At 56.3% G+C, this 131,944-nt stretch overlaps 11 protein-coding genes across 21 annotated transcripts in view; 3 read left to right on the top strand and 8 right to left on the bottom strand.

The window, feature by feature from the left end:
- PIP5K1A (phosphatidylinositol-4-phosphate 5-kinase type 1 alpha) overlaps positions 1–9,656 on the top strand; it is a 14,978-nt gene extending 5,322 nt beyond the window's left edge. Inside the window, exons 2-16 of one of the 2 annotated variants that reach the window (XM_081967772.1) lie at positions 1–16; positions 566–655; positions 2,840–2,970; positions 3,071–3,188; positions 3,282–3,434; positions 4,201–4,500; positions 5,014–5,219; positions 5,387–5,470; positions 5,720–5,768; positions 5,920–6,004; positions 6,102–6,233; positions 6,600–6,729; positions 6,908–6,973; positions 7,772–7,856; positions 8,002–9,656. The exon at positions 1–16 is cut by the window's left edge and continues 22 nt beyond it. In XM_081967772.1, the coding sequence (XP_081823898.1) occupies positions 1–16; positions 566–655; positions 2,840–2,970; positions 3,071–3,188; positions 3,282–3,434; positions 4,201–4,500; positions 5,014–5,219; positions 5,387–5,470; positions 5,720–5,768; positions 5,920–6,004; positions 6,102–6,233; positions 6,600–6,729; positions 6,908–6,973; positions 7,772–7,856; positions 8,002–8,004 (1,648 nt within the window). In that variant the 3' untranslated portion in view covers positions 8,005–9,656. Of the gene's footprint in view, positions 17–565; positions 656–749; positions 1,181–2,839; positions 2,971–3,070; positions 3,189–3,281; positions 3,435–4,200; positions 4,501–5,013; positions 5,220–5,386; positions 5,471–5,719; positions 5,769–5,919; positions 6,005–6,101; positions 6,234–6,599; positions 6,730–6,907; positions 6,974–7,771; positions 7,857–8,001 lie in introns of those variants that run through there. The other variant, XM_081967773.1, reaches the window with a different exon arrangement.
- A 1,656-nt stretch (positions 9,657–11,312) lies between these two features.
- PSMD4 (proteasome 26S subunit ubiquitin receptor, non-ATPase 4) lies at positions 11,313–15,553 on the top strand. The gene is made up of 10 exons (XM_081968443.1): positions 11,313–11,473; positions 11,683–11,823; positions 12,399–12,513; positions 12,986–13,072; positions 13,351–13,419; positions 13,530–13,745; positions 13,948–14,056; positions 14,538–14,669; positions 14,798–14,865; positions 15,198–15,553. Exons 1-10 carry the CDS (start codon positions 11,448–11,450, stop codon positions 15,363–15,365), a joined length of 1,131 nt encoding a protein of 376 aa, XP_081824569.1. The 5' UTR covers positions 11,313–11,447; the 3' UTR covers positions 15,366–15,553.
- A 597-nt stretch (positions 15,554–16,150) lies between these two features.
- Positions 16,151–20,578, bottom strand: LOC309400116 (uncharacterized protein). 3 transcript variants are annotated; one of them, XM_081968442.1, is made up of 8 exons: positions 20,451–20,565; positions 18,868–18,950; positions 18,382–18,450; positions 18,134–18,283; positions 17,519–17,638; positions 16,828–16,938; positions 16,499–16,616; positions 16,151–16,340 (listed from the first exon to the last, which is right to left on the bottom strand). In XM_081968442.1, exons 3-8 carry the CDS (start codon positions 18,445–18,447, stop codon positions 16,312–16,314), a joined length of 594 nt encoding a protein of 197 aa, XP_081824568.1. In that variant the 5' UTR covers positions 18,448–18,450; positions 18,868–18,950; positions 20,451–20,565; the 3' UTR covers positions 16,151–16,311. The 3 variants fall into 3 exon arrangements, with proteins under 3 accessions (XP_081824568.1, XP_081824567.1, XP_081824566.1); XM_081968441.1 differs by having other exon boundaries at positions 18,382–18,950; positions 20,519–20,578; XM_081968440.1 differs by lacking the exon at positions 20,451–20,565 and adding an exon at positions 20,001–20,077 and having other exon boundaries at positions 18,382–18,950.
- Positions 20,579–20,784: 206 nt separating this feature from the next.
- ZNF687 (zinc finger protein 687) lies at positions 20,785–31,674 on the top strand. Its single transcript, XM_081968439.1, has 9 exons — positions 20,785–20,896; positions 25,158–27,414; positions 27,561–27,739; positions 27,875–28,051; positions 28,471–28,633; positions 28,734–29,069; positions 29,268–29,380; positions 29,464–29,605; positions 29,698–31,674. The coding sequence occupies exons 2-9, from the start codon at positions 25,177–25,179 to the stop codon at positions 30,163–30,165; spliced, it is 3,816 nt and encodes a 1,271-aa protein (XP_081824565.1). The 5' UTR covers positions 20,785–20,896; positions 25,158–25,176; the 3' UTR covers positions 30,166–31,674.
- Positions 31,675–31,808: 134 nt separating this feature from the next.
- LOC309399778 (uncharacterized protein) lies at positions 31,809–34,166 on the bottom strand (the record flags this gene model as incomplete). The annotated part of the gene is made up of 2 exons (XM_081967884.1): positions 31,809–32,335; positions 33,880–34,166. 2 exons carry the CDS (start codon positions 34,164–34,166, stop codon positions 32,257–32,259), a joined length of 366 nt encoding a protein of 121 aa, XP_081824010.1. The 3' UTR covers positions 31,809–32,256.
- Positions 34,167–40,258: 6,092 nt separating this feature from the next.
- Positions 40,259–48,151, bottom strand: LOC309400218 (F-box/WD repeat-containing protein 8-like). Of its 3 annotated transcripts, XM_081968613.1 has the most exons (4): positions 47,655–48,033; positions 45,187–45,360; positions 42,274–42,391; positions 40,259–41,082 (listed from the first exon to the last, which is right to left on the bottom strand). In XM_081968613.1, exons 2-4 carry the CDS (start codon positions 45,354–45,356, stop codon positions 40,948–40,950), a joined length of 423 nt encoding a protein of 140 aa, XP_081824739.1. In that variant the 5' UTR covers positions 45,357–45,360; positions 47,655–48,033; the 3' UTR covers positions 40,259–40,947. The 3 variants fall into 3 exon arrangements, with proteins under 3 accessions (XP_081824739.1, XP_081824740.1, XP_081824738.1); XM_081968614.1 differs by lacking the exon at positions 42,274–42,391 and having other exon boundaries at positions 47,655–48,044; XM_081968612.1 differs by lacking the exons at positions 42,274–42,391; positions 45,187–45,360 and having other exon boundaries at positions 47,655–48,151.
- A 960-nt stretch (positions 48,152–49,111) lies between these two features.
- On the bottom strand, positions 49,112–64,522 carry LOC309399749 (unconventional myosin-Ie-like). The gene is made up of 28 exons (XM_081967835.1): positions 64,238–64,522; positions 60,013–60,150; positions 59,756–59,845; positions 59,433–59,527; positions 59,250–59,337; positions 58,852–58,941; positions 58,270–58,401; positions 57,925–58,059; positions 57,077–57,209; positions 56,670–56,866; positions 56,306–56,386; positions 55,665–55,751; positions 55,276–55,362; positions 54,644–54,811; positions 54,457–54,542; positions 54,262–54,343; positions 53,718–53,824; positions 53,412–53,510; positions 53,132–53,276; positions 52,859–52,973; positions 52,400–52,569; positions 52,034–52,179; positions 51,636–51,782; positions 51,100–51,257; positions 50,794–50,874; positions 50,334–50,520; positions 49,842–50,023; positions 49,112–49,699 (listed from the first exon to the last, which is right to left on the bottom strand). The coding sequence occupies exons 1-28, from the start codon at positions 64,238–64,240 to the stop codon at positions 49,623–49,625; spliced, it is 3,306 nt and encodes a 1,101-aa protein (XP_081823961.1). The 5' UTR covers positions 64,241–64,522; the 3' UTR covers positions 49,112–49,622.
- A 2,121-nt stretch (positions 64,523–66,643) lies between these two features.
- PI4KB (phosphatidylinositol 4-kinase beta) lies at positions 66,644–83,185 on the bottom strand. Of its 3 annotated transcripts, none has more exons than XM_081968089.1 (13): positions 82,964–83,185; positions 80,933–81,060; positions 76,727–77,677; positions 73,716–73,760; positions 71,445–71,672; positions 70,853–71,080; positions 70,611–70,720; positions 69,654–69,758; positions 69,123–69,246; positions 68,571–68,836; positions 68,289–68,421; positions 67,626–67,746; positions 66,644–67,169 (listed from the first exon to the last, which is right to left on the bottom strand). In XM_081968089.1, exons 3-13 carry the CDS (start codon positions 77,645–77,647, stop codon positions 66,988–66,990), a joined length of 2,463 nt encoding a protein of 820 aa, XP_081824215.1. In that variant the 5' UTR covers positions 77,648–77,677; positions 80,933–81,060; positions 82,964–83,185; the 3' UTR covers positions 66,644–66,987. The 3 variants fall into 3 exon arrangements, with proteins under 3 accessions (XP_081824215.1, XP_081824214.1, XP_081824216.1); XM_081968088.1 differs by having other exon boundaries at positions 80,933–81,057; XM_081968090.1 differs by lacking the exon at positions 73,716–73,760 and having other exon boundaries at positions 80,933–81,057.
- Positions 83,186–83,753: 568 nt separating this feature from the next.
- Positions 83,754–107,301, bottom strand: ADAMTSL4 (ADAMTS like 4). Of its 4 annotated transcripts, XM_081967975.1 has the most exons (20): positions 107,188–107,301; positions 106,800–106,857; positions 103,494–103,605; positions 98,066–98,227; positions 97,081–97,144; positions 94,223–94,908; positions 93,043–93,970; positions 91,952–92,054; positions 91,249–91,385; positions 90,851–91,055; positions 90,508–90,668; positions 90,278–90,377; positions 89,344–89,646; positions 88,825–88,954; positions 87,738–87,942; positions 86,867–87,040; positions 86,496–86,669; positions 86,182–86,361; positions 85,204–85,348; positions 83,754–84,978 (listed from the first exon to the last, which is right to left on the bottom strand). In XM_081967975.1, the coding sequence occupies exons 4-20, from the start codon at positions 98,095–98,097 to the stop codon at positions 84,836–84,838; spliced, it is 3,870 nt and encodes a 1,289-aa protein (XP_081824101.1). In that variant the 5' UTR covers positions 98,098–98,227; positions 103,494–103,605; positions 106,800–106,857; positions 107,188–107,301; the 3' UTR covers positions 83,754–84,835. The 4 variants fall into 4 exon arrangements, with proteins under 4 accessions (XP_081824101.1, XP_081824099.1, XP_081824102.1 ...); XM_081967973.1 differs by lacking the exon at positions 103,494–103,605; XM_081967976.1 differs by lacking the exons at positions 86,867–87,040; positions 103,494–103,605.
- Positions 107,302–114,128: 6,827 nt separating this feature from the next.
- ECM1 (extracellular matrix protein 1) lies at positions 114,129–119,705 on the bottom strand. Its single transcript, XM_081968403.1, has 6 exons — positions 119,548–119,705; positions 117,877–118,002; positions 117,050–117,381; positions 116,122–116,342; positions 115,463–115,550; positions 114,129–115,249 (listed from the first exon to the last, which is right to left on the bottom strand). Exons 1-6 carry the CDS (start codon positions 119,630–119,632, stop codon positions 115,040–115,042), a joined length of 1,062 nt encoding a protein of 353 aa, XP_081824529.1. The 5' UTR covers positions 119,633–119,705; the 3' UTR covers positions 114,129–115,039.
- Positions 119,706–123,644: 3,939 nt separating this feature from the next.
- Positions 123,645–131,944, bottom strand: part of LOC309400028 (threonine--tRNA ligase 1, cytoplasmic-like) — a gene marked incomplete at its 5' end in the record, with an annotated part of 10,534 nt that continues 2,234 nt past the window's right edge. The window contains 13 exon segments of the mRNA XM_081968331.1: positions 123,645–124,614; positions 124,817–124,931; positions 125,225–125,297; positions 125,470–125,574; positions 126,583–126,683; positions 127,914–127,991; positions 128,238–128,375; positions 128,501–128,663; positions 128,803–128,969; positions 129,629–129,727; positions 130,157–130,303; positions 130,936–131,014; positions 131,412–131,476. Of these exon segments, the coding sequence (XP_081824457.1) occupies positions 124,466–124,614; positions 124,817–124,931; positions 125,225–125,297; positions 125,470–125,574; positions 126,583–126,683; positions 127,914–127,991; positions 128,238–128,375; positions 128,501–128,663; positions 128,803–128,969; positions 129,629–129,727; positions 130,157–130,303; positions 130,936–131,014; positions 131,412–131,476 (1,479 nt within the window).

The raw sequence follows: 131,944 nt of genomic DNA, 5'->3' as shown, positions 1-131,944 counted from the left end.
CAAAAAGTCCTTGGAGGTGAGTTTCCATGCAGTTGTTTTTCTTTTTTAACAAAACACAACACCTCCCCACCTGGGGGGGGTGGGGGCTAGTGCCGAAAGCAGCCGCCACTCAGCCTTCTTTTGCCTGGGGGGTTTGAAGGGAGCAGCCTGGGATTGCAAGGCAGCTAACTGCAACTTTCTGACTTTGCACCCTGTTGTAAACGTGGAGGAAAGCATTCCTGCGCACGGGAGAGAAGCTGGCAAAATAAGGAAGGAATGGGCTGCTGAGCCGAGCTGTCTCCCCTTCCTCATAAAGGCAGGGCCGGCCTGCTCTCCAGCTTCGGGCCTCTCAGGGTGCCTTTCCGAAGCAGCTGCCAAGCCTGGGGGGCTCCCGGCCTTCAGGTGGGGCCCTGCTGGCCTCGCCCCAAGCACCTCGATGCTGTGTGTGTGTGTGTATACTCTCATCCCCCCCTTCTCCCCCCTGCTGAAGGGCGGGTGTTGCCCCCACCCAAGTGTGGAGAGGCGCCCTGATTTTGGGGGGTGGGAGGATTGGAAACCCCAGACCTTTCTCCTCTCCTGCTCCCAGACGCCAGGCTCCTCCGGGCACGGGTCCTCGCAGACCATCAGGAAAGGCCATCGGAGCGTGGACTCCAGCGGAGAGACCACCTACAAGAAGGTAGGCGGGTGGGTGGGGCGGGCGGGCGGGCGGGCGTTGGTGCCAGGTGGCTGCCTCCGAGGGCCTCCCTCCTCCCCTTCCTCCTCGCATTCCCCAGCCTCTGAGTCACCCCAGCCGCTCTCGGCATAAAAGGCCCAGGTGCGGCTTCAGAGGCAGGTTCCTACGGGCAGATCCCAGGGATTTGAAGGCCTCTCGCTCGATCCCTGCCGCTGCTCGGGATCTCTCTCGTGGCTTCTTCCGTCCTCTCTGAGATTTTGGACCTGGTGCTTCGGACTATCGAAGACGGTGGCAGTGGAGCCACCTGGGATTCCCTCAAAGGGTCTCTTTGCGCCCCCCCGCAAATGCAGGGGGGCTCTCTGGAGCAGGCGTAGCTTCCTCCTCCTCCTCCTCTTCTGATCCTCCGTACGGGGGCTGCTCTGAGGCTCTCTGGGCCCGGAGGGGGGGCTTGGATCTGGGCCGGGATGTTCCACGGACTCCGAAATGGATATTAGCCGGGATGGGTCCTTTCGGAAGCCGCCTCTATCCGTAAGTGGCCTCCTTCCTCTGCCCAGAGAGATGCCTGAGATTGTGGAGGGGCTGGGGGAGGACGGGGGGGGGAAATGCCCATGGGAGTTTGGGGGAGGCCTTTTCGCCCGTTTGGTTTCTGTCTTCAGCAAAAACAAGGAACGGTTGGTAGAACTTGAAAGTTTACACAAGAAACTTCCTTCCCTCCCTCCCTCCCTCTCAACTTCTTTCCTTCCTTCCTTCCCTTTGCTATATCTTCCTCCCTCCCTCCCACCCTTTTCTATATCTGCCATCCATCCTTCCTTCCCTCCCCAATTCTGCTTCTCTCCTGTTGTGTTTTCAACCTTTTGTGGCCTCCTCCTCCTCCTCCGCTCCGAGGGTAGGGTTGGCTTGTTGTGGCAGCTGCTCGGCCTCCAGTGCCCTGTTGCGCATCGCTACTGCCCACACTCCTGACGGGGGTCCCTGACACGGGGGACGGGCGGGGGGAACAGCCCTCTTTCTCCTGGGGTTCCTCATCCCTTTGGTGGGTGGCTGCTGGGCACTTCTCCTAGCCTGGTCCCTGAGATTTGGGGCAGTGTGGGTGGTAAGGAAGCCCTCCCTACGCTCCCCCCGGCTTAGCTGTCTTCCAGGCTGGCAGCGCCTGTAGCTTGGCAGGAGTCTCTCCGGCTGCCCCCAGCCCTCTGCCCTCCCAGGGGGCATCCATAACTCAGGCTCACCGAAGCTTTTGCTCCTGGACAGCCAAGGGTGGTCCCAGAGGTTGTCAGCAGCAAGCAGGGAAAGGGGCATCCGTGGAGGGGTAGAAGAGGCCAGAGGAGGAGCCTTTCCCAGGGGAAGAATCGGTCGGTGATTCTCCTCTCATCCTCCCAGGGAGACGAGCGGGAGGGCCCACCGTCCAGGGCTGGGGAGGGGGGCTCCTCCCCGGAGAGCCCAGTTTGGGGTTGCCAGGAGGGGAAAAGCAGGAAGCGAAAGCGGCCGGGGGATTTCCAGGCACTGGGGCAGAGAAGCTGCCCCGCCTTCAACGTCAAGAGCTCTGTGATTGACGGAAGGCTCCGGCAGGGGAAGCCCCGTCTGTCCTCAGGAAGGGACCTCAGAGTTAAAAACACTCAAAATCAGGCCTCTTCCTCCCCCCTTCCACCCCCCTTCCACCCCCAGCCCCACCATAATGGGGGCAGTCAGGAATTTCCTTCATCCGAGAATCAGGCATTGAGTTTCTCCTCTCCTCCGTTCAGTCCCAGGCACCTGTAGTTAAAAGTAATTCAAAGGACCCCCAGATTTAGGGGGCAGGTTGTGTTAAGGTTCAGGTGGCTTCCAGGCGGAGGGCAGGACCGCCCCCTTTTACGGCAGGTCTGCAGAGCCTCCTCGGGCAGGCGCAGTCTGCTGGAAAACAGCTGGATTCAGTGACAGTCACACCCCGCCTGCCAGCTTCCGAAAGCCGCTTCTCCGGCTCTGGGGGGCCTGGGCTAAATGGGATGGGCAGCCCCTGCCCCACCGCTTCAAGGGACGTGGGGCTGGGTCAACGCCGGGTGGTTTCCCCAGGGATCACCCACTCAAAGTTAAGTGAAAAGACTGATTTGGGAGCAGGGATACGTTTGCCATGCAGGCGGATGGTTTGTGGTGGTTTGCGTGAAATCAGCTCTTTTTTCCCCCTCTTCCACCCCCCCACGCCCCCCCCCACTCTAGACGACATCCTCAGCGCTCAAAGGCGCCATCCAGCTGGGCATCACCCACACGGTGGGCAGCCTCAGCACCAAACCGGAGCGGGACGTCCTGATGCAGGATTTCTATGTGGTGGAGAGCATTTTCTTCCCCGGGTGAGCTGCCCCCCCTCCCCTGGTCAGCCTCAGCCAGGCCGGTCAGCTTCCTCCCTCCCAACGGACGATGCTGACCGCTCCCCCCTCCCTCTCCCCGCAGCGAAGGCAGCAACCTGACCCCGGCCCACCACTACAACGACTTCCGCTTCAAGACCTACGCCCCTGTGGCCTTCCGCTACTTCCGGGAGCTTTTCGGCATCCGGCCGGACGACTACTTGGTGAGGGGCTTCAGGGGCGGCCCTTGGGAGCCCTCCTGGCTTGGGGAGGGGTGGCTGAAAGCGCTGACCCCAGTGTCATCGTCCCCCCTGCAGTGCTCCCTCTGCAGCGAGCCCCTGATTGAGCTCTCCAACTCGGGTGCCAGCGGCTCCATCTTCTACGTCTCCAGCGACGACGAATTCATCATCAAAACCGTCCAGCACAAGGAAGCGGAGTTCCTGCAGAAGCTGCTGCCCGGATACTACATGGTCAGTGGGCTGAGCGGCCTTCCTTGGGAGGGAGGAGACCCTCCCTCTCCTGCCTTTCCCCCTTGAGTTGGGGCCCCCGGGGGTCTCCGCCTGCCCCCTCCTCTCTTGGCCTCTGGGGCTGGAGGGGGAGGGGGCTCCTGTGCGTTGAAGTTATAAAGGAAAAGGGACTGAGGAACTGTACAGGCAGTCCTTGACTTACGACCACAATGGAGCCCAACATTTTCGTTGCTAAGCGAGGCGTTGGTTAAGTGAGGTTTGCCCCGTCTTGCGACCTTCCTTGCCACAGTTGAATCACGGCTGTCGGAAAGCTAGTAACATGGTCGCTAAGCGAATGGGGGCTTCCCCGTTGACTTTGCTTGCCAGAAGGTCGCTAAAGGGGAATCCCGCGACCGTCATAAACGTGAACCAGTCGCCCAGCGTCCAGATTTTGCTCCCGTGAGCCCTGCTTGATGCTGCAATGGTCACAGAGATTGAAGAAGGGGTCGTAAGTCCCTTTCCTCCGTGCCATCATCCAACAAACAGCTGTAAGTCGAGGACTCAGAGAGGGTCCTGCCCTGCCTCTCAGGCTCACCCGCTGGCCGGAGCCCCTTCCCCTTGTTTGCGCGGAAGGAAAGGGCAGGAGGGAGCCAGAGAGAGAGAGAGAGAGGGAGGGATGGGGATCTCCCTGCAGTGGCTCCATTCTGCAGAGTCCCATCCCTGCCCTTCTCCTTGGGTCTCCTTTGGGGGCTTCGCCTTAAGGACCCCTCCTCTCCCTCCCCTCCTCCAGAACCTGAACCAGAACCCCCGGACGCTGCTGCCCAAGTTCTACGGCCTGTACTGCGTCCAGGCGGGGGGCAAGAACATCCGCGTGGCGGTGATGAACAACCTGCTCCCCCGCTCGGTGCGCATGCGCCAGAAGTACGACCTCAAGGGCTCCACCTACAAGCGCCGGGCCTCGCAGAAGGAGCGCGAGAAGGTCTTCCCCACCTACAAGGACCTGGACTTCCTGCAGGACCTCCCCGAGGGGCTCTTCCTGGACGCCGACATGCACAGCGCCCTCTGCAAGACCCTGCAGAGGGACTGCTTGGTAGGTGGGGCGGCTGCCGGGGGTTCTCAGGAGGGGAGGGGGCCTCCTGCTCTTCCCACCCCCAGCTTTAGAAGCAGGGAGGGGTCCGTTCCTTCTTTATGTTGAGGCTGGGGGCTTCTCCAAGCAATTTTGGCTTTAGCGACGACAGAGAAGAGGGGAGCGGCTGCCTGGGACGACCAGGAAGGAAGGAGTCCACTTTTGCCAGCAGGAGGGGTGGAGGCGAGGGGCTCTTGCGATGGGGTTGGAGGCGGGGGGCTGCTTTGGGGAGGGGGCTTCAGGGCAGCTTCTTCTCCAGCCTGGCCCTGGGCCTCCTTCCGGAAGAGCCCGCCTTGGGGTTCCTCGGGGTCAGTTTGCATAAGGACTTTTATAACTTCCTGGGACAAAGTCCACCTTTCGCTTGTGACAGTGGAGGCGGCCCAGCCTGGACCTGCCCAGGATCCCGTCCTCCTGGCTTAATTTGGGGGCTTCCTTTTGCTCTCCCCCCCCCCACACCCTTCCCCCCACCTCACCCAGGTCCTGCAGAGCTTCAAGATCATGGATTACAGCTTGCTGGTGGCCGTTCACAACCTGGATTTGGCCCAGCGGGAACGGGCGGTAGCCGACGGGGCCTCCCTGGCAGACACACGCCGGCCGGCCGGCCAGAGGGCCCTCTACTCCACCGCCATGGAGGCCATCCAGGGGGAGGCCCGGCGGGGGGGCACCATCGAGACGGACGACCAGTAAGTGCAGCGGCCAAGAAGAGAGGCCGGGGGGGGGGGGCGCTCCCACTCAGTTTGTGGTTTGTGAACAGAGCCAGGGGGGCTCAGGTGTGATATCCTGGGTGGGGGTGGGGTCTTCTCCCAGCCGGAGCCCCCCATCCCATCCCTCCGTTTCCTCTCCCCTGCAGGATGGGAGGCATCCCGGCCCGAAACGCCAAGGGGGAGAGGCTGCTCCTCTACGTGGGGATCATCGACGTGCTGCAGTCCTACAGGTGAAGAAGCATAACGGCCTCCTCCCCTGCAGGATCTGTCCCCCCTCCCCCCCCCCAAGAGCCCGGCCTATCAGAGGCTCCGTGGCTGGCAGCAGAAAGAGGCCGGGAGTGAATAATGGCGGCAGGAGCCATGTGGGAAGCTGGAAGGGAGATGCCAGCGGGGGGAGAGTAGCGGCTGGGCACTCGGGGCACCCGATCCCCCACCTCCCAGCCTGATTGTCAAAGTTTCCCTCCTTCCGATCTCTGCAGGTTCATGAAGAAGCTGGAGCACTCCTGGAAAGCCCTGGTCCACGACGGGGTGAGCGGCCGGAATGGACACACCGGGGGGGGGGGGGGGAACGGAGGTCTGGAGTGGGAGGGATGGCAGATCCTTTTCCCCCCCCACCCACCCCCCCTGGCTGCACCCTGGATTTCTTCTGGGGCTGACTTTGGCCCCCCCTTTCCTGCAGGACACGGTCTCGGTTCACCGGCCGAGCTTTTACGCCGAGAGATTCCAGCGCTTCATGTGCCAGGCGGTCTTTAAGAAGATTCCGCGTGAGTCCCTTCGGGTCCCCTCCCTGATATTATGAGCGTTGGAGATGCTCCTAAGACTTCCCAGCTGACTATGGTGTCTTTCCCCCTCCCCCAAAAGTAAAATCCTCCCCTTCGAAAAAGAGCCGCTCGGGAGTGGGACCCCCTCGTCGGCCGGGCCAGACCGGGACCCCCGCCCAGGCGCTGAGCGAGACGAAAGTCCAGGTCACGATGGAGGCCGAGATGGAGCCAGGTGGGGGCCCTTTGCCTGCAGCCCTGTTCTTGTCATCCACATTGGGGAGAGGGTCCAAATTCAACCCCCCCCTGCCCCCCTCCCAGCCCTTTGCACAAACAGGAAGCTTGTGCCAGGGAAGGAGGGGGTAGCTTCCACCCCCCACCCCCAACCTTCTAAAGCAGGGATGACCAACCTTGGTCCCTTTAAGACCGGTGGACTTCAAATCCCAGAATTCCCCAGCCATCCATGCATGGGATTCTGGGAGTTGAAGTCCACCGGTCTTAAAGGGGCCAAGGTTGGATCACCCACCCCTCCTATCGCCCTTCCCAAGCCCCATACCCAGCAAGGGTGGCTCAGCCTCTTACCCCCTGTCCCCTTTCTCAGGTTCCCAGCTGGGCCGGCCCGACCTGCTCCCCCAGACGCCCCCCGTCGAAGAGGCCAACAGCGACTCGGCAGTGACCACCTTATCCACCTCTTCCCTGGGCAGCCCCGGGCACAGCTCTCCAGCCAGTCGGTCAGTGTCTGTCCCCCAGCAGGCTAGGGAAGGGCAGGCAAAGTCTTCCCCAGGGGCTGGGAGGGTCCCTGGAGCCGTTGGGGCGCTTGGACAGCCCAGCCAGAGGCTTTGGAAGGCTGATTGGTGGGGGTCTCTCGTTTGGAGATGGGCCTGGTGTTCACTCTCTTCCCCTCTTCAGCTCAATGGGGGCGGAGGCGCCCCCACCGGACACCCCCAAGGACCCGGCTGTCTTCCATCTGGAAAGGTGAGTTGGGGGGGAGAGATTGGAGACCCCCAAAGGGCCTCTGCCTTCTTGTCCCTGCTTTGTGCAGGAGTGGCTTCGATGACTGAAGGAGGCTTTCCCCGAGAACAGCCTAGTTCTCTGGAGGCTCTGAACCCCTCGGAAAGGGACGGGTGGGGCGAGGGGGGGTCTTTCCTACAATCCCCCCCTCCCTCCTCCTCCCCAGTTGACCAAAGGTCTGTCTCTTCATCCCCACGTAGGTCAGAGAGCCGAGAGTTTGTCAGATCAGAGCAGTTGCCTGTGGAGCTAGATAGTGCAGGATGCTTTCGAGTAGGTGAGGCAGAGTCTAGGCAGGTGATGCAGCCGGGATGTGGGGCGAGGAAGCCCCCCTCCTCCTCCCGTGGCCATCCCCCCACCCCCACCCCCACCCTTCTGGCCAAAGAGGGTCGCTCTCATCCAGGAAACGCCACGTCCTTCTCCGCAGCTTGGAAAGAGCTTTCCAGCACACTCGGATTGCGCCTCTCGATGGCACACGGGGGCTCATGCCACACAACCAGGACACTCTGTGTGTGTGTGTGTGTGTGAGAGAGGGGGGGGGGACCTGCTCTTCTCAGCCTCCCCCCCTGCCCCAAACAGCTTAAGGTGAACCCCGTTGACTGCTGTGGCTCTTGGGCAGCCCCTCCTCCTCCTCCTCCCCCCTTGTGCCAGGGATGTTGCAAGGATCACGAAAGACCCACTCTGGTTCAGTGATGGGGTTGGGGTTGGTGGAGGTTCCCCCCCACCCCACTCATCCTCTGCTTTCTCCCCCCCCCCCTCCTCCAGTGCTTCCCCCAGCCCTTCCGTCACAGGGCAGCCTTCTGAGCTGATGCAGCCACTTGGAGATTTGGCCGAAACAGAAATCAGCTGTGTGAGTCTCTTTCCCTCCTTCGCAGCCCCGCCCCCCCCCCACCCCCGGTTTGGGGGAATACAGGGGAAACGACCCCCGGGACTGGCAGGACCCCCATTTCAAGCACCCAGGTCTGAGTGTCCTTCCCTCCTTTTTGTTCTTTCAGTGAAAGAACAGATTCCCCACCCCCTGGGGGAGGAACGCGAGCAGAAGACCTTCTCCACACTCTGCATGGCCTGTCTTTTTGTGACGGGGGGCCTGGCGGGGGGTGGACCAGCCCCCCCGCCCCTTGGAACTGCTGACACCACAGACTCCTTTGAACTGAGCAGAGCCCACTCGGACCCCCCTCCCAGGCGGCTCAGCTCCGGGGCGCAGGGGCTCACACGGAAGGCATCCAGCCCCCTCCAGCCTGGCGCAGAGGACGGAGCAGCCCAGCCCGGGGAGTGGGGGGGGGCAGAGGAGAGGGGCGTCCAGAGGAGTGCCGGTGCAGCCCCTCTCCCCAAGCCCCCCAACGACCATTCCACACTCGCTTCCTCCTGGGGGTTGCGGAGACGGAGGCTGCCCCGCTTGGAGAAGATTTCAAGAGACAAACGATCTCTCGTAATTTTACCTTCCTAAAGTATAGCGATGTTTCTTCCCTCCTACATTGCCATATTGGGGGGGGGGGGGGGCTTTTTGGAAAGGCAGCCCTCTGAGGCCGGGATCCTCTCAGCCGGCCTGTATCTGGGGTGGGGAGGGGAGCCCCCTTTTCAGTGCTGTATCGTGGTGGAGCCTCCCCTGCCCCCATCTCCCTGTTCCAGGACACTTGTGGGCCTTGACTGGTTGGGCCCACCCGCCTGCCCGACCTTGACCTCCGGGCCTCCCTGCCAGGCTCGCCCAGAGGGATGGGAGCCGGAGTCCAGACGCAGCTGCTTTGCTCAATGCTGCCAAGGACACTTTTCCAGTGGTTTTCAGTATTGTACTGACGGACCAAACTTCAGCACCTCCCCTTCCACTTTGTGGCGGTGGGAGATTTCAGTATTAAACCCCTTTTGAGACGCTTGTAAAACTTCAGGGTTTTTCTAGCTCTGCCTTCAAGCTCCGCTCTGGCGCTAATATTTTTTTTAGCAATCTGTAAGAATGGTCACCCCTGAATTCTTTTGCACGTACGGAGGGACGGTCTCTCCTCCCCCCCCCCCTTTTCAAGCATTGGGCTGCATTCAGAGAGGGCAACGTGGCTTTCCTTGCACCGAGCACGTTTTTCTGGCCCGAGCAAAGGCTCTGCAGCTGCTACGGGAGGAATTCTCAGAAGTGAAGATCGTTCAGAAAAGGTTTTAGGGTCAAGAGGGACATGTCCCTTATCTGGGAGGGAGAAGGCATGTTTTTTGTTCCTCCCGGCACATATTTGGAGGGAGAGCGAGAGAGAAGAAAAAGGACCGTTGTGTTCCCAGTGAGTTTCATAGATATTTTTGTGAAGCGTTTGACAAGAAACAGACTAGCCTCGAACGTTGGCTGCAGGGAAGGGGCAGCTCAGGCCCTAAATGAAGGTGAGATCAGGGTAAATAAAAGGCCAATTCTATTTTTGAGAAAAAGAATTTTGAAAAGGAACAGTGCATCTGTTACGCCTCCAAAAACATAATAATGTATAAATCACATGGCTGGTTGTGACTATGGGATTTGCCTTGAGAGGCCCCTTTGGGGGGGAGGGGTGTTGTCTTGTTAAACTTGAGCCTTTGAATCTCTCCCCAAACTTACATGTTCAAAAGAAATGTCTACATTAGACCGGTTTGGAAGTTTCCTGCCACAAATGTTTGTAATTTATAAACTTATATTTCAAGTCTCTGCTTTGGTGGTGCCTGTCTCTCTCCCCCCCCCCCCCTTCCCAGGGAAACCGATTTTCAGACTGCATCATTTTAGACTTTGGGGCACAAAGTGGGAAGTGGGGGGGACTGCAGGTCAGAAGCAAAAAAATGGTGTGGTGTGCATCCCAGTGGGGTATCCGAACTGCTGCCCTCTCCTTCCCCCCGTGTCTTGGGACAGTCTTACCTAGCAGGGGTCCCCAACTTTGCTCATTTTTAAGACTTCAGCTCCCAGAATTCCCCAGTGATGGCGAAGGAATTCTGGGAGTTGAAGTCCATAGGTCTTAAAAGAGCAAAGTTGGAGACCTTTGACCCAAGGGCCCCTCTCATACCTGGCCAGAGAACATATAGTAGACCCTTCTGCCCGCCTCCCTGAATATTTGGGTGGGGGTGGTGGAAGGTTCATATCACCCAATTATATAATTTTTATTCCCTCCCACTCCCCAAAATCAAGACTTTAGTATCTGGATTTGAACACCAAGCCAGAGCTATGTGCACATTTTATTGGGGGGGGGGGAGCGGACGACTCCAGGGGTCCTGAGGCTTTCCATCCCAGTCTTCACCTGGGTCCGGCCAGTAAGGGCAGCAGGGGGTTAGGAGCACGTGACGTCACGCGCACCTGACCGACTCCCAGGGCTCCGCTTCTCTCCAAGTGCGCTTCAGCCACCTGCAGGACCCTTATTTGTAACTTCGCGCCGTTCGGCTCCTAGCCAATAGCGCGCGGCTGCCTCCCTGAAGGCCACTCTATTGGCCCATGCCCAGCGACCAATCCAGAGTTCGGTGACTCCACCCCTTCCCAAGTGGACCAATGAGACGCGTCCCCTCCGAAACCGCCTCGCTCTATATAAGCAGCAGGAACGCGCCTCGCTTCCTTCTCTGTTCAGTCCAGACCGCGGATCTGTTCGCACCGCTCGGGCTCTGCTTCGCTTGGCGGCTTTTCGGCATCGTTGTCGTTCAGTCGTTTCGAGGCGAGCGGCTTCCTTCCTTTCCATGCCTTAACAGGCTTTCCTGGGCTCCAGTCCTTCTCCAGGCTGGCTAAACTCCTGTCCCCATCAGCCCCAGCCAACAGGAAGAGTGGCACATGGATTATAAATACCCCCCCCTACAAAAAATAAATATGCGTCTCCATAATACATGCATATATGTTCAGTGTACGTTACAAGTATGTGTATGTACGTATATGACTTAGTTTTCTTTTTTTAACTCAAGCTTATTTATTTTGGTCCCACTGATTTGTGATTGGCATATTTCTTGTTCCCTTCCCACCAAAGGTGGTCCCGATTTTTTCTACTTTTCTGCTTTGGAAGGGCTAGGTTGGCAGAAGCTGGGACAAGTCACGGGAGCTCACTCCGTTACGCGGCGCTAGGGATTCGAACCGCCGACCTTTCTGATCGACAAGTTCAGGGTCTTAGCCACTGAGCCACGGCGTCCCTTCGTGTGGGTGGGTGTTTTATACATATTTTTATTTATTGATACGTATATATACAAATCACACTTATACAATTTATATGCATTTGGGAAACCCTGTACGTAACACACGCCTTGAAACCAACAAAAAAAAGAAAACCCCACAAACTGAAGTCTGCGCCTGCGCGTCCCGCCCACGACAGCCGCCGCGCAGGCGCCAGAACTATCCCTCCCGGCATGTCCCGCGCGCCGGACCTGCCAAGAAGAGCGAGGCTGATTGGTGGCGAGGCAGCGGCCGGTCGGCCGGAGGGAGCAGAGGCAGGAAGCGGAGTCGGGGGGCGCCGGTGGGGCGAGCGAAGGAGCCGCGATGGTGCTGGAGAGCACGATGGTCTGGTGAGCGGCGGGGCAGGGGGCGGCTGAGGAGGCGAGGGAGCGGCCGGAGGGGGCGGGAGCGGGTTTCCCTGAGTCACGGCGGGGCCTGGGGGCGCCGGGGCGGGGGGAGGGGCGGGGGCGGGGCTTCCTTGGGGTGGGGAGGGGGCTCTGGGGGGATACAGACCTCCAAGTGAAACCCCCCCCCTTTGCCCCCCTCCCCAAATTCTCAGCGTGGACAACAGCGAGTACATGCGCAACGGGGACTTCCTGCCCACCCGCTTGCAGGCGCAGCAGGACGCCGTCAACATCGTCTGCCACTCCAAGACCCGCTCCAACCCCGAGAACAACGTGGGGCTCATCACGCTGGCCAAGTGCGCCCCTTCGCCCACTCGCAGGGGGTGGGCTGGGTGGCCTCTGGGGGGCAGGGAAACCCTCGAGACCCCCGGGGTTCTATGATGGCCTGCCTGGAAAGGGCGTGGACTGGATGACCTCCCAGACCCTTCCTCTGCTTGGCCTGCCTTTCAGGGACAGATAGACAAGACACACATACACACACACACACCTACCTACCTACCTACCTGTCAGGTCTTTGGAGAGGCGGCTTTTGAACCTGGCCTGCCTTGTGTGGCAACTGGAAAGGGGGTGGACTGGATGACCTCTGAGGGACCTTCCTCCTTCTGCTTGGCTTGCCTTTCCCAGATCAATAACACACACACACACACACACCTGTCAAGGCTGCCTTGGAGAGGCGGCTTTTGAACCTGGCCTGCCTTGTGTGGCGGCACCTGGGAAGGGGGGTCAGACTAGATGACTCGCCAGGACCCTTCCCTCCCTGGGAGTCTTTACTCCCTGCCTTCATTGGCCCGCTTGGCCTGCCTTTCCGGGGTCTCCCTGGGGCCTGCTTTGGAGGGAGGCTTTCTTTAACCCTGGACGGTTTGTGTTGCAGCAACTGTGAGGTGCTGACCACCCTGACCCCGGACACAGGCCGCATCCTGTCCAAGCTGCATTCGGTGCAGCCCAGAGGGCGGATCACCTTCTGCACCGGCATCCGAGTGGCTCATGTAAGGCGCCTCCCCCCCCTGCCCCAGGTCTCTCCCTCTCTGCCTGGATTGAGCCCCTCCCCCCCACCGGCTGTGCCTGCTGGGGTCTGTGGGACTTCTGCTCTGCCTGCTCAGGTGTAGAAGCTTTGAGCAAACTTCCAGAGAGCTATGGGGTTCTTCTCTGCTTAGTATATGGACAGCATTTCAAACTGGGTGGCATCATCCAGTAAATCAAGGATGGGGGCCAGGAGGGGGGGGATTCTAGGCAGCCCCCCCTTTCTGAACTTATTTGCCAAGATCAGAGTTCTTCAAACTTGGGCACTTGAAGGACTTCAACTCTCAGAATTCCCCAGCCAGCATAACTTACTCTCTTGTAATCCCTAACTCTGCAATCTCTCCACTTAGATCAGAGGTTAGGGTTAGGACAGAAAGGGGGGGGGGGAGTGAAAGTGGGCCACAGCCCCTCCTCTAAAACTCTTCCTCCTCCCCAAAGCTGGCTCTGAAGCATCGCCAGGGGAAGAATCACAAAATGCGCATCATTGCCTTCGTTGGGAGCCCGGTGGAAGACAACGAGAAGGACGTGAGTGACACCAAAATGACAAAATACGTTGACGTTCCCTAAAAACGTGGGAGCCACAGTCCCGAGAGAGAGAGTTTAAATAGGATAAAGTCCAGGACTTCAGAAAGGCTGCTGAGCTAACAAGTCCCAGCATTCCTCACTCTACGGCTGGGAGTCATCAGGAGGGCCCCAACGCCCGGCCTTAGTATTCCCAAACGGAGCCCCCGGCCTTGGTTTAGGTTGCCCCGTGGAAGGGCTGTGATGCTCCCAGGCACTCCAAATGCCTCCTTCGTTTACAGCTGGTGAAACTGGCCAAGCGGCTGAAGAAGGAGAAAGTGAATGTGGACATCATCAACTTCGGAGAAGAGGTGAGGTGGGGGGGGGGGAAACACACCCCCAAGGTCGTTTTTTTGCGAATCGAGTCTTAGATCCCCTCTCCCTAACGCCTCCTTCCTTCCTTCCCTCCTCTGCTCTGCAGGAGGCCAACACGGACAAGCTGACGGCTTTCATCAACACCCTGAACGGCAAAGACGGCACCGGGTCCCACCTGGTGACGGTGCCTCCCGGGCCCAGCTTGGCCGATGCCCTCATCAGCTCCCCCATCTTGGCTGGAGAGGGAGGTGCCATGCTGGGCCTGGGGGCGAGCGACTTTGAGTTCGGCGTGGACCCCAGCGCCGACCCAGAGCTGGCATTGGTAAGGCGGGCTGTGGGGCTCTGGAAATCTGGCCAACTTGGGCAACGTTTAAGACCTTTGGACTTCAACTCCCAGAATTCTGGGAGTTGAAGTCCACAAACGTTGCCAAAGCTGCGCCCTCCGTCCTCTTAAGGCATTCTGGTAAATGGATGCCAAGCTGGCATTGGGGAAGGGGCTCCTGATGTTTCCTCTGCCCCTCCAGGCCCTCCGAGTGTCAATGGAAGAACAGCGCCAACGGCAGGAAGAAGAGGCTCGCAGGGCGGCAGCTGCGTCTGCTGCTGAGGCTGGCATTCCTGCCACAGGACGGGATGGTAAGAGCAGAGCTTGGCAGGGGGGGTGGGGAAGGAGGACACACGCTTCCTCTCTTTGGAGGCCCTTGGTTTTCCTCCTTTTCTGAGCAAGCAAGGATGGAACTCTGCTGTGTGTTCAAAACGGGAGAAACTAACATTGTGGCATTATATTTATCCGTAATCAACCAAGGTGTGAATGAGTGTTTGTCTTTTGTCCTATTTAATGCATTTTTTTTCATGTTTTGTCCTTTTTTTGTTTGATATTTTTTTTGTTTTGCTTGTAATTATTGTTTTGGAATTTGTATTTTGATTTTCTGAATTGAATGATTTTTTTAATGCCACACGGAATTAATCCCCAAATCATCTTTGAAAATGCAGGGGGAAAACGCCATGCATTTGCATGCCAACAGACGGGCCCTCGGGAGAGCTGAGGAGTCGCTCAGGGCAGTTTTGAAGCCCACCACTTGCCAGCGTGAGCTGACCTCTTTTCTCTCGTTTTCAGATTCAGATGACGCTCTGTTGAAGATGACCATTGGGCAGCAGGACTTTGGCCGAGCCGGCCTGCCTGACCTCAGCACCATGACCGAAGAGGAGCAGATAGCCTATGCTATGCAGATGTCTCTTCAGGGAGCTGGTGAGGAGGGGGGAGGGAGAGAAGGGGTGACAGGCCAGAGCAATCCTAGCAAAGGGGCTGGAGAAGCTTGACCAGTACAACTGGCCTTGCCTCCAATCTCTTGTCTCTCTCTCTCTCTCTCTCTCCAGAATTTGGGCAAGGGGAGTCGGTGGAGGGGGAGAGCTCGGCTGATATGGACACGTCAGAACCCGCCAAGGTTTGAGTTTTTTGGGGGCACCGAGCTGGGCTTGAAGGGGCAGCGCTGAAGACTGCTTGGGGGTCTCATGAGACAGGATGTCCCCCCTGGCCCAGGTCCCGTTGCCGTTTGGGGAAAGCTCACCAAGCAATTTTTCATTTTTAAATAAAAAGTCAGTGATGCAGAAGAGGGAAATTTGGGCACAGTGTGTACCTGGGCCTGGCCTCCTCTCCTGCCCGGCCAGCTTTCCCAGAACACCTGGTTTAGGGGGGTGGAGGGGCTCCCATCGTGATCTGTTCCCTAATCCCGGATTAACCCAGTCGTGGCTTACTGTGACGTCCTCCCTCCCTCAGGAAGAAGACGACTATGATGTCATGCAGGATCCCGAATTCCTCCAGAGCGTTTTGGAGAACCTGCCGGGGGTGGACCCCAACAACGAGGCCATCCGCAACGCTATGGGGTCCCTCGCCTCCCAGGCCTCCAAGGAAAGCAAGGAGAAAAAGGAGGAAGAGAAAAAATGAGCCGGAGTCCCTCCTCGTCCTTCTGTCCACACACACCTCCCAGGTTGTGTGGCATGGTAGCGTTTGGTTTCCCTAATCTTTCTGGGCTTGTCTGTCTGCAGGGACGTGGGGTCCCCGGGGGGGAGGGTGTCTTTTTCGCATTTTGCTTGTGGTTCAACAGTTAATAAAACCCTTAAATTTTCTCTGTATTTGGTGTGTTTGCACCTGAAGTGTCCCCAGGGGAGGGGGGGAGGTCACGCGATGTGTGAACCTCTGTCTCTGTGATGGATGGAGAGAGGTGAAAAAGTGAAGTTTCATCCCTGTGTAACGGGAGAAAACCCAGCTCCTAAACCTCCATCCAGATCCATTCCTCCCCAGGCATTTTTACTTCTGGATCCTCGTCTGTTAGAGGCTCCCAGAGAGAATTCTAGCAAAACATGGAAACAGCTCTCTCCTGTAACCAGGATTACTGCCGATTATAAAACACTGCATCACTTAACACCAGCGAGCCTTTCTCTTTATGGTGGGTCGCAGGAGGAGATCCGTGTTAGGCTGTGGTAGCCAAACATCGGGAGATGCCTGGAATTGCATCCGAGGAGGTGAACTGCAGTTCACAATCCTTCATGCCTGTGATTAAGTTTTGTTAAGTCTGCTGCAACCGTCACCGGCTGTTATTTTAACTTTTAAAGATCAGTGGCTGTGAACAGACTTTTCCGGCCCCTGTTCTTAAAAGAATTGGGAACTTTGGAAATGCAGAGGGTTTTTCTTAACTGAATCCCATTATCAAGACCAAATCCTTCCACGTTTTCTTTTCTTTATTAAGTGCTACAAATTCAGTGATTTTTAAAGGGGGGGGGGGGTGTCGGTCTCTGCCTTGTGCCTTGCCTTCCACAGCCGTGTAACCGTCTTGTGGCCTCTTCCGTGGCGGGGGAAGATTTTAGCAGGAAGGAATGAGTGGATCTCTTTCCTAAGTAGTTCTGGTTCTCGGAGAAGCCACTGGGGGGGAAAAAAAGAAGAAAGAATCTGGCTTTGTTGGAATGAGGGAAGGAAGGTGGGTTATGGTTAGGAAATAGCCTTGCAATCTCCATCCTCCCCAAATCTGGGATGCAGAGGGAGGCCTGTTTTGCCCACCTCGACCCATCCATGCAACTTACATGCTGAGTTTGCAACCAGGTATGTTGGCTTGTTGGTACAGAGCAAAGTGACCAGGCCTCCCAGGGCCCCCGTCCCCATCATCTGTACCTCCGCGGTGATCCCCAGAGTGACGTTTTTCTACAAGAGAATCGAGCAAAGTTGGTTTTGGATCATTCCTCTCCTCCCCCCTCCCCTTTGCCCCCATTTCTCCGCTTCCCAAGGGCAAGAGGGAAACAGCTGGAGAAAGAGCGAGAAGCAGAGTTGGGTGGCTGGACTATTGTATGCAGAGCATCTGCTCTCTGCAAGGGGAATAAACAGCATCCCTTGCCCCACAGCAGCAGAGAGTTACCAGGACAGCTTGGAAGAAGCTTTCCAGCTCCTGGCAGGACGGCAGCAGTTCAGAGGGGTCCATTTTGCGGGTGAGACACCCCTCCGGCTGGCCGTGATACACCATCAGGCGCTGGGGAGAAAACCCAAAGACAAAAGAGGTTAGCATTCCTTGTGGGGCGTCTCTGCTCCTGGTAGATCTCAAGTAAACGCCTCTTTTTTCCTCTCCTACATATTAGAGGGCTCATTACTCCCACTGGGCAAAACGGAATCCAAGCAACACACCCGTTCAATTAAATCTGCTCGGCCTTGGGGGGTGGGGGAAATCCACTTCTGTAGCTGCAAATTTACAAAAGGAGAGGAGGGGGCTTTCCATCATGGCTCTCCAGTCCTTGGAAAACCAAGAATGGCTTTTCCTTCCACCGAAATCTTTGCTATTTAAACATCGTCATTTTAAAAGAAAATGCAAAAGCATTTCATATTTTTAACACGTAAGATTAACTAAGACTTAACTGTCTTGGCTCTACGTTTTGCAACTCAAGAAACTGACGAGGGGTATTGGCGAGCGCTTTAAATTCCCTGCTTTGGAGATGGTGAAGGGGAAACCCGCAAGACCGTCCTTCAGGAATTCCAGGGCCCTTGGGGGGGGGAGGGAAAGGCAGAGACCCCCCCAGGTCACCCCCTCGAAGCTCCAGCTGGATGCTGTGACTCACGTTTCTCAAATCGCAGGTAATGCCGGGCGAGAGTCCCTGTTCGCCAAGTTCGCTGAGAGCCAGGAGCAGGGATGCTTCGTTTTGGACGTTGACTTGTGCAGGGTAGCCAAAGGCGCCCCTCTTCGAGGAGGGGAAGGGAAAAAGAAAGCGGGGAGACCATCAGATCTGGGTTCAAGGCAGCCTTCCATCTGGACTTCTCCAGCAGAGCAACAGAAATGCCAGCTGTGTCACGGGGCACAATCCTTCCTCATCTCATTCCCAGCAATGTCCTACCAGGGGTTTTCCCCCCCCAGGGGTGCTGAGCTTATTAGCTGCTTGGGTTGATTTAGTTTTATGGCTCCAACATCAAGTGTGTGCGGTAGAGTATTCCCACTTCTATTCTGGTGCTCCTTTAAGGCACTGGTACAGTGCGTGGAGTTTTGCCATCTTCCCATCACTGCCTAGGCTGCTGCTGCTGCTGTGTTGGGATCACGCTTTATGGTTGCATTGGCTCCTGGCCAGATGCTGGGTGTGACCTCCCTCTTTTAACCTGGCCATCTGGCCCCTTGTTAATGGAGTGCCCTAATTAGCTCCATTCAGAGATGGCCAGCCCAGCTGCTTCCTCCCTTACTCTACCTGGAGACAAGCCGTCCGCCCCAGGAACGTCGCCACGAGGATCCCGACGACGCTGATGGAAAGAACAGCGATGGCGCCCACTGTCAGGATCACCAGTTTGTGGTTCGAGGCCACGGGAGTCTTGGTGACCTCCAGACCGGAGTGGAGAGACTGTCAAACCGATTGAGAAGTTCAGAAAGAGACAGGCGATACAACTCGAGGACAATGACCACAAACGCCCAGTCCGTCTTTCCTTGAACCCCACTTACATAAGGAGGGCTCTTCGGGTGCAGCCCTCCCGGCCAGGAATCGGGGTGCTTCTCTTCATTGGCCATGTCCTGTGGGATGGGCTCCAGGTAGAAGCACACGGTGGTAAGCAAGAGGGTCGCATCACCTCTTTTATAGCCTTTGACTCGTAAAAGCCTCACCCACCCGGCTGGGAGCCGAGACGAACAATGAGCCTCTATAAATTTCCCAGCTCGGCATCCTCTGAGCTAGAAATCTTTCTGCGCCTCTCTGACAGTAAGTTTGAAGGCAGGTTTAGAGAACAGGTATTTTCCTCTCAGGTAAGAAAAATCCCTTTATTAGAGAAAATGCAGAGATACCCAGCCTGAGGCGTGGGATATTATCTCCCCCCCCTTTTTTTTTCTGAAGAAAGTTACTAGAGTCGAGTTTACGCAATTCAAAGTCTTGTTAATTTTTTGGAGGTATTGCTTTATCTCTTCCGACACTCCAAAAGGAATTATTTTGCAGACCGTTGGCCACGATCCATGCCGAATAGAAAGGGAAGATTCAGGTCAGCTCTTGCTGCATCATCCTTTGAGTCAGGTGTTTATTTCTAAAAAGTTGAAGGGGAAAAAAGAGGAGAGGTTGAAAACAGCGCAGGAGAGAAAGCCCAAAGCCAAAAACAAAGTCATCCATTTCACCTCTCCTGTTTCAAGGAAAGCGAGAAGAGAGGCAAAGCAAGAAGGCGGCCTTTGTTTCATGGACCAAGAAGACGGCTGGACAGGAGGGCCCATCTCTGTTTCACGTCATTTTGTTTAGGTCAGATTGCACCACCTGATATTGCAAACAAGGCGCTTTTGAAAGGGAGGCTCCGGGGCTGGCCGCTCGCCCCAACTGGGCCCAAGCAAGGCCACTGCTCTCCCTCCGAGGAAAAGAGCCTCGTCACGGCAGCCTTGGAAGGTGTCCAAAGCCCGGCCTCGGGGAGGGGGAGACGGAGACCTTGGCCTCGGCGGAGCACAAAGGGAAGATTGTTCCAGGCTGGACTGACATGGCAAGCCGGGCCAGGGAGATCAAGATCTGGCTTTGCAACCGAGGCAGGTGGAGAAACAAAGCACAAAGCCGCCTCAAGGAGAGGCAGGAGGCCAAGGGTCCCACTCTTTTGCTGGGCTTGAGACTCCGGCCTCCTCAGGGTTCTAGTCCTCATGGGCAAATCTGCCTGTGCAGAGCTGAAAAAGCAATTAGGGTTACAAGCGCAAGGTTTTATCCACTGGCTTTTTCTTGGTTTTCCCAGCCATCTCCCTGTCTTATCTGAGCAACACCCCTGCGAGGTAGGCCAGGGAGAGCAATACTGGCATGGATAGGGTTTTCCATGCTGGCTTGTGCAATAATATGCTTGGCTTGGAGAGGAAAAGAAGCCCATTTTTTTGACCAGGCCTCCTTCCTCCAGGCCATGGTTCTCCAAACTTGGCAACTTTATAAGACTTGTGGACTTCAACTCCCAGAATCCCCCAGAATAGCTGGCTGAGGAATTCTGGGAGTTGAAGTCCACAAATCTTAAAAGTTGCCCAAGTTTGGAGAGCCTTGGCCTAGGCAATTGTTAAATTTTTAAGCATAAATCAGTTTCATGGGTTTTTATGTTTAAAAAAGCACATTTTTCCCTCACCGGAAGTGCAGATTGGTCAATATCGCCCACAATCCTTTGCACCCTCCCTCAGGCGCCGAGTCATTTTCTCCCAGGCGCCCTTGCGCGGCTCCCGTGGCCTCTCGCCTCCCATCATGCCTTGCGAGTTGGTGTTTTTCATGTTTTCAAGCCCTTGGAGGGCGGACAATTTATTTGAATGGCGGGAGTAATACGCAATAGGATGACTGAAAGTCGAGGACAAAGCCCCGCCTCTCCATAGTCGAACACCAATAGGCGGTTCGTTACACCTGCTGCAGTTGCTGTGCTCTCAAGCAATGAGTCAATATAACGAAGGTCCCGCCTGAGACGGATTTTCACCAATTGAAAAGCGACATTCGGTGTCAGCCTGAGTGAGGTTTGTGGCAGCCAATCGCTACGAGAAGCCCCTGGACAACTAAGGCACTCTGAGCCAATAAAACCGATGAGGCTCACCCTGCGAATGAATTCCCCCAGCTGGGTCGCACAGAACCATCTCCCCCCGGCCAGCGGATAAGGCGTACCGAGCATCGATAGGCAGGCCGTCCAACCAATAGATCAACAAGGCGACAGGAACAAGCCAGCCCCCTCCGCTTCCTCGACTCCAATGAGTACTGAGGTCGAAGTGGGCGGTGCATCCCTCTGTAGCGAAGGCTTTTGACCCTATAGCTATCCGGAGCGCCTGCTCCCGCCTTTGAGCGACGTCTCTCTCGGCCAACGGTTAGCCGCCAAGCCTCTGGAGTGGCGTCCGAGCGGTCCAATGTCGATTCGTGAGCTCTGGTGTGGGGGGGGCGAAGCAGGAAGCGGCCGAGGAGGCGGAGGCCCTTAGAGCAGTCGAGAGGAGCGCCGCGCCGACCGCGAAGCCCCCACGCCGGGCCGCCGAGGGGGCCGGGCCCTCGCAGGTAGGAGGCCGTGGGGCCACCTCAAGGCGTGGGGAGGGGTCTCTTCCCCTCCCCCGGGGCCTCCAAGCGGGGGGGGGTAGGGCAGCCGCGTGGGCCCGGTTGGGGGGGGGCGCCCCTCCCCTCCACAGCCCTGGGGAGCCCCCTCCCCCCGGAGGCCTCTGCAACCCCCCCCAAGCTCCCTCTTACAGCCTTGGGGGGGTAGGACTACAAACCCCATTTCCCCTGGACTCCAGTTCCCATCATCCCCGCCCTCTCTGCCGTGGGGGGGGGGCAAACAACCAAACTCTCCTGCCTTTTAAAAAAAGGGAGCCCCCCCTCAAAATAAAGCCTTCCTGGAGGGAGGGGGTGGCTGCTGAAAACTGCAGGGGGGGGTCTCTGACTCCCCCCCCTATTATGACACTGGGCTAAAATAGCATTAATGCAAAAAGAGGGGATGGGTATTTTTCCATTGGGGGGGTTAGATGTGGGGGACCCCAGCCCTAAAAAACGGGGGGAAGCTTTGAAGGAGCTAGGAGGGGTCTTCCCCCCCCCCCCCTTAAGAGGGATGAGAATTAAGGGAGATGAGGAGTTTTGGGGGTCCTGCAAATCCCCACCCCCAAAAAATTATCATTAACATGCAAATTTTCCTTGTTGGCTTAAGAGAGGCATCTCTGCTCTTTTTGTGGCAATAATGCCAGGGTTTTAATATTTCACAATTTATATTAAACATATTTAAACGTTAAAAAACAAAACACAAATTTGCAGCCTTTCCGTATTGGTATCCTTCATATTTACATGAGTTCCATTTCTAGAGCTCACTGATCTATATTATATAGTCATTTAGGTTGTCATAATATTTACAACTATATACTGTATTATTGTAGATATTTATATTTCACCATTGTAAAGTGGCTTGCCTGCGTAGCTCAAATTTCCTGTCCACCCACCATGCAAGTCCTTACCAGCCCTGGATCAGTTCAGCCTCCCCCCCCCCCCTTTATAACAAAATTAATCAAAAGTCGCCTACGTTACGGGCATCATCTACCTGAGTTGGGGGAGTTGAAAGTATCACAGGTGTGTTTGAAAAGGTTGAATTTGAGCCATCAGTTTTGGGCAATGTCAGGTCATCCTCTGCAGGACCTAAATGGGAAGGGGGGATTTTATGTACTTCCTATTTTATTTTATGCACTTTTGAAGGAAATTTCTTTTGTGGGGGGGAGGCTCATATCCTTGTGTTATCGGTGAAACTCGGGGGGGGGGAAAGTTGTTAAAGATTGTGAAGCCCCTCTCCCCAAATGGGGAGAATTAATCTTTAATTCACTTTTGTTCTTGGTTTTTTTCCTCCCCCCCCCTAAATCCTGCACAACTGGCATAGGGTTTCCTGTCTATAGGCAGAGGGTTGGACTAGAAGACCTCCAAGGTCCCTTCCTTCCAACCCTGTTATTCTGAATAAGTTCTAAACTCTTTTCTGTCCAGCAGACAAAACTTGGGCTCTCCTTTCGATCTGTGGCCGGATGCATTGTGTGTGTGTGTGGGGGGGAGACCTTTGCCATAAATACATAAATGCCCACATTGTGTGAATTTGATGAAAGCCAAGTGGTTTGAAGAGGAAGGTGTAAAGGTTTTTTTAAATGGATTTTTCTTTCTTTCTTTTTTAATATTCACCCTGGCTCCTTCTAATCCTTGAGAAATTTGCAAGTTGCAGAAACAGCCAACCAACTATTGGCTTTACGGTTTCCTTTTTGGTTAAAAAATAAACTTTTTTATGATGCTTTTTGAGAGGCGAGAGAAGAGGGCCACCCATTGGGGCATTATTGCTTTTTTGAAGTGTGGTGTCCACTTCCTGTGACTTCCTTCCTGCGGGGGGGGGGGGGGGGGAGTGGTGGTTGTGAATCAGAGGCCTGATATTGGGGAAGGGGTGTAGTGGGAGCTGCCCTGGGGGCGGGGGGGGGGGGGGCTGGCCAGAACATTTGGTGTTTTTGCTCAGGTGAAAGTTTTGGATTGCAGGCCAGGGGCTTAATGCTGCCTTTCTGACTGTTTGCATTTGAATCGGTGCCCTCTGGGAATGACTTAAGTCCCATGTTGGTATTGAAAAGCCCCCTTTGTGCCCTGCATTGTGGGCTGACAGATCTCTTCCTGACCTGGGTTTGTTATGCTTAAGACTCCTGCAATCAATATTGTATTTTCATTAAAATTAACCTCCTTCTCTCCCCCCCCCCTTGAGTGAGCTTGGAGTCTTTTTCTCCCCCCCCAACCCCACCCCCTTTCTCCTCCCTGCTTAGTATTTTTAAGTTAGCAGATGGCCTTGCCTTAATTCTCTTAAAGGGACTGGAATTTAATCTCTTGCCAGACATGGATTGGTGGGGTCTGGGGTTGGGTGGGCAGCTGCCAAGGGCCTTAATTCATTTGGAATAACTAAACTTCTCTTCGTGGGGGGGGGGAACCAACCCACTGCTTCTCGCCCAACCTGTTTCCAGGGTGGATTTTGAACCCTGTGCTGGAGAAGGAAAGCAGGCCAGATGTGGGGAGGTTGAAAAGTGGGGGAACTGCAGGGTGGGGAAGGGGGGCAGTGTTTGTACAGCACAAGGATGGAAATCATTGGTTTCGGCCCCTGCACGGATTGCACTACAGGGTAGGGTGGGAAGAGGTGTAAACAGCAGGGAGAAGGGGGGAGCCCTCTGCCGGCCTCCCCCTCTGGTCCATTGGCATGGCGGAGTCTTTTCTTCACCTCCTCTCCTCCCACCAGCCCTGCTTTTCTCTCTCGCCAGGAGCCCAGGCGGCCCTTCCTGCCCTCCACCCGGTGCTCCAAGGGGGGGGGGGGCTGCTCCTAACTCCGGGTTTCCTAGCGTCAGCAGATGGCAGGGCCTTTGGGGAGGGGGGAGGGGGGTGTAATTGCCCATCGTGACACTGGCACGCCTGGGCTGGAGAGGGAGCAGAAAAGGTAGCCCTGCCTTCCTCCTCCCTGGCTCGGCCCCTGGGGGGCAGCTGGGCGCTTGTTTTCCTCCGCATGGCTTCCCTGCCCGCTCTTCCCTCTGCAGCTGGGGAGGCCGGGCACAGCGACTGCGCCAGGCTCCCTTCCCAGGGGCCACCTGGCTGGCTGTCCTGGCAGGAGGCGGAGGCTCTCAGCCCCCTCCTCCTCCTCTTCCTCACCACCCCTCTGCCCGTCCCCCGCCCTCCAGGGAGATAAATGGGACCCTCTCGGCTCCTGCTTTCTCCCTGCTGGTAGGGAGGGAGACGGGCTTTGCCCTCTGGCTGCACACAGGGGGGCAGGGGGCCGTGTGCTGCTGCCCCTCCAGAGCGGAAGACGGCCCTGCATTCCTGGGCAGGAAACAAAGATGATATGAACTGGGATGATGCCCAGGGGGGTTAAGTTAATTACCCTATCTAAGAGGCTGAGCTTGTCGATCAGAAAGGTCGGCGGTTTGAATCCCCAGCGCCGAGTAACGGAGTGAGCTCCCGTGACTTCTCCCAGCTTCTGCCAACCTAGCAGTTCAAAAGCCCTTAAAAAAAGCAAGTGTTCCGTGCGCCTTCAGGGGTTGAGTCCTGCCGGCCACGCGACCACAGAGACGTCTTCGGACAGCGCTGGCTCTTTGAAAGGGGGATGAGCACACCCCCCCCTGGAGTCAGGAACGACTAGCACAGATGTGAGGGGGGAAACTTTACCTTTTAAATGCATCAATTGATGGAGGCTCCGTCCCCCAGATCCAGCCCCAGAGCTATGGCTCCCTTGGGGGTCCCCAAGGCTGTCTGCAGAGCTGGAGGTCAACTGCCAGGCTCTGACCTCTGACCTTTGGCCCTCGGGAGCCCCATCCCTCTCCTTTCCTTCAGCCCCCAGACCCACAAGGGATGGCTGCATGCGCTTGTCTGCGGGATTCCCACCCCCCCACCCTGCTTAAGATGGGTTTGAAGCAACCACCGGCAGCCGGGGGTCCCTCTCCCTCGGAGGGCAGTCCTGGCCCTCCGGAGACCCTTCTGGCAAGCAAACTCAAGGGGGCTTCACTTAACAACCATCTTCCTGACTTAACCGCTGCAGTCATTCACTTAACCACTGTGGCAAAAAAAGTCATTAAAACTCACTTAATGGCTGTCTCACTTAGCAACAGAAAGAGGCTTCATTGTGGTCATAAGTCGAGCTCTGCTTTGGGGCCTTTGGGTGGCCCCTTTGACCTCTGAGGGGAGGGTCCTTCTTGGGAGAGCCACTCAGGCCAGCCGGGAGGGTGGGAGGGGGGAGCCTTGACCCCTTGGGTCCCTGCCGGCTTGACCGCTGGCCCTTGTCTTGCAGAGCCTTCCCAGCCCTCGCCATGGGGGACATGAAGACCCCGGATTTTGACGACCTCCTGGCGGCCTTCGACATCCCCGACATCGACACCCCTGACATCGACAGCGGTGAGGCCATCCACCCGGGCCCCGAGGAGGCCGAGGCTCCCGTCCGTCCCGTCCCCGCGGAGGCGGCTTCCCCCGAGCACGTCCTGCCGCACGCCGACATCACCACGGTCAGCGTCATTGTCAAGAACACCGTCTGCCCCGAGCAACTGGAGCCGGCCGAGGGGGGCCTGAAGGAGGGCTCCCGCTTGCTGCAAAACGGCTTCGCGGCTGCCGAGGCGCCTCGGGCCTCCCCGCTCTCCCCGGCGGAAGCCATGGCCCCCGCCAACGGAGAGTGCTGGGCCCTGAAGGAGAAGGCCCCCAAGAGCCTGGACCTCTTCTCCCCCTTCAGCCCCCAGCCCGACAAGGACGGGGAGGCGGACCTGATCGACCAGCCGCGGGGGGGCCAGGCCAAGGAGCAGGGCCTGGCGGGGGGGCCCATCCCCCCCGCGCCCCTCTTGTCCGCTGCCCCCTCCCTGGACGGCCCCGAACCCATCGAGGAGAGCCTGGGACCCTCAGCCCCTCCGGCCTTTGAATCGTGTCCCCCTGGCGGGATGGGCCTCTCGCTGAGCCCCCCTCCTCCTCCTCCTCTTCCTCCTCCTCTTCCTCCTCCAGCCGCTCCTCCTCCTCTCCCGGCTCCTCCTGTCATCAAGCAGGAGGCGGACTGCGAGATGCCTTGCCAGAGCTCCAGCCCCCTTGGGCCCCCCAAGCCCGCTTCCTCCTGCTACCCTGCAGAGACGGCCCCCCGGGTGCCCTGGCCTGGCTCCCAGGAGGACCTGGAGGGAGACCGGCCCGACATCAAGCACCCGCTCTGCAGCCCCCGGGAGCAGCTCCTCCAGGGCTCCCCACAGCAGGCAGCCAGTCCCGGGCCCCCAAAGCCCCCCGGCAGTGGCTCCCTGAAGGACGAGCCGGTGGAAAAGCCGCTGCAGTGCCTGCCAGTCCCCTCCAGTGGGGAGGAGGAGGAGGAGGATGGGGGGGAGCAGAGCCCTGGCTCCCCCTCCGGTTCCTCCCGGCCGCTCAAGGTCAGGATCAAGACCATCAAGACGTCCTCGGGGAGCATCACCCGGACGGTCACCAGGGTCCCGTCGGACGCTGATCCGGCAGCCGCCAAGCTGTCCTCCGATCCAGAGACCCCGGTGGCTGGGGACGCCCTCCTCCCTGCCCTCCTGGCCCAGAAGGAGGAGGCCGCTCCGGAGAGCCCCGGCATGAAGGCCCCGGCGGCGGCCAGCCCGGCGAAGGTGGCGGCAGCGGAAGCCCCCAAGGTGGTCAGCGTCCAGCTGGGCGACGGCACCAAGCTGAAGGGGACGGTGCTGCCCGTCTCCACCATCCAGAACGCCAGCAGCGCCATGCTGATGGCGGCCAGCGTGGCCCAGCAGAAGGCGGTGGTGCTGCCCAGCAAGGCCCTGGCCAAGAGCATCCTCAGCCTGGTGCCCCAGCCCCTCCCCAAGGCCCCCGAGGTCAGGGGTGGGGGCCCCGCCCCGCCCGCCAGCCAGAAGGTCAACGGCACCGCGGTGGTGTTGATGCAGCCGCAGAAGCCCTCGCCCCCCGTGGCCGGCACGGTCATCTCCCGCAGCCAGTCCAGCCTGGTGGAGGCCTTCAACAAGATCCTCAACAGCAAGAACCTGCTGCCCCCCTACAAGCCCAACCTGCTGCCCCCCGCCGAGTCCAGCCTGGCCCTGCCGCCCCTGGGCTACCGCTGCCTGGAGTGCGGCGACGCCTTCGCCCTGGAGAAGAGCCTGGCCCGGCACTACGACCGGCGCAGCCTGCGGGTGGAGGTGACCTGCAACCACTGCGCCAAGCGCCTGGTCTTCTTCAACAAGTGCAGCCTCCTCCTGCACGCCCGCGAGCACAAGGACAAGGGGCTGGTCATGCAGTGCTCCCACCTGGTCATGCGGCCCATCGCCCTCGACCAGATGGTCGGCCAGCCGGACGTGGCCCCCCTCGTCTCCCTGGCCCCCCTCAGCCAGGCCAGCAAGGCCGCCTCCCCCGCCGGCAGCGCCACGGACGTCGGGGTGGCCAACGGAGGCCCCGGCCAGGACCTTCCCGTCCTGCCCCTGGCCAGCACCGAGCAGCCGCCGGCCACCAACTCCTGCCAGTGCCTGGAGTGCAAGGAGCAGTGCAAGGACAAGGCCGCGCTGGCCGCCCACTTCCAGCAGGCCGGGAGCCCCACCTCCACGGTAAATGAGGGGAGGGGGAGGGGGCGGCTGAGAAGGGACCAGGCGGCCCCTTGCCTGCCATGGGGGTGGGGTGGGGTCGCCTGCTGGAGGAGGGGAAGAGAATGGGGGCTTTTCCCTTGTTGATAAGCGCCCCCCTCCCCATCCAGGTGTGCAACAGCTGCCCGATGATCATGGCCAACCGTTGCAGCTTCAGCGCCCACCAGCGCATGCACAAGAGCCGCCCGCCCCACGTCTGCCCCGAGTGCGGGGGGAACTTCCTGCTGGCCAACTTCGATGCCCACCTGAAGGACGCCTGCCTCCATTTCTCCCGCAGGATCGGCTACAGGTGGGGCCGCCCCCCTCCCCTGCCCTCCTCCCGGCCGGCCTCTCCCTGCCTGGCACCCAGCGGGGTTGGAGGGCCGCAAAGCGAAGCTCCTGCTCTGGGGGCTGACCCACACGCTCTGCTCCCCCCCCCCTGCAGGTGCCCCAGCTGCTCGGTGGTCTTTGGAGGGGTGAACTCCATCAAGTCCCACATCCAGACGTCCCACTGCGAGGTCTTCCACAAGTGCCCCGTCTGCCCCATGGCCTTCAAGTCGGCCCCCAGCGCCCACGGCCACATCTACACCCAGCACCCGGGATTCAGCAACCAGCAGTCCAAGTGAGGGGGGGGCAGGGGGGCTGGAATGGGATGGGGTCTCCGCCTTGAGCAGGGGGCTGGACTAGAGGACCTCCAAGGTCCCTTCCAGCTCTGCTATTCTATTCCTCCTCTCTTCTGCTCTGTTCTATGGTGTTGTTATTCCTCTATTAGTCCCATATTCTTATTTTTCTATTATTCGATTCCAAACTATTCTTATTATTCTTATTTTCTATTACTATTCTACTATATATTAACGCCATAGTCTTATTTTCCTATTTCTCTCTAGTCCACTCTTGTAATTCTTATGGAAGGCCGCTCTGGTGCCTCCCCTGGAAGTGGGGGTGGTGGTGGGGGTGTCCCTGTTGGGGGTGGGGGGCACCTGACGGAAGGAAGGAGCCCCCCCTCCATCCCTTACAGCCCCCTCCCCCTTCTCTGCCCAGAATGATCTACAAGTGTGCCATGTGTGACACGGTCTTCACCCACAAGCCCCTCCTCTCCTCCCACTTCGACCAGCACCTGGTCAACCAGAGGGTCAGCGTCTTCAAGTGCCCCGACTGCCCTCTGCTCTTCGCCCAGAAGCGGACCATGCTGGAGCACCTCAAGGTCAGCAGGGGGGGCGGGCTGGCCGGCCGGGAAAGGGGGGGGCAGGGGAGGGCAGCCAGACCCTGCTTGACCGCTGCCTCCCTCTCCCTCCGGCCCTCAGAACAGCCACCAGCAGCAGCAGCAGCAGCAGAAGCCCAAGGAGGAAGCGGTCAAGAAGGCTCCCGCCCCCAGCGCCCCCAAGCCAGGTCCGGCCGAGGAGGAGCCCCCGCCGCCCCTCCCCAAGCCCTCCTCCTCCTCCTCCTCTTCCTCCTCCTCTTCCTCGGAAGACGACCCCCCCAGCTCCCCCGAGCTGCGCAAGAGCAAGCGGGGCCGCTTCCAGCGGAAGGCGGAGATGGGCCGGCGGTCGCGCAGCAACGGCTGGACCTGCGGCATCTGCCACTCCTGGTTCCCCGAGAGGGACGAGTACGTGGGGCACATGAAGAAGGTCCACGGGAAGGTGAGGGGGGGGGGGCAGAAGGGACCGTCTGGGGGGGGCACCTTCCCCTCGGACTTCAGCCGTTCCCCCTCCTGGGGCCAGTTGGGGAGCTGTGCCACCTGGGGAGGCAGGGAGAGCGGGGGGGGGGTCTTTTGTGTGTGTGTGGGGGGGTCATAACCTTCCTCACATTGGCATCTCCCCCCCCCCCCCCCCGTTCAGTGTGTGAAGAAGTTTCCCTGCCACCTGTGCGAGCGCTCCTTCTGCTCCGCCCCCAGCCTGCGCAGGCACGTGCGGGTGAACCACGAGGGCATCAAGAGGGTCTACCCCTGCAGGTAAGCCCCCGCCCTCTGCCCACACGCGGGGGGGGGTCTCAGGGGTCTCCTGCCCCCCCTCTCAGCTTCCCTCCCTCTTACAGGTACTGCACGGAGGGTAAACGCACCTTCAGCAGCCGCCTCATCCTGGAGAAACACATCCAGGTGCGCCACGGGATCAAGGTGACCGACGCCAACCGGAGCCAGGAGGTGCTCGCCACCCGCTTGGGCTCCAGGAACTCCCAGGTACCTCCCTCCCCCTCCCCTCCCCCCCTCCTCCTCCCCCCCCCCCCCGGACAGCCTTGCTCACCCCTCCCTCCTCCTCCTCTGCCCTGCAGCCCTCCAGCCGGAAGCGCAAGCTCTCCTCGGACGACGGCGACTCCTGCAGCGAAGAGCCGGACAGCACCACCCCGCCCTCCAAGACCCCCAAGGGCAGCCGGCGCTCCCCCTACCACTGCCGGAAGTGCGGCTACGTGGCCCCCACGGCGGCCGACTTCCAGGAGCACATCCCCCGCCACCGGACAGGCGAGAGCGCCCACCAGTGCCACGAGTGCGGACTCTGCTTCACCTCCCAGGTCTCCCTCAACCGCCACCGCTTCATCACCCACAAGAAGAAGCGGGGCGACGGGGAGGCCGGCGTCCCCCGGGGGGGCCCCGAGGAAGGCTCCCCCCCGGCCCACGAGGGCAGCCTCTCCTGCACCGTCTGCGGCAAGGCCTTCGACACCCAGCTCAACCTCAAGACTCACTTCCGCACCCACGGGATGGCCTTCATCAAGGCGCGACAGACCGGGGGGGCCGAGAACTAGCCGGGCTCCGGAGCCGCGTCAGAGAGTGGGGACCGTGCCCCTCGTGGCTCCTTCCGTGGCTCGGGTGATGGGGACGCCTTATTTATCCTCCCAGTCCCAGGCTCCCTTGGCTGGCAGCTGGGGGGGGGGGGCGGAGTTGCATTCCCCTTTTTCGTGGCCAAAGGGTGGTGGGCTTCAGCGGCCGGGAGGCTGGAAGAGGTAAACCCACCCGCCCCCCAGAAGTGACCCCTGTCGGGAGGGATGGACAGACTTCAACCCTCCCCGTCCTGTCCTGCCTGAGCGACACGGGTGTTGAAGTATGATGCATGAAGAGGACACGTGTGTTTCGGGAGACCCCCCCCCCCACTCCCCCCCTATTTCTTCGGACGTCACCACTCCGGTTTTTTTTTCCCCCTTTCCTGTCGGAGGTTTCCACAGGGGGGAATTAGGGTCTTTCCCCCCTAATTGATGCTTCTCCATCTCTTTGTTTCCTGGGGTGGGAAGTCCCCCTGGCGCTCCAGATCATGGCTTGGTTCACTCCAAGGAAGGTGGCTTGGCGTCTCCTGCGCTGACTAACCATGATGGCTAGCTTAAGACCGAGAAAAAGCTCCCTCTCTTTTTTAAAAATCTTTTGTTTTCCCCCCAAACCATTCCAGGCTTCAGGATTTGGAGGTCTGCGCTTGCTCCCCACCCACCCTCCGTTTCTCGCCCTTGGCATGGTGCCCTCCCAGCATTGGAGGGGGGGGGGTGCCTTCGCCTTGTGGCGCCCCCTCTCTTCCTTCACTGGAGCCCAAAATGCCTCAAGAGCAGCTGGTGCTTAGGAGGGAGAAAAAAAAGCAGATTAGCCCTTGATTTTTACAATCCGGATTTTGTGGGGTCTGGTGAGGCGTCTTTGCCTGGTCAGAGCGGGGAAGGGGACAGAAATTGGTTCGTGGGGAAGGGGCTCTCTCCAAATGGGCTCCCCATGGGGGCATCCCAGAAGAGATCAGCATAATCAGGTTATTTGTCTACCGGTTATTTCTAGAGCCTCCATCCCTTCCCTCTTCCCCCCTCCCCAATTTCTAGCCCCCTCCCCCCTCCGTCCCTCCCAGCACTCCTCTTCCGGTTCAGCCAAAATCCGAAGCCACCTTCCCATCCGGTCACCCCCAGACTGGAGTATTCCAGCACGGTGTTTTTCTCCGAACACTTGAGACTCCGGCCGTGGGTTCGAGACAGGCACATTTCCTTGCTTTAGGCCTCCACGGGCTCCGGAATCCTGAAAATAACTTTTTGAGGGTTTTGGTATTTTTTTTTAAATTTAATTTTGGTCTTAAGGCGTTTCCTTTTGGGGATGGGGGAGGGTGTGTTGGTCTCTCTGGATTTGGGTTTCTTTTCGTTCCTGGGTTTGGTTTGCTTTATTATTATTATTATTATTATTATTGAGTTGTCACTAATTGCAGACTAACGAAGCGCGTGTCCTTTGAACCGATCATGTAACGGATACTGAAAAGGAAAACCACGTATATGAATGAAAGCAAAGAGGTCGAGTGACTGGTGCTAAAGTGATTATTTCCCCAAAGAGCAGAAAAAGCCTTTTCCTGCTTGGTTCTTTGAAGAGAGGGAGAGAGAGAGGGAGACTGCTTCAAAATTAGGTTTTTATTATCATTTGCTTAAGCCTTGGGACCTTGAAGACTTGTGGACTTCAACTCCCAGAATTCCCCAGCCAGCCATGCATAGCTGCCTGGGGAATTCTGGGAGTTGAAGTCCACAAGTCTTCAAGGTCCCACGTTTGGACACCCCCAGCTTAGGACAATGTCGGGGAACCCCACCCACCGGACGGCCTGTGGGAAGACTACGCGCCCCAGCTGCCCTGCCTTCTGCTTCCTGGCATGCCCGCGAAGGCACATGGACCTGGCGGAACCTGGGAGAGCAGCAGCTGCTGGGCCTGCGTGTGCCAGGAACGGAGTCTTCTGCTTTCTGATGGGCGCAGGCTCTCCGTCCACCTGGGCTTTGTTTGGCTGTGCACCACAGAAGGCCATCTTCCTGGCACGCGCACAGTGAAGACGGAAGAGCAATGGGCAAGGGCTTTGTGTGCCACTCCTGCCATAGGTTTGCCGTCCCGGGCGATCGTCTTCATGCTCCAAGATTGGGGAATTGTGCAAACGAAGCTTTCTTGGCTTCAGAAGGCGACTCTGGGCACTCCCAACATTTCCTGCATCAGAAAAACAAGATTTAAAAGAAATCCCAGCTGCCTCCCACCCCACCCCACCGAGTTAGGGAAGGAGGCTGCTACGGTCATAAGTGTGAGGACCAGTCACAAGTCCCCTTCCTGGGAGCGGGCGGGCGGGGAGAACCAATTTAGCTAACCAACCATCCTTTTAAAGCTTGTTCTTCTTTAACCCAGATGCTGATCCTGGCTTGTTTTTTTTTTACCCCTCCCAAGTCTGAAATTTTATTATTTTTAAAAATGGGAGTTTTTGGGGCTTCGGAAAACCCGAAATAAACTTTCTGAGGCTTGTTTTTTGTCCTTGTTTTGCAGCCGTTCCGGCTCTTCCTGGTCTTTGTGGCCAGAGGGCAAAAAACAAGGGTGCTTGGTTGCCAACTCCTTTGGGTGTGTTGTGTGTTGTGTGTTGTGCTTCAACATCTGGGATTCATAGGGGATGGAGGGGGAAGGGAAAGATTCGGGGAATTGGAAATTTCAGCTTTGCAAAACTAGGGGAAAAGTTTTAAGGCCAGGAAACCACGATGGATGGAAGTCCTGGTCTTTTTTTGGCAGGGATTAAGCAGGGATTAATGGGTTAATCAGGGGTTTAATCGCAGCCGTGCCAGGAGTGACGCGTGGCCGCCAATAGGGAACTGACAACTCCTTGGCTTTTGTCCTTCTTTGGGGGGTGGGCAGGGGAGATGCCCACTGGGCTTGCTGTGGTTTGCAAGAGGGGGGTGGGGTTGGATTTAATCAGGCCCAGTTCAAAACAAACCAGAGTTTGTGTGGATGTTGGACTAGGTTAGTGCAACTGAGTTCCTGGCTCTCCTGTGGAGGGGGTGCCAAGTTTCCCCCCCCCTTCATTCTTTCTCTTGCTCTCTCATTCCTTCCCTCTTTCTCTTTGCTTTTCTCCCTCCTCCCTCTCCCCTTTTCCCTCCTTTGTTCTTTCATTCTTCTCTCTGTCCCTCCTCCCTCTCTCCTTTTCTCTCATTCTTTCCTTTTCTCCGTTCCTCTCCTCCCTCCCTTTCATTCTTTATCCCTCCCTCCTTCTCCTTTCATTCTTTCTCTCTTCTCTTTGCCTTGTTCTCTTTCTCCCCTCCTCCCTCTTTCATTCTCTCATTCCTTTTCCCTTTCTCCCCTCCTCCCTCTTTTCTCATTCTTTCTCCCTCATTCTCTCTTTCTCCCCTCCCTTTCATTCTCCTTTCCTCTTCCTTCCCTCCTTTCCCTTTCTCCCTCGTTCTTCCCCCCGCCTGCCTTTCTCTCTCTCTGCTTGTTTCCTTCTGTGGTTCTCATTTGTTCCCTCTTTCCCCCTCCCTTTTCTCCCTTCGTCCTTCTTTCTCCCTCATTCCCTCCCTCCCTTCCTCGCTTCTGCTGGGGGAAACTGGCAAAGTTGTGAAAAGTTGGAGTGGCAGGCAGCTTCCAAAGGGGGGGGGTTTGTGCGTGGGAAGACCTACCCACTCTCTGCCCCCCTACCCCGTCTTTGCACACCCTCCCTTTCACACACACACAGCCGGCCCCTTTGCGCGCTGGCGTGCACGCGCTCTCACACATACAGGCACAGACTCGGGGCTGAGCGCAGCGAGGGGGCGTCCATGGGGCTGCGGGGGGCGGACGCGGGCATCGTGGCGCGGGCTTGCTGGGCGGGCGGGGCAGCGTGGCGCAGCGCTGGGGGCGGCCCTTCCTGCGCTTCGAGGGCCGGAGCTTCAGCTACGGGCGGACGGCGGCGCTGCTGGCGGGCAACGAGCCCTTCTTCGTCTGGGCCTGGATCGGGCTCGCCAAGCTGGGCGCCCGGCCCGCCTTCCTCCGCCCCGCCGCCCTCCTGGCCAGCCGCGGGGAGCATGGGCACGGGGGTCCCGGGCAGGGGAGGATGGGCGGGGGAGTCCCGGGGAGGGGGGAGGGGCTGGGGATTAGAGGCCGGGGCATCCCTCCCACGCGTGACTCTGAGCTGGGCAGGGGCGTGGCGTGGGGGGGAGAAGGCGTGGCTTGGAGCGCTTCGGAACGCTGGCGGCGTCAGGAGGGGCGTGGCGGTCTCGGCCTCATTCGCGGCGGACATGAGTGCTTCGCGCGGCCTTTGCTGGACGAGCAACCGGTAAGCGTGCATGTGCGGAGGGGGCGAATGCGGCTTCGTTTTAACCCTTGCACTTTTTTCCCCCATTGCTAAATTTTGCTTTTGGTTTGGAAAAGCGCGGAAATTGTCCAAAAGACGCCGGAAACATGGAGATGGATTGGAAAGATGGTTTATTGATGGACGGGACCACTTAGGTTTGAGGTCCTGGGTAGCTGAGCACATGGAGGAGAGAGGGGGGGTGTTTATACCCTCTCTTGGGCCTTTTGCCCTTCCGCCTCCTCTTCCTCTGGCAAGGACATTTATTCTCTTGATTGTCAGACTCCCGTGGGGGCTATGCAGGGGTCATAGCTCACTTTTGAGGCTGTCTGAATTAAGTTTGATGGCAGCATGGGCTCTCGGAGGGGTTTCCTTTCAGATTTCTATTTCTCTTTTAGGGGAAATGTAATAAATATTGCTCAAAGCAATAGTCATTCTAGGAGAGGGGCGGGGGCGAACTTTCGACAGTAGAGTTTCTCTGTCTACCAACTTTACAAGGGTGGTGGGGTTAAGTGAATTGGCCAAAGGAATGAGGAGAAGAGCCCTCCTTAAGGGAGATGGGCCAAAGGTTCACAGCAGAAGACACTGGGCACCACAAACGGCACCAAGGGAAGGAAAGGAAGCCCACACCTCAGCTTTGGAGTCAATCCCTCTTTCCATCAGCTATTTTTGGGGTGGGGGGGAAAGTCTAAGGCCAAGTCAACTGTGGGTTGAGTTCTGGAATACAACATTTGCTCCTTGAAGATTGAAGGATTGGAGGTTGTCTTCTCTTCCACTAACTCTGGGGGTGTTTTTTCTTCTTCTCCCCTTTCAATGCCAGATATGGGAAGGCATCGACATAGAGACCAAGATGCACGTCCGCTTCCTCACACTGGAACCCATGGCGCTCTGCTACTGACAGCGGCGGAGTAGCTGCAACTGGGTGGCGGGAGGCTTTGGAGGAGATGGCCGGGAGCTTGTTTGGGTGGGTGGGAGGAAGGGAGGGCCATGTGCCTGATGGAGCAGCAGCCACAGATCCACGAACTTCAGACCCATCTGGACCAGCCACATGGATTCCCCATCTTCAGTTGAAGACCAACTTTTTGGCTTCCAGTAAAAGGATTTTCGTTCTGATGCAACGTTGTAGTGCTTGATATATTTGTGCAGTTGTGTTTTACTTCTAGCTTCCTGGGCTGAGATAAGCCACCCCCCAAACACCAACAGGAGTCCTTGCTCTAAGTCAGAAGGGAGGGGGGGGGGTGCTATCCCTGCCCATGGCAAGTTAGCTTTTGGGGCGAATGGCTATATATATTACAGGCAATCCTTGACTTAATGACCACAATTCTGAGTCCAATTGTTCCTAAGTGAGACATTAGATCTATTTGAAGCTATTTAGCTCTCATCAGCTAGCCATATATAATGTCAATTGCTTGTCAGGTTACAAAACGTGATCTCCACGCTTCTGAATTTTAATCACATGCCATGGGGCACGTTGAAACCGCAAATGTGAAAAACTATGATGTTACATTTTTTTGGTGCTGTTGTAACTTCAGTCACTAAATGAACTCTTTTTTAAGTCGAGGATTACCCGTGCTAGCTTTTTAGTAGTAATATATATAGGCATTCTTTTATGTACATATTAGCATTTAGTACAGATAGTTCTATTTATGTACTAAAATATGCTATTATGCACATATGTATATATGTGTATATCTAATTATGCTAACAAGTCTGCCTGTGTATAGATATATAGATATATAAGCCCCAACGTTCCGCTTCTCATCCAAGAAGCTTCTTCAGTTCTGACTGAATGGTGGGAAATGGAAGGATTTATATTCTTTGCATTCGTCTGGTCCTTAGCTCTCTTGAGGGTTCTTGAGGCCACTTGGGGTTTTTTATCCGGGGTCACCAGAATCAGGGTGCAAATGGGTGTTGGACCTTCGTGGGACTGCCGAAAGGACCGTGTTGGAGACAGGAGGTAAGTGGTGTCATATCCCTCCCCCCCTGTTGAGAGTTATTCGGTTTTAACACAGATGGGATCTGTGACCCCTCTTTCAAACCAGCCGTCCTCTCTGGCTAAATTGTGGACTTTGCTATCTTTGTCTTTCAAATGCAGATGGACTGCTGAATCTTGTCCTGGTGGGTTTGTTCTCCCACGTTGCGCCACGCGAATGTGAAGTGGTGCTTTTGTTTCCCCCCAATGTACAGATCTGTACGTGTCACGCTGCATATATTGCATTGCTCGGTTTGCGTCTGAGCATTTTATCCCTTGGGGTGAACAAGCTTCTGCCTTAGTGTAGTGTTTCTCAAACCTTGGCAACTGTTAAGACAGGAGAACTTCAACTCCCAGAATTCCTTTTTTTTTAATTTAAACAGTTTTTTTTTATTGAACACAAATTAAAGCATTGGACATGGTGTCACCGTCCTTGGCAAAATCTATGCCATACATACTAATTGTGGGATAGCCACCGGTTCTGAGGCCTTCTTTGATGTTTTAGTTCTTCTTTTCCACCTTTGATGGCAGGCAAACCTTCAGCCCAGGAGTGTAGAGTAGACTCCCATGGTTTTGCTCCAGTGGCTGGTGAGAATAAATTGGGCTTTCTGTAGACTTCAGTGTTGCAAAGGTGAATCTTGCCGTGGTGGATTTGTTCTATGTTGTGCCAGGCGTTTGTGAAGTGGTGGTTTTATTCACAAACACATGTCAACAACATAGGAAAACAAACCCATCAGGCCAAGATTCAGCAGTCCATCTGTCTATGGCAGGGCTGTCCAAACTTGGGGATTTTTAAGACGTGTGGACTTCAACTCCCGGAATTCCGAGAGTTGAAGTCCACAAGTCTTAAAAATCCCCAAGTTTGGACACCCCTGGTCTGTGGAGACTCTCCCGTCACCCAGGTCATGGTTGTTCCAAAGCTGCTTTTTTCAAGAGGCAACTGGACTTTCTGGTGTTTCTTTGAAGACTTTTTGCTTCTCATCCAAGCAGCCTCTTCAGTTCATCACTTCCACTGAAGAAGCTTCTTGGATGAGAAGCGAAATGTCTTCCAAGGAAAAACAAAGGAAGCCAGTTGCCTCTTGAGAAAAGGCACCTTTGGAAGAGAAGTCCACCTGCATTTGAAAGACGAAGGTCAGTCTTCTGAAGAGAGCAAAGTCCATATTCCGGACAGAGAGGAACACTGGTTTGAAAGGGGCCAACGAGGACATGTGTTTTAAAACCGAACAGCTTGCTCTCAATAAAGGAGGATGGATACGATGCTACCTCTCCTGCCTCCGACACGGTCCTTTCATCAGTCCCACAAAGGTCCCACACCCATTTGCACCCTGATTCAGGGTACAGATAAAAAAAAAACCCAAGTGGCCTCAAGGACTCTCAAGACAGCTAACGACCGACCTTTGGAGTGCTAACGACCGGATGAGTGCCAAGAATATAAATCTTCCCATTCCCCCACCATTCAGTCAGAACTGAAGAAGCTCCTTGGATGGGAAGCGGGGCGGCAAAAAAAACAAAAAAAAACCCAAAACATAAGCACCTACCCCCACGCACACACATTCAACTACATTCAAGTCACAGAGTGTCCGGGACATTGCCATTTTAGGATATACCCCCCCCTATTACCGTGTGTGTCTGTGTACATTAACACACATACATACGCTCACCTAGGCTCAGATCTAGTGGGTTGCTTCCTAATAGAACTTAGCCTATATTATTCTATGTGTCTGTCTCTTAAAGTCATCATAAGGCTTTCTAATAATAAAGACACAGAATAATAACCATAAAATTCATTAAAACTTTATTTTATTTTCTGCCTGCGATCCCGATATTGTCCACAGGAGGGCACACTTTTCTGTCCCTTAGCGTTAGCATTGAAGTCATCATAAGGCTTTCTAAACACAGAATAATAACCATAAAATTCATTAAAACTTTATTTTATTTTCTGCCTGCGATCCCGATATTGTCCACAAGAGGGCGCACCTTTCTGTCCCTTAGCGTTAGCATTGAAGTCATCATAAGGCTTTCTAAACACAGAATAATAACCATAAAATTCATTAAAACTTTATTTTATTTTCTGCCTGCGATCCCGATATTGTCCACAGGAGGGCACACTTTTCTGTCCCTTAGCGTTAGCATTGAAGTCATCATAAGGCTTTCTAAACGGGTTACGGCTTTTGGATCAGGGACAGGAAAGTGCGCCATCTGGTGGACACTCAATTTTCCCACGATACCGGCATTGTCCTCAAGAGGGCGCACTTTTCTGTCCCTGATCCAAAAGCCGTAACCCGTTTAGAAAGCCTTATGATGACTTCAATGCTAACGCTAAGGGACAGAAAAGTGCGCCCTCTTGAGGACAACACCGGTATCGTGGGAATTTTTAGCGTCCACCAGATGGCGCACTTTTCTGTCCCTGATCCAAAAGCCGTAACCCGTTTAGAAAGCCTTATGATGACTTCAATGCTAACGCTAAGGGACAGAAAAGTGCGCCCTCCTGTGGACAATATCGGGATCGCGGGGAAAAATAAAATAAACCTTTTTAATGAATTTTATGGTTGTTATTCTGTTTAGAAAGCCTTAGGATGACTTCAATGCTAACGCTAAGGGACAGAAAAGTGCGCCCTCTTGTGGACAATATCGGGATCGCGGGGAAAAAATAAAATAAACCTTTTTAATGAATTTTATGGTTGTTATTCTGTTTAGAAAGCCTTATGATGACTTCAATGCTAACGCTAAGGGACAGAAAAGTGCGCCCTCCTGTGGACAATATCGGGATCGCAGGCAGAAAATAAAATAAACTGTTTTAATGAATTTTATGGTTATTATTCTGTGTCTTTATTATTAGAAAGCCTTATGATGACTTTGAGACAGACACATAGAATAATATAGGCTAAGTTCTATTAGGAAGCAACCCACTAGATCTGAGCCTAGGTGAGCATATGTGTGTGTGTTAATGTACACAGACACACACAGCAATAGGTATATTCCCTAATATATGGTAATATGCTTATACATCTACATCAGGGGTGTCCAAACTTGGGAACTTTAAGACTTGTGGACTTCAACTCCCAGAATTCTGGGAGTTGAAGTCCACAAGTCTTAAAGTTCCCAAGTTTGGACACCCCTGATCTACATATTACCATACATTAAGGTGTGTATACCACTAAGGTTACGAGTTCTGGTCTGCAAAAGTAGAAGCAAGCCACCAGAGGGAAGCTACATTTTTGTTTTGGCGTCCTCTAGTGGCCTACCATGTTTTTGCAGCCTAGAGCTGGTAAGAGAGAGCAGTCTTTTTGAAACTTGGCAACTTCGAAGGGGCACGGCTTTCGACTCCCAAAATTACTTGGGAGTTGAGGTCCCCCACCTCCGACAAGTTTGCAAAACACCTGCCCTCGCTGGTATACACAATAATATACATCCGGCCACGTGTGTGCATTTCTTTCTTCTGTAGCTCCACTGGCCCATCCAGCAAAGGAGGCCTCCAAAAATGACTCGTGCTACATATTTTTTTTTTTTTTTGACCCAGCCAGCAGGAACTGGCATGGATAAGCCGGATCGGGCAAAGAACCTCGTGCTGCATCGAGTTAGATATGTACTACAACTCCCAGCGCCCTTAGGCAGCAAGGTTAAGAGGAAAGGTGGCAGGTTCGGCAGTCCTGGCGCAATCAAGGGGAAGTGCCAATGGAGCTGGAGGAGAAAGGATACTTACACACACGTGCTCGACTTACCTGTGGTGGAAGGGCCACGGAAGGCGTGGCAGGGCGTCCTCCGGATCTCCTCTTAATTTGGGGTTTCAAACACAAGCATCACTGACAATAAAAACAGCCATTTTTCAAGCACACCAACACCTGTTCCGAGACCATCGCTTAATAAAGATATTTTATTTACAAGAAAAAAGCTCCCAAAGCCCCATCTTTTCCAGGTGTTGCAGGTAGCTCTCCAGATATTGCAGGTAGCTCTCCAGGTGTTGCAGGTAGCATTGGTGCCAGCTCCAGAAAAGCAGTGTTGAACGCAGTGCAATTGAATGGAGCCCCTCCCTGCGGTCTCTGCCCATGTGGGCAGCAGCCTGTGTTCCTAACTCCTGGTTTTTGGGCTTCAGTCTTTATTACTACCTCCTGATTCTTACCTATCTATCGTGGTTCCTGTGGGCCATCATTTCTTCCATTCTACAGTGGTGTTGTTAGAAGTTTTGGGGAGATCCCATGTGCCCCTCTTTTGCTGCTGCCTGATGGGCCAGCCCAAGCCCTCCCAAGAGCTCTGCAGGAGCTCCATCCTTGGGGTTCCCCTTCTCCAGGGTCCAGCTTAGTTGGTCTTCCCCTTGGACTGAAGGTGCTTTTTTTTTTCCCCAAGAGGCCCCTGGACTCCCTTTCTCCTCGAAGACGTTTCGCGCCTCTCATCCTCGAAACGTCTTCGGAGAAACAAAACAAACCAGAAAGTCCAGCTGCCTCTTGAAAAGAAAAAAGGCCCCTTTGGGACAATCCTGGCCTGCATGACGGAGAATCTCCCCAGACATCTTGGTTCTCCCCTTCTTCCGGCGCTGCCTAGATGTTGTCATAGGGGACCACAAGGCCAATATTGTAGTTGTAGCCGGTCATTTCGTTGTAAGAGGAACGGCAGATAGGAAGGCCGCTCTCGGCCACCAACTGGTCGATGGAAAACTCGTAGGCGTAGATGATGCCTCGGTGCCTGTTAGGAGAGAAGGGGAAAGAAAGTAAGCAGAATAGCAATAGCCCTTAGACTTATATACCACTTTACAGTGCTTTTACAGCCCTCTCTAAGCGGTTGACAGAATCAGCCTCTTGCCCCCAACAATCTGGGTCCTCATTTTACCCACTTCGGAAGGAGGGAAGGTTGAGTCAACTTTGAGCCCTGTCAGGATAGAACTGCTGGCAATCAGCAGAGTTAGCCTGCAATGCTGCATTTTAACCACTGTGTATGATGGATGGAGGATGGATGGAAGGAAGGAAGGAAGATGGATGGATGGATGGAAGGAAGGGAGAAGGTGAGGAGAGAGAAGAGGGAAGGAAGGGAGGGGAGCAGAGAAGAAGAGAAGAGATTACAGAAGAGAACAGGGGTGGAGGGGAGGGGAGGGAAGGGAAGAGAAGAGGGAAGAGAAGAGGGAAGGGAAGGGAAGAGAAGAGGGAAGGGAAGAGAAGAGGGAAGGGAAGAATGGAATGGAAAAAGAGAAGACAAGAGAGAAGGGAAGAGAAGAGAAGAGGGAAGAGAAGAATGGAATGGAAAAAGAGGAGATGAGAAGAGAGAAGGGAAGGGAAGAGGGAAGAGAAGAATAGAATGGAAAAAAAGGAGAAGAGAAGAGAGAATGGAAGGGAAGAGAAGAGGGAAGAGAAGAATGGAATGGAAAAAGAGGAGAAGAGAAGAGAGAAGGGAAGGGATGGGAAGAGAAGAGAGAAGGGAAGAAAAGAGAGGATTTAAATAGAATTTGGTTAGCTAACCCGTTTTCCAAGCAGAGGAGACACCAATACCCATCCAGAAACAGCTGAACTATAATTCCCATCAACCTTAGCCAAACCAACCCATAAAAACAGGTGCTGGAACCTCAAACCACCTTTCACCCATTGCGCTGGGTTTGCTTTTCCAGGAGTCAACCAGCCTCTTGCTGTTCACCACGGAGCTCGCTCGCAACTCATACTTGGATAGTCTTCCTATCCTAAACCCCCAAGATTCCTGGTTCTCTGACAGCGTTAAGACCTCGCTCTCCCATCCTCCTCCTTTCGTTTGTTTAAAATCAGGAAGGCCACCTTGGGGAGGACTCCTGGTGCCCTGCCATACTGCCTCGCTGAGACTCCTGGGGATTGTAGTCCAGCGATACCGAAGAGAGGTGTCACAGGGCGCCTCCTGCGGATTGGGATAAAGTACCTTCGGTGAGCGGTAAAGTCGTCGTCCGTGATGCTGGCCCCCCCAGGGAGTTTTTTCATTGGGGACGTTGGCCGTGATGAGGCTGTGGGAGTTGAAGCGGACGTGGCGAATGGGGTGCCTGGAATAAAAGGACCAGCAGTCAGTCAATGGTTTAGAATAGAATAGAATAGAATAGAACAGAATAAAATGATAGAAAATAGAACAGAATAAAATGATAGAAAACAGAATAGAATAGAATGATAGAAAACAGAATAAAATAGGATAGAAAACAGAATAGAATAAAATGATAGAAAATAGAACAGAATAGAATAGAATGATAGAAAATAGAACAGAATAGAATAGAATGATAGAAAACAGAATAGAATAGAATAGAATGATAGAAAACAGAATAGAATAAAATAATAGAAAATAGAACAGAATAGAATAGAATGATAGAAAATAGAATAGAATAGAATGATAGAAAACAGAATAGAATAAAATGATAGAAAATAGAACAGAATAGAATAGAATGATAGAAAACAGAATAGAATAAAATGATAGAAAATAGAACAGAATAGAATAGAATAGAATGATAGAAAACAGAATAGAATAGAAAGAATGATAGAAAACAGAATAGAATAAAATGATAGAAAATAGAACAGAATAGAATAGAATAGAATGATAGAAAACAGAATAGAATAGAATAGAATGATAGAAAACAGAATAGAATAAAATGATAGAAAATAGAACAGAATAGAATAGAATAGAATGATAGAAAACAGAACAGAATAGAATAGAATGATAGAAAACAGAATAGAACAGAATAATAATAATAATAATAATAATAATAATAATAATAATAATAATAATAATAATAATAATAATAATAATAATAATAATAAATTTGAATTTATTAGCCGCTCCCTTTCCAGGCAGGACTCGGGGCGGCGTACAATGGGCATATAGGACATAGAAACATGTGTACAAACACATAAACACATAAACATACAAAAATACAGAGACACACATGCACGGAGGAGGTAACCAATTACAACATTTAGACAGTTAAAATCCCCATTAAAATACCCCAATTGTAAAAGACCCAATGTACAATTAAAATTTAAAATTTAAAAAGACAGTCAGGAGGAGTGAGAAAAATTACGGTTGAGCCAGGCCAGATAATTGAAAGAATGATAGAAAACAGAATAGAACAGAATGATAGAAAACAGAATAGAATAAAATGATAGAAAATAGAACAGAATAGAATAGAATGATAGAAAACAGAATAGAATAAAATGATAGAAAATAGAACAGAACAGAATAGAATGAATAGAAAACAGAATAGTCTAGACTAGATTAGACTAGACTAGAATAGAATAGAATAGAAGGGTCCTTGGAGGTCTTCTAGTCCAGCCCCCTGCTCAAGCAGGAGAACCTTATATCCTTTCAGATAAGTGACTGTCCAGTCTCTTCTTAAAAACCCACCATTTCTGAAGGCAAGCTGTTCCACTGATGACTGTAGTTTTGGGAGTATAAGATGCACCAAGATTGTAAATTTTAAAAAAAGTTTTTGCACTCTGCAGACCTCCCAATCCCCCTGGATGCCTTGTTTTTTTGTGAAAAATGGGGCATGCAGAGAGTTTGAGAGGCCTGCAAAGGGCTCCTGGGGGCTGGGGGCAAAAGCGAGCAAAAAATGGCCCTTAGCAACAGAAATGTTCGGCCCAATTGTGGTTGTAAGCTGAGGATGACCTGTATGTAAGAAAACCTCAAGGCCCCCCTGATTTATTTATTTTTAACAGCCCTCCGAGGGCACAGCGGATGTCCCGTAACGCCTAAGAAAGGCTGACCCTGGGGAAAACGCAGTTGGCTGGTAATGCCTCTCGAAGCGAACACGAGGCTGCCTGCCTTGGGGTTCCAGTCATAGGAAACATATTTCTCTGCTTTTGTAAAGTGCAGTAGGACAACAGAAAAATAAGTTTGTTTTTTCCAAAAGCAGAAAAATAGTTTTGAGCGCACTCAAGTGGAATCTTTCTGAAATGCAGCTGGAGCAGGAAGAGATGGAATAAGAAAAATAATAAGAGAGGAGGAAGAGAAGAAGAGGAGAGAGGAAGAAGGGGAAGGGGAAGAAGAAGAATAGGAGGAAGAGAAGAAGAAGAGGAGAGAGGAAGAAGGGGAAGGGGAAGAAGAGGAGGAGGAGGAAGAGAAGAAGAACAGGAGGAAGAGGAAGAGAAGAAGAGGAGAGAGGAAGAAGGTAAGAAGAGGAGGAGGAGGAAGAGAAGAAGAGGAGAGAGGAAGAAGGGGAAGGGGAAGAAGAATAGGAGGAGGAGGAGGAGGAGGACGGGGGGGGAGGAGGAGGAGGAGGAGAAGAGGAGGAGGAAGAGGAGAAGAAGAAAGTGTTTTTTTCTACCCTTAATCCATTTCTTCCTGCTCCAGCTGCCTCTTAAAAACGTACAGGTAGTCCTCAACTTATGACCACAATTGAGAACGGCACTTTCATCTCTGAGTGATGCGGTTGTTAATTGAGCCACATCCAATCTCATGAATTTTTGCTGAGTTTGTTAAGGGGATCACGTGGCCGTTAAAACGAATCCAGTTCCTCCCATTGGCTTTGCTTGCCAGGAGCTGCCTGGGAAGGGTCACTAACGGGGAATATGGGCCACCCGAAGGCCGGACAAGAAATAATGGATGGAAACTGACCCAGGAGAGATTCAACCTGGAAATAAGGAGAAATTTTCTGACAGAACAATCAACCCTTGGAACCGAAGTTGCCTTCGGAAGTTGTGGGAGTTTCATCCCTGGAGGCTTTCAAGGAGAGACTGGACTGCCATCGGTCAGAAATGGTGTAGGGTCTCCTGCTTGGGCGGGGGGTTGGACTAGATGACCTACAAGGGCCCTTCCAACTCTGTGAATCTGTTAAAGCCGGTAGGATCTCACCTGGCATGCATCTCCCAGAGCTTGCTGCCCATGCGCTGGTCCCATGCGCAGACCAGCCCTTCTTCGCCGCCGCTGACCACCTTCCAGTCGTCCATCTGCACCACCGAGACCCCCAACTGATGGCCACAAAGCGAGGAGACAGGCTCACTTCTGCGGAGGTCGTACACCATCACCCTGAGAAAGCAAGAGAAGGGATTGTGAATATTTAAGGAGGTGGGAGGGAAGATACCTGCCTGTCCTGCATGCTTAAACAGGAGGACAATCTACTAGTCCTTAAGAGGAAACAATGTCTGGTGTTTGGGCTTTTGGTCCTGTTTCTTTGCCCCAAACAAGAGAATGCAGATTGCCACTGAACAGGGGTCATCTTGGACTTACGACCACAACTGAGCCCAGAATTGATGTTGCTATGTGAGAAATTTGGTGAGTTTTTTCCCGTTTTATGACTTTCCCCGCCACCCTTGGCAAGCGACTCACAGTTATGACGGCCGCAGTGTCCTGAGGTCATGCGATCATCTTTTGTGACCTTCTGATGAGCCTAATCAACAGGGAAGTTCGATTCACTTCACCACCTGGTGACTAACTTATCAATGGCAGTGATTAACTTAACAACGATGGCAAGGAAAGTCGTAAAACGGAGCAAAACTCACTGCCTCACTTAGTGATGGAAATGGGGGGGGGGGCTCAACTGTGGCCGTAACCTGAGGGCCACCTGTAGATAGGAAGACTGCAGGGTTAAATCCAGATGCCCTTGTCAAATAAAAGGACTAATAAGCCATGGGATAAAATGAAGACCAAGGGAGGTACTCATACCACTCCATAAAGCCTTAGTAAGGCCACACCTGGAATCCTGCATGCAGTTTTGGTCACCACACTAGAAAAAAGATGTGGAGACTCTAGAAAAAGCGCAGAGAAGAGCAACCAGGATGAAGAGGGGACTGGAGGCTAAAACATACGATGGACGGTTGCAGGAACTGGGCATGGCTAGTCTAGGGAAGAGAAGGACCAGGGGAGACAGGAGAGCAGACTTCCAATATTTGAGGGGTTGCCACAGAGAGGAGTTAGGGGCTCAAGCTATTCTTCAAAGCACCCGAAGACCAGACAAGGAAGAATGGATGGAAACTGACCAAGGAGAGATTCAACCTAGAAATAAGGAGGAATCTTCTGAGAGTGAGAACAATCAGCCCATGGAACAGAAGTTGCCTTCAGAAGTTGTGGGAGCTTCATCACTGGAGGCTTTCAAGAAGAGGCTGGGCTGCCATCTGACAGATATGGTATAGGGTTTCCTGCTTGGGCAGGGGGTTGGACTAGATGACCTCCAAGGTCCCTTCCAACTCTGTTAATCTGAATCTAAAATGGTCAAAGGCCTGGAGACTAAAACATAGGATGAACGGTTGTAGGAACTGGGCCTGAAAGGAAATAAGCAAGGGCAACAACGGAAAGGAGGGAGGATGAGGAGGGAAAGGGAGAAAGGGTAAAGGAGAGGAAGTAAGAGAGGGGATGTAGGGGTAGGAGAGAGGGGAAGAAGGAGGAGAAGAGAGGAGGAGTGGGGGAAAGAGAGGGGAAGAAGAAAAGAGGGAGAGGAGGAAAGAAGAAGGTGGAGAAGGGAGGTTGAGAAAACGGAAGGAGCAAGGTTGTTGCAAAATAAGATGGAAGTACGAGGTGGCAAGAAAGTGACACCGTGTTTTTTATATTTGTAAGAAGATAGTGATAAATGTTAATAGTTAATAGGTAAATTTTAATAGTATCTATAAGAATGTATATTTGTGAATATATTAGAAAGGGAAAAAAAAACTTTATGCAAAAAAAAAAGGACACACGATGCCAATGAGGAATAGATTTCACGCCACTGTCTTTTTCCAACTCCAAGGAGTGAACCATCCCCGTTGATTCAGTGACTTTGGGCCAGTCCCTGCTCCATCAGTCCAATTAATCTTGTGAAATCCCCAAGTGAAATCTGCCTGCCTTAACAGATCAGGTTTGGTTTGTTCCCCCCCCCCCCAGTGGGTGGCTGTTTCCCTTCTTTCTCCTTCTTTCCTTTTTCCTCCTCTTTCAGCACTTATGTGTATCTCCCAGGCTATTGATTTTACATTGTGGGTTTCTACATGTTGCTTCGTTGTGGGGTACTAATTGGTATTTAGTGTTACTGAATAATAGTTTTTTAAAAATCCTTTTCATTAGTATAGTATCATATAATTAATATAATATATAATATAATTTACATATATGTACACATACACATACATACTAGAGATATACATACATACTAGAGATATACATACATACTAGAGATATACATACATACTAGATAGATGATAGATAGATAGATAGATAGATAGATGATAGATAGATAGATAATTCTGGGAGTTGAAGTCCACAAGTCTTAAAGTTCCCCAGTTTGGACCCCCCTGATCTAAGGGGGGGAGGGGAGAACCCGCTGAAGCCCCAAAAGGAGCCTTGAGTCCCCTTACCAGGTCTCGGATGAGCCGCCCCAGCAGGTCCTCCTTTCCTCCGCCTCCTCTTCCTCCTCCTCCTCCTCCGGGGGTCTCCGCAGCGGGGCCGGGGTCCCCCTCAGGCGAGATGCGGAGGAGGAGGCGCTGGAGCGGCGGCTCTTCCTCCAGCAGCCCCCCGAGGAGAGCCCCGTAGCCGCCCCAGCTTCGCACCGGCTGCGGCTCTTCGCCTTCCGCTTCCCGAGGCCTCTTCCGGCTCCCGCCGCTCTGCTGCCGCCGCCGCTGCTGCCGCCTCGGACCTTCCCGGGCCAGCTCGGCTTGCCAGCGGCGGCGGAAGGAATCCAGCACCGACCAAGACCACGATGACGACACTTCCTCCTCCATCATGGCGGCCCGGAAGAGGCGCGCCGACGGACCGGCCACTTCCGGCCGCGATGGTCCGGTTCGCAAAAGCGGCCGGCTGGGAAACCGCGGGCGCCACACGAACGTTCCGCCCCAGCAATGGGAGACCCTTCCGTACGACCCGCCTGCCCCCCCCCCCCCCCGAATATTATCCTGGAGTTTGGCGCGTGCCCGTTCCCTGCGCGTCACGTGACGGAGTTCGCCACGGCGGAGAAAGTGTGAAGTTTCGCCCGACATTGCGGGGGGTGGAAACTCCCCCCACCCCATTTTCTTTATGTACATCAAGCCTTATGATGGCTTCAATGCTATCGCTAAGGGACAGAAAAGTGCGCCCTCTTGAGGACAATGCCGGTATCGTGGGAAAATTTGAGTGTCCACCAGATGGCGCACTTTTCTGTCCCTGATCCAAAAGCCGTAACCCGTTTAGAAAGCCTTATGATGACTTCAATGCTAACGCTAAGGGACAGAAAAGTGTGCCCTCCTGTGGACAATATCGGGATCGCAGGCAGAAAATAAAATAAACCTTTTTAATGAATTTTATGGTTATTATTCTGTGTCTTTATTATTAGAAGCCCCGTTATTAATATTATTAGGGAAAGGGGAGGCCCAGGGGCTGCAGAAAAGGCACAGAAGAGGGAAACCTGATCCAAAAGCCGTAACCCGTTTAGGAAGCCTTATGATGACTTCAATGCTATCGCTAAGGGACAGAAAAGTGCGCCCTCTTGAGGACAATGCCGGTATCGTGGGAAAATTTGAGTGTCCACCAGATGGCGCACTTTTCTGTCCCTGATCCAAAAGCCGTAACCCGTTTAGGAAGCCTTATGATGACTTCAATGCTAACGCTAAGGGACAGAAAAGTGTGCCCTCCTGTGGACAATATCGGGATCGCAGCCACAAAAGAAAATAAACCTTTTTAATGATTTCTTCCTTTTTTTATAGAAAAAGAAAAGGGGGGGAAAAAAACATGCAGCAACCAATAAAAGTCCATTTTCAGAAGGGGCCTCCATGTACATAATTTATTTATCTCGCTTTCCCACACACACACACACACATTTCCTGTGCCACCCACAAATTTTAGCATCCCTTCCCTCCCCCCCCTCTTTTCTTCCGGAAGACTGGATTCACGCAGGTTGGGCAGCAAAGGGGCCCCAGGCCCTCCTAGCGTGGCACTTTTGAGGCTTTGCCACTTTGCCTGGAAGCTTTTGAAGAATCCTTTCCAAAAATCCCATGATTATTTTTTCCTGCCTTCCAAACATTGGGAGTTCTCTTCCTTGTTCCCCCCTCCCCCGTTCTCCCAGCATTGAGGGTCCACCAGGCTGGCATCTATTGGTGTGGCTTTCGGGGCAGCAAGACGGGCGTCTGCATCTGCAGGAAACAGGCTGGTTATCTTGGCCGCGTTCAGAGGGCACCAAGTGGCACCCGATTTCTCCCTGTCAACCAGGCGCCTTTTCCTCGCCCTCCTGCGAGTATCGGCTGCCCCCTCCGGTAGCGTCCTGTAGGGAACTCCAGGTCTTTTCCAGCCACCTAGAGGAAGCCATGGGGCAGCCCCTCGTGCCAGTGCAGGAGAGGGGCAGTGCCAGCTCTGCCTCAGATCTTCTCCACGTAGTTCCCTGGAAACAGCCCTTCCTTGCCACGGATGCGGCCCTCCCACCATCCCGAAGGATCTGGAAAGGGGAGAGAAATCGTCCTTAGGACGGACCGGAGCCCTTCTCCCTCAGCCCCGAATCCCCTCTCCCCCTCAGGGCTCTGGCCTTCCAGGCCAAAGCAGCTGTGTGGATGGCCTTGAGGTGCTTCGGGAAGCCTCACCTTCCTTGATCATTTCAATGATGTCGTTGGCGTTGAAACTCAGCTCATCCGTGTCCTGGGCGTCGTAGGCGTAGAGAGCCCGGCACCGGGGAAGGCCCGGCTGGGGTTTGGGCTTAGGTTTGGGCTTGGCACGACCCCCTCCTGGGACGGGTTTAGCTTCTTTGCTAAGGTGGCGCCGAAGGCTGGAAAAAGACCGTTCTCAGCTGCCTGGCATTTTGTGGGCAAGCAGGCCAAAGGGGAAGTAAACCTTCCAGGGTGAGTGACATGGCAAAGGGCTGCCCCTACCCACTCAAGTCATGCCCCCCCCCCCCAAAAACGGGCAAAGAGAAGGCAGCGCACCTCAAAATATGTGGATTCTCAGCTGGGTGGACTCCAAATCCCAGTATGGGAATTCTGGGAGTTGAAGTCCACCCATCTCAGAGCTGGGAAGGCTGAGAGACGGTGCCAGTTGGAGAAAAGTAAAGAGAATTCTTGGGGGAAGAAGTTCCTCACCCAGCCACCCCTTGGTCAGGGACATCCATGAAGCCCAGGTCAAGCGGTCCTGCGGGGAAGGCTCGGGCACGTGGGCTGGCTCCCTGGCGCGGCAGGCTGGGCTGCTCCATGCTGCCCTGGCGGGTGATGGAATGGCGCTGCGGGAAGGAGGACCTGGCCCCCCGGCCGTGGCTGCCCCAGGCCGGCCCTGCGGAGAAGAAAGTCAGCCACCGCCTCCCGCTTTAAACGCCCAGCGGTTCCACCCAGCCCGGTTGTCTCAAGAGGAACGAGTGTTAGACGGTCATTCGGGAGGCTGGTCGGGGGGAAGCTTTTTGCAACCAGGGTGTTTCTGGGTGGGGCCCAGATCAGTTGAGGCTCCGTCGTATCTCCCAAGAGATACGATTTGGGGAATGTTGGCTTCAGAGAGGAAATCGGGGAATCAGGATAATCTGCAAATGATGATTAGCAAAAACTCTCTTACCTGTGCTGGTCTGGGCATTCCAGCCCAAGGCAGGGCCTCCCGCGGAGTACCGGCTTTTCCTGGTGTCCTTCCGGTTTGGGCCTGAAAATTTTGCAAATAAATCCTGAAACTTTTGCAAATCCTGAAACTTTTGCAAACAATTCCTGAAAGTTCTGCCAATAGGCTCTGCATATTTCTTTTGCAGAAGCTATTTGTGTGCGCTTTCCTTGCGCTCCCCGTTGCTCCCCCCGCTGGGCTTCTCCCAGAAACGCAGGGTCATCGTCTCAACCCCCCCCCTCCCCATTCAATCCCGCATCCACGACTTACGGGCATTGCGAGGTAGACCCGGCCCAATGCTGACTACCAGGACTTTGCCGCTGGTGCGGAGGAGAGCCAGATCCCCCTGGCAGGTCTGGAAGTGGATCTGTCGGGAGCCGGCCGCTGCCCAGGGGCCCCAGCTGTCCTTCTTCACCTTGAACTCCAGCCTGGGGTGGGGGAAGCGTCCAGAGAGAAAAGGAATTGGGGGGGGGTGCAAGCAAGGGCAGAAATCGGGGGGGGGGGGGCTGCCCCATTAAGGTTCGGTTCAAATCCTCAGTGCTAATCAGCTTGCAACTCCTGCCTCCTGGGAGGTTTTTGACTGGGGATCTCCTGATGGTGCCCCATCCCTAATCTTCAGGAAGTTGGCCAAAGGGCAGGGCTGCCCTCCGGTCTCCATGAGGAAGTTCACCCAGAGGAGAAATTCACAGAGACGATTAACCAGGGCTGGAAAGGAGGCCCGGAAACCCTCCATGTGCAAAAGAAGTCTACCCCAGGGTGTCTAAGAGCAGGAAAAGGCGGGGGGAGGGGGAGGGAGTGCCGCCTACTGGTTGCTGAACTTGATGGGCAGCTGTCTCTGGGTCCTTTCTCCGTATCGCTTGTAGAGCAAACTCAACAACTCGGTCTTGAAAACGGACTCCAACACTGTGTCGTACTGGGACTCGTGGAGGATGAGGAAATCGTCCTGCAGCGTGCTGGGGGGGGGGGGAGCATAGTCAGGAGGGGGTCCTCTTGGCACGGCTCCCCCCCCCTCCCCATAAGCCCCGGGGAAGTGGGCATCACCGGTCAGAAGGGGAGGAGACGGGCTCTCCAGGGTGCCAGAATCTGCCAATGGCTGGGAAATCCCCCTTTCAAGTGGCAGGGAGTCCCCCAGGCTCCCTCCGAGGAAAAGTGCTGAGGAGAGCCTCTCTCTTCACCGGGGAAGCGGCCGGTTCTCCCTGCTCACCTGAGGGAGACAGACTGGATCCTCTCCACCTCCAGCTGCCTCTTCAGGACCTCCCGAATGGCCCCCTTCTCCGGTCCCTGCTTCACCTTCTCCCGCCCGATCAGGTAGAGGAATTTGGGGGTGAGGATCAGGTCCCGTTTGACGGTCTGCAAGGGGGATCCCAAAGAGGGTTCAGTCCCAGGGAGGTCAGGGCCCTTGGAGGGGGAGGGGTTTCTCCAGCTGGGCCCACCCGCCCAGCAGCTGAGAGGCCAAATTCTCATCTCAACGGCTTTTAGCCAAGGTGTAGAGCCTCCAGCCTCAGGCACGGCCTATCTTACTCCCCGCCGAGAAGGGAAGCAGCCGGATCCAGCTGTGGCCACGCCTCACCTTGAAGCGACGGTCGTACTTAGTGACGGTGTCGGCGAAGTCCACCCGCTCCCTGCGGCCGAGGAAACGGCGGAGTTCGGGGTGGTTGTCCAGGCCGATGTAGTCGCCCATGAAGTTGCGGTTCAGGCTGTTGCGACGGCGTTCCTTCTTGTTGAGGACAAGGTTGGAGGCTTTTTTTGTGGGGGGGGGGGAGGAAAAATTGGTGTCAGAACCGGCTGCAATGGGCACAAGGGGTGGAAAGCCCTCTTGGCATGCTCAGAGGCCACCTTGGCCCTTCTTCCTCTGCAAGGAGGAAGAGATGGGCTTCTCCAAAGGGTGGGTAAAGCCTGCCCTCTGGTGGCTTGTGGTGGTCACTGCAGACGGGCAGGAAAATAGAATAGAATAACCGAGTGGGAAGGGACCTTGGAGATCTTCTAGTCCACCCCCGGCTCAGAATACTATGGGGGTTTTCTCCCTCACCTTCCTCTCGCATCTGCATATTCCTGCGGACGGCCACATGTTTGCGCCAGGCCTTCTGGATCACCCGGGCGAAGCCGTCGTAGCGCCGTTCCCTCATCTCCTCCAGGAGGAAAAGCTGCAGGGGGAGCCCGTGGGGGGGGGGAGCGTTGAGTGCCAGGCAAGCAGGCACGAAGGGAGACCCTCCCCATTTCCCTCCCCCACAGGGGTCGGGGGCTTTTGGGCATCCTTGGGGAAGGGAATGTCCGCATTCCCGGAGGGGCTCCCGGCGCTCACCGATTCGGGGGCTTTGATGAACACCTTTGTCCGTCCCAGCTGGAACTGGTCAGGGTCCATGTTGACCGACCTCATCAGGTGCACCACGCCCTGCCTCTCGTCCCCACGCCAGCAGGGCCACGTCTCCCGAGTCAGGATGGCGTACCTGGGCAGGAGGAGGGGAGGGAGGGGAGGATGGAGCCTGGCAGATCCACCTCCAGCAGGTGGGCTGAAAAAGCAGGGGGGGTTTTCGGGGGGGGTGATAAAAAAAGCTTCCGGGAGGCCAGAAAGCAGCTCTCACCTCTGGAGAAACTTCTGGAAGACTCGCCGATAAGCGTATCCGGCCCGTCGCACTCGGATATTCTCCTGCAGCCCCAAATATTCCACCTGGTGCTTCACCCTGCGAAGGGGGCAGAATGGGGGGTCTTGGAGGCCCAGCGCTCTATTCCTTCGCTGCTATGACCCCCGGGGCAAATGGTGGGTCCCTGATGGCGGGCCGGCCGGGAGTGGGGGGGGGGGGGGGCTCTGCCTAAATTGGTGTTTCCTAAGCTTGTCTTAAGTTTTAAGATGTGTGGAAAAGAACTCCCAGGATTCCCCGCTGCCTTACCGGCTCTCCTCCCAATCTCGGGACCTCTTGGTTTCGTTCGGCTTGATGCATCGGATGTAATGCGGGCTACACTTCATCAGGGTGCTGACCAGGCTGTTGGCTTGTTTCTTTGGAGAGAAGGAAGGGGGGAGTGAATGAGAAGGAGGGAAGGAGGAAGGAAGGAAAAGAAAGAAGGAGGGAGTGAATGAGAAGGAAGGGAAGGAAGGAAGAAAAAGAAGGAAGGGGGGAGTGAATGAGAAGGGAGGGAAGGAAGGAAGGGAAGAAAAAGAAAGGAGGGAGAATGAAAAGGAAGGAGGGAGTGAATGAGAAGGAGGGAAGGAGGAAGGAAGGAAGGAAAAGAAAGAAGGAGGGAGTGAATGAGAAGGAAGGGAAGGAAGGAAGCTGCTATTACCATCATGTGTGCAAACAGATTCCCCAACAGCTGAGGGTGTGTGTGTGTGTGTCTGTGTGTGTCTGCCTTTCTCTTAGGCAGTTCCGAAGCCACCAAGCCCCCCCCCCCCTTCCTTGCCCTGCCTGGGAGAGTCTCCCCCCCCCCCCCACTTACCTTGATCTTGCTGCCTGCTGTGGTGGGGCGCCCCTTCTTGTCCGTGCTGAGGCTCTCGGGGAAGAGGTCCCGGATGAAGGGGCTGCAGGAGAAGCCGAGGTCTGATTAACCCTCCAAGGAAGGGAGGGAGGCATTGGGGGGGGGTGTCTTCGGATCGTGCAACCCACTCCCCACCAACACCCCCGGGGCCCTCACATCTCACTGCTCTGCATCAGCTCCACCAGATCTGGGAAGAGCACATCCCGGTTGCGTTCGCAGAAGCCCTCCACGTCATAGGAGACCTGTGGGGTCAGAAAGCGGGATTTGGGTTCCAGCTGGCCCTTGGGGAGGGGGGAGGGGGTCCCCACGGGTGGGATTTTGGGGCCCCCCCGGAGCCCCTCACCTTGCCAGCATAGTGGTGGATGATGAAGCCCTTGTTCCAGCTGTTGAAATGGGGGTGCCTGCCCAGTGCCGACTGGAGCTTCTGGAGCAAGGTGTGGTCGGCCCCCTCGCCTTTGGCGTGCATGGTGGCGCAGACGTCGTCCAGGATGCTCATGAGCCCCGGGGGATTCTGGGAAGGAGGAGAAAAGCCAGAGAAGAAAAGCAATGAAGAATTCTGCCTCCCCCCCTTCCCCCCGCCCCAAACCGGCCTGTCTCCTTCGGTCCAACCGCAGCACAAGCCTACCCTGCTTTTATTTATTATATTTATCCAATTTATCTGTGCTACCCGTCGCATGGCTTTTCCCCGCCTGCAAAACCATGCTCAAGTTCCTCTGCCGATCCAGAACTGGCCTGTTTCCACTGCAGCCTTAAAGCAAGATCCCTTTTTCCTTTACTCCAAAGTGAAAATAAACAAACAAAGAGAATCGTTCTTCTCCTGCGTAGATCAGTTGCTCCTCCGAGCCTAAATCCAAGGCTCCCTGGGGGGGAATGTAGCAGAGCCACAAGGGGTCCTTTTCTGCGACCCGGAAGGGATGCTGCAAAATAGCTCTTTAAATAAATAAGGTCTACCTTACAAGGAGGGTGTTTGCTTACCACTTTGTTCTCGATGAGGTCACACACCACTTTGTTGTTGAAATAATCAATGGGAGTCCAGCGGATTCCCTCCTGGACGTACTCCTCCTGCAGAGAGGAAGGAGGAGAGGGGTAAAAGGGGGAGGAATGGGCCCAAAATTAAACATGAATTAAACACTCAGTTCTGCCGTGAACATTCGGGCTCCGAGTTCGCCAATCTGACCCTCCTTCTTTCCCACTGAAAAATTCTCCTTATGGATTACAAAACACATTTATACGGCCGCCCAACTCCCACACGGTGGCCCTGTCCCAGCTTCAGGGTTTCTGCCCCAAAGTCAGGATTTTAAAAAATGCAAAACCTTTTCCCTGTTTGCACAAAATAAAGAATAGAAAAGAGAGAGGAGGCTCACTTGCTCAGCCTTCAGGGTCAACTCGATGAAAATCTGCTGGAGTTTTTCGTTCACAAAATTGATGCAGAATTGCTCAAAGCCGTTTTTCTGGCAGGAGAGAAGCAGAAACTCAACCCCTGAATACGTGCAAGGTTGCAAAATGTTGGCATCGCGTTTACTGGGCAATTCCTTCGAGGCTTTGCCAGGGGAGCTCGGGATCTGCTTCCTGGGCCGTTCACTCACTCCGGCCGTCTACGAAATTCTGCCCTGGATCATTTCCGAGGCTCCACGCAAAGCTGCCCTTCCAGATCTGAGCCGTGAAGCGTTTGACACTCCGCACCAAGAGGGGTGAAATAATGACCTTCTAAAGCTACTCCTGGGAGGAGGAGACTCCCTTCCAAAGGGCCTTTGTTCCCTTTGCTAAAACACAAGACGGAACGGAATCCCGGGAAAGAGGCCTCCCGCTTTCCCACGCATCAGGGATATTTTTTCTCCAAAACCACTGGTTTTGCAACTGGTGGCAGCCACGGGACCCATGAGGTTAATTCAACCCTCACCTCCAACTGGCAGTTTATGCCAGGGAAGAGGCTGGCATGGGAAGAGGCCTCTTCTTCACCTGGCGGGGAGCCAGGAAAGGAAGGTTTGGGGGGCTGCAGGTTTACCTGGAAGATTTCGAAGCCGTAAATGTCGAGGACGCCGATGTTGTACTCCTGGTGCTGCTTCTCCATGGCTTTGTTGACAGCCTGGGAAGAGGAGGAGGAGGAGGAGAGAAAGCGGGCGGGGAGGAAGAGAGCAGGGAAAGACAGGAGAGAGGAAGAGAAGGAAGGATGAGGAGTTTCCCTGGCTGTGTCACCAAAGCAGTTTGTCTTCACTTTGATTTAAAGGTCCTCTTTCCCTCTTCCTGCGGCCTTGGAGCTTTTCCTCGCTGGCTCTTGAGATCTGCCCCCCTCAACACCCCCGTCTCATCCCTCCGCCTGCCTTCGGAAGCCCCACTCGGGGTGAGTGGAAGCCTGCCCGGCCACTCACGTCCACCAGGAAGTCGAAGAGGCGAGCGTAGAGGGCCTTGCAAAGAGCATCGCGGCTGAAGTTGGCCTGCTCCACGTTGAGGGTGACGTCAATGACCTCCTGCCTGCCGCCCCACTTGCTGTCCATCTTGCGGCTGGTCAGTTTCTCCTGGAGGCGCTGCTGGTTGATGGCCAGGAGGTAGGAGGGGAAGGCCAGGACTGCGGAGAGGGACCGAGACAGGGCAGCAGCAGCTCCACCGGCTGCTTCTTCCCTTGGGAGTCTCCCTGATTTTCACCCCAGCCCAGCAAACAAGACTCGCGGGTCACTCGGCCACCGCTCAGCGGCCGTGGCCCCCCGCCCTGCCCACAGCACCGGACGGGGAGCCTCCCCAAGACCCTCTTCAGCCCTCGGCTGAAGTCCAGACTCACAATCCTCGCTCTCCACCACGGCGTAGTTGCCCGACTCCTGGAAAGTGATATTGCCAAGGTGCAGGATGCCAGCTACAATCTGGAGTACCAGGGCCTGCTCTTCCTCCGAGAGGCCAACCACCTCCATGGCTGTCTGGGGGAGGAGGAGGAGGAGGAGGAGGAAGGAGGAGGAGGAGAAGAGAAGGAAGGAGGAGCAGGAAGGTATCAGCTGTGGGCCCCTGTGGCACAGCAAGAGTGAAGCTAACCCAGAAGCCCTGGGATCAGCCACCCTTCTTCACCTGGCAGCTTATTTCAATAAACTTTGTTTTGAAAAGTGGACGTGCCAACCCCCCCCACTCCCCAGAAGCACAACTGGGGTCTTTTCTGCTGCTTAAATGCCCAGTGCAGCCTAGGAGCCCCCCCCCCCTTGGTAGTTTTTGCTGGGGAGGAAACGGGCAGAGGCAAAAGTCCGAAGGGACTCGGTGATGCCCCAACCGTCTCTTTTTCCCTGGGGACCAAGCCGGCTCCACTGCCCAACCGAGGGTCCCTTCCTCCTGCCCCAGAGCCCCCGGGCCACTCCGGAGGAAGGAGGGGCTCAGAGTTAAACATTATAGGAGAAATATTCACGGCCGACCCAGGACATTCATGCTTGCTTTTAAATCTTTGGCCTTCCAACCTCAAGGAGGGAAGCCGAGCATCCTGGCAGGACTACAATTCCATCGAGGAATTCGTTACAGGCAGGTGGCTGGGGATCATGGGGAATGTGGTCCAGGATGGCAGACCCAGAGGGTTGAGGCAGGCTCCCGCCATCCACCCTGTCATCCTGGGTGTGAAAGAGGAAACGGCCCCGTCAAGGCCCCCGTCCCTACCAAGGTTTCCTGGAATTCCTGCCGGTCATTCATGTCGTCCACCTTGTAGGCCGCCGACTGATTGAGGTAGTAGTAGTAGTCCGGGCTCGTGATCCCCAGGTTCTCCCGTTGCTCCTGGCTGGCTCCCTCCAGCAGCTGCGTTCACACAACGGGGGCCAAAGAGCCGGGTTCAAAATGCCACGTTGGGAATGGCGCAAGGAAAAAAGCCAAACATTTTGCTCTCTTGCTTTGCAGCTGAGTGCCCAGGACTGAAGGCGGGGATGATGGGGTTGGGAGTTAGACCCACCCAGAGGATCAAGGTCGGGGTCTGCTGGGCGTAGGGACCTTCCTCGGCCGCTCACCCACCTGGTAGTAGATGTGGAAGTTTCTCTCTCCGGAATTCTGGCTGACCACACGGGATTTCTCCAGCAGGAAGTTGTAGATTTTGCCCCCATCCGGCTCACCCCCACGGCTGAACTGGATCTCAAAATATTTGCCCTGGGGGGAAAATGGGGGGGGGGGTCTTAAATTTCCCCCTTTTGCCCCTCCCCCTGGTTCCTCTCTGCTCCTTTTCTGGGCCACATCCACAATTTTCACACACCCGCCTCAATTTTGTGCCTAGTGTTGGGCTTAGATCAATGAAGCGTTTATTTGCCTCACTGGACCCTGTAAATGTCACCAGATTACACTAGGGGGCAGCACTCATCCAAGCTCCTCAGGATCAGGCCTGGATGAGACACCACCAGGAGATCCCGGAGAAGCATTTCGGATTGGAAGGACAAAACAAAAAAGAAGAAGATAAAACTTAAACAACTTTCTTGGTGTCCCTAAGAAAAACCCTGGGATGCAGACACGGAGTCACCAGGGACAAGCTGTCCACACGTGGATTTAGGATTTAGGATCTGCCAGCCCCCCCCCCCTTTCCCCAGGTCCCCCCCCCCCACTCACAAATCGACTGGAATTGTTGTTCCTGACAGTCTTTGCATTCCCAAAGGCCTCCAGGAGGGGGTTAGATTTTAGGATAATATCTTTCACATGCTGAAAATGAGAGAGATCGCACTTATTCTTTATCCCCCCTTTATTATTATTATTATTATTTAAATAAATAACTGCAGGCAGAAAAAACAGCCCTGTGAGGTGGAGCAGCCCCCAGCCACCCGGAGGCCTTTCACCCCCAAGACGGCACTAGAACTCCCAGCCTCCCAGTCTCAAGTCCTGAGCCGCCACCAACACACCCAAATGGAGACCTTCCCACAGGACCTTCTGCCCACTGCCAGCCCAATGAGACCTGAACTGGGGGGGGGGGCAAGGGGGGGCGTTATTTCACGTCAGGACAAGCCGCTCACCTGGACGCTTGGCCCTCCGCCGGACACTTTGGAGACGTATCCCATGATGTATTTGGCCGCCACCGTCTTGCCGGCTCCGCTCTCCCCACTAGGAGGGGAAAGAGGGGAGGGGGAGGAAATCAGGCCTGGAATGAGCTTTCCACAGACCCCCAACTGCCCCCCCCAGTGAAGCCCCAGCCTCACCTGATGATGACGCACTGGTTCTCCCCGTCAATCAACATGTTGCGGTACATCTGATCCGCCAGGGCGTAGATGTGTGGAGGGTTTTCGTACTGGGCCTGTGTGAGACGGACACAAACACGTACGGGGCGGCCCTGAGCATCTCGGCACATCCCAGGGGAGACTAGAGGTCATCTAGTCCAGCTTGGACCCCAACTGGAAACTTTGCTGTTTGGCGGCCCATAATCCCGGGGACCGTTCTGGGATTAGCAAAGACGCCTCCCCCCCCCCACATGGGTGCAAAGTGGGGCTTCTCCCCCCCCCTCCCCACGCACGCACGCACTCACCGCCCCCTGGTACATGTCAATCTCTCGGTCGGTGAAGTAGGGCAGCTGCTTGAAGGGGTTGACCGAAATCAGGACGGGCCCAATGTAGGTCTAGTCGTCTCCACGTTAAGGGTTGGCACGGAAGGGGGGAAAAGGGAGGCCTGAACCCACCGCTCCCTCCCCCCGAGGCTTCCTGCCAGAGGTAGACTGCTCTTATACAGGCAGGCTTGTCCACCCCACTCCCGCCTCTCCTTCTCCCGGAGTCCAGAAAGGGATACGAAAATGTAGTCGTCCATGAATCTTTTCCGCAAGTTCTCCACGATGGCCTCTTCGTGGACCTTCGACAGGAGGACCATGTCGTCCACCCCACTCTGCTTGACATTCTGCATCTGCCAGTGGGATCGCTCTTTGCTGCCCTGGGGGGAGGAGGAGGAGGAGGAGGAGGAGGAGGGATTTGGGGTGGGCTTCTTTCCCCTCCCCCTTTGGAATGGGACCGGGTGCCCCCTTGCGAGCCCAGGAAAGAAACCACGGCCCCATTCCAAAAATAAATCCTTTTAAAAAGCGAAAATCCGTGGCACTGAAGCAGCCACGAGCCCAGCAAGTATCGTTTTCAGAGCTGGGGGGGGGGGCTTAGGGGGCACAGATGCCCACGGCTGATTTTTTTTTGGGGGTGGTGGTGGCACCAGATGGGGCTTCTGGTAGCCACCCGCCATCCAAAGGGCTTTTGCGCTTCCAAGCAACGCTTCACAAATCTTAGCCACGTTTGAGAATAAATTACAGCCTCAGCCACCCCCCCCCAAAAAAAAAGCCCCCCGAGCAACGAGGACTTTAAAAAAGCCCAGAAAACAACCTTTTTTTTTTCTTTCCCGGAGAGGGAAAGAAAAGCCTTCCAGGAAATTGTCGGGTTTGAGCTGAGAAACTGGTTAAAAATACTAGCCCTTCATTAGCTGTGCCAGGCTGGATCGAGAGGGTTTGGTGGAGGCGGCTGGACAGGCGAAGGGGGGGGGGGAGGCGGGGGGGGGCAGCACAGTCAAACTTTGCAAAGTTTGCCCTCTCCCGTTTCGTGGCGGGGTTTGTGTCTGGGGGGGATTCAGGGTGTGTGTGCCCCATTACACCCCACATCCAGAGGCTGCCCTTCTCTCCTGCACCGTAACACCTGGGTGGCCTTGGGGGGCAGATTTCCCCCCCCCCCATCACCGCCCATCTTGGTCTTGCAAACTTTCCCAAAAGTTGGTTGCTAAGCGTTCTCCCTGGCTAAGCCGGGAAGACAATGCCGGTTAGGAGTTGCCAAGCGACCAGAAGCTGGACGGACGGGCGCTTCCACCCGCCAATTGACTCTTGGGTGCCCGGAGTGGAGAGCAGCCTCTGGCAGAGAGAGAGAAGGAGAGGGGGCACCACCTGCGCCCCACGGTAAGCTCAGGAGGCGAGTTCAAATGCCCCCTCTCTGGAATTGAGGAGGGGGCAAAGTGTGCAGCCTCTGGAAAGCCCCCCCCCGGAGCCCTCAAATCCAGGAGGAAAGCTTAAATCGAATAATAACATTCATTAGAATGAAATCACTTTGTTTTTTTTTCCTTTTGACTGCATCAAACACCCACCCACCCAACCACTCACCCACCCTGGGCTCACTCTTTAAAAAAAAAAAAAAGTTTTAAAGTAAAGTTTTATTTTCCCATCACCTCTCTTACATCATTCATCTTACACTGTGTCGTCTGGGTGCAATCTTTTGTGTCGTCATATTTAAATCTATTTTTATTTTACCTTTAACTTTACATTTCAATGGCCTTTTAATTCAACTCCCCCCCTATAATTCTACGTTCTTTTCCAAATGATTCTGTTTCTTTTTGTCTATATTCGTGTTCTGTCCAATGATAAAAACATCCCCCTCCCTGGGCCCTCTCCGGGGGTTTCGTTCACACAGGAGGGAATTGGCCTGGGTCCATTCACACAACCGACTCAACATCGGGTACTTCCTGCCTAGCGTGATTGGTGCCACCGTGTGAAACCGGGATGGAGACGACCATCCGAGCGCAGGAGTTTAAGAAGGTTAACTGGCTGTGTGAAGGCACCTGGACTGGCAGTGCCCAGATTGCCAGGTGGAGATAAACAGCCTTTGTGAGGTTTCTGCCTTTCTCCTTCTCCTTAAAAATCCGGAGTTTCTTGGTTCCAGGCTGGCGATGAGCTACCTGGGCCTTTGCGTCACCTGGGAGGAGAAATCCTCCCCATCAGTTGGGAAACTGGCTTTTCCTCCCTTCGTTTGGGTTGGGTGCCTCTGAGATCCCCTCCGCTTTGGGGAAGGGTGGGACTAGGACAGAGGAGACCCCAGGCACCTCATCTCCCCACCCCACCCCCCAAAAAAACCTGCCAAAGCAGCAGCAGCAGCACCAGCAGCAGCTCCCACCAGGGAGTTTGCCAGGCCAGCTGGCTTTCCAACCCAGGTTGCATGCAGGAGAGCTGAGAGAGTTGGCACCTCCTCCTCCTCCTCCTCCCCCAAATTCCAGTCCAGGGAAAAGAATGCGACGCGTATTTGCAGGGCTAACAAGACTCCACTTTGCGCCACTTTGCAGCTATCACGGACGACAACAAGTCTGACTTCAATGCCCCACGTGGGAATGGGAGGTGCCCCCTTTGCCTCCCCAACAAACCTGTGGCCAGGTAGATCACAGGTGCTGAGCAAGGGAGGGAGGGAGGGAGGGAGGGAGGGAGGGAGGAAGGAGACGATGAAAAGAAGAAGGAAGGAAGGAAGGAAGGAAGGAAGGGGGGAGGAGGAGGAGGAAGAGGACCACCAATGATACCCCCTGCCTCTTTCCACCACCTGTGACACCCCCCCTCCCCCCTCCTGTCAGCCTCGCCCTTCTGACTCAGCTCTGGCTCCTGCCAGAGTCCCAAGGGGAGGCCCTGGGGAAGCCGGGAGTGGAGCCATGAGTCAGCCGGGAGGAAGGCTGGCATTCCAGGCCATCTCCCTCTCATGCCTGGTCCTGTGTAATTTGGCCCCACCTGGCTGGACTGGGTGCGGGTCATGCGCAGGCGCCCAGCGGTGACAGCCTCCCTCCTGGCCAGTAGTTAAACATTAGCTGGGCAGCCGGTGGGGAGAGGCTTCCGCTTCCCACAACAGAACCACCAGCCCCCTTCCCCTTGGACTACAGCTCCCATCACCCCCAGCAGAAAAATTCAAATCCTCCATTTTAAAAAAAGAGTCACCAGGCAGGTGAGAAGATCTCAGGCTCTCTCTTGATTTTGGAGGCCCCAAAGGATTGCAGCTTACACAGAAAGCCCCCCTCGCTGCAGGGAGGCAGGAAAGCACTCTGCACATGCTTCTGGCCCCTGCTATTTATTTGGCCCCCATTCCGGAACTGAGAGAAAGCAAGGGCTTCGCTCGGGGGGGGGGGGTGAGGGGATGGGGGGGAGCCCAAGAGAGGGGAGATTCTTATCCTAGAGAGGGGAGGGTGCCTCCCCCCCCTCCCGGGCCATTCCCTTCCCTGCAACCTTTGCTCCCTTTCTCCCGGATGATAAAGCCAGAATATTCAAGCTCTCCTGAAGGGCAGATTCCGGCCTGGAGGGCGGGAAGCTCTCAGAGCCAAGATGGAAACGGAGCACCCTGACCCAGGAGTTTGGGACTGCCAATCCCATCAGCCTCGGCCAGCATAATCCGTGGCCAAATAGTTGGAAGAGCCCCTGGATCTCTTCTCCAGTGGTGGAGAGAAGGCCTTTCTTGGCTGCAGCCTGGTCTCTGTGTGCGTTTGTGGGTCTCTGTGTGCGTTTGTGGGTCTCTGTGTGTGTTTGTGGGTCTCTGTGTGCGTTTGTGGGTCTTTGTGGGATCTCACCCTGGGGGCTGCCCTGAAACCCACAGCCCATGGCTGGGTTTGTGCGACCACTGTGGGTTCCCCGGTTTGCCTCTGCTTGTGTTGCCGGAGTGAGCAGAAACTCAAGGGAGGCTCTTTGCAAAGCCCCCCCCTCCTTTGTCTGGAGACCCCCGTCCCCCACCCCACACGGCCCCACCTTTGCCCCCTGGACAGAAAGGCCTCCGCGGCTCTTTCGTCTCCCACGCAAACCCCACGGCCGCCTCTGCAGAAACCGGGACAGCCGGCTGACAGAAAGGGCTCCCCGGCTGAGCGAGTCTCCTTTGGACGGGGCAGGGGGTGGGCTGGATGGCCTCAAGGGTCCCTCGGAGCCCCAGAAGGCGCCGGCCCACAGACGGCCGGGGGGAAGGGGGACCTTCGGCTCATCCTTGGATAAGAATTTAAGCAGAATAAAGAGACTTTTTCCGCGCCAAACCGGCCAAGCAGGAAGCGAAGCGAAGAAGCTGGGCTGCCCCTCCGCGGGCACCGGGAGGGCCATGCGGGGCCCCTCCGCCAAAGACCCCCCAGCCAGACGCGGGACTCGGCGGGGAAGCCCGGATCGGCCGCGGGTCTCTCCTTCCCCGGGGGGGGGGGGGCTGGAGGGGGCGACCCGCCCAAGGGGGAGGAGGGGGAGGGTCCCCGAAGCCCCCCCGGCGGGCAGACTCACCATGGTGCCAGCTGGCTGCGCTCCTCGCCCGCCGCAGCTCCGGTTCCTCGCCAGGTGGAGGCCGGTGGGGGGGGGGCGGTGGGGGGGGCACTTCAAGACTCCAGCATCGCCCCCGCCGGGCCCCTCTGCTCGGACGCCCCTGCGCGGCTGGGGGGGAGGGAGGGAGGAGGCGAGCGGCTCCCGGGGGCAGCAGACAAAGCGCGGCCGGGCTCTCCTGCCTTCCTTCCCCGCCGCGGCCGGACAGGCTCCGACAGGTAGGCGCTCCGGCTGGAGAGTTTCGGGCTGGGGCGGGCGCGGGCGGAGGGGCTGGCGGGCGCCCCCTGGCGGACAGGGAAGCCACGCGCGGGCAGGCGCCGGCCCCAGCTACGCACGCGCGCGCCCCCTGCTGGAGCAGAGTGGAAGGTTTTCCATCCCAAAACCGACGCGAGACGGTGGGAATGTCGGTTTACATCCAGACACCCAGTTTGAATTCTGGTTTCCTACATGGGGTCCAGCCTGGAGAGCATCCATGGGGGCAGGGGACTTCACCCCCAATCCCACCCCACTTTTCTTAGGAAGCAACCCGGACTTCGTTTTTCAAATTGGAGACCTCACTTCCCTCCATGGGTCCCATTCTGGGAAGCGGACCCCACCCCTGCTCAGCCCCACAACCCCTTCCCCACTTCTGCAGGGCCTTAAAGGGGGGGGGCACCCCGTTGCTATGCTGCTCCCCAAAAGGGCCCCGGGGCAATCCCACTCAGGAAGGAGGCTTGGGGGTCTCTCCCTTAAGGGGTGGTGGTGCCCAGCAGGACCTGCTCAGGGAGACCTTGGCTGGGCAGGGGGCACATCAAGGGCAGGGCAAGGGGAGGGCTGGGGGGCTTTTGCCACCCGGGGGGGGGGGTCCACCTGAGGAAGAAGGCAGCCACGGAATTGTCTGCAGCTCACAGGAGAATTCCTTCTCTGAGGGGGGGGGGGGAAATTTTCCAAGGGCAAAACTTTTAAAGACTTCTTATTCTTGGGGGGAAAAAAGTCCCCCCCTTTCTTTAAAGGATTCCCGACAAGCACCTGCTGAGAATCGCTGCTTCTTCCCCCTTTGGGGTGTTAAGTGTGGGGTTGTGTTTGTGTGTATGGGAGGTGGGTAACAAACCCCAAAGGGCCCAGATAACGGGGGGCTCTGTCCCCCTTCTCCTTTCTCCCAGCCGCTTCCCCACTTTAATGAACACAAAACCATTATTTTGTTTAGGGGAAAAAAGGGGGGAGTTTTAGGCATCAGGAATGGGGGGGGGGGGGGCGATGCAAACACACACAAACACACAACAACCCTGGTTCAGTGTGAAAAAAAGTTCATGTTGAGAAAGGGGGCGGGGAGATTGGGCTAGAGTTGGGGGGGGGGAAGGAAAGCAGACACCCAGGTCCCCTGGTTTTCGGAATCCATCGCCCTGCAGAGAATTCCAAAGATTCACACTCGGGCTCCCTTCGGGCCGTGGAGGACCAAATGAACAGTCACAGTTCGGCGAATCAAAGGACCCACAAAAGGGAGTCGCCCCCCCCCCTCTACACAGACACAGACACACACCATCACAAAGGGACACTTCCTGCGAGAACGCCAGTCGTGCCTGAAATTTTGCATTTTGAAACGTAAATTTTGCATTTACGTTTCCCAGGAAGGGAGGGGCGCGTCCTGCACGGAGGCGGGGGGGGGGGAGACCCTGTCCCACAATGGCAATAGGGGAGGGGGGGGGATGCCTCTGCCTGTAAGGAGACATGGCTGCTGGAAGAGGAAGGGGAGGGGGCTCCTGCTCCATTCCTAGAGAGGAAGTTGGTTTGGCCAAGGGCAAGCTGGGGAATCTTGGGGTCTTAAGCCCCCACCCCACCCCAAGGGGAAAGACTTGGAACAGGCCCCTGTTAATGGGGGTGGGAGGCTTCCCAGGGAATATATGTGGACCCTAAAATTCCTGCAGCAGTTTGGGGGGGGGGGGCTTGAACCTGTCACCCATCAACTGCATTCCATGCTCCCCCAACCCCAGGGATGGGGAATGGGAGATATCCTGCCAATGCCCCCTGCCCCCCCCCCCCAATTCAAGGGAGGCTGGAGTTGTGCTTCAAGCAGTGAAGAATCTGGGAAGAGGGATACTTTTCACCCCCTCCTTCTATTCAACTGTCCAGGGAGGAAAATGGGCACCGGGTGAGGGGGAGGGGGGGCACTTCATTAGTGAAGGTACACACACATTCACGCAAACACATACACACTCTCTCGCGCCCTGTGCGAGTCCGGAGGTGGGGGAATACTCCCCAACTGCACGGGAGAAACGGAACTCTAAACACCGAGGGGGGGAGGGCTCCTTCCTCCTGTCCCCATTCCGTCCCCCGTCCCCCACTGGACCCCCAAAATACAGGCGAGGGGCTGGAAAGCAGGGGGACACGGAGGAGGAGGAGGAGAGTTGTAATACTGAAATAAAAAAGATCCGAGGAAGGGGGCGCCGGAGACAGAGCGACTCTCGGTTCTGTCCCTCCTCCGGAGGCGAATCTTGACAAGGTCCTTGCGCATGATCCTTCACGTTTGGGGGGTGGGGGGAGACACAATGCCCCCCCATCCCCATTTACAATCCAGTCTCCCACGGCTGCCTCCCTCTCCTTGCAGAGGCCCAGCCCAGTGGCGTCCGTCCGTCCGGTCTGTCCCGGAGCCTGGGCCGGGAGGAGGAGGAGGAGGAGGACGGGGGGGGGGGGGGGGACAGGAGAGCCGCCGGAAGGGAAGGTCTGGGTTCCGGCCGTCACATGATGCCGTTGGTGAGGTACTGGAAGCCATCGTAGAGCTTGGTGGTGAGAGAGCGCATGCTGCCGTCCACCAGCTGTTCGATGAGCACCTGCAGCTGCTCCTCCGTCATGTTCATGTGGAAACGCTCCTTCAGGTTCCGGATGGTGCTGGAGCCGTGGAAGCAGGGAAGCTGGGAGCCTGCCGGGGGGGTTGGGGGGAGCAAAGAGAGGTCAGGGGGTCTCGGACAACTGGCCGAAGGAGAAGAGTTACCCTCGCAGCTCAAATAAATGATGGAACGGAATCATTAAAGGATGCGGGAGGAAGGACAGACGGCAACGAGAACGGCAGAAAATTAAAACATTTTAAAATAATGAAACAGAATTGTTGAGTTGTTCCACAGCAAGTCTTCCCAGTTACCTCCCAGTTATCTCCCCATTCTCCCGTCCTATTCGAAGGAGACGTTTGGGTAACACGTCTCCCTGCAACGGTTGGGCAGACGGAGCGTGTGAACTCCCCTTCCCAGTTATCGCAGCCTGTGGGCGTCTCCAGAGGGCGCAAAGATCGCTTCCCACAGCCCCCCCCCCCAATTCCTCCACAGACTGGACTCTAGCGAAGGAGCACAGACTCCCCCCGCCCCGAGGACCCCATGCCCACCTTGCTGCATGATCTCCACGATCTGCACCACCTTGTCCATGTGCTTGCGAGCGGCGATCAGGCCCTGCAGCATCAGCATCTTGAAGTAGTTGAACATGTCTCCCCCAATGCCTCCCATCACCTGCGGGGAAGGAGGGAGGGGCACGTTGCAAGGCAGGAAGGGGTCTCCCCGGAAGGACCTCCCTTCCCCCAAAGAATTCTCAAGGCTTTCAGGGAAAGGATCCCCTCGGCTGTTACAGCCCTCAGCTCGCTTCTTCCGCAGAGCCCCAAATTTCTGTTGTTAACTGAGACATTTAAGTGAATTTCCCCCCATTTTACGACCTTCCTTGCCACAGCTGTTAAAAGTGAATCACTGCATCTGTTAAGTGAGGAATGCGGTTTTTAAGTGAATCGGGCTTTCCCGATGATTTGAGAATGCCACAAGGGTCGTAAGTGTGACAAGTGGCCATAACTCACTTCTTTCAGGGCCGTTACAAGTTCAGTCACTAAATGGACCGTTGTAAGTCAAGGACGATCCGAACAGGTAGTCCTCAATTTATGGATGTTAACGGAGCCTACCCCTTACGGTCATAGAGCAGGACATCATGTGCCCGGCCGTAACTCCACGGAATTGCCTCCCCCATAGGGTTTCTCGGCCCTTCCCTTCCAGCGGCGACAACTTACATCCACAAACTCGGCGGTCAGTTTGAAGGCCGAGGTTTCAAAACCCAGATTACGGGGGGAGCTGGAGAGGATGAAGCCGAAGTCGATGTGGATGATGTGGCCGTGTGCGTCCAGCAGGATGTTGCCGTTGTGCCTTTTGGGGGGGCGGGGGGAGGGGGGTGGGAGAAACGATCAGGCATTTGGGGTTTTTGCAAAAGAAGTCCCAACTCTCCCCTGGCGTTAATTCCTCTGAATCAAATGTCTCTCGGGCAGGAGATTTTCAAGGCCCCCCCCCAGCCTCACCTGTCCTTCACCTGCAGCAGGTAGCAGACCAGGCAGTAGCCGGCGCAGCTCTGGACGAAGTTGCGCTGGGCGGTGAGGAAGCCCTCGGAGGTGAACAGGCCGTGCTCCTGCAGGAAGAAATCCAGCAGGGAGAGCTGGGACTGCTTCTTCACCTGGTGGATGGAGACGGCGTTGACCACCGGCTCGATCATGCCGCTGTCGGCCGAGATGACCAGGATTTTGTAAGGCTTGATCCACAGCGGGACTCTCTCCTGCTCCCAGATGGCCTGCAAGGGAAGACCGGAGGGAGGGCTGGGCGGGCCTGGAGGCTGAGGTCCAGCACAAAGGGGGGGGGGATTTCATCCCCCGCCTAGTCTCCATTCCAAAAGCAGGGGGAGGAGATTCGAAGCCCCCTGACCCATCACATCTGGGGTGGAAGCAAGACCCCCTCACCCCCATCCAGCCTCCTCTCGTCTTGGCTTCCTTGCTTCCTTCTTCCCTCTTTCCTTTCTTTTTCCCTCCCTCCCTCTCTCCCTCCCTTCCTTCCTCCCCTTCACTCCCTCCCTTCCTTACCTGCAGCTGCTTGAGCACTTGGAAGGCCAGCAGCTCCTGCCGGAGGTCGTCCCCGCACTTGACAATCATGGACAGGAGGCGCCAGTTGGGCAGGTGGCCGTAAGGGGAGCCCTCACGGATCCGCCTGGGGAGAGCAGGGAAAGGCTGAGCCCCCGCTGGCCTCCACTCGGGCGGGTGGTGGCCTCCACTCCAGGGTTAAGGTTAGGGTTCCGCCCCCCCCCCCGTCCGACCAGCCCAGGAGGCCAACAGACACGGCAGCTGCCTTCACTAGCGGAGGAAGAAGGGGGTGGCCAGCCTCTCCTTCTTCTTCTGCCGAGTCCCCTTCTTAACCCTGGAAAGTCTTGCTTAAAGCAGCATTTTCCAACCTTGGCAGCTTGAAGATGGGTGGGCTTCAACCCCCAGAAATCTGCACTGCCTGGGGGACTCTGGGAGTTGAAGCCCACCCACCTTAAAGAAGGTTTAAGGAACCCAGGAAGGGCTTCGTGGCTCAGAGGCCACAGAGAGAGCCGCAGCTGGCCACGCCCGCCTCACCTCACTTTCTCCTGCCAGGGCTCCTTCAGGGCGACGGCCGAGGGGTCTTCGGGGTCCCTCTTGAAGGAGGTGGGCGTGTGGGCCAGCTGCTCAGAGAGACGCCGCCTGTGGAAGGGAGCACAGGTCAGCTCTGCTCCTGTCGGGGAGGAGAGCTGAATGGCCAGCCCCTCCACCCCCCTCAGTGCCCACTTGCTAATCCTGGCTGCTGCTGCTCAGCTGGACAGACAGACAGACAGACATGGCCTTTTGGGTTTTAAACCACTGCCAGAAGAAAAGTGGGCATTCAGCTGCGTCTTAAAACCCCTCCTGGAAATCCAGAGTTCCCAGTATCACCACCTTCTTCTCAAACCAGATTAAGTTGTTTTATACTGTTCTGACTGAGGCCTCCCGAGAGCCTGAAGCAAAATCCTGGTCCTGAAAAAACCCCTTTTATCAATTGACTGTGAATTCTGCTCCTTCACATCCAGCAAAGTCTTTCAAGGGGGGATTTACGGTCACAGACCTCATCTTGCCTTGGAAAGCTGCAAAACTTGGCCAGGAGTCTCAGAGAGCTCTGCTGGGGGTGGGGGTGGGGGGGGTGGCACAACATATTCTTATGCATAAAGGCGAATATGTGTGTCCCAGGATAATGTCGCGAAATTGAAGCTGATGGGTCATGAGGACCAGAGGTTTATATTTCCCAGCTTTTGGGCTGGTCCTGGAGAACTTCCCCGAGGATGGGGTCCCGCCAGCACGAGTCCAAACACTCGGACAGGTAAACCTCTGGTCCCAGTGACCGATCCAGGTTCGATCTTGTTCTATCCGTCTTTTTTGCCCTAGCCCTGGGATCCAAGGCAGGATCAGCCAAAGGGGTGATCTCCCTCTCTTATTCCAACCAACGGATTCCGCCGGCCTCATTCCTGCCCGCAATGGGCCACCCTGCTAAGTCCGAGGGCGGCTGGAGCCTGTCCCCTTCACCTGATGTCTCCTGCAGCAATGAAAACCGGTTCTTTGCTCTCCTGGCTGGTGATGCTGTCCACCGAGAATTGCGAGATGTTGTCGCAGCTGCTGGTGTGTAGCTCGGGCAGCTGGAGGGCAGAGGAAGCAGGGCCTGAGTGCCTGAGGGGGACGGTCCGGGATAGGAGCCGAGCCGCCTCTCCGTCCTGCCCCGCCTGCCCCCCCCCCCCCCCCCCGTGGCTCCTGCGGCCCCGGCCACTCACCTCCACCTGCAGCTCCCCGATGTCGTCCACAGACCAGGCCTCGTCGTCGTTGTCGTAGTTGGGCACGGTGGTGAAGCTGCTGGCGCGCTGCTCGTAGGTGATGCCGCACTCGGGCAGGTTCTCCACGGAGCGGGTGCTGCGGATCCGGTTCTCGGGGATCCGGGCTGGGACGTTGGTGGTGTCAAAGTTTTCGCACTCAAGTACTTCCACGTAGATCAGGTAGGGAGCCTGCGTGGAGAAGGAGGAGGAGGGGGAGGCCTGTGTGTTTATGTGCCTGGAGAGGGCCGCCCTTCTCTCCCAGAACGCTCCACTGCAGGGGAACGGGGTGCCCTGGCCTAGGATGACACTTTGGGGGGCATGGAGAGGTAGTCCTCGACTTATGAAGATTCGTTTAGCGACCGTTCAAGGTTACAACCCAGAAAAGAAGCGACTGACAACCAGTCCTCGCACTTACAACTGTTGTGAAACCCCCACGGATGTATGAGCAACATTGGGCTCTTTGGCAACAGGCCTCCCCACTTTGCAACGGTTGCAGAGTGTCCCACACCCACCCCCGGCCCCTGTCCCCTTCCTCCACCCGGCCCCGCCTCACCTTGTCCTTGGAGTTCAGGACCACCGCCTGGGTGTGGGGCACTCGCACCACGTGGTGGTCGAAGCCGGCGGTGGGCAGCCAGACCCGGGCGGGCAGCTTGTGGTTGAGCAGGGAGAGCTCGGAGATGAGCCTCTGCGTCTTCTGCTCCTTGGTGGGCAGCGTGGTCAGCCGCTTCCCGATGGCCATCAGGGACTTGATGAACTCCCGCTCGGGGGCCAGGCGGACGGGCTGTGGGGGGGCGTTGGAGGGGGGGGAGAAAAGAGAGGAGGTGAAGCCCAACCCCTGCCAAGAGACCCCAGGGCTGTCAAGACCCCTTTTAGCTGGGGGGGGGTTTCCTTATTTTGCAGAGGGAGGGGGGATGCTCTGGCGATCCCCTCCCTCGAATCGTTCTGGATGCGCTGCAGGAGCCAACCCGAGTGGAACCCCCCCCTCCCACCTTTGCAATGAACTCTGAACTGAGCCCCCTGCTGGGAGGTCTGGTAGAGCAACAGTCTGCAGGAGGAGGAGGAGGAAGACCGCAAGGGGCATTTCCCCTTTACCCTGGCTAAAGGCTAGGCTGACCCTTGCCCTCCGGACGTCCTTGGCCCTCAACACGCGTCTGCCGGATGGGAAGATGGGAGGCTCCAGCCCAGCCCTGCGCCCCGACGGGAGGATTCGCACCCTCCACTCGGGCCCTTTCCCTGCAAGTCCCTCTGTTTTCCCTCCCACCAAGACGTGGGGCGAAAACCGCCTAGGTGCCCCGTATCAGCCTCCCTCCTGGAACAAGCAAACCACGGCATAAACTGAAGTCCCCCAGCCCCCAAAGGGAGGTGCTCTGCTTGGTCTCGAAGCCAACTGGGGGCCCCCAGGAGCAGAAGACCCTCGCTTCGGCCCCCAGAAAGGGGAGGGGAGGGTTTTGCTTCAGGCTTTTGGCCAGGTGGGGGCAGCACTGAGTGTGGGAAAGGCCGTTCTTCCCTTCGGTGCCCGGCTGCGTCCCTGCCACGATCACCTGGCCAGGGCCCAGGGGCCACCTGGGGCATCTCTGATGGGGCCGCCGGCTGCTGGCAGAGCTGAAGCCAGGTGGGCAGCTGCCCCATTTGTCCCCCCTGACCACAAGAAGCTCGGGCCAAGGATGAGGCTAGATGAGGCCACCCAGAAGGTGGGGAGCGATGAAAACTAGGGGACCAAGGAGAGCTGTTCATCAGCCCCCCCCCCCACTGCCAAAAGCCAGGGGCAGCTCTCCAAACCCCCCCCCCGCTCATAAAACCTCCCACTTCCCTCCAAGGAGTTTTATTCACATTTATTTAGATCAACCCTGGAATAGGAGAAGAATGGATGAATTTTACGCAGGAGGAGAGGCTGCTGATTGAGGGAGGGGGGGGGTTGAAACCACTTGCCAAGCCCCCACTGAATTTTCTCCCCCCCCCTTTACCAGTCTCTCCCTGAACCTCCCATCTCACCATGATGGAGGGGGGGGGAAGTATAGAGGTTTGCAGAATGGGGGGAAAAAATCAAAATTTGATTGGCGCAGCAAAATTTCAGCAGAAAGAAGAAGGAGGAAAAAAATATATATAAAAATACACCAATTCTGAATTTGAGGCAGCAAAGGAAGAGACGAACATTCGCACCAGGCCCCAGGACATGCTAAATCAAAAAACAGTCTCGGGTCCCCCAAAAACAGCATTTCCTCTTTTTTGGGGGATGAAGTTACCGGGGGGGGGGGGGTGTTGTCTCTGGTCAGCCGTGGGAACGGCCCAAACGTTTAGAATTTTGCAAGAGAAGGAAGATCGCGCAGGGGGGAAGGAATTACGGGGACTCTGCGACGGTTGAAAGTCTGAAGTTCAAATGTGAAGTGATGGGGGGGGTCCCTCCATCTTTAAAATCCTTAAGGGGGGGGGGCTGTGGTAGAAGCAGGAGAGGCATTTTGGGGAGGAAGCGGGCGCTGCGCTTTGGCCATGCAGAATCGACCGCTCTTAAGATCCTGGCATGCACATGACAGTGGCATGGGGTTTTTTCGGGGGGGGGGGGGGGGCTGGAAGATGAGAGAGGCACAGCCCACAATGCCCCCCCCCCCAGTGCAGGATCTCACTTGCAAAGGGGGAGGTGGGGGGGGAGACCTTGTGATGCCAAGAAGGCTGGTCAGGAGGGTCACGAGAGAGGAAATGCTGCTGGGGGAGGGAAACGGGGGGGAGTCACAAGGGGGGGGGGGGGGAGAAAGGGGAAGACAGGAAAGAGGCAGGCAGCCGGGTTGAGTGGGGAGGGGGCAGAAGTAGGGTGGGGGGGGGCACTTACGGAACAAAATGTTCTATCGAGACTTTCGGAGCTCGATGAGAGTTCCTGGGAAATGAACGAGAGGGGGGGGGTGAGGGGGGAAGGGATGGATTTCCAGGGGGGGGAGGGAGGAAAGTTGAGGAGAGAAAAGGCGAGAGTTTAAAAAAATCAGCTCTTCATACGCGCTCCCCCCTCTTCCTGCCCCCCCACCCCAACTGCATCCGACAGAAGAAACGGGGGTCATTCCTTTGGAGTGGGGGGCTCCGACGGGGAAGGGCACCTTAAAAAGCTAGTCTGCTCCTGGAGAGGGAAGCTCCACCAGCTCTGATGGAGGGCCAGGTCCCGAGTGAGGTTAGGGGCCCTTCTGCCATCTTCACGGCCCTCCGCTGGGGAAGAAGCCAGGGGGCTTGGGATCCGTGGGACAGATGGAGGGAGGGTCCAAAGGGGTCCCTGCTGCAAGAGGGAGATGCCAGGAGGAGGGAGGAGGAGGAGGGGCCTGCGGGTGTGTGTGTGTCTTGGCTGGTCTTAAAGGAAGTAAGCTTTGAATGGGGGACCACCAGGAGATCCAGAGTGGAAATAAGAGCATCGAGAGGCCTTTGGGAAGCAGCATCCAAGCCAACCCCCCCACCCTTCACCTCCAGGGCAACCTTGGCCGAAAAAGTCCCAAGAAGTTCAGGCTGGTCTCTGTGATCTGGGCCTGCCCCCCCCCCTCTTCCCCCTTCCCCCCCACCCCCCGGGAGCCGTTGCGGAAAAGCAGTTGCAACACTTCCTCCAACGTGCCACGTTTTCAGTTCAGCCACAACTTGACAGGTGAGAGAAGAGAGGAACTAAACTGGACTCTGCCCCACCTTGGCTCCTCCCGTAGGGGAGGGGGGGCTCCCCAGGCTGCCCCCTTGGAGGAGGTGGGGGCTTCCCTCCCTCTTGTGACGCAGACCTGATCCCAACCCAGAGGAGTCGGAGTCCAGCAAACTGATCAAAATGAAGATGGAAGGAAGGAAGGAAGGAAGGAAGGAAGGAAGGAAGGAAGGAAGGAAGGAAGGAAGGAAAGGATGAATTGAGGGAGGGAGGGAGGGAGGAGATGGGGAGGAAAATAGGGAGGAAGGAAGAAAAAGATGAGAGAAGGAATGAGGGAGATTTGAAGAGGAAGGAAGGAAGGAAGGAATTGAGGGAGGGAGGAGATGGGAAGAAGAGGGAGGAAAATAGGGAGGAAGGAAGAAAAAGATGAGAGAAGGAATGAGGGAGATTTGAAGAGGAAGGAAGGAAGATAGAAAAAAAAATCTATGTTTCCAAAACTCTTATTTTCCCTTTTTAAACTTTTGACATCTTCTCCTCCTGTGACCAAATCTCGGGAAAACCACCTGAGCCTCCAGGAGACTTCGCTCTGCCAGCTGGTAGATGGGCAGGATTCCAAAACCCATCATCCTGAGCTGACTCAGCCCCATGGGCTGACCTCTCACCCGTCCCCCCAGGACAGACGCTGCCCTCCAAGGAAACAGGAAGTGGCTGCGGTGGGGCAGCTCCCCCCCCCCCGCCCCACAGGCTCCCTCTGACTCAGCCAGGGACAGGGTTTCGGCTGCCAAAGGTTACCTGCGTGGGTGTGGATGGGGGGGGGGGGAGAGGCTGGGCCGTTTCCTCCCAGGGGTGGGGAAGGAGCTGCCTTCGATCAGGGGGGGCCCCCAGGGGCTTGGCTTTAGAGTGGGGGGCTGGGGGTGCCCCCTCCCAAGGGGAAAGCAACCTCAGGTCAGAGGCATCGTTCAAATGAAACACGTGGCTGGTCTGGTTATCAGAAGGGGAGAAAGAGAGAGAGAGAGAAAGAGAAAAAGAGGGAATGAAAGAGAGAAAGAAAGAGAGAGAGAAAGATCACCGTTTTCTAAGAGGTTTTTTCCCTCTTTCCTCTTTTGAGCCCTTTCCTTCCTAGGAGTCGGGGGGGGGGGTTTAAGTAAGGCAAAGAGGCCTTTGGGGTCCCCCCGGAGGGAGACCCTGGGCCGGGCTGGGCTTTGAAGTGGCCGGAGAGCAGCAGCCGCAGGAGGGGCTGCCAAGACCGCCTGGGCTGAATGGAGCTGGGTATCCATCAGGCACGTCCTTCCCAGTTGGCACCCAGCAGCCTCCGGGCGTCCGGCTCTCTATCGGCCCATTGTGCTCGGCCCAACAATGAACTGGCTGGCAGTTCAACAGGGAGGGCGTGCACAGGGGGGGGGGTGCAGGGAGGGAGGGAGGAGAGCCAGCTGAAGCCGGGCCTGAGCATCAGGAGACGGAGCCCTCCAGCCTCCGGGCTTGCAGGGGGAAGATAGTGGGGTCCCAGGGGATCCCCGCTTGGCTGGGGACTCAGCCTGGCCTCCCTTACAGGGCTGTTGTGAGGAAGAGGCAGGAGCGGAGGGCTGGGGGTCAGAAGGAGGGAGAGAGAGAAACGACACTTGTTAAAAAAAAATGGTCTCCAAAAACCCGCTAGCAGAGGATGAAGAAGTTTCCCCTTAAGAGTTGGTAGGGGACTTGGAGGTCACCTAGTCCACCCCCACTGCTCCAGCAGGAGCTTGCGGACCGGGGGGGCGGGGCGTTTTCCTTGCAGACTGCGACAGCAACAAGAAAACACAACACAGCATCCAATGGAAGGGACACTGCGGACACAAAGGGAGCCGAGGGAAGACGGACCCACAACTTCCTTTCTGACAGGCACACGCACACCCCCTCCTCGAAGACTGAGCCCCCCCCCCCCCCCCCGGCACAAATACCGTATTTTTCGGAGTATAAGATGCACCTTTCCCCCCCAAAAAAGCGGGTGAAAGTGTGGGTGTGTCTGATGGACCGAATGTAGCCTCCCCCACCGCCCCCCCCCCCTTTGGCCTCCCAGCAATTGGCCTCCTTGCAGCCAAGGGGGAAAATGGGGCTTGCAGAGGCTGCAATCGGCTACGGAAATCCCGGCAGCCTAAAACCGAAAGTGAAACTTGCCCTTTGCTGGGAGGCAGATTTTTCTCCTGAAGAGCAGGGAAGCCCCCCCTCCCCCCAGCCCAGCGGGGGTCCCAGGCGGCCGTTACCTCCTCCTCGTTCTCCACCTTGGGGTTGCTGGCGGTGCGCTTCAGGTTGCTGCCCAGGCTGACGCTGACGGTGGCGTCCGACTTGGAGCGCTGGTGAGTCCGCTTGGTGGGGGAGAGCCCGGCCTCGGGGGCCGGCCCCAGCGGGGGCAGCTCCCTCTTCCGGGCGGCCGGCTTGAGCTCGTCGGAGAGGATGAGCTTGCGCAGCTTGGTGCCGCGCGAGTGCCGCTGGGTGGAGATGTGCATGTCGGAGGAGTAGGCGCCCAGCAGGAGGGCGCACTGCAGGGAGAAGTTGATGCTCTGCCGGCAGCGGTGCACGATGTAGGGCTTGATGGCGTCGCCCACGTCCTCGTCCATGTGGATGTACATGTTGAGCAGCTGCGGCAGGTAGAAGCCCACCTCCTCGTGGCGGAAGTAGAAGAGCCGGTTGCCGATGTAGGCCTGCACGCCGGGCTCCTTGGAGTTGTAGAGGTAGGAGATGGCCATGGAGATGTCGAAGAGCTTCGACTCAAAGAGACGCAGCAGCCACGACTGCTTGGCCGAATTGTTCTTCTGCCGCAGCCGGACGCCCCTGACGGAGTTGGGGGGCTGCTCGTCCTCCTCCCAGATCTTCTCGGGGGGGTCGTCCAGGCACTTGATCTCGCAGCAGTCGCCGTTCAGCCCCGGCCAGCGGCCCCCGCCCTTCCTGTCCTTGGCCCGGATGGAGCCGTCCGGCGAGATGCAGTGCATCAGCTTGACCTTCTCCAGGACTTCCTCGCAGGCCTTCTGGGCCACCTCGGGGTCGATCACGGCCAGCTCGCCCACCCCTTCCGTGATGACCCCCAGGGCCGGCCCCCCGCTGGGGTCTCCCGGGGGGGCCACGGGGGCCGAGGTCTCCGCTGGGGTCTCCTCTCCCGGAGGGGGCTCTGCGGTGGAGTGACTCATGTCCACTGGTGGGCCTGTCCTCTTTCACGGCTGGAAAACAGGAGAAGGTTGCCTCTGTTTTAAGGGCTTCAAGGAAAGACCCCAACCCACTTTTGCCCCCCAGAGTCCGGGGGGATTTCCCAGGACAAGCGGACAGCGGCTGATCATTTCCCAATGAGGAAGAAAGAGAAGTGGGGAGAAAGAAGAGCAAAGGGCCACCTAGAAGAACTCCTAGCTCCCTCTTAGTGACCTCAGGGGTCTCACACAGTGCCCTGAAGGCCTTGGCCACTTTAAGACTTGTGGGCCTCCACTCAAGACCTGCTGCCTGAGGGATTCTGGGGGTGTTGAAGGGGCCGAGTCACATTCGCTCAGAAAATACACAGGAAGCAAAATCTGCACCCGGCCTTGGGACAGACTCAACTCGGCCAGGCCTGAACGGGACACACACACACACACACACACACACACACACACACACAGTTCCTTTTCCTCCCAACAGGCTCAAAATTAGAAACCAGAAAACTGTTGGAGTGGTGAAGGAAGAAAGGAGAAAATAGGAGGGAGGAGAAAGAAAGAAAGAAAGAAAGAAAGAAAGAAAGAAAGAAAGAAAGAAAGAAAGAAAGAAAGAAAGAAAGAAAGAAAGAAAGAAAGAAAGAAAGAAAGAAAGAAAGAAAGGCAATTAGAACCAACAGAATTTGGCAGGACTTTACAAGAAGAGAAAAGATTCTCCAAGGTCTGCAAAGGGGGAGGAGGAGGAGGAGGAGGAGGAGGAGGGCCGAAGAAGGCCTTCACTGCCTGGGGCTCTGCCCAGAACAGGGCTCCTCTGGGGGACCCTCCGAGGGGAGGCAGCTTCTGTGTTCGAGAGATGGGGCAGAGCCGCCCTCCAAGGGAGCAAAGCTCATTCAGTTAAAATAAATGCTCTATTTAAAGGGATTAAACCTTCATCCTCTTAAGTGCATCCCAGGAGCCTGAGCTGAAACTCTGCCAAGACCCCAAACGGGTTCACCCCCTCCCACCAAGGACAGGGGACCCACGGAAGAACCCTGCTTTGGACCGGACCTGGCTTAGCCCCTCCGAGCCCCCCGCCTGGCCCGGCTCCCGTCCCAAGATTAAAGCCCCACAGGCCGCCTCTAATCCCGCTCTCTCCTGAAAGGAGCCCCTCCTCCTCCTCCTCCTCCTCCTCCTCCTCCTCCTCCTCCTGCCAAGCCCAAGCGGCCGGCTGGCGGATCACAAGGCCGGTCAGAGATTGGAGGCCTCCCCGCTAATCGGAGGGCAAAGTTGAGTCCACGGCAAAGTCCCAGCTTATCAGCCGGCTCCTTTCTACGCAAGCAAGTGGCGCTTCTCTCTCGCCATTCTGCCTCCAGACGGGCACAGAGAGAGAGAGAGAGAGAGAGAAAGGAAGGAAGAGAAAAGGAAGGAAGAGAAAAGGAAGGAAGAGATGTGGGCTTTTTTAACCAACAGGAAAATCTATTTAATCCACTGGGGGATTTTTGTTGTTGTTGTTGCCAGTTTCCGAAGCTGCCCTCCGCTCCCCCCGACCACCGATCCACCCATTGCAGCCCTTCCTAACACCATTGGCTCCAAAATGCAGGGTCCCCTTTGCCAAAGGGGGGGGGGGTGTCTCTTAGGGCCAAGGTGAAGTCAGGGCCCCCCCACCCTCCACCCAGGTGCCCTCCCTCCAATGAATGGAGCACAGAAACAACGAAACCGGAGCTTCACCTAGGAGGGACGATTGATGGGCTGAGTCGAGGCCAGCTCAGTCCCCCCAAATGCTCTCTCTCTCTCTCTCCACCTGGCTTACAGGTAGAGTGCCCTCAAACAGAGAGGCTCCACTCCACCCAAAGTTAAACATTTCATGCACCTCCGGTCTCTTTCCCCCTTTTGAACTCACAAGCGTGGCTGGGACCGTTTTGAAAGCTTCTCTCCCCCCCCCAACCTCGTCACACGTTGCAGGGATGGGCATCGGCCCACGCAGGCAGGCGCCCCCTCGCTCAGACATCTGCAGGCATCTGGTTCCCATTACGGGGCCTGCCTTTTCCCCTGCTCAGCACTGGGCGGATTTCACAAACGCCCTTCGCCCCCCCCCCCAAAAAAAGACCAAACGTGCAGCCATCATCAAGAGTTGCGCCCACCCTGCGCCAAGCGTCCCTTGCTCCACGTCAGACCCTCTTTTCAAGAGGCGGTTTGGGGAATTGGGGGGTGGGTGGGGGTGGGTGGGTGGGTAAAGAGAGGATCAGGGCTGTGACCCCAGGCGAACAAAGCAAACACACTTTCTCTTTGGAGAACAAACGGCCGGATTGAAACAAACGAGAGGCGTCTTTCCGCATTCACTCCGCTGTGCTCAAGAGGGACTAGAAAATTGCTCAGTCCTGCAACCATCCTCCTTCTTCTTCCGCCCTCTTACTTCCCCTGTGCATCCACCTCAGGTGCCTGGCCCTCCTGCTTTGCACCCCTCTTCTTCCTTTGGGTTCCCTACTCCCCCTCTTCCTCCCGAGTTAGCAATTCAAAAGAGAAGGTGCCACTCCCAAAGAAGGCCCCGTGCCCAGCAGCTGCCAGCCAACCACGCACGGCAGAAGACGGTGCTCCCCTCCGGGGGAACAGCCCGCCCCCCCCCCCGCTTCACTGAGGGGCACTGCCGCCTTCCGTGACCCCCATCCCGGCTGGGCAATATGGGTCCATCGTAGCCAGCTGACCTTCCAACCCCATCCAGGTCCGACGGCCGCTGGAATCTCACCGCACAGGGGAAGCACCCACGGGAGGAAGGAGCCAAGCCACGGATGCTCACACCTCTCCTGGGGAGGGGCAGTTTGAACCCTCAGCCGCTCCAGGAAGGAGGGGGGGGGGAAGCTGCCTCCTTTCCCAGGCAGAAAAAGGCAAGTCCCAACAGCCGTGGCTGAGTCACACGGTTCTCCCGGGGCCCCTGCCAGCCCGTGAGTCACCCACAGACACGCGTGTGGGAAGCCACTTGGTGGGGTGGGGGTGGGGGGGTCATTCCCCTTGTCACCCCACCTGCCTGAAATGGCAACACTGGGCTCATCGCAGGTGGATGGCAACCGCTCTGCTCTCATCCTCATCCTCTGCGGCTCACAAGCCACCATTCATAGCCACAAACTGGGACGATGGCCGATCGGGGCCAAAGTGGAGGTCCCTGCTGGCTGCCCCTCGGGGAGGCCCCAAGAGGAGGCCGCCCACTTTAAACTCAACTTAAGTATTTTAAGGGGGACCCTTTTCTGAAGGTGGGGGGGGGGAGGAAGAAGCACTTAGGAAGTGGCTTCCTTCAAGAGAGGCGCTAAAGACGCCACTTGCCTGTTTCATTTCTATCTTCTCGGCCCCTCGGCCCGGTTCGGACGCGCCTCCGCGGCCCCGGTGGAGTCGGCCATCTTCAGAGGGGGACCCGCCAAGGGATTCGGCAGGAGGATGACTCTTCACAGCTGCTGGGGAGAGGAGAAAAAGGAGGGAGAAAAACGGGGGTCTCGGTGGTCGCTCAGCTGCTTGGAAGTCAGCCTCAGCCCCTCCCTCCCTCCCTCCCTCCCCTCTGACTTTTGGCAGGAGCCCTGTTGTAACTGGAGACCCCTCTTGAAAAGCAGAAATCCTGGAAGGACATTTGGCGCACGCAGCTTGCAAAGAGACCCCCCCCCTTTTTTTTTTCCTAGGAGGGAGGGGACGCTTCCCTTTGGCACAGCAGCCGCTGCTCCGGCTTCCAGAGGTAAATCCAAGCAGATTCCACGCTTCCAGGTGATGGAAACCCCGGGAGGACGGAGGTAGAGCAAGCTCTCTTCTGAGCCAGGGATCCCTTTGGGATCCAGCCGCTCGCTCACCTGGCCAAGCGACACCCCCACACACACACACAGACACAGACACACACCTGTCTGGCTGGGCAGCGTCAGGGAGGCCGTCATCACCCCCGAGAAGCCAATTGGCATCTTAATAAAAGCCGGGAGTGTAATTAAGGCTGCGTTAAACACACTCCCCAAACTTGCTCTGCGGCAAAACTCAAGACTCTCCCAGGACGTCCCGGCGTTAATGGAGAAGATTGGCAGAAAGGAGGAGGATGGTGGGAAGGAGGGCAGCTGCAATGGGGTCTCCAGCGCAGACCCTCAAAAGGGGGGTTTCGCATTCAAAGCCCCCGGAGTCCCAGCGTTGCTTTGATTCCCAGAGTCCCCCAGGCCTCCCCAATCTCCCCCACCCTGCAGGGACAGAGCTCTGCCTCCAAGACCCCCCCCCAGGGGAGGAGAGACTCCAGCACCCACCCCCAGAACGGGAGGACCAGGCTTCCCAGCGGGCGGACTCCAGAGCCCATGGCTTTGCTGGCTGGGGGATTCTGGGAGTTGGAGTCCAGGCCTCTTGGACGCTGCAGAGGGTCTGGGGGAGGGTCCTGGGGTTGTCCGGTGTCACCTGCGCATCCCCCTGGGGAAGCCAGGAAGCGGCCGATGGGCTTGTGGGTGGCCGGGCAGGGCAGCTGCTGCCTCTTGCCAGGGGAGGAAGCGGTGCCTCTTCCGCCAGCAGCGATTTTGCAAGAGACCCCGCAGGAGCTGCGACATTTGCAACACCCCCCCCCCTTGCAAACCTGGGTGTCTGTCCGTCCCGAGGAGGGGGGGAAGCACCCAAAGGGAGGGGAGGGGGGAGACCTGGGGGGGGGAAACAAAGCCTTCCAGGCCATTAGAGGGTCTGCAAGGGGGGGAGAAAAGAAAGGGGGCTGGGGGGGGCTTTGCAAAAGTGGGAAGGGTATAACTCCCCCCCGCCCTCTTTGCAGGGTCCTGGGGGGGGGGGGCAGAGTAGGGCCAGTGGGGGCCAAAGGCGGGGAAAGTCGGGCGCTCTCCAGCTGCCTCGGGACTACACCCCCCATCATCCCCTACCAAAGGAATCCCACCCACCCCCGCCTCCAACCCTGGACTCCCTGGGGGGGGGTCCCGAGGAGGGAGAGGAGGCACCGAGAGGGACGGGAGGGGAGGGGGCAGACCTTGGGGGGGGCAAAGCCTTTCAGGCCATCGGAGGGTCTGCAAGGGGGGAGGGGAAAGGGGGCTCTGGGGGGGCTTTGCAAAAGTGGGGGGGTCTCGTATCTGCTCCAGGTGCCCCCCACCCTCTTTGCGGGGTCCTGGGGGGGGGAGGAGAAGGGCAAAGGCGGGGAAGGTCGGGCGCTCTCCAGCTGCCTCGGGACTACACCCCCCATCATCCCCTACCAAACGAACCTCCTTCCCCCCCACCGCCCTGCAGGGAGGCGCCTCCGCCGCCCGGGGTTCCAGGAGGGGGGGAGACGCCCCCTCCCCCCTCTGTCGCGCAGGAGTCAGGCGCCCCGGCGGGAGGACTCCAGAGCCCATCGGCCCCCGCCACACTCACCGCGCCGCCGCCGCCGCCTCTGCCGGGCCCAGCCGGGGCTGCCCGCGCGGCGCCTGAGGGTCCTTCGCGGAAAGGCCGGGGCGGGGCCAAGGGGGCGGCGGGGGCCGAGAGAAAGAGGGGGGGGGTCGCCGCTTCCTTCGGGGGTCCCGTCGTCGCCCCTCCCCCCCTCGAGTCCAGCGAGGCCCCGCGCGGAGAGGCGGCGGAGGGGTGGCCGCGGAGGTGCCTGCGCGGAAGGGCCAAGCAGGGCGCATGCGCGGAAGGGCCAAGCAGGGCGCATGCGCGGCGGCGCCTCATTCTTCCCCCCTCCCTTCCCCGGGAGCGGCGCTAGTGCGCAGGCGCGCACGAAGAGCCTCCTCCTCCTCCTCCTCCTCCTCCCCGGAGGTCCGCGCGCGTCTCTCTGGGCTCGCGTGGAACAGGCGCTCTTTGCCCACGCAGCCCTCGCGCCCGAATGCAAGAGGCGCTTCGAAGGGCAATAGCCCAGGAATTAATTCTGCCCCCCTAAAACAAGTGGGGAGGTGCTGCTGGAAAAGGGGGCGCTGGGAAGTAGACCCCCCCCAATTCACTTCCATGCATCTGGAGCATCCTCGGAATTGGTGCCCGGGGGGCTGCTTGCTCCAGAGGCCTGAGATAGAGTGCGCCTGGCTGGGGCAGCTCCATTGTCCCTGCGGCCCCTTTTTAACAAAGGCACCCCGCAGATTGCAAAAAAAGACCCCCACCCACCCCGGGCCTTTTTCCTCCCTGCAAACCCCCTCCTTAAAGCGAGGGAAGCGAAGGCAAGAACCACCTTGGGTTAAAATCAAATAATCTTTAATAAAAAATAAATTAAGATTTGGAGGGGGGGAATGAAGGGGACAAAACTAATGGGCATACATTCAGCTTTATCATAGACATTTCTCTCTATATAAAATATATAGATTTATATTTATATATATAATCTGAGCACTCTGTAGGAACCGTGCCTCATTTTCATAACCAGATTTTCGGTCCAGCTGCTGCATCCTTTTATGTTGTAGCACATCCGAGTGAAAAGGGAAGTTTTAATGGCTGGATCTCAAAATTTAGAACAATTAACCAGCGAAACTGCTTGCCACCAGAAGTTGTGAATGCTTCAACACTGGAGGTTCTTTAGAAGAGATTGGACAACCATTTGGTCTGAAATGGGATAGGCTTTCCTGCCTAAGCAGGGGGTTGGACTAGAAGACCTCCAAGGCCCCTTCCAACTCTGTTATTATAGTCTGTTCTAAATTTAAGGACTTGCTGGATTTAGCTGCCCTGTAGGAAAAGGGCTGCTTCCTTTCTTAAAAAGACACAGAAAAGGAAGGGGGGGGAATATCCGTTGTGGGTGATGAAAATGTAACACAACATATCCTCTTTGTAACTTTTCCTTTGATAAATGCTGTCATTTGTTTTATGTCCTTTCTGGTGGGGGGGTGGGGGTGGACCCTCCCTCAACCGGATCCTTTCTGGGGGTCTTTTCGTCTTCTCTTTTTCCTGAATCTTTGGTGAAAAGGCCTTTGGTGTGTCCAGGAGGTAAAAACCAGCAGCAAGAATATAACAGACATCCGAAGCCTCCAATCCTCTGAAGCTCCATGTGCCACAGCCGGGGGGAGTTCCAAGGTCCATGAGCCAATCCGTGCCTCATTGCTCTGCACTCTTCCCTGCCGCGGCAGAGGCACCAGTGCAAAAGCTGGGGGGCTGAGGCTATGCCCCCCCCCCAAAAAGATTGGAGACATGCTGGTGGGTCAGCCGGGGTTCGAGTCTTCCTGGGCCTTGGGGGCTCCTTTCCCAGCCTAGCCCTCCCTCCGCCCTCTTCCCCCATTCGAGCAAAGGGGGGGGCAGGAGTCAGACCCCTTGGCCTGAATCCCCCCGATGCTACCGGCTGGGGTCCCCCACATGCCGCCTCTCCAAGGCGTGTGAGCAGGAGACACAGCAAGCAGATTGGTAGTACGAATACACACACAGACGCGCTTGCACAATCACCGCACAGTTGGGGTACTTGTCCCGGCAGGTCGCATCTACGGGAGGGAAAAGGGGAGAAAAAGAGGTGGGGGAGAGGTTTGAGGCCCCCAGTGGACAGGAGAACAATTCAAACACGGAGGAAAATAAACGAAGGGGAGGGGGTCTTTCTCCCTTTCCCCCCAATAAAGAGCAGAGACAACCCCCCCTCCCCCCGTTTGCTCTGCCGTCTTTCTCACCCCACTTTCCTTGGGGGGGGCGGAGGAATTGGGGAGGGGGCTTACCAAGCGAGCGAAGACAGGGGTGGCTGTTGCAAGGACGCTTGGTGGCAGGTTTGAGGTGGAGGGGGCAGCCAGCGCTCAAGGTCTTATTCTGCGTCAGGCACTGGACTTCTCTCGCCTGGAGGCCCCCCATGCAGGACCTGGAGCACTGCGGGGGCAAAAGGAAACATTGGGGGGGAGGGGGTCAAAGCCCCTCCCCCCTCCCGAGTTCTGCACCCCTCATTGATTATAAATTCGGAGTGATATTAACACAAATCAAACTTGGAGCTCCGTGACACTTTTCCCGATTTGGGGGAGCCTCTCTGGGTGGAGAGGGGTGTGTGGGTAGCTTGGCATGGAAGAGGTTTTGTATCCCCCCACCCCACAAAACAAGCCTGACCCCCCTACTAAAACAATAGAACTAAAAAGGAGAAAAAAGACTGGACAGAAAGAATACAGAAATTACAAGAAGAAGAAAATGCTAGGCGAATGGGTGGAGAGAAGAGAATATAAGAGAAGTTTCCTGTGAAACTAAGAGAAAACGGTTGAAAGAAGGAAAGAAGGAAAAGGATTTAACAGCAGAATAGAACGAAATTCAGTAAATATAGCCAGTGGTATATATAAGCCAATATGATGGGAGGGAAATAGATACTAATACTAATAATTGTGGATCATTAACTAAGTGAAATGTTTACTGTATAAAATTAAATCTGAGGATATATGTTATTGATGGTAAAACAGAATAATAGATGGAAATGATACGTGAAATTTGAATAACTTGGAGAGGCAGTGATAATGATATTCTTTATCTCTTAAGAAGAAATTAAAGTTAAGCTGGAAAATAGGGAATGAAAACAAGAGGACTGAAATGTGAAATGAAAATAGGATGTAAAATGAACTATGCGTAACAGAAGGTGTAAAAGGGGGGAAACCGAGACAACACTTTGTTTATAAAAGAAGTCAAAATATGCAATAAAAAAGCCTGCCCCCCCCCTCACTCACTGGGCTCCAGGCGGTGGAAAACCAGCGGGCCTTGCAGTCCGTCCCCACGCAGGGCTGGAGAGGAGGGGGCTTCTCCAAGTGGGCGCACTCTGCGGCCTCCGTCACGCTGAACTGCATTCCCTCTTTGCCGACACAGATGATGTCGCGTTTCTGGGTCCCATAGCCACACTCGACCGAGCACTGGGGAAAGAGGGCAGGAGTCACTGAGGGGCAGAAAAGAGTGGGGGTCCCTGGGAGGGGGGGCGAGAGCAGCCCTGCCTGCAAAAAGACCGGGAGAGGCCGGAGAAACCCAGGAGAGCTCAGCCCGCCCTTACCAAGCTCCAGGGGCCCTTGTACCACCGAGTCACCCGTTGGCACGGTCCTCCGTCACAGGCCCTCAGGTCGGAGGGCTTGGGAGTGGCGCAGTCTTCGTCCGCCTGCCCGTCCGCGTTGCTGGAGAGGCAAACCACCGAGCGGCGTTGAATGCCGGTGCCGCAGTCAGCCGAGCACTGAAAGAGGATGGCAAGAATTTCAGGATTCGCTTTGGCTTTTACCTTGATTTTTTCCCCCGAATTTTCCGGCAGCCGCAGGAATCGAGCAGAGGAAGAGACGAAGAGAGCCGCGTCAAAAGGGGGGAAAGGATGTCCAAACCGGCTTCGGAAGGGTCTGAAAATTGGGGAGAAAAAGGGGTCGGCATTCTTCTTACTGTGTTGCTCCAGTCGCTGTAAAACCAGCTCCGCACACAAGGGCCCATGGTGCACGGCTCGCTGCTCTGGGGCCGGTGGTTGTCCGGACAGTCCGTGTCCCTCAAGAGCTCTCCGTGGTTACTGACACAGCGCACCTGGCGTGTCCGGTGGCCTGTGCCACAAAGGACCGAGCACTGGGGGGGAGGGGGGGAGAAAAGGAGCAGAGGGCCCAAAGCCACGGCATTAAAGGGGGGCAGTTCCCGCATTTCTTGCGGCCAGAGGCAGAGCCTGGCGATCCATTTAGTGTCCAGTTTGCACCGGAGACAAACAGCTGCAAAAGGTTATTTAGAGATTGGTGGTGATGGTTCTGGGGGTGGAATCCTGCCCTTGGGGAATAAAGACAGGTGGGCCTCAACTGACAACCACAATCCATGTTGCTAAGCAAGAAGTGTGTTAAGTGAGTCTTGCCCCACTTTACCACTTTTCTTGCTGCGGTTGTTAAGTGAATCACTGCGGCTGTTAAATGAGTCTCACACGGTGGTTGAGTGAATCTGCTTGTCAGAAGGCTGCTGGACACTGCAACCGTCGTAAATACGAGTCGGTTGCCAAGCATCCGAACTCTGATCACATAGGGGATGCTGCAATGGTCGTAAGTGTGAAAAGGGGTCATAAGTCCCTTTTTTGCATTGCTAACTTCAAACACTAATGGAGCGCTGTATGCCAAGGGCCGCCTGGGGAGATCTTCTCCTGGGTCCCTGGGGGAAAATGGGTGCCCTGCTCTGGGACACGGACTCAAACGCCCAGGACGGAGCCTGGGCACAGCAAAACCCGCAGTGACCCCCCTCCCACCAGCTCCCCCCACCCCCCCACCCCACCCCACGGCTGCCTCACCAAGCTCCAGTTGGACTGGACCTGCCAGTGGCTGCAGAAGTGCACTTGGCAGTCCCGGGTGGCCTCCGGCTTCTCCAGGCGGCTGCAGCGCTGGGGGTGCACCATGGTGGTGCGGTTGGCGTAGACCTGCCGGCAAAGGACCTGGCGGTGCTGGGTTCCAGGGCCGCAAGACCGGCTGCAGGCCGACCACTCGCCGGCCTCCCAGCTGAAACGGACAACCAGTGAAACGGGGAATTGCAAAACGCCACAATTATGATTGACAGTGTCGCACGTCTCAAATGTGGTTGCTATTGAATCGTTCCCTTGGGCCAGGGGATCAGCAACCTGCAGCCCCGGAGCCTCCTGTGGCTCCTCCATCCCCTCTGCTGCGGCTCCCTCTCGCTCAAAACGTGCCCCACAACCACCAATGCGCGACACCCACCGGCCGGCGATATTTTGAGCTTTTCTACCACAGGTAGGCCAACCATGGTTAAATCCGAGAAAATAAAAGTTTCAGAAGTAAACAGAACGTTTAATTCAACGCCATGGGCTTGTTTTGTGGCTGCTCAGGACGTAGTCAGGCAGGGGAAGAGTTTTCCTGTCTCCCGGCGTTTCCTTTTCTGCGGGAAACCGGTCCCAACGGCTCTTTGAGTGCTGAAGGTTGCTGACCCCCCCTGCCTTGGGCACCCAGCAGGTTAAGCAGCAGGGAAAACGATTCAGGACAAAATGCTTTCCACCACCACCACCCACCTCCATACCCCCCAGCCGCCCCCCCGGGAACAGATTCCGTGGCTCACAAATTCCAGCCAGGATGTAATCCGCTTTGCGCAGAAGGATAAAACCTCCGTAGGGAGGTGGAAACGTTTTCAGATCACCAGAGGCTGCAAAGTTAGATCCCACCCTGGTGCTCCAAGGTGGTCCCCAATCCCAAACCCTTGGCAGATCTCTTGGCCGTGGTCCCCACTGGACCGACTGGAGGGCGAGGGAGACGCCCTCCGCAACGCCCCCCCTGAATCTCTGGTGCTGGGCTCAGCCAGGGGAGAAGGGGAGGCGTGGGGAGGGGGCCGGGTCCTCCTTAAAGGTCCGGAGGGAGGGATTGGCGGCTTACAAGGCCGGACAGGGATCCGTGTTGCAGATCTCTTCCTCCACAAGCGGTTTGGGGATCTGGTGGCATTTTTCTTCCCCGACTTCCTCCTGGGAAGCGCGAGAGACGCAGCGGTAGACGGACTGCCAGAAGCCTGAAAGGAAAGGAAAACCATCACACTCACTGAGGGAGGTTGGGGTGGGTCAAAAAACACTCAAAGCAAAACGTTTGGGGGTCTCCGCAGCTCCTCGTCTCTCCCCACGGCTGACACAACAAGTACAGCGAGTTTGATTTTGGCCCTGAGTTTGGCACAGGCTCACCTTAAATGCCCCGTGGAAAATCCAGGCAAAATCATGGACTGTCCTCATAGTATTAGCCTCCTCCTTCCCTCCTCCTCCTCCTCCTCCTCCTCCTCTTCCTCTCCTCCTCCTCCTCTTCCTCTCTTCATCACGGTGTTATTCTCCAAAAGAGACCCCAGTAGCTCAGAGCAAATGCTGAACCTCCCTGCTCCGCAGCAGTCTACCTGCCTAGGAATTGGCTCACCTTTCCCGCAGGAGGCGGAGCATTCCGTGTTGCCGAACCGCCTCCAGGCAAAGTCCTGGCCGGGTTCGGAGGGGAGCCGGACGGGGGGTGGGGGAGGCGGCAGGGGTGGGACCCGGGCGCTGCGCTGCAGAGTCTCCAGGCTCCTCCGCGATTGGCTGGCTGGGGCAGGAGGGGGAGGGGCCTCAAGGGGGCTGCCCCACGAGCCAGAGGAAGGGGGCAGCTGGCCTGGGACAGGGCTCCGCCGGGGGGGCGAAGGCAGCTGACCTGCCCTGCCAGCTGGAGGCTCCACCGCGGCCGAAGCGCCTGGAAAGAGATGGGAGGATTCATTAGAGTGGCTTACAGGCGGTCCTTGGCTTACGACCACGATGGAGCCCAACATTTCTGTTGCTAAGCAAGACAGCTAAGTGAGTTTTGCCTCATTTTGCCCCAGTTCTTAAGCGAAACACCATGTTAGTAACGTGGTTGTTAAGTGAATCTGGCTTCCCCACTGTTTCTCAGACGGTCGCAAAAAGAGGACCACGTGACCCTGGAACACTGCAGTCGTTACAAATACGAGTCAGCTCCCAAGGGTCTGAATTCCGATCACGTGACCACTGGGAGGCTGCGCTGGTCGTAAGTGTGAAAAGTCACTTTTTCAGTGCTGTGGTAACTTCGAACAGTCACTAAGCAGATTAACAGCCTTGGAAGGGACCTTGCAGGTCATCTAGCCCAACCCCCTGCCCAGGCACCCTACATCTGCCTCTGCCTAGGATTGAACTCACGAACTCCTGGTGGTGAGGCGAGAGCTCCCCCTCCAGGCCACAGCAGCAGGTGCAAATTGGGGGCTACCTGTGTTAAGTTCTAACCCTCCCGTTGAAGAATTGCAGGACTGGAAGGAGCTCCCAGTGTGGGAAGACTTGAACACGGACCCGAAAAGGGGAAAGAAGCTGCTCACCAAACCCCTCCTGAAGCCGCCGGGCGTTGCGGTGGGAATCCTCCGGCTGAGCCAGCAAGAACTGGTAGGACACCCCTGGGTTGTCTTGCTGGAAGATCATCTGCGGGGGGCAAGGAAAGTGGCAGCTACTCACCCCGTCCTCTCCTCTATGCCCCCTTTCCCCCCAGAAAGTCCTGTGCCACAGAAACCCTCAAGCAGCCAAGGCCATCCGGAGTGCCCCCTCTACTCACATACAGCTCTACGGGCTTGGTGGTGGGTCCGTCGGCCGTCAGGAGCTCCCCCTCCTCCCGGTCACTGTAGACGAAGACGGTGCCCACTGCCTCATAGTGCCCGGGAGGGTTCACTGCCCAGTTTCCGTTGATGATGGATTTGCCGTTCTGGGTACGGAGGGCTAGGTGGGGGGGGGGGAGAAGGAGGGGTCTCGTGTCATTCCACAGCCAGCCCCGCTGACCCCGGACCCTCCTCCTGGCCAAGCTAGCCGGGCAATGCCAGGTAGATCTCAAGGGGGGAGGAGGAGAAAATGTCCTGGAGTAATTCCGTGTAAGCAAGGAGAATCCTCCGTCTTGGACCTACCCAGGTAGTTGGGGCTGCGGGACATTTCCCGGATTTGGATCTGGGTGGCCCCCGCCGGGATCTGCAGGATGCGGTGGTAGCCGATGGGGACGCTGGTCTCACTGTAGTTGCCCGACACCAGTTTGCAGGCGGTGTGGTCTCCTCCACACACCCCACACTTGTCCAGGGTGCGATTCGACCCCAAGATCCCATCACAGCCGGGGCTCTGGAAATAGATCCCTCTGAGGATCTCTAGCCCAGGGGATCCCCCGCCTCCCTCCCCAAAATGCCCTTCCGAGCAGCCCTCTGGGGAGTATTGGAAGGGACCCTGCGGGTCACCTAGTCCAGCCCCGCGCCCGGACGGCATGGCTCTGCATGCGGGGACCCCGTATCCTCTCCCCGGAAGCCGAGTGACTCACGAGGCATTGGCCGGCCACGCAGATGTCCTGGGACGAGGCCTCGCAGGGAGTGCCGTCCTGCACTTTCTCCGTGTGACGGACGTAGAAACGGTAGCCGAGGGGACGGCAGTTCAGCTCACAGCGCTGGGAGCCCCACACTAGGAAATGCCCAGGAAGATGGGAATCAGGATCCTCTGCCAACTGCATGCTCCCTCCCCCCCACCAAGAGAGACAGACAGACAGACAGACAGACACTCTTTTTCAATCCCTGGGTTGGGAAATACTGAATTGCAATCATGGGCACTCCCAGCACTCGCCAGTAGAGGGGGCCAGCACCACAACTACATTATCAGCCCTGAGATCTGGACAAGGAGGAGGGGGGGGTCCCTATTATGGGGAGGGGAGACAGGCTCGGAATTCGGGGAGTTGAAGCCCGCAAGTCATCCAAGGACCTTGGTGGTGCTAGAAGGGATGCTGTGTGTGTTTAAGCTCCTATGCAAGATTCTGCCTCTAATCCCCCCTCTCCCGGGGACGCAGCGCCTGAACTAAAGCTGCAAAACAGTACAGACAGAGAGAGAGAGAGAGGTCTTGTGGAACTCCCTGCCACCAGAAGCCAGAATAAGCCATGGAGGGAAGGGGGAGGGCCACCTTCTCCGGCTGAGCCGCCTCTCCCCAGCCCGGTGGTCGGAGACAGTTTAGAGAAGGTATCCGGATAAGCACTCACCCTCCGTGAAGGGCTCCCACTGGTAAAAACGGCCCATGAACTCCTGCTTGTTGTAGGCAGCGCACTGGATGGCACGGGGGTCTGGGTGGTCCACAGGGCACGGCTGCGGGAGAGGAAGGAAGACGAGATCGGGTTGAAGTTTCCCCTCCCTGCTTCTTCTCCTACACTTGGCCTGGGAATTCCCCCCTCTGGGTGTGGCTGGAAGTGTCCCACCCACCCTGAAGTGGGGACGCCCCCCCCAGTCACCCTGTCTGCCCTGTCCGGCATAAGGAGCTCCCGGGTATGAAGGGGCAGCGGCTGATGCCAATCCAAAAGGGATTTGGTTTTGAGGCATTGCCAGGAACTGGGACAAACGATTTTTCCCAGCTATTCCTCCCCGTCCTTGGGACTTTGGCATTGTGGGTCTCTTGTGTAAACACGGAAACCCTGTTGTTGTTCAGAACGCCGGATGCTCGGGAGATGCATCACCCAAAGGAGCAGGGAAATGTGGTCAAGGACAGGTCAGGGGTCCACTCCAAAGGCCTGGAGACCTTTCTCCCCTCCTGCAACACCGAAAGCTGGCCAAGAGGATCCTGGAAAAGCTGCAGCTTCCCAGGACGTGCCCAGAGGTGTGCAAGGAAAGAACGCACATTTTCCTGCTTCCGTTTTGTTTGCCCTTCACCCAGCAAAGGAACCTCCCTCCCCTTCAGCTGGCTGGATCTCCTCCCAGGGTGGAGGATTTGGAAAGAAAACTCCCAACCCTCATGCCACTAGTCCTCAAGGCCACCCATTCAGTGGAGGGGTCTCAACGTATCACTTGATTATTTTTCTTTCTATTATTTCCTTTTATTATCACCTTTGCTTGTTGGACGTGGCTGGGGAGGTTGGAAATGGCCCTTATGAGGCCCCCTCCCTGGTCATAAACACCTGCCCCAATGGGGAAGCCCGAGGGGCCGGCATAAGTCCCACAAGTGCCGTTGTAGCCTCAACTGGTCACTAAACGAGTGACTGCCTGCGTTCTGTCCCTGAAACCACCACTCGGCCCCATACACGGCTCCGTTCCCATGAGGCTTTTCTAGGGAAAAACACGAGGCTGTGCACCATGGGCTCACCTGTTGCCTGCAGGCTCTGAACTGCCTGCTCTCCCCCTCGCAGTGGAAGGTCTCGGTGCCGGGGGCATAGAGGTTCCACTGGGGGGTCTCTGCCTGCGGGCTCTGCCCCCCAGCGTGCAAGGGGACAGGGCTGCCCCGATGGAGCAGCCAGATGTCAGGCTCGGAGGGGCCACGGAGCCCAGGCTGGTCCACAAAGAGGTGGTGGGAGGGCCGGGGGCCACGGCCACCCCCCCGCGGCTGCGGCTGCCTCTGGTTCCGAGAACGAGCCCGGCTGTGGGGCAGGGGGGGATCGTGGCTGAGTCGGGGGGGACGCCCCGGTGTGGCCCGTGGGTTGGGGCCCCTTCCGCGCCCTTTGTCTTGGGAAGCAGAGATGCGGCTCTTGGGGACTGGGGGGGCCCGGCGCAGGTCTTTTGGGGCGTGTGGTGGAGGTCTTTGAGAAGAAGAGCCCCCAGCCCCCTCCGCAGCCACGGGGCTCCCACCGCCATAAGAGACGGAGGCAGAGTCTTCTTGGGGTCTTGGGGGGCCCCCTGGGATGTTGCCTCGGGACTCCTCCTCTGCAGAGGGGGGGCCCTGCTGGGGAGGGCTACTGGGGGCTGCTGAGTCCCCTTTCCCAGAAGGTCTGCTCTTCAGCCCCATGGCTGCCCCCATGGGGTCCTCAGTGGCTCCTGCCAGGCCCTCCAGCTGCTCTGCTCTGGGGGTCCAAGGCTTTTCACCCCAGGGCGGGGCTGAATTGGGCTGCTCCTCTTTGGCTGCCGGAAGGAGCGAGGAGGGGGCGGAGGAGGAGGGCGGGGTCTCCCCGGTCTTCTCTCCATGGTGACGCTTAAAACGGGGGGTGCCCTCTTCGGACAGCGCTTTGTGGAGAGGCAAGGCGAAGGGCACCCTGCCGTAGCCGTATTTGCCAGGCTTGATGGTCTCTCGAACTCGGGACCTGGAAGACACACGTTGGGAAAGATGACAATGTTGGAACAGAAGGACAAGATTGGGGGGGGGGGACACCCCATTTTCCCTGGGTGGGTTCCTCCCAAAAGCTAAGTCAATTGTGGTTGAGAAAAGCTTAGGAGATGATGGGGTGGGGTGGAGGGAGTGGCACCCCCTCTCAAGTGCCCAGGGGGGAGGGAAACTTTAGTGGGTCCCTCCCTGATTGTTGACACCCACCCACCCACAATTGGTCAAGACTCACCTCCAGTCTCCCTGGGAGTCCGGTAGCGGAGACGCTGCCCAGCTTCTTGGGGACTCCTCTTCCTGGCTCCAGCCCCCCTCTTGCCCCCCCTGTCTCTCCGGCTTGTACAAGGGGATCACTTTCTGGGCAGGGGTCCTGGAGCCCCCAGCAGTAGACGGCCTTTGAGGCCTGGGCTGGCTGGGGAGTCCCTCGCGGCCAAGGGGGGTTCCCCAAGATCGCGTGGCCTCGAAGAAGGGGTTGGAGTCCCTCGGAGGCTCGGAGCGGGAGGCGGGCACGGTTCCTTCCGCAGCTGCCCCGGCCTCCTGACGGACATGGCGGTTGGTGGAGCTGTGAGGGTTTCCCCTGTAGGCGGACGAGGCTGACCAGGAGTTACCATCCGAACGCAGAGGGAAAGCCGGCCAGCGTCCGGACGGGCGAGGCGGACGCTCCCCGAAGCGGGATCTCTGCTGCTGCTGCTGCTGCTGCTGCTGCTGCTGCTGAGCACCTGCTGGTCGTGGGGCCCCGTCCGTCCTCCCGGCCCAGGGGTCCCGCTGATAAGGGGACTGGCAGCTCCGGGTCCGTTCCAAGACCCCCAGGCCGCAGGGCTGCGAGCAAGAGGACCACGATCCCCAGCTGCCCCAAACGCCAGGAGCCCTGCTTCCCGCCGCCTCTTCCCCGGAGGTCTGCCTAGGAGTCCTTGGGGCAACCTGCGGGAAAGACAAAGATCTGCGGGAGTTTGGGCAACCCCGGGGTCAGCCTCGCACCTCCCTGCGAAAAACACTGCAAAACTCAGCAAATTCCCTGCTTTGCTCCTTCAGCCGCTTTTCATCCCTTGCTAGAATATGCATTTCACCCAGTTGCAACCTCTGCATAAAGTAACTCTTACCCAGAAACGCGGAAGTGAAGAAGGGGACGTCTAGATCACTCCATGGGCCAGATACGTTGCATTGGATCCAGCCCAAAGTTTGAGGATGCCCATTCCAGATTCAGAGGCAATTGTCTTCTTCGTCATATGCACAGACGTTCCCCACAGAAATTCCCCTCGTGGGGTCTTTGCGAAAGAATCCCATTTCTGCTCAGCTGCCTTTCACCAGCTGCAGCACTCCCCCCTCCCCCAAACACTTATTGAGCCTTGAGGGCTAGAAACTTAGGATATTTTAAACCCAGAGGCTTAAATGGATCCTTGAAAAACTTGCCTCCATTCTCTCTGCCTTCCCAGCAAGAGTCCTACCAAGGGGGCCTGGGGACCCCTTTCTCCTCCTCCCCCCCCCTCCGTTCTCCTCCCCCTTTCTCTTCTGCTCCTAGGTGTCCAGGAGGCTTCCCAGCTGCTGGCCTTTGGGTCAGCAGCCGATGATGTCAGAGGCCCACCAGGAAGAGGAGGGGAACGAAAAGGGCACATTTTTCAGCCATAAAAGGAAACAATTAATAAAATGAAGGTGATTTTGTTAAGCCGTCCAGCCAGGGAGAGGTTTGAGTGGATGAGCAGTAAACACAAAAAGTGCCATTGGTTCAAAGAGGGGGGGGGGGTGTCAGAGAATTATTTTTATTTCTTCTTATTCCTTCCTTCCTTCCTTTCCATCCACATCTCCCTCCTGTCTCTCTTTCTCTGTTTCTTTCTTTCACTTTTTCTTTCTTTTCTCTCTCTCTCTCTTTCCCTTCCTTCCTTCCTTCCTTCCCTTACTTTTCATGCTGGCTGGGGAATTCTAGGAGTTGAAGTCTTTAATTTGCCACCCACGACCAAAACTCAGGGTTTTTTTGCAGGAGGAATGGAGAAGCAGGAAGGGCCGATAGAGACTGTCTCCCAGCGAGGGTTTTAAGGGTGATGCTACTTGTAAAAAGGCAGTAAATCTTTTTAATTCTGCTCCCCTCCAAGGCAGGGAGTTCCAATTTCCCCTTAGGAGTTGTTGTTGGGTTTCAACTGCCTAAGGCCAGTCTCGCTTGTAAAGCAAGAGAGTTTCACAGTTCTGAGTGATGTGTTTTAAAAAGACAAAGCTCTTTAAATGAGGAAGGGTGAGAGTGAGAATCAGGGGATATTTAGAATATCCTTTGCAGGGGAGGAGGAGGGGGGATATTTCTTGGCTTTTTAAAAGATACAGTTAATCCACAGGATAAAAAACCCAAATTGCAAACTCTTTTGTCATCTTCTCAGTCAAATAAACGCTGAGGCATAAAAAGGTACGCAGAGAAGTAAAATAGAAACTTTTAAATCAACCTGAAGACCTTTTCCATCCCTCTAATCCCTCCTTTTTATTCCCTAAACCATCAAAACTCCCATATTTATTTTCACCAAATATGGCACGGAGCTAATGCAAACAGTCCCTGTTTAGCCACTGCTTCGTTTCGTGACCGTTCACAGTTACGACAGTGCCGAAAAACCCACTTTGCATCCTCATTTTTGAGCTATGGAGGGCAAATTGATTTCTTCAGGTCTCTAGTCCTCAAGCACAGATAATAGACGCAGTGGCTACCAGAGGCTGCAGCCCTTTCTGGCAAGAAACAGATTTCATCCCTTTGCAAAGGGATGGGAATAACAGAGCTGGAAGGGACCTTGGAGGTCTTCTAGTCCAACCCCCTGCTTAGGCAGGAAACCCTACACCACTCCAGACAAATGGTTATCCAATCTCTTCTTTAAAAGTGCTGGAGCATTCACACTTTCTGGGGAGTTTCAGGGCTGGTGTATGAAATCGAGGGAGGCCACAGGGAACCCCCTTTTGATGGAGCCCAGACGAGGGGAGGCCTCCCCGAACGGACAACACGGGGCAGGCGGTGCTTCCTCCCTGGGAAAATGCACACAACACACACACGCACACAACACACCGAGCTCCCTCTGGGCTTCTCGGCCAGCGGATGAGTAAGCCTCTTGGCCGACAATGACTCACCTTCTCGGAGGCCAGGCTCAATGCCACCAGGGAGAACGTCAGCGAGAAGCCGGCCAAGCAAAACCTCGAAAGAAAAACAGAGCGGGGATTGAATCCCTCCAGGCTGCCTCTGCTGGAAGCCATCGCATTTTTTGTGGGGGGAAAGGCAGCTGCGCCAGGCGAAGAACTTGGTGGCCAAATGGTACGCAACACGGCCGCATCCCTAGGCCTGCAGGATGCCCCAGGAGCAAAGCATGATGGGAATATCTCTGCCCAGGCATCTTTTCCCCGGCAGCTGCTTCTCTGAAACAGATTCTCTCCGGCATCCCTCTGGGTTTCAGCCCATCTTGAGGAGGGGTCTCCAAGTGTGGCCCCTTTTAAGACGGGTGGCCTTCAAATCCCACCCGGTGGGGGGATAACAATGCCAGCAGAGCTTGTGACACCAGGGTGTCAGAACTGGCACCAAATCTAGCAGGCACTTGTCACCCCAAGACCTTGGAATGGAGCACAAGGGAGCAGAATATTTCTGCAGACCCTTCCCTTGTATTCTTGGCTTTTCTTTCCAGGGGGGATGGGATGATGGGAGCGATCCGGGGACTTCGGCCACTGGCCAGGTCAAGTGAGCCCCCTCCCCACATCTCCCAGCTGTGGAATCTCTACCTGTCGTAGCAGAGATGGGGAAACGGTTACCTGAACTTTCCAGAAAGAGGAAGTGCAGAAAATCTAATTCTCCTTCTCGGTTTTTAGCGATGGAAAAGTTGTGGGATGAACCGATCGTGTTTTACAATGAGCCCATCAAAGCCAAAATGTTTTTTTTCATCCCTCTTAAATTTCCCCTAGAGATGCAAAATCGCTCAACCAGGGTACAAAGGAAGGGCTACAAAGCAAGCGTCTAGTCCTCATGAGGGCAATAAGCATGCATGTGAAGAATAAGAGGGTCAACAGTTTTGAGAGTCACCCCCCTCAAGCCCACCTTCGGCACCCCGGATGTTCTCCCCAGTCTTACCTCCCAAAGCAGCTCTGGCCCGCTGCTCCCATTGCCTCTCTGGCTGCGTCTTGGCGTGGGAAGGGAGAGGCCGCCTCCTTGGGTTAAGGCTTGCCCTGCCCACCCATCTCTTCTGGGGGTGGGGAGGAGACCCCCCCTTTCAGGAACCACCTTTCCAATCCCCTAAAAGAGCAATAAAGTTGAAGGCGTAAAAAGAGATGGCAGAGAGCTAAAAGCCAACACCGGAACCTGTAAAATGCTTTAAATATTGACTTACAATTCTGCAAAAAAAGGGAAGGATGGGGGGGGGGCAAATTTGACCAACGGATTAGGAGTGTGTGTTTGAGGAGGGGGGGTTCCTTTCTCTTAAAGCTTTTGAACTTTTCTTCAACTTTCAACCTTGCGCTGACCTTCCGAAAGGAAGAATCGTGACTCACCCGGAGATGGGAGGAAGCAAAGCGGAAATTAAGACATTTCTCAAAGACTCAAAAGAGAACCCAGAGGTGCCGGGGGGGGGGGGGGCACTCCGCCAGGAAAACACCAGAGCCCAATCTGGGGCCTTCTGCCACGTGACACCCCCACAGAATGACCTCCTGCAAAAGTTTGCCAATTCCCTTTTGGTCTCCAGAAACTCCAAGTGGGCCCATGATCCCCCGGCCCATTGCCGACCAGTTCTTCTGCCCAGTTCCCACCCCGCTGCCCTTTGTGGTGACTTCGAGGCTGCCCACCCCTCAGGCTGGCTGGGGAATTAAATCTGCCATCGTGTGTTTGTACGAGACAGATTCATGGATGGCCTTGTATAAATGGGCACCCAGCACTCCTTCACATGGAGAAGGGTAAAGTTTTCTTCCACCCTTTAAATAATAATAATAATAACAAGTGCCCCACACATACACCAACCAGTTTCTAGTTTCTCTTTCAATTCTCTTCCTTTTCTTCCCCGCCAGAGTCGTAAAATATGACACCGCAATTCGGAGGGTTAAGGGTCAGGGGTCAGGGTTGCCATGGCCACCTAACTGCAAAGTTTGGTCTCCCAGGCCTTTGTTTGTCCAGGCCGCTTTCTAATCTGTCTGGCGGTATTTTTATCCCGCTGGGAACCATGCAGAGTTTTCTTATGTTGCCCAGGATCGGATGTCCAGGCCAAAGATACCAGCCCCGCATTCCTTGTTTATCTTTCCAGCAACAGCCCAGACCAGAGGGCAGGCTTCCAAACGGCGCCCTGGTTTGGAGGCGTGTGGGAAAGGGGGCTGTGAGGGGGTCCTGAGATGACCCTCAGGCCCAGACCCTTTTCTGCCATCTCCCTGGTGCCCCACTGCTCGCCCCAGGCAGGAACCCCTCATAGTCCACCGGCCGGGTGCTGACTGACAGGGGTGCCCTCAGGGGGGAGGTTTTTTCCTCCCAGAATTTACAGCAAGGGAATTTAGGGGGCGCAGGTGGATGGAGAGAAACCCCCATATTATTTGGAGCCAATTCCAGGGAACGCAGCACAACAAGGCCAATATTTTGAGACCCACACGTGCACCGATCCAGGAATGCATTGCAGAACGGACTGGATCTGGGCAAAGGAGAGGAATTGAAGCAACCCTGGGAAAGTAATTTAAGGAAGGAAAAACGAAAAGGAGAAACGAAAGTTCTGACTGGAGATGAAATCATTGCAAAGCGATTGTGTAAAAGAGGAGCAAGATTTAGATCTGGCTCAGGAGAAAATCCGCAGCTCAGTTTGGGTGCCTGATATATATGCACATCAGCAAAGAGGTAAAAATGAAGGGACGAAGGGATGAGATTCATTATCTCTCTCTTTCTCTCTCTGTCTCTCTCCCCCTGTCTCTTCTAGGATTTTCCCAAAACAAAGCGAGGGCCACTCCTGGCTGAAGGATGCCAACCAGGAGAATGGAGGATGGGTGCAGGCCTATCTTGGCCCATCCTCAAGAGACAGGCAGCCTGCGTTCACAGGACCAAGTTTGCCTCTCTTTGGCCAAGTAAAAAAAAATGCAGTGTTTTATTTAACTTGGTTTTCGTAACCAGGACCAGCTCTTGCAAGGCCGCCCAGGCAGGAGACCCCACAGGTCAGGCACAGTCCTCACAGCATCTGGGAACAGCTGGGAAGGCAGGGGAAGCCCACCATCCAGGGCAGGGGGAGACAAGCGGCAAGCAAAGGCTCCATCTCTGCCTCAGACCTGGCGACCCCACACACGCCCCAGGGCCTTTGACCCGCTTTTTGCCCCCACCTGTGTTCCCCCTTACAAGCCCCCCCGCCCCTCCATCACCACTCGGATTGCTGCGGTTGGGATTGCTGGCGAAGCGGTAGCAACCACAAAACGGACGGGCAGTTTCTGAGAACGCTGGGAAGGGGAAGGGAGGGGAGCGTGGGGGGGGGGGCTTCTCTCTTGCTGCTAAAAGTCAAAACAAACTACCAGCGGGTTGCAAACACAACTCCCGGCCCGGAGGCTTTGTGGTCCAGTGAGCATCTCCCGGCCTGCCTGCCTGCCTCCCTTCTTGGCTCCACTAATTCCACCCACCTCCCCCTCCTCTTACTTGACTATCAGCCAGAGGGGGAGGCGGGGAGGGGGACGCTGATCAAAACGAGCCCGCCTCCCTCTGCTTGGCCGGCGGCTTGGAAAGTTCGCCAGAGAAGTGGTGCTGGCTGGGCACGCGGCCGGAGAGAGAGCAAAGGAAGCGGCCACCGCCAAGGTTGCGCTCTCGGGGCCGGCGCAATTCCCTCTCCGGCCGGCCGGACAGCCAAGCTACCTCGCCTGAACCAGCGCCACCCTCCGCTCTTGGGCGAGGGAGGGGAGGGAGGGGTGGGGGGCTGGCAAGGCGAGTCTCCAGGCCGAGGTGCCAGCGCTCTTCCTCGCACGCACCGGCTGGCCCAAGGGGACGCCTGACCTGCGAAGACTGCCCTTCCCACCCGACGCACCACGTCGGAGCCTCCGGCCAGCAGGCTCTGGCCAACCTCGAGCAGCAGAGCAGGACTGGGGACCTGGGCAGAAAATGTGCTGAAGTCACGAAAAGTCTTGGGAGGAGCAGGGAAAGCGAAGGCCGTCCGGACGGAAGTCGCCTGGAGAACAGGCAGAAGATGCCAGCCGTTCCTTCAGCCATCCCTCAAAGCTCGGCAGGATTCGAATCTGCCTCCAAACCAGCGTGTCTCAATCAGACTAGAGTTGGAAGGGACCTTGGAGGTCTTCTAGCCCAGCCCCATGCACAAGCAGGAGATCCTACAATGAAGACAAATGACTGTCTCTTCTTCAAAGCCTCCAGTGATGGAGGTCTTCTGGTGGCAAGCTGTTCCACTGGTTAATTGTCCTCCTCACTGCTAGGAAATTCCTCCTTAATTCCCGGTTGCTTCTCTCCTTGATAAGTTTCCAACGGATTACTTTCTCAACCCTGGCAGTGTTAAGATGGGTGGATTTCCAGCCCCAGAATTCCCCAGCCGGCATGGATGCCTTGGAAGTAACGCAATGAAGTAAGAGGAGGCGTGGCTGGCTGGGGAATTCTGGGAGTTGAAGTCCACCCGTTTTGACACGGCCAAGGGCTGAGAAACGGGGGTTTTGAGCCCTCGCAGTCCCCTCCCCAACAGCCCTTGTCAAACAACTCAATCTCTATCCCACTGCGACTGCGACTCTTAGAACGGTGCCTTTATTAAGGCTTTTTATCCCAACTTAATTTTCCTGACAGTGAGAACAATAAACCAGTGCAACAACTCCAACATTGGAGGTTTTCCAGATGGGACTCGACAGATATTTGTCTGAAACGGTTGAGAGTTTCCTATTTGAGCACGGGTTGGACTAGAAGACCTCCAAGGTCCCTTCCCACTGCTATTCTGTTAATATTTTATTTTGTATATTGTACTGTCCACAAATAGCTGGTGCTTCATTTGAAGTTATATTTGTGCATCCGTGATTGGACGACCCCTGTATGCCATAAACGAAATAAATAAAAATGACAACCAAGACATCTGGGAAGACCCTCATTTAAGACCCTCTAAATATCCCACCAAAACACTGGAGAAAACAACTAAGAGGAACTGAAGTCCTTAATGCAGGAAGGGCTAAGGCTGGAAGGAGCCAGATCTAAACTCGGAAGGCTGATTTATCGCGAAATACTTTTTTAGAAACTCGTCAAACTAAGCGGAGGAACAAGACGGGAGAAGAGGAATGTGGCTGTGGGAAATCAAGTTACAACAAAGTTGGTTTTTGGGGAGGGTGGTTTGCTGGGCTGGATTTGCCTTGGGAAGGGGCCGGGAGGGAGGGAGGGAGGGAGGGAGGGGTGGGGGTGGGGGGATGACACAGGCTGAAGAGCCTCACCTTGCAAAAGGAAAAGAAAGAGAGAGAAAGACAGTTTTAGCGCACTTTGTAGAAGGAAAAACAAACTTCTAGTCCACATGCCTTGCAAGACGGCCATTTACTCCAGGTGACACTCACGGGGGGGGGGCAGAAATCGGAAAGGATCCCCCGAGGAATCCGGCTTTGGCCACTGGAATGTGCTGGCCTGGATAATCCCTGGTTGCACTCTGGCCACCGGTGGGGATGGAAGGACAGAGGTCCCCCTGGACTGCCCACCTGGCTCCGGAGAAGGATGGAGAGGCCCCCAGGACTTTCACTGGCCAGTCGGCCACGTCCGGCATCCTGGAAAGTTTCTGGAAGTCCACATGTGACCCTTTGCCAAGTTCAGTAGTTGCTGGATCCAGAACCAGATTCTCCATCCTGACCAGCTGTGACTTTCCAGGATTTGGGGAGGGGCCTTCCCCTGGGCCAAGGATCAAACGGAAACCCCTGCAAAGTTCTCCAAGGGACGGGGGGGGGGGCGGGGGGGGAAACCAAAACAGATTCCAGTCGTGGGTTCACAATCACAAGGAGTGGAGGAGCCTTCCTCCTCCTCCTCCTCCCCTCCTCCTCCCTCTCCTCTCCTTCCCATCCTCTCAACCTCTTCCTCCTCCCCCACCCCCTACAGCCCCTTCCCCATTTAGCTTGGACAAGAGAGAGGCTGACATTGCAACAGAAAACAGACATTCTGGAGATTTGGGGGCTGCATGACAGCCCCCACCCACCCCGCCCCCTCCTCTGCACTCCCACCCACCCCTTTTAAAACTGCACTCCTCCACACTTTTACAGCGTTCTTTGCACAAGGGAGACACACACACACACACACACACACACACACACACACAGATTTCAGCAAAGGCTTTGGAAGACATGACAAGAAGGCCTTGTTTGTAGCTAAGCATGAGGGGGGCGGAGGGGGGTGCAGGCTACAGGTAAGAGCCCGCGGTGGGTTGGGCACTAAAAGTCTCCCCCCACTCCAAAACCTTCAGGCTCATTTTTAAAGGAAGGGGAGGTTTCCTGCAAGGCTGTTCGCAACCTCTCGGTGGGGAGGGGGGTGGTCTTGATGACCCTCAGGGCAGCCCCCCCCCCCCAGGACTGCAAAAGAGCCCCAGCCACACATTCCTAACCTGGCCCACCCTCTGCAGCTGCGATCCAAGGGAAGTGGATGCTCCGTGCTTCTCGCGTGTCCAGAGAGGCCCTCCGAGGCCGGCCGAGAGCTGGCAGGACATCCATACTTCCCTGGAAGGGGGGGGGGTCAGTCAGGAGGTGCCGGCTCAGCTGACCTCCCCACAAAAGCCCACCGCCCATCGTCACCCGGGGAGAGGAAGCGAAGAAGGCAGCAGCGTCACCTCCAGGAATATGACCCTCCCCTCTGGATTGGGGAGGGGAGAGCTGTGGCCCCTCACCCCTCCACCTTTAAAGAGGAGGCACCTCTGCTTTGGAACTGGGGAGAAGGAAGGCCTGGCCAAGGCTGGCTCCCCTTGGCTTCCCCCCATCCCCTGGCCAGCCCACGAGGTTACTCCTGCCTTCCTGCTCCCTGGGATGACAGCTCCCATCATCCCCAGCACTAACACCGAGATGGCCTCCCAAGGCATCCAAAGGACGCCAGGGGGAAGATGGGCTTTAAATCCAGCCCCTGGGCGACTCTGGGAGATGCCACAGCTTCTGAGAAAACACCCGAAAAGCAGCGATCCCCACTGGGGGAGGGGGGCACCCCGAGGCCTCCTACCCAGGGCCAAGTACATCCACCCCCCAAAGTCCTCTGGATGGGGCCGGCTTCCACGTTTCCCATCCTGGGGCTGAAGGGAGGATCTGCCCCCTCCAACGGCACATTGCTCGGTGGTGAAGCAATGCCGGAGCAGTGCAAGGAATAACCCACCCGTCTCCCCAGAGCAAAGCGGAATGGGGAGGGCCCAGCGAAGACACCCTGCAGCAAGGGTGACCCCTCTGCTTCTCTGCACCCTGCAAAATGCCGTGGGGTGGGGGGGTGGGGGGGCACAACATACTCTTAACAGCTGCAGGGAAAGGAGGGGAGCAATTTCTTGCTGGCGCACATGGAGACTAAAACAATCTTGCTCGCCAAAAGATGAGTAATGGATTGTCCCGCACAAACACAGCCACAAAATTTGGGTCAAAATCGCCCCTGTTTGGCAGGCCGGCCTGCAGCTGCAAGATTTCATCCCGGAGACAAGCGTGGGAATGAGAGCAGCCCTTGGCCTGGCTGACCAGGGAGGATGGGACAGGGACCTTTAGGTGGCCACACAGGAAACCCCCCCCTCTTTTGGGAGGGGAGGCAGGTGAAGACAAACAACTGCCCCCCTTCCTTTCAAAGTGGCTCCTTCCAGTCTGGGCTGCTGCTTCTAAATCACCCCCCTCCCGCCCACCCCCCCAAGGATTCATCCCAAGCACCTGTGTGGCGTATTTAGGGAAGGGAAGAGGTGGGAGAGAAAACTTTCGGTTCCGGGGAGGGGGGAACATCCATTCCTTTTTTGGCCCCCCAGCTCTCAGGATCCTGTTGGAAAAGAAGAACTCCTCGGTGCAGGAATTGTGCAAATCCGTCTATCAACCCCCACAGGCAGTTGAGCATTTGCTAATGAAGCTCCCCCTCCCGTCCCCATGCAAGCAAAGGCCCCAGCAGTGGCATTGATGAATAGGGGATTTGAGTTCCTGAATTCCACCCCCCTCCTCAGAGCAGCCTAAACATCTCCCCTCCACCAAATAACGACAGCAAATAAAAATTATGCTGTCCAGCACGATGGGAGTTGAAGTCTGGGGCGTTTTTTAGGATGCCTGATTGGCAAAGCTGGTGCAGATCGTAAAATCAGGGAGCTACACAACTGTTCATATATGTACACATAAGAGAGGGAGGGAGGGATTCACACCGAACAAAGAATTTTGATTTGTGGTCAGATTTATTTTGGACATCAGGAGGAACTTCCTTAGTTGAATGGAAAAAAAAACTTTTTTTCACACAACTCCTGTTATTTTTGGTTATTTGTGCATTCACCATGGCTGCGCTCTAGGCGAGTCCTTGCCACCCATCTCCACAACAAACCTGAACCAAAAAAAAAAACGGGAACTCGAAAGCAGAAAAATAGCTTCAGGGGGCTGGGAGACCCCATAACCCACAACTCTTCTGCAACAGGCAAGGCAATTCTTTCCTCCTCAATAACAACTTCAAAAGTGGGGAAATTTGGGGGAGAGGTTGCAATAGAACCCTCCCTGAAATTTGGGGGTTGCAAAGACCCGGGTAAAATTCTCAAGCCACCCTTTTTTCAGCTGCCTCTTTCCAAAGTTAAACTTTTGGAAGCCAAAAACGTTTAGCTTTTCACCCAGTTCTTCCCTCCAGGTCCTCTGGCTGTTTTAAAAGTGTTTTAAAGGTTAGGGAAGAGTTGGGGTTTCATTTTAAGGCCTCCCCCTCCCCATTCTACACAGGCAAATCCTTCCCAGGGAAAGGGAAGGACAGCAAAGCTCCCTTCTCAGAGGCAGTCTACCTGAAAAGGAGCAGGGAAAGCACCTGGACCATGTACACTCCTGGGTTTGCTTTTTTTTGTGGGGGTGGAGGGAGAGGGATAATAAACCCCTTTCGAAGAGAAGACCCTCCCCCCATTAAAATAGCAGCCCTGACATTTTCCAACCTTGGGAGCATCTCCCCCTCCCTCCCTCCCTCTCACATTACAGGTCCTGAAAAGGAGCTGCAAAGACCAACACATACCTTAACCGCGGGCGCAGCCCCCCACCCCTCCACCCCGCAGAGGGGCCTTGCAGGAGGCAGCCCGGGTGTGTTGTGTGTGAATCCCTGCCTCGTGCTCCCCAGCCCAGCAAAAAAATATAAATAAAAAGCCTCTCAAAGTCCTTCCTCTCCCGGGTGGTCCACGGCCAGGCGCCTTCAAAGCCCAGGCGAAAGAATGGCCCATTGATGCGCGGCCAAAGGAGGGGCTCCGCCAACCGACACCCCCTGCACCGCCAGAGCCTCGCGGAATTTCAGGATGGGGCCCTGCTCCTTCAACATCCCCACCCCCCCCACCCCGCCAATCCCCCCCTTCTTTTTAGCCACTTTTCTTTTCTTTTGGCTTCTTCTACCAAGACCCCCATAAAGAAAGATAAGGGGGGAGGGAGGGAGGGGGGGAGGAGGGCGCCAGGTGAAAGTCCGGTGGAAATTTCCGGGGGGGGCGGCGGGGGGGTTGGCAGGATGTGGGCATCAGAATGGTGGCGGGGGGGGGCTGAAAAGCACAGGATGGGCAGAATATTCCGCTCTGAAAAAAACTTTTAAAAACTTGTTTTAAACTTGTTTCTAAACCTGCTCTCAGGGCAAAGAGGGGAGAGAATGAAGCTAAGCAGGGCAGAGCCTCTGAGCATCTACAGAGCGCAGCCCTGGTCCTTCACGCTTTGGGCAAAGGCGGGCGGGAAGGACCGGCGCGGATCTCTCTCACCTGTTCTTAGGATCGCCTGGCGTTTTGCCGGGCAGCCGCAGGCAGGCCGGTCATCCGTCTGGAGTGGCGAGAGAAGGGGGCGCCTTAGAGAGAAGAGGGTCCGCCCGGGTTCAGACGACCCAGGGCGCCTTGTCTCTGGGTTTGCCCGCCGCCAGATTCGGGGCTTCGCTCAGGCTCGCCCACATTGGGGAGGGGGCTTGGGGAGGGGGCCGCTGAAGAGGCCGGGCGGGGTGGGGCAGAAGTGGGTCTCCCCAAAGACGTCCCGGGCGGAGAGCGGGGCAAGGGACGGAGCTCCTCCAGCTGGGCTTTGTAGTCCAAGCGGCGCAGAGAGAGAGAGAAGCGGGGGAGGGAAGGAGGGAGGCGCCCCCTCCCCGACCGAGCCCCCTACCTGCCATCTCAGGTGCCCGGAGGGGAGAAGGTCCTTCCCGGCGGAGCCCGAAGTTCTCCCGGGCTGCAGCGCTTCCCTCCCGGCGGCCTCGGCCTGGCTCCCCCCGCCTCCTTTCAGGCCTCTCGACGCCCCCCCCTCCCCGAGGCTCCTCCTCCTCTGGCTGCCCCTGTCCCGCCCATCAGGCACGCGGGGGGGGGGCAGAGAGGGAGAGAAAGGAGACCCTCCCCCTCCCTCCTCCTCCACGTGGACCTGTGTCCCCCCCCTGCGCGTTCCCCGAGAGGAGCCAAAGTGGGGAGGGGGCTTCTGCCTTGCGCCATCCGCAGAGTTCTGGGTCGGCTGCCGTTTCCCATCCAGGGCAGGCAAAGGGACAGCGGAGCCCCCGGGAAGGAGCCTCCGAGTCCCTTCCAGGGCTGGGGAGAAGCCGAACCCAGCGGCTGGGGGGGGGGGGGGGGTGCCCTCAAAAGCAGCAGAAAAATTGGGAACCCCCCTCCTCAAAATTTCAGCCCTGTTTCCCCTCTGGATTGCAGGGCCCAAAGTGCAGAAGGACAAGGAAACTCCGACACCCGGGGAGACCTGAAACCAGCTTCCTCTTGGGGGGGGGGGGGCTGCAGCTTCCGATTACCAGAAGGATAAATATGTTAAGGGGACACCCCGTGTGTGTGTGTGTGTGTGTGTGTGTGTGTGTGTGTGTGTGTGGAATTAAACGTTCCTCAGTCTTACGCCTGCAGTTCCTCTCCTTCGGCCTTCTGCACCACAATTCCATGTTTCGGGAGCGCAGCTGAGTTTTGGCAAGGCAGACCCGTACTTGTGGGCAGGGAGGGACAAGGGGTGGATAAGCTTTGGGGTTGCTGGTGACCCACACATGGCCCCATAATTGCAAGGTTAAAAAAAGCCCCAGGACCTCAGTGGGCTGTGGGAGAAGCCGGGGCCCAAAAGGAACAGGTGGCTAAGGACGGAGGAAGGGAGGGAGGCCGATCAAAGCACATCTTCTGCCTTCTGGAAGTTGAAGAATAAGAATAAGAATAATATTTAGGAATACCTGGAGATCAAATTTAAAAGGAGAGAAACACCTGGAGAAGAGCAGAGGCCACAACAAGAGAGGATGAGGTGGCAGACGGAGGGAGGCAGCCTCTCATTGGCATATGAACCATCTTAGCAGACTTTTGATCACCCTTCTAGCTTCCTCAAGGCACAAAGTCTGCCACAAAACCCCAAATAAAGTCCTGATTGGTGACTGGGGCAAGTGGATGAGGCCTTTTCTGCCAGGAGTTTGGCCTCAGGGCAGAGGGGGGATGGGGAGGTCACCTGCACCCACCCACCCACCCGCCCTTCTCTCTCGCTTCAAGACCTGGCATGAAAAGAGGCCCAGAAAATTCCCTTCCCTCGGGGGTGGGTGACTCACGCCATCTCTATTTCCTTCGGATGGGAAGTCAGAAATGGGCTAAGATTAGGCTCCCGGGGACAAAGAGTATCGCTGGGTGGCATTTGCGCCAATTAAAGGCACAGCTGTATCTGACAGCTGGCTTGCCCCTTTGGCAGCTTCTGGAGCAGCTTCTGAACCCGTTCTGCCACCTGGGAGAAAGGAACGGCACTTTGCACATGCTCTGGTTCAGGGATTGGGATGCCAACCACCTTGTGAGGCTGACTAACCTCCAGGCCTTTGCGGAGTCGGCTGCGTGGGGAGTGCCAGGGACCGATCCATACCCACCTGCCTGCCAAACAGGTGCTTGGCCTTGATCCTTCCCGCTGCCAGAGCAGATGCCCTGGGCACCATCTCCCTGGCTTCCTGCCACGTCCTTATTTTGAGACCAGCCCCAGAGTTGGACTTTTCAATGTTTTTGCAACTTATTTGAGTTGGTTGCTTAGCTGAGTTTATTTTTGTCTGCTTTGTTCCTTGGCTAAAAAAAAAAAAAAAGGAAAGGAAAGACGTAACTTTTCTCGTACGAGGTTCTATTTTTGGTGAATTTCTTGCTGTTGGTGATGGGGCATCGGGTGGGGCCAGGGGGGACTGAGGATCCCCAAAATCCAGGAAGGGTCTGGCTTCCTATTTGTTTGCTTGCTGGATCCCCAAAACTGAGTCCAAAGAGATCCCGAATTCAGGCGCAGAAAAGAGATCAGACTTCTAGGGGAAAAGTTCAACCTTCCTGTTCTAAAACTAGGTGCTTTTTTTTTTCCCAAGGGGGGAAAAAAGATGTTTTCCTTGGTGCAGGAGAGCGGATAATAATCTGAGTTTTTTTCCACTGGGCTATTTTAGCAGCAAATTCCGCCAGAAACCTCTTTTAACTTTGCTTTTTTGTCTGCAAGGAACTTGAGAAGAAGATAAACATCAAAGCTGCTTTATCCGGAGAGAAAACTTGAGGGAAATTGGAAGGACAACAAGCAGGAAATGAAAACAGGGGCCTTTCCTACCCCCAGGAAATCCAGATTCAGACCCCCAGATTTTTCCAGCTGCTCTCAGCACCCTCGAAGGGGTGGCCTGACCCCCACCAGGCATAAACCCCAGGATTGGACCCCCAAGTTTTCCCGGTGTGCCCATTCTTAGAAATGCCAGGGACTAGGAACTTGGAGGCTCTGTAATGTATTTAAGGTACCCCCCCCCCCATTTGTAGGCACAGACATCTTGAGGTGGTCCCTGTGGTTGTGCATAGAGGATTTCTGCACTCATAAAGGCTAACAAAAAAATAAGCGCTTCAATCTGTTCTTTAAAAATGCAAACTTGACCATTTAATTGAGTGGAAAATGTTCTCTTGTGAATATTTAGATAATCTGCCCTCTGAGCATGTGCAGAATCCTTTAGGCACCAAGCCAGAAGCTCTTATGGGGAAACTATGAAATGTAAAAGAAAACAACTTCCTACTAATAATATCGGTCTGCAGTGAATGAGAGGCAGATCGTCCAGATGGTTTTTCTTTCTCTTGTTTTCTCCTTCTTTTCCCTCTTTCCTTTGAATTTATTTCCTTTTCTTTTAATTTTTCAGGCTACCAGTTCCTGGTTTTTGATCACACCTGCCTCTCTCCACTTTCTAGGAAAGGGAATTCTTTCAAGGCGTAGCAGTTTTATTGAAAACATCCCCTTAAAAAGGAACAAGAATAAAATGTGTAGTTTTCCACATTGCTGCACTGTTGGTTTTTTCCCTAATGACGACAAACAGCCCTTTCCCCCACATTTCCATCTCTAGGGCAATGTTTCTGCAATAAGAGGAAATTAAAGGGAGTGAGATCAAAAAAGAACAGGCGCATTCTTAGAGTTTCATTTTAATTTTTCATGGTGGCTAAATCACTGTGGTTAGCAATTCCAGAAAATAAAAATTAGAAATAAACCAAATAAATACATCCCTCATTGCCAGATGAAATTAAACATCTGTTTTATCCTGCTTTTTTCCACAGACAGCTACAGATTTATTAGCTCTAATATTTACATTTAGTAGAAATGCAACCTTTGATTTAACAGAGTAATTGTCGGGTTGAGGCTCCTGTTATTCCAGAATGTTTGTTAAATTGCAAATTATCTCTTTCTGGCTGGTTTAGATTATATCGGTTACTGGTTTAGATTCTTTTTTTTTTTTTTTTGGTATGTTTTCATCCTCTCAAATTCCCTGGCTGTTAAAAGCAGCCTCAGAGAAACAACAGCCCACAACGTCTGAAGTCACAAACGGGCTTTTCTCTTGTGACCTTCAGGTCTAGTAACCTGAACAGAAAAGTAAATCAAATACACCTTAACAGCCAAATAAAACCAGCAGGATTCCTAGCTCTGTAGTTGAGGGATTTTATACGTGTAAGTGGTGTGTTTTATTCTGTCAATGTTTGTGACTGTAAATATTTCCCGGGCGTATCACTTGAAACACTTTCGTGTTGCTGAGGTTTTTCCTTGTGGGCCAGCCAAATTCCAGCTGCCAAAAAGGACATTTTCTCTTCCCTGGCTTTAAACAAGCCGCTGCGTCTCCAGAACCAGAGCAAACCAGAACAACCCACACATTAAGCTTCTCCAAAGTGCGCACAGTTCATTTCAGCCTGGCTTGGCAATGTGAGACCCCCGGGTGCTCCTTGCGGTTGAAAGGAAAACTCCGAAGGGCCACTGTGAAAGTCACCAACACACAAACTGAACATTGCAGGGCCTCTGTTCCTTTGGCAGCCAGAACTGGGGTGGGGTGGGGAGATTAGCGGCTCGCTTGGAAGAAAAAAGAGCCCCCCCCCGCCCTCCCCTCCACCTTTCCATCCAATGTGACCTGGCAGAGACAGCGGTGAGGCCAGCCTAAAATGGAAAAACTTTGTGCAAGCAACTGTTGCGCTTCTGAATCCAAGCCCAGCAGAGAGGCCGTTCCAGACCCCACTTTGTTAAGGGGGGGAGAGGGTGGGGTGGACGGTCCGTGTAAACAAGGGGGCAGAGGGGGGGCTTACTCTCCAAACCTCGGTGCAAGGAAGGGGTCGCAGAAGGCGAAAACAGCTTTGTTCTCCTGTTCCACCACCCTTCGCCCCATCGCTGGTGCCCTGACTGCACCGCAAGGAAGCCGAACAACGCACAAACAGCCTAGAAAAGGTTTTTAAAGTCCCATTTTAAATCACTGAATGGAAACAAGTCCTTAGGTTCACACAGACAAGCTTAAAACAACTGGCCTTCCTAACAGTTTCATCTTATAATAACATTTCCACTTACAATAAGATGAAAAAGAACTGTTTAAATAAACCAGAGTTTCTCACCCACCGCCAACAATGGAGAGGCCAAATTTTCACTTTCATGCATATATCCCCACAGCGTTATTTCCCCCCCTCCCCACTTTATTTCTAAAGCCCCCCTTTCGCCCTGTGAAACCCCACCCACCTCATTTCAAAAGCCGTTTCATCGCTTTTATCTACGAAGCGAAAATTAAGTTTCCCAGCTAAATCAAAATGACAAATCAAACACGGCTTATCCCCCTCCGTGACTGCTCAGAAACCTTTAAATATATATATATATTTATATCCATTGTCAGTTTGCCATCTATCAGAACAAATGGGGGGGAATTAATCCTACTATTTTTAACTGCCTGAGTTTGGCTCCTTAAAATAGACGATCACAACATCAATTAATCTATTTCATAACGTCTCTTCTTGTTACCCAAGGCTGCTTGATTTATAATACGGCTGGGATGAAGGTTTGAATCTATCTGAGATTATTGCTTCAAAGGTTATCAATTGCTTGCCGCAAAATGCTTGTAGTTCGTAGCCAATGTGTAGCTGTCCCTGGCAGGGATATTTCTGCGTTAAATTTTCAAAAGTTTGCTGCTGCCTCATTGTTTTTGAAGCAACTGTCGGTAAATAGACAGGAAGCCCTGAACAAGCAGGATGCGAAGATCGGAGATCCTTTGAACTGAATCCAAGCAAAGGTGACTGGATTTAAGGAAAATTACTCCCTCTGCTTCCATACTGAGATTCAGGGAAATTTTTGCAAGCGGGGAGGGGGGCACAGACGGTGTTTCGTTGTGGCTGTTGTTGCAAAGACCACTAAACAAAAGGAAGATTTTGCTGGCTTTCCCCCCTGCTGTCTAGGAATTAACCTGGCAAAGGCCAGCTCCAATAGGCCTCTAATCCAGACATTAGGTGGCTTTCTGGATTAGAAGAAGCAGTTCTCAACTGGGAGGGCAAAGCACTCTGTGCATGGCCAGAGGCATTTCTTCCATTGAGTGACTCTATTCTGATGACGGAATGCACAGAAAACCAGGAACGACATGGGACCATGTATCTTTCTGTCTTCCGTCCACACGCAGTTGGCTGAGCCTCCAAAATGGCTTGCATTTTCCACAATCCGAGGCCAGGATATCGTTCCCCCCACACATACGTCCAGGGGTTTAAAAGCCCCCCCCCACTTCAGGGTCCAGGTGGGAGCCTCCCTGCCCCCAGCAGTGGCTGGCCGATGACCCTCCCTCTCCAGGGCCCCCAGAGGAAGGCACCGGCCAGCCAGAGCTGCCCCGAGGGGCTCTGCCACCCCCTCCTCCCGATCCAGAAGAGGTTTCCTGGAAAAACACATAAAAAAGCGGGAGCCTCATTTGGGCTGCTTCCAAGCCGTGGTGTCTCCTGCAATGGGAAGCCAAGCCACACAGAGGGGGGACGGGGGGGGGCGGGGAGGCAGCCAAGACCTCGACCTCCTCACTCAGCACACTGTTTAGGAGCCAGACTTTGAGGATGGGGTCTGCATGCCCACCTTCCCAGCACAAATTCAACAGAGCCCCTTCTGGGCAGAGGGTGGGCCCACTGGGGACCTCCATTAAACACTCCAATCTGTGGGCAGAAATGTGTAGAGCCAGGAACCAGGAAGGGCGAAGCCAAAAAGACAGTGACCCCCCCCCCCCCAAAAAAAACCCATCCCCTGGCTCTCAACTTGGAGCCCCAACCTCACCTCTTAATCCAAGGAGACAAGACGCCTTCAAGGCTGCTCCTTGCTGGGGCCATGACAAGGAGGCGAGCATCGGGCGTGAGACATGGGCCCTGAACCCATCTCCATCTCCAGCCGTCCTCCTTGCCCCAAAGGGAGAAGGGCAGGGGGCAGGTTGACCCCCAACCTGCTGGGCACAGGGATATTTGCTTGAAGGAGGGCGGCTGCCAGCTTCTGCCCCTGCGTCCCTCCGCCTGTCCCACCATTCCCCATCCGTTGGCCAGACCCCTCCCTTCCCCTCCGGAGAACAGTGGGCCGGGTGTACACTCACCAACCCAGGATCTCGTGATATCCTCAAGGGAGCCAGCTCAGTGAAATCCCCCGGAATCCCCCCACCCCAAATACGGGTGCAGAAGGAACCCGGACCCCACACGTCATCTGCCCCCCCCCCGACCTGCGTTTGAAGGTCCTTCCCCAGTTTCCCCTTTAACCAATTTCTGGCTCTCTTTGGGAGAATGGGCTTCCTGCCCCAAGGAGTTTGGATTGGGGGTGCGGGGGGGTGGGGAGAAGGACCATGACAGGACAAACTTGCGTTGTTTTTCCAAAAAGTGGTTTATTTGTCGAACGCTTTGCCTCTTGCAGGAGGCCAGGCCATCCCTCCCTCCGGAGACGTTTGCTACAAGCAGAGAGTTGAGGATGGGTCACCAGGCAGAAATGCAGCTGGGCAGAGCAAGATGCCAACCGGCCTTCGGGACTGGCAAGCGCCACTCCAGTGACTGCTACGCCTTTCTTTGTTTAGGAGGCCCGTGGGCACGGTGGGGAGGGGGGCTGCTGTTTGGAAGCTCAGCCAAAATCAGTTCCGTTCTCCAATTCGCGGGGCTTCCGTCCCTGGCCCTCTCTTTCAAGCAACAAAACTGGATCCTAAAGCTCAGTTGATCCCTTTAGATCAGGGGTGTCCAAACGTGGGCACTTTAAGACTCCTGGACTTCAACGCCCAGAATTCCCTTCTAGGAGTTAAAGTCCACAAGTCTTAAAGTGCCCAAGTTTGGACACCCCTGCTTTAGATGGAACAGACAAACCATGGCTGATCCTTCTGCAGGGATCCACTACGGGCCAGAGATCTGGAGCAGCCCACAGTGGAGAGGCAACGTCCCCTGGGCCAGCTGGCCAAGGCAGGGGAGGTCTGTGGGGCACAGGCAGAGCCCCCTTTTCTGATGCCTACAAACGCCATCAAGTGCTCTCCAGCAGCCAAGCAAAGGAGCTGCAGAATCCCCCCCCCCCCCCCCAGCTCAGCTGGCTGCAACCGGCCTGCGGTTTCTGTCAAGGAGATAAAGTGCGTGGAAGGAGGGTCTCCACGGAGACCCTCCTCGATTATAAAGTCCATGGAGAGAGGGGGTTCCTGGCGCCACCCCCGGATTTGGAGAGGGAGCGAGCCAGAGGGAAGGAGAGGCAGGGACGGGCTGGGGGGGCTTGGAGCGGGGCAGGATCAGACCCCAGGGAGGGTTCAGGAGGCTGTCTGGGTGGGAAGCACGATTTCTTCCGCCTCCTCCTCCTCCTCTTCCTCCTGCTGCCTGCGGAAGAGGGAGACGTGTCCCAGGTAGCTGCGGTCGAAGCAGTCGTTGCGGGCGGCCTCCTCCACCTGGCCGCAGCAATTCTGGGGGTCCTTCCAGAAGCGCCTCTGGGAGCTGCAGAAAGCGGTGATGAACTGAGATTTCTGGGGGAGAAGAAAAAGAAGAAGAGGGGATTGAGGGAGGCCGAATCGAGCTCCTTCACCTCCGACCCTTTGAAAGCAGCTGCTTCATCGCTTCCAGCCAGGCTCTGGATCAACCCGCTTGGGGTCAGAAAGACGCTCTTGGGAGCCCCCTCCCCTCCCTGAGGAGAGAAGATATGCCCCCCTCCCCCTCCCCCTCCCAGATGGGACACTCACCACTCCTTGGGCGCAGAGGATCCGCTCGCTCTCTGGCAGTATGCAACAGGATTCTGTGATGTTCTGGACTAAAGCCGGGCTGGGCTTCCTGCAGAAAAGGAGGAAAGCCACACTCAGGAAAGGCCGGAGGGGATCCAGGAGGCCTCCAAGCCCTTTCAATCTCCCAAAGCAATCCTGGGAGAGTAAACCCTCTGGTTGAGCATTTAGGTGCATTTCACAATGCAGCCACAAGAGGGCGAGGTAGGTTGGCAAATCTGACCTCGCATTGAATTGCTGTAATTTATAGGACCCCCATCAAACACACCAGCCCCTCAATTCCCCCTGAAAATCTGCCAGCTGTACAAACTTCTATTGGTATCCTAACCGGTTGACATAAATGGCAGCCGAGCACAGTGCCCTTGCTCCATAGGCTGCCTTCCAGACGGCTTGGACTACCACCCCCATCACTCCCTGCCAGAAGACCCCAGCCCACGTGAAGAGCTTCAGAGAAGAGCCCCCTAAGTGTCCAGACTCCCAAGGGGAGAGAGAACCTCTTCCTGGCAGCTCCAACCCAGCCAGCCAATATTTTCTTTTTACAGATTAACAGAGTTGGAAGGGACCTTGTAGGTCATCTAGTCCAACCCCCTCCCCCGCCTAGGATGTGGGAGAGAGCTACTCACTGCTTGGCCTGGCTTGGTGCTTGGCTGCAAATGGTGTCCAGGATGGTGGTGGAGAGGTTGGACAGGTCCAGCGATGCCCCCTCGCCCTCGTATTTGGGGAAGGGCGCTTGGCTGGCAAAGCAGCTCAGGCGGGCCTCGCGGGCGCCCACACGGCAGCAGTGGAAGGGCCGGGTCTTGATGGAAAACTCCTGCTTGCAAAAGCGGGCCAGGCATTTTTCCCACTAGAGGAGGGGGGGGCAGGGGGAGAGAAGCAAAGAAAAGGGATTAGCCACCTGGGGAGGGGAGGGGAGGCTCCCCCTGTGCGAAGGACCAGGAAGGATCTGCATTCAAAGGACAAAAGGCTAAACAAGAAGCTAAAACAGGGCGAGCCATTGGATTTCAACTCCCAGAATCCTGGGATTTGAAGTCCACAGGGGGTAACGTGTCCTGTTTCCCCACCTTGGGCTCAAAGGTTTCCAGGCAAGACAAGCATGAAACAATCGTCCCAGCCGGTTTCCCAGCCCAGGTAAAACACGTAAACACTTTGTGGCTTTTTTCAATTAGACATTCTGCAGAACGACACGGGGGAGGAGGGTGTAAACTCAGCACCACAGACCCAGCCCAGCTCCCCCTGTCTGCAGTGGCCCCCTTCCAGTTCTGCCTCCCAGGTGAGACTTCGGGATGGATTTGGGCCTCCCTCTGAGATGGGAGGGGGGGCAGAGCAGGGGCCACCCAAATTATTCAGTGGAGAAGGGAGGTGTGACTCCTGAATATCTCAATAACCTTTTTTTCTTTTTCAAGATCAAGAGAAAAGTTTTCTAGTTGCCTCACAAACCTGGGCAAGAGCGTCTGGGGGGACCCTGGTTGAACGGAGGCCCTTGCAGAGCGTGGATGGAGTGAATGCACAAATGCAACCGGGGGGCGGGGGGGGAGCAGGGGTAACTCTCACCTCGTTGGAGGCGCAGGGCAGCTTCTGGTCCTCGGTCAGCTGGCAGCAGCGGGCGAACTGGAGCTCCAGCTGGTTCAGGGCCTCCCCCTGGCGCGAGAGGTGGCTGAAGCTGGTCTGGGGCAGGTTCCAGGGGCCGTAACTGGCCTTCTTCCGCCCCGCAGCGCAAAGGGCCCCCAGGTTGCTGAGGGAGGGGCGGCCTGGCGGGAAGTCTTCCAGCTTGTAGAAGGGGGGCTTACGGATGCAGCCCACCTCCTTGCATGGGGGCCGTCTCCCTCTGGGCCCCAGAGGCACCGACTGGGGCTCCCCGTGGACCAGAATAGGCAGTTCTTCCCCTAAACAAGGAGGGAGAGGGGGAGAGGTTATAAAAGGGGCCCCCCAAAGCACTCTCTTACTCTGGCTGGCTTCAGACAACCAACACCTCCCGAAGAAGCTCATTGCTGGCTGCACCCCCCCAGAAGGTTCCTCTCATTCCTAGATCAATTTCTTCTTTGCTTTTCTTCCTCTTCAGTTGGTTCCTTTGCAGGGGAGGGGGCTCTCAGGGGCTGCCCTTTCAGCCCCTCCTATTGTGGGGGAAAGGGGCACCAAGTTCCCCTCCAGAATGAGGCCCTTGGGGAGCCTTGAGGGGCTTAGCTTAGTCCAAACAATGCATCCCTCCCTCCCTCCATCCATCTATCTATCATCTATCATCTATCTATCATCTATCTATCATCTGTCTGTCTGTCTGTCTGTCTGTCTCTGTCTCTGTCTCTCTGGCTGTGAGACTCCTCCGTATGGGTTTGGGTCTGCCTGTCGTCTAAGCCCTCCCTGCCCCTCCTCAGCAGCCTCACCATTGTCCAAATTTTCCTGAATCTTCTGCAGGAGGAACTCCCGTGAGATCACGTCAGGAAGGACGTCGTGTTGGGAGATCTCGGCCGGGAACTGGCCTGGCGGTGGGGGCTGGTCGTCTCCATTGGCTGGGGAGGAGGAGGAGGAGGAGGAGGAAGAGGAGGTTAACCATGGATTGGGCTCAGAAACACACCTCTTGTGTTAAATCGTGGTTTGTTTGTGGTTTCCCAGTTAACTCACACCTGTTGACCAACCACAGTGGGCTCCAACCGAAGATGCCCCCTGGCTGCAGTTTGCTTCATTCTCCTTTTGTGGAAGTGGGGCTTCCAGGCTGGACAGCTGAAGGCAGCCCCCTCCCCCAGGAGAATGGGAGCAGCCCCCTCCCCAGTGCTGAGTGAGGGGCGATGGGAGGTGTGGAGAGGTCAGGGAGACGGGAAAGCCTTGCAGGCTCCTTGGCTGACCTGCCCCTCCCCAACCGTCTCCTCCCTTCAGCCCCAGATTCCCACCCACCCACCCCAAAATGCAAAGAGGTTCAGGCGGAAGTAAACTGGCTCTGGGACGAAGCCTAAACTTAGACAATTACTCATGAGGAGGTTTCCAAGGAATGACACAGCAGCTCATCCCCAATCATCCCCAATCGCCAGAGACCAACGGTTCCTCTTGGCAGAGCTGACCCTGTTTTGGGGTGTGGGAGGGTCCAGCAGCCCAAGGAGGCCTGTTTCCCTGGCTCCCCTTCCCCTGAATGGGCATCTCTGGCTTCCTTTCCCCATGGCTGAGCTGGAGGGCGCCAGGGGGAAGGAAGGGCCAGGCTGGAGGGCGTGTGCTCCTTCCCTCCCTCTGCGGGGGGGCTCCTCAAAGAGCAGGGCTGGCAGTTGCCATTGGGGGGGGGGGGTTGTCACTTGAATGCCCCAGGGCCTTGCTCTCCTCCACCCACCCAGGTGGCCCTTTCTAGCCCCACTTCCTCAGCACAAGGGCAGCCCCACCAGCTGCCCCACACTGAAAGGGGCCCCTCTCCCTGGACTCCTCCCGTTTATGCTCCCTCTCTCCCTCTGGAGGACGGAGGGGCCCCTGAGCCCCACTGGCAAACTCTGTGGGTCCCCCCTTCCCTTCAGCCCCAGGGAGGGACCACTGCAGCTGCCACTCCCCCCCCCCCCCTTAGCCAGTCCTGGGCCAGCAGAAGCCTCCCCTCCTTTGGTGGAAAAACTGTCAGGGATTCCAAACAATTTGGCTGCATAACCAACACAAAAGGGACTGTCTCCCCCTCCCCACCCCACCCAGAGTGGGGGGAGCACCAGGCCAGAGCCAGAGCCAGCAAGGGATCCAGAGAGGCGGGTTGGGTTGGAACCGCTCTCTCTCTCCCGGCCCCACAACAGCCATCCGGGGGCCTGGAACCCGCCCGTAGCGGAGCGGGGAGGCGGCGCTGGGACCCCCCGGACCCTCCCTCCGGCCACCGGCGGCAGAAAGCGGGCTGCCTTGAGGGGAGGGTGGGCTGCCCGGCCAGAAGCCCCCTCCCCGGGCTAAGCAAGGAGCCGCAAGGCAGCGCCAGGGGAGTTCAGGGCAGCCCCCTCCTCTCCGCCCCTCCGGCCCCCGGCCGGCCCTGCCTCCTCCTTCCCCTCCTTCCCCTCCTCCGCCTCCCGGCCTCCCCTCTGGCGGCTGCCCGGAACGGGACCTACCTGGCGGCGGAGCCTGGGTGGCCGAGAGGGGCCAGGCGGCCAGGCAGCAGCAGAGGCAGAGCCAGACGGCGGGCATGGCGGACATCGCTGCGGGACTTCTTGCTTGCTGGCCCGGGGATCGGTTGCTGGTGCCGCCGCGGCTCCGGCCCTTTTATCCCCGGGCGCTGGGCGGAGACGCCGCCTCCGCGGAGGGCAGGACCCGCCCGCCGCCTCCCCGCCTCCCGCCGGACGGGACGGGCCCGCAGCAGCCTCCTTGGGGAGGGGGAGACCGCGCCCCTCCCTCCCCCCTCCCCCCCCGCTGCGCCCCCTCCCCCGAATTTGCTTACAGGGCAAGAAAAAAGAAGAACCTCGCCCGGAGTTGGTTGCGACATCGCGGGGGCCGGTTGCTTAATCCGGGACGGGGCGGGGGAGGCAGCCGATTCAGCCAGCAAAGCCGGGCTCCGGCTGATGGATAGAGACCCCCCTCCCCATTTATCTCTCCTCCTTGCCTCGGGGGATGGGAGCTCTTGGGAGCCCCCGCCGTAGCCCCCCCACCACCAACAAGCCCCCTAGCTCCGAGCACGCAGCGTGGGGGTCTGGAAAAACCTCGCGGGCGTCGGAAGGAGCGTCGGAAGGGGGTCTCCTGCCGGGGCTTCCTTTGAGGGCGCGACCCCAAAATTGTCCTGCTTGGAAGAGATCTGTTTCTGCCTCTCACCGCAGCAGCCTCTGGGGATCTATTAGATCACCAACCGAGACCTGATTTCAACCAGATTAACAGTAGCCCAGAGTTGGGTGGGCTGCAGGTGTTCCCTAAATTGTGGGAATAAGCACACTGACTCTGGCTGGGGGTGCAGGGAATCGGGGGCAGAGTCTGATGGGGAAGTTTTCCATAATAATAGATGAGTAGAAATCTCTTGGGAGGGGCACTTTTAGAGAGCTGAGGTAGGGGCTGAGTGACACCTCCTTTCTTTTGAGGGCCAGCCCTCCTGATCAACATGTGGGGGCTTCAGTCCGGGTTTCTCTCCTGGGGAGGACCTGGAGAAATTTGTGATGTTTCCTTGGCAACATTTTTAAAACTGGCGTGCCAGGCTGAAAAATTCTAGGGGGGGGAAAGGGGGGTCGTGGCCTCTCCAGATGTTGTAGTTTTGAAATGCTGTCAGCTGAAACCGCAGTCACTTGCTCAACCAGGGGGGTTTTATCCTCCCCCCTCCCATGAACCCTGACCCCCCCCTCAACTGATAGCCTTTGTCGGAGAGCATGTGCCACCTGTGTGGGCGAAGGGAGACGGGTGACCACAAAGTCAGGACGGCTGGACTCAGCAGATCCAAATCCACCTCTGGGGAACCCCCCCCCCCCAATCTACCACACACACACACCCTCCGGACCCCAAGTGATGACGGCTTTTGCACAGGGAGGGGCCCTCTGGCCAGCTCAACCAGCCCCGAAACTCCCCGGCCAACTTGGCAGACCAAAGTGGTTTCAACAGGGATTATAGGGAGAAGACTGACAGCAAAACAAGAGTGAGTAGTTTTGCAAGTTGTAATCACGTATTTTGGTGATTTGTAGTAATGGAGCGGTTTAAAAGCAAACAAACAGCAGCTCTTCACTGTGGGAAAGTATCCAGCTCCGGACTTTCTCTCCAAGTTGAAGAGGGTGCTAATTTTGGAAAGAAGCACCTGGAACCATCAGGGTGAGGCATAACTCAGGAAACAAAGAGGTGATTTTACCACTTCAGTGTGTTGCAATGTTCCCACTATATTTAATTAGAGCCTTAAAATTCGATTTCTTATTTTCCTACTTTTGGCCTTATGGTTTGGTTTTATGCAAGAGGCTTGGTTTGGAGGTGAACTGACCCTTTTCACTGAAGACCCCAGGAGGAGACAGGCACCCATCTCTGGGATGTCCAAAAACGAGTCAAAAATTGGGGGGGGGAATAAATTGGTGGGAAAGCGGCCTGAGAGTAATGAAAGGGCCCATTTCCCCCCTTCTGCTGCTGGTGACTGCAGAAGGGAGATTAAAATCAGCATGTCAGGAAAAGAATGGCTCACTTCTTTATGAATTGTTTAACGGGAATCCTGCAGGTCATCTGCGAAGAAACCTTTTGAGTCAAACCTCAGTATCTCTTGCATGTAGGCCAGTGGTCACTCTGGGATAGAAGAATGGATTCTAGACATGCTCAGAGGTTAAAGCTTTTAAAGCCTTCCTCCATACAGACTCAGCAGCCCCATCCTGCAGACTTTGCCTTAATCCCCAGGAGCCTGGGGCATTCCTTCAGACTACAACTCCCATCCACCCCTTCCACGGTCCTGGAGCCAAGCCTCCTACGAATTCAGCCGTCAGCAAGTCTCAAGAAAGACCCCCGCAAAAGGTCGGAAGGAGGCCAACCCGGGAATTTCAAACGCAAATGTGAATGCCCCCCCCCTTTAAAATATTAAAAAGTTAAATATTTAAATTAAAAACACTTTCTGACAGCTTCCTTTTCTTTCGTAACTTTTTATTTTTCCATCCTCTTCCTTCATTTTACTTTGCTGGTGTCTTGTCACAAATGCTATTTTTTGGGGGGGGGGGGGGGGACCTTAAGTTTTTAAAACAGTCCCTCCCTCCTTATTGTTGGCTTTGCCTGGCCTGGGGAGATGGATGAGCTCAAGCCACAGAACTGGTGAACTGACCGGCCAGCCGGAGGGGAGGGAAGAGGCGCTCCTTGGCCTTGCCTCTTGGCCCTGGGCGAGCCGCAATTCCAGTGGCTGTGAGTCAAAAGGGCAGTTTGGGGCGGCCTTTTTCCAGGCCAAGGCCCCATCTCAGCAGGCTCCTTCACGGTCAGCCTGGAAACTCAAGAGCCCCTAACCCTCCCTAAGTGGCACCGGGGGGCGCTCCGAGGGGCCAGGGCTGCCTCGATGCCATCTGCCCACAGAGATGCCAGCAGGCCTCCCCCCCAGCCCGGACCTTCCTGGACTCACACAAGGGGCACCGAGGCTGTGGGGCAGAGCAGCTGTCCTCTGCGTCCCCAAGGAAACCAGGTGTCCCTGCACCCTTATGGGTCAAGGTGGCCTCGGCTGACCTGGGCTGGCGAACAGCCTGCCAGGAAAGTCCCCGGGGCACCACAGGCTTCAGCGCAAATCCCGGCCCTCCGGAGGGTTGGCCAAAGTTTATTGGGGAAATTAAGGGCACCTGCTCCTCACCCTGGGTGTCAAAGGGACGTGCGGCCCGAGGGCTGGAGCTGCCCTGCCTCCTGTCCCAGGGAAAGCGGCTGTCGTCATGAGCCACAGAGGCTCAAGGTAGAAGCTCAGCACCTCCGTGCCAGGATGAGTAACGGCAGGAAGGAACAAAGGCCCCATTGTCCCTCGGTGGGCTTAGGACGTGCAGCAGAGGCCAAACCTGACGGCCCCGCCCATACTCACCCCCCCTGCCCCCCTCCCCACTAGGATTCAGCCAGGAATCAGTTCCTGGGGGAAGAAGGGCCGGCCTGAAGGAGAAAGGCCTGCTGTGAAAGGGGAGAGAGAGAGAAGGAAGGAAGGAAGGGAGGAAGGGAGGAAGGAAGGAAGGAAGGAAGGAAGGAAGGAAGGAAGGAAGGAAGGAAGGAAGGAAGGAAGGATGGAAGGAAGGCTTTCTGAGAGAAGTGGAGTTTTCAAGGGTCTGGTCCTCATTGTTTTGTTTAGCAGAGAGAGCCACTTGGAGGAGAGCAGGTGGGTGCGTGGGTGTCGGGGGCCGATTGTGCAAGAGAGCCCAGCCAGACGCCCCCCCACCAGGGAGAGTTGCATCAGGGCCTCCCACTCACTTTCTGCTCACATGAGTCCTTGCGCTCGGTGGGGGGGGGAAGGGGAGGAGCAGTTATGAAAGGCAAACATTGCACAGACAACACGTCAGCTCCTTGAGAAACAAGTGGCCAGTTATGACAATGACATGCCCCCCCCCAATCCAGAAGGGCCCCCACCCCTCTGCAAAGCCAGAGGACGGGCAAACGGGGCACCTCCGCTCTTGCCAAGACCCGGTGCCCCCTGTACATATGACTAAGAGCAACCCCCCCCCCCAATTAAGGAAGCGAATGAAAGCAGCATCGATTGAAGAGGGTTTATTACCATCGCAGGTGAAAAGAACCCTGAGGAAGGGGCTGCAAATCCCCCCCCCAAGCACTCCCCCCCCCTGCAGCGGCTGCCGGTCTGTCCTGTTCCGGAAAGCGGAGCCTCCCCCGTCCAGGGAGACAGACTGCCTTGGAAGGGTTCAGTTTCACAGGGTTTTTCCTGAGATGGGAGGAATCTTCCCCAGGAGGGGAGGTCAGAACGAAGCTCAAAGGACCCCTCCCCAGCCCCCCTCTCTCTCTCTCTCTCTCCTTTGCGGAGTTTCCAGCTCTTAAGTGAGGGGGGGGCAGTTCCTGAGTCAGGTGGGGGAAAGACCCCCCCACAGAGCTTCCTCTGTGTCACTCCTTGGACATCTAGGGGGGGTCAGCCCTTATCGGCAGGGGCATCAAAGCTTCCCCAGGAGGGAGGGAGGGAGAGGGAGGCCGGGGGTGGGTGGGTGGGGGGTGCGGGCTGGCCAGGGGATCCAGATCTAACTTGCAGGTTGACCTTCAGGGGTCAGGAAAGGTTCTTGCACCCCCTCCCCCAAATACAGCTATGCATGGCTCCAGGAAAGGGCGTGGGAGCGGGTGGGTGGGTGGGTGGGTGCGGCCCCAGAGTCCCACAGCTTCCGAGAACCTCCAGAGGGCCCAGGTGACTCAGCTCAGGTGACGCCAGGTGCTCCAGGAAGCTCTGATGCCCACCGAGGGAGGGTGGCATCTGCAGAGCAGTCAGCAAGGAGGGAGATCATGAGCCCTTGGGTGGCCGCTTCCCAGCCTTCACGCTCCTCGGTGAGGACTAGGCCCTTGGAACGAAGCCTGGAGGCCCCAGAGGTCTCCTCCTGGGTGCGTGAGCCGCGCCAGCCCTGCGGGGGCCCTGCCTTTGGCTCAGAAGAGCTCCTCCGCGTTTCTGACCCGCGTCTCCTGGAGCTCCCGCAGCCGGCGCTGCACCTCCTGCAGATCCCTCTCGCCGTGCCGGTGGTTGTCCCGGCTGCGGACATTCACGGTGCGGTGGGTCATTTCCTTCTGTCCGACCACTGCAGGGGGGAGAAGCCGCCCGTCACCTCCCAAAGCAGCCTGACCACCCAGCAGTTCCCAGGCCCAGCAACATGGGACATCTGGTCCTCTCCGAGGTTCTCCTGGGTTTTTTGAGCTCAGTCAGGTTTCGGCGAGCACTCCCCCCTCCCCCCCCCGCCTCCCAGGGCACAGGCCCCTGCACTCCGGGCAATGCCAACGTACCAAACTGGAAGTTGTACTGGGCCAGCTGGGCTCTTCGGATTTTGCGGTTGAGGGTCACTCCCGAATCGGCATCCAGGTCTGCCTGGAACCCGGCCTGGTGGAAGAGGCGGTGGACCTGCCCGGAGGAGAGTCCAGCAAGACCAGTTCAGCCATCGCCCCCCCCTGGCTGCTCTTGCACTGGGAGTCGGGGGAGGGAGTCTGTGGGGATGCCCACTCCCCAATTATAGGGGTTTTTCTCAACACTTGCAGTGGATTTGCTCACTTGGCAAATGGGGGGCAATTTCCCCATCCCCACCGCCCACCCTAGGTGATTCTGAGGCCCCCATTTCAGCCTTTCTCCCTGGGATTCCCCCCCCCCCAATTCCCTCCCCCCTGGCCGGGCCATTGGGGAGGGGGCTGGGCTCTCACCTCTCCTGCGTACTCCTCTGCATCTGGGCCCACCGGAATCACCATGATTTGGGAGGGGGACAGCCAGAAGGGCCTGGGGGAGCAGAGGACACAGCTTAGCCCAGTCAAGCCCACCCTGGCGACCCTCAACCCCCACCGCTCCTCCTCCTCCTCCTAACTGGAAGCGGGGATTAATCCCTGCCCCCTTGGGGGAGACCCCATTTTGTGGCTCTTGAGCCCCCCGTCCCCCTCCCCCACTCACTCACCACTTGCCCCCGTAATTCTCGGCCAAGACAGCCATCATCCTCTCCACGGAGCCCAGCACCGCCCGGTGGATCATGACCGGCCTCTCGGGGGCGCCACCGTCCCTGCTGCAGGGGAGACAGAGGGCAGGGCTGGGACTCTGGGGCCACCCCGGGGGGGCCTCTGCCCACCGCCTTTTGGGGGTGCCCAGCCAGCCCTACAGAGACTAAAGAGGGGTACGCTGTTCTGCCGGGCCTCGTCTTCTCATCAGAAGGGGGGGGGGCGCCTCTCACCGTGCAGGCTCGAAGGGAATCCCACACACACACTGCTTTGAAGCAGCCCTTTGCCTTCACAGGGACTAGGAAGTTGGAAAACGCAAAGGTCCTGTTTCTATCCAAGAGCAGCTGGAGCCGAGATGGGCCTGCAGAGGGCTGGCATTGAGCCCAATTCTGGCCTTCTCTGCTGCCCCCCCCCTCCTTGGGCTGAGAGGACTGGGGGGGAGGGGGAGGCTGGACAGGACTTTATCCTACATCGGAGGGTTGAGAAAGTCTTTGGCTCTGCAATTCAGCCCAAATTCGAATGTTTTTTTTAAATGACCAACTGGAAGAGCGTCCATCTTTGGGGGCTTCTGGCTGATGCCCCCCCCCTTCACCCCCTCGTCTCTGCCTTTCCCTCCCCGGGATTCCTGCTTGGCGGTTCCTCTTCCCCTTTGGGGGGGGGCAGAGGGGCCTCAGCCGGGGGAAGGGAAAAGGGGAACTGGGAGCTCAGCCCCCCCCTCTGACGGAAGCGCCCCTCCCACCTGCGTCCGTGAGTCCCCGCAGGCGTCACGCAGGGCTTCTGCGGTGACGGCTGAGCTAACACGCTTAGATCATGGTTGGTTGGTTGGTTTTTTAAAAGAAAAGAAGAAGGACGCACAGATGGGACAAAAAGGGCCTTTTCCCCCCCAAAGCTGCCTGGAAAGACGTCATGCAACCTGATTTTTCTTTGGGGGGGGGGGTTGGAGCCAGAGAGGAGCACCAGGAGCCCCCCCCCCAAATCTTCTGCCGAGCGACTGAGAGCCGCTTTCTAGCCTGGGAGGGGGGGGAGGGGTTCCCCAGGTTTTTCCCCAGGGTGGGGCCTTGCAAGGGGTCCCTCACCCCTTGTAGGAGAGGTCAAAGCGAAGGGGCATCTGGAAGTCCAGCTGAATGGTGGCACACTGGTGGTATCTCCCCAGAGCGTCCTGGATCTGAATGTCCACCTGCAAGAGACGGACGGAGGGTCAGCAGGGCAAAGGGGGAGCCCACCGTCCTCAAAGAAGCTCCACCGGTTGGACTGCCGCCCACCCAAAGTAGCCAAGAGGACCCCAGGGATCTGGAGGGGGAGAAGATCCGGGGAAAGGATTGGTCCCTTCTGTGCCTAAACTCTAAGCCGGACGAGACGGGAGGCGGCATTCGGGCATCGGACGGGCAGCCCAGCCCTCAAGGAACATTTTCTCTGCCGGCTTCTGGGATAATAAACGTTGAAGTGGGTGGAGAAGGGAGAGCTGCCCTGTGTGTCCTCCGGCCCAGGAGGATCTGAGGATCTGCACCGCTCGGAAGTCCCTCCTCAGGAGGCTCTGCGTTTTGCACTCGGCTCCTGAACTGCTGCCCTCTGGGGCAGGGAACTGACTTGGCCCCAAAAGCTTTGTCTGGAGGCCGTACAATTCAGAGGTAAAAGTGCAATTCATGAGAGCTAGAAACTTGGCCACTGCCTGCTTGCTTCCATTTAGCACACGGCTCTATAGCCACCCACATGTGGCAAGAGGCAATGCCCCCCCCGCCCATGTGCCATGCATGGGGTTGGCATCAAGGGGCCAGCAGCCCCGAGGAGGAGGAGGAGGAGGAGGACGATGGGATTCCTGGCCCGGAGGAGACCCATTCAGCAGGCAGGAATGCTGAGGCCAGGAGCGGAGGAAGGTGGCTGGCAAAGGTCCCTTCCCCTTTGGCCCCTCGCTGCCCTTCCGGTTGGCAGAGGGAACGCTCAGAGATTTACGAGCCTGAGATCACTCACAGTCACCCCATAAACCGTGCAGGGGGGGAGGGGGCAGAGCCTGCCTGGGGGTGCCACACCCAAAACACGAACAGTGGTGACGTCGCCAGGCCGGTGACTCACGGCTGAAGCGGCTTCCTCGGAGTCCCGCCTGGCCCCCTTCAGAAGTACCTGGGACTGCGGAAGGAGGGCCGGCCGGCCGGATGAGGCAGCAGCCCACAAGGCGAAGGCCGTCTCCCATCCGTAACCCCCCAAAAGCCGGGGGGTGGGAGGGACGTTGTGGCTGTCCTCTCTTCAGCCCTTCTCTGGGGAGGGGAGGGGAGCCCTCACTCCGTGTCTGAAAGCCTCCGGTCAAAACGTCTCACCTCCGCCAGGGGATGGGCTAAATGACCTCCAGGAACCCCCCCTCCGTTTTCCAATTCTGCCTAAGCCCTTCCGGCAGGGCTGCTGCCCGACTGACCTTGGGCCCATAGAAGGCGCCGTCCCCGGGGTTGAGCTCCCACGGATGGCCAAACTCCCACAGGCTCCGCTCCAGCAGCTGGGAGGGAAAAGGGGGGGCCGTCAGGAGCTGCCCTGAAAAGCCCCCCCGGCAGGTCCCACACGAAAAGCCCGTCTCTGGCATGGGGACCCCCCAATCCTCACTCAAGACGGGGAGACAGAGGCGCTCCCCCCAGCACCCTCGCTCTCTGCCCCGGCAGCTGGACCAGAGGGGGGCTCACCCTCGCCCTCATTGGGGGGCTCCCTGCCAGAGGGGGGAGGGGGACGCTGCCGGGGCCATTCTTACCTGCTCGGCCTGATCCCAGAGAGGGGGGTCCCCGAGAAAGTGCTGGGGGCGGGTGGAGAGGAAGAAGCGGAGAGTGAATCCGAAGACGGAGTAAACGGCCTGCAGGAAATCCAGGCAGCCTCTGATCTCGTCCCCCAGCTGAATGGGGAAGAGGAGGGGGAGGGGGTCCTCAGTTGCTTGCCCTGGCAGCCCCCTCCCCACCAGGCGTGCCAGGTAAAGCTCTCGGTTCAGCCACGCTGGCATCCCCCGGCCAGCCTCCCCACCTGATCCATGGAGCAGAAGATGTGGGCGTCGTCCTGCTGGAAGCGCCGGACCCGCGTCAGCCCCGTCAGGGCCCCCGAGGCCTCGTTGCGGTGGAGCACCCCGAAGTCGGCCAGCCGCAGGGGCAGCTCCCGCCAGGATCGGGGCCGGTGGCCGAACATGAGGCTGCCAGACACGAGTGAAGGGCTCTCAGCCCCCAGAAGGAAGCCCCCTTGGCCTCCCCCGATTCCAGAAGTGGGATCTCCAGGATTTGCCTCTGGATCTTAGATCTCGCCTCCCCCAATAACCCCCCCCCCCCACTCACCAGTGGCCGGGGCAGTTCATGGGCTTGAGGGCGAAGGTCTGCTCCTCCACAGGGAAGGCGAACATGTTCTCCCCGTAATGCTCCCAGTGGCCGGAGATTTCCCAGAGTTTGGCGTTGAAGATGTTGGGGGTGATGACTTCGGAGTAGCCACGCTTAAGGTACTCGCTCTGCCAAGAAAGGGGCCCGTTTGAGCAAGAACACCACCCTCCGCTTCTCACCACACCCGCCAGCGCCTATCTGGCCTCCTGCGCATGGATGTGAAAACCTGCAAAATCCTCTTGCAAAAACAGCCCCAGAGCCGCTTTCTTCTTCAACGCCTCTGCTTCTCCTGTCCTGGAGAAACGGCCCTCCTCCCCAAAGTTTAACAAGGCCCCCTCCCCAAACACCAATTACACGGATGGGGGAGGATCTGGGATGGACCCTTCCTTCCACGGAAGCCCAGCCGAAGGAGAGCCTCCCTTCCCCACGCCTTTCTCAGCCCATCAATCCCTCAACCCTCTTGTTGCAGGCCTGGTCTCTAACGATATTTCAACATTTCGGCTCGTTTGAATCTTTTTCCTATTTTCCATCAGTTTCTCTGATTTGCAGCCCCCTCCCCCCCCAAGCGTCCCCTTGCTAGAGATGGCTGGCTAGAAACTTAACAAAGGAGCCAATAATTGATTGATCCACCCATCAATCTGGCCCCTCTCTCCATCCCACCAGACTTCCTTTGGCTACACAAGGGTGAAGAGGGGAGGAGGCCCCAACCAGCCACCTTTTCCCTCTCCCAGTTATTCTATCACCCACGCGACACAACCACAACACACACACACACACACACAGAGACCTTGATGAAGTCCATGAGGGTTGTGTAGACGTGGGTCCCTTTGGGGAGGAAGAAGCAGCTGCCGGGACTCAGCGGATGGAAGAAGAAAAGCTCCTGGTCCTGCCGAGAAACCAGAGAGACGGAGAAGCTGCCCTGGAGAGTCGGATTTCCAAAATTCCCCTCGGAGACGGCAGGCCGGCACAGACCCCCGCTAAGCAGGTTACACCCCCTCCTCTCCATCTCGCCCTAAATTCAATCCCACAAGCACCCAGACGGGGAAAAGCCACTTGCTTTGGGAAGGAAAGTTACTTTAAAAACCTCCCTTTTTGTTTGAAGATGCCAGCCCAAGTTTCTAGTCCAGAAGGAGGTCAGAAGAGCCATTCTCTCAAGATTTCAGCCGCATGGGAATTGTGATCCTGGGCAAAACCACCCAGGAGGCTCCAAGAGGCACTGAGGTTTGCAAAGGTGCCCTCGGGCATCACCAGAGTTTCTCCGTGGCCCAGGGAGGCTGCCTTGGGCATGGGGCGAGAGAGCACCAGGGGCACCCACCTTTCCAATGCGCCGGTGGTCCCGCCGGGCAGCCTCCTCCTGGGCACGCTCCCAGGCAGCCAACTGCTGGGCACTGGGGAAAGCGATACCATAAATGCGTTGCAGGGACTCTCCGGAGGGATCTCCTTGCCAGGAGGTGGCAGAGTTCTGCCAAGGAAGAAGAGGGCACCTTTGAGGGCGCTCCTGGGGGCTGTGCCAGTTTGGCTAGGGGCCTGCCTGCCCCTCTGGCTTCATCGGCTGCACAGCGAGCCCCAGATTTACCCACAGGGCACAGAACCCCCCCCCCCCAAGTCCCCCGTTCCCCAGGGAGGATGGGCAAGTGCCCAGCCTCAATGGGAGAGACTACAAATCCCATCATTCTGCTTCAGGACAGGGAAGGCCACTAGAGACAAGAAGCTATGCAGAGGGCGAGGGGGGAAGGTCTGGCCTCTTTACAACCCCCAGGGGTCTCCAAACGTGTAAGACTGATGGACTTCAGTTCCCAGAATCCCCCGGCCAGCCCCGTATAAGTGGCTGAGCCCACAAACCTTAAACTGACCAATGCAACTAAATGTATTCTTGTTTATTAAGCATTTTAAATTGCCTGACAGCTGAAGCTCTCTGGGCTGTTTACAAGGAAGCATCAGCCACTTGGGGACCTTTATTTTTAAAAACACTTTTAAACTAAATTCTCTTTGCAATCCTGGAACATTCTAGCCATCTGCAAGGCACGTGATGGGAAACCACCTCGGATGCTTTCGTCTCGGGGGTGTGGGTGTGTGTGGGGGGGGGGCACAAACCTTGAGGAGCTTCAGGGCTCGGATAACCCCGCTGTGCCGCAGGTGGGGGCCCCGGCAGAGGTCGACCAACGTGCCGCATCTACGCACAGAAAAGAGGAAGCGGGATCAGGCCACGCGGAAAGCAGGCCAGCCGAGTTCCTCGAGGGTTTGTTGCAATAAACGCCAACCGCAAAACTCACGAGAATTACAGCCGTCTTTGTCAATTGAGTCATCTGAACACTTGTCAGGTTTCTAGCCCTCATGGGGCGTGTGGCGCCCTGGCAGAATTTGCTAAAGCGTGTGCTTTAGACACCCAGGGCAAGGTTGCAGGGCGGTCTGGTTTGTAGGTAACTCCAGCAAGCGAGCCAATCCACAAAGGGAGCCACACATGGACCGAAGAGGCCTGGGGAAATGCTCGGGGGCCGTAGATCTGGGGAGGGGGCCACTGGGCAGCCACCCCCTCCCTCCCCACCTGCCGGAGGGGCAGGCAGGCTCACCTGTACACGGTGGCAGTGGAAGACTGCACACGCCGTCTGATGATATCCAGCTTGAACCGGTTGTGCTGAAAGGCAGGGAGAGGAACCGATTCCCATCTGGGATGCCGAAGGACGTCAGGACCCCCTTCCCCCCGTTAAGTCGTTTTCTTAAGGGTCTCACAGAGGGTCTCACAGAGGGAAGCCAGCTCACCTGGCCCCCTTCCCCCTCCCTTGCCCGGCTGCCCAGCCCATTCCTCCTCCCGCAGACCTGGCCGTCTTCCTTCGGGCCCGGTCTCCCTTTGGGGCTGAAAACCAGGCAGCAGAGAAAACTCCCCACCAGGATGGGTCAGCGGCTTGAGAGGCCGAAGTCCAGGGCAAACATGGCTGGACTAAGTATCCAACCTTCCCCAATTTAAAAGAAGGAGCATATCTTCTCATTCTGGGGCAAAACGGGCTTCTAAATGGTCTACAAATGATCAAAAGAGCCTAGAAGTCCCCTGCGGCCTTTGAAGGGAGCCCCCACTTTGGGAAAACCAGAGACACAGGAATAAATC

The sequence above is a fragment of the Natrix helvetica genome (genome assembly GCF_964273705.1).
Source record: "Natrix helvetica genome assembly, chromosome: 16".
Classification (NCBI taxonomy): Eukaryota; Metazoa; Chordata; class Lepidosauria; order Squamata; family Natricidae; genus Natrix; species Natrix helvetica.
This window is presented reverse-complemented; position numbering and strand designations above follow the sequence as displayed.

Excerpts from the sequence above, each read along its gene's own strand:
- PSMD4 (XM_081968443.1), top strand. The coding sequence starts at position 11,448 with ATGGTGCTGGAGAGCACGATGGTCTG. Across the intron at positions 12,514-12,985 it reads CCGGCATCCGAGTGGCTCAT|CTGGCTCTGAAGCATCGCCA; the intron begins GTAAGGCGCCTC and ends TCCTCCCCAAAG. Across the intron at positions 13,746-13,947 it reads CCGACCCAGAGCTGGCATTG|GCCCTCCGAGTGTCAATGGA; the intron begins GTAAGGCGGGCT and ends CTGCCCCTCCAG.
- LOC309400116 (XM_081968441.1), bottom strand. The coding sequence starts at position 18,447 with ATGGCCAATGAAGAGAAGCACCCCGATTCCTGGCCGGGAGGGCTGCAC. Across the intron at positions 17,639-18,133 it reads GGCGGACGGCTTGTCTCCAG|AGGGGCGCCTTTGGCTACCC; the intron begins GTAGAGTAAGGG and ends CCCTCCTCGAAG. Across the intron at positions 16,617-16,827 it reads GCTTCTTCCAAGCTGTCCTG|AAAAACGTCACTCTGGGGAT; the intron begins GTAACTCTCTGC and ends ATTCTCTTGTAG.
- ZNF687 (XM_081968439.1), top strand. The coding sequence starts at position 25,177 with ATGGGGGACATGAAGACCCCGGATTTTGACGACCTCCTGGCGGCCTTC. Across the intron at positions 28,634-28,733 it reads CCATGCTGGAGCACCTCAAG|AACAGCCACCAGCAGCAGCA; the intron begins GTCAGCAGGGGG and ends TCCGGCCCTCAG. Across the intron at positions 29,070-29,267 it reads TGAAGAAGGTCCACGGGAAG|TGTGTGAAGAAGTTTCCCTG; the intron begins GTGAGGGGGGGG and ends CCCCCCGTTCAG.
- LOC309400218 (XM_081968612.1), bottom strand. The coding sequence starts at position 48,020 with ATGATGGAGGAGGAAGTGTCGTCATCGTGGTCTTGGTCGGTGCTGGAT. Across the intron at positions 41,083-47,654 it reads GGCGGCTCATCCGAGACCTG|GCACCGAGGCATCATCTACG; the intron begins GTAAGGGGACTC and ends CTCTCCTAACAG.
- LOC309399749 (XM_081967835.1), bottom strand. Across the intron at positions 58,060-58,269 it reads ACTTCCACATCTACTACCAG|CTGCTGGAGGGAGCCAGCCA; the intron begins GTGGGTGAGCGG and ends GTGTGAACGCAG. Across the intron at positions 49,700-49,841 it reads CATTGAAATGATCAAGGAAG|ATCCTTCGGGATGGTGGGAG; the intron begins GTGAGGCTTCCC and ends TCCCCTTTCCAG.
- PI4KB (XM_081968089.1), bottom strand. The coding sequence starts at position 77,647 with ATGAGTCACTCCACCGCAGAGCCCCCTCCGGGAGAGGAGACCCCAGCG. Across the intron at positions 69,759-70,610 it reads ATTGCTGCAGGAGACATCAG|GCGGCGTCTCTCTGAGCAGC; the intron begins GTGAAGGGGACA and ends TCCCTTCCACAG. Across the intron at positions 69,247-69,653 it reads CCCTGGCAGGAGAAAGTGAG|GCGGATCCGTGAGGGCTCCC; the intron begins GTGAGGCGGGCG and ends TGCTCTCCCCAG.
- ADAMTSL4 (XM_081967975.1), bottom strand. The coding sequence starts at position 98,097 with ATGGGAGCAGCGGGCCAGAGCTGCTTTGGGAG. Across the intron at positions 97,145-98,065 it reads GGCCAGAGCTGCTTTGGGAG|GTTTTGCTTGGCCGGCTTCT; the intron begins GTAAGACTGGGG and ends TTTTCTTTCGAG. Across the intron at positions 91,386-91,951 it reads GTGGGAGCCCTTCACGGAGG|TGTGGGGCTCCCAGCGCTGT; the intron begins GTGAGTGCTTAT and ends GGCATTTCCTAG.
- ECM1 (XM_081968403.1), bottom strand. The coding sequence starts at position 119,632 with ATGTCCGCCATGCCCGCCGTCTGGCTCTGCCTCTGCTGCTGCCTGGCC. Across the intron at positions 117,382-117,876 it reads TCAGGAAAATTTGGACAATG|GGGAAGAACTGCCTATTCTG; the intron begins GTGAGGCTGCTG and ends CTCCTTGTTTAG. Across the intron at positions 115,551-116,121 it reads GCACCAAGCCAGGCCAAGCA|GAAGCCCAGCCCGGCTTTAG; the intron begins GTGAGTAGCTCT and ends CCTTTTCTGCAG.